The sequence below is a fragment of the Cololabis saira genome, chromosome 1 (genome assembly GCF_033807715.1).
Source record: "Cololabis saira isolate AMF1-May2022 chromosome 1, fColSai1.1, whole genome shotgun sequence".
Taxonomy (NCBI): Eukaryota; Metazoa; Chordata; class Actinopteri; order Beloniformes; family Belonidae; genus Cololabis; species Cololabis saira.
Genome location: NC_084587.1, coordinates 40,506,959 through 40,641,622, shown reverse-complemented (window position 1 = coordinate 40,641,622; position 134,664 = coordinate 40,506,959). Strand labels below are relative to the sequence as shown.

Genomic DNA, 134,664 nt, shown 5'->3' with positions numbered 1-134,664 from the left:
TATCTATTTGTTGATAGGGCAAACAAATATGACAGGGACAAAAAGTAGATCTGTACCAACTCAAATAAGAAGTTATGAATTACAGGCAGTACTCGAGTTGAGGGGGGATGAGGGGGAATGGCATCGCCCCTGAAATAAAAACGGTCAAAATCATCCCTCCTTTCCATCCCTTATGTCATTTCTTCAATGAATGTGGTTTTACTGCTATTTCAACATTTAGAGTCATCACCAGAAAAATAACACCAGAAAAATAACTTATTTGACAATTTCACCTGTTTCAAGTAAATTTCCACTTGAAATAAGTAGAAAAAACTGCCAGTGAAGATTTATCTTCTCATTACAAGCAAAAAAATCTTGTTCCACTGGCAGATTTTTCTACTTATTTCAAGTGAAAATCTACTTGAAACAGGAGAAAATTTTTTTTTTTTTTTTTTCCAGTGATGAGTCTTGTTTTAAGTGTAATGAGATTTCTTTTACTAAAATGAGACATTTTAACTAGAAATAAGACAAATATTCTTGTTAAGATTGTGAGTTTTTGCAGTGATCCATTTTACTTATCCTGTGAAGGACAGAGTCATATTGATAAGTTCAGAAAACTGTTTTTTATTGTTGTGTTTTGATGTATTTGATGTAAGCCCAGTGGATATTTAAAGCTTACAGAAGGCTGCATTTAACTGCTGCTATGTCATTCCTGCAGTATTTCTGCAGGTGTTTTGGTCACTGCTATTATTTGTAATATATTATTTGTAATCAGCATAAATTATCTGTCCCCATATGATAAAATCCATCGTCCCCCCTGATTTCTTTTTTACAACTCGAGTACTGATTACAGGGTTACATTTTCGGTTTCCATTTGATCCACAAATGTCAGAAAAGGCTGCCAGGTTAACAATTTAGGGGTATTTGAGTTGTCAACATCTGACATCCAGAACAACAGCGCTCTAACTCTGGCTGCCCAATAATAAAACCAAAAATTGGGAAGTGCTATGCCACCCTGGAGACACGGTCTTCGCAATATGCATATGCTTGTTTTTTATTGGGGGGGGGGGGGGGGGGGGTCTGTAATAGGTAAAGGAACTTAGGCAATACATTCATTTTGATGGTATTGATCCTTCCACCCTGTTTCAGATTGTCTAACTGGGGCAAGAAATCTGCCTTTGAAGCTATATGTAATCCAGATTCCCAGATATTCTAACTTTTTCGCATTTCTAACATGTGCTGGAATGACTTCCAACCTTTCCAACCAGAAGAGCCTATTAGGTCTACTACTACCACTACTACTGTAATTTAGCAGACGCTTTTATCCAAAGCGACTTACATCTGAGAGAACAACACAAGCACAAAATCACATAGGAGAATCTATCTATCTATCTATCTATCTATCTATCTATCTATCTATCTATCTATCTATCTATCTATCTATCTATCTATCTATCTATCTATCTATCTATCTATCTATCTATCTATCTATCTATCTATCTATCTATCTATCTAGGAAGACTTTTTCTCTTCATAATGAAATCAACATTTAAAAACTGCATTTTGTACTTCTCACTCAGATTATATTATGTGCGTGTGTCTGCTGACAGAGACATACATACATACATACATACATACATACATACATACATACATACATACATACATACATACATACATACATACATACATACATACATACATACATACATACATACATACATACATACATTCATTGTGTATGAATGTACTTATGACTTAGTTCTTTTATTTGGGCTGAAACTTCCCTGTCTGACATTTTCAAACTTTGTCATTAAAGCTGATTCTGACTTGAAACAAACAAGTCCTTTTTGACCTCTTTAGATCATGATTGGGTGCAGCTCGTAGTTTATCATTGCTCACATGAAAAGTACGCAGTGGACCGCTGAACATGCAGTCCAGCGGGATACTTCAAAGGACTCATCTCTAACATAAGAAAGAATCATAAAACCCCAAATCAGTATGATATGGGGAGAAAATGTCAATTAACAAAGAAGAAAAAAATCATACTCTTTTGTCAGTTTAGATTTCATCAGTTAAAGCACACACTATTGCCGGGATGAGCCATACCTTCAGTCTCAGCAAAGAAAACAATTTACAAGGACGTTCACCAACAACCCAGAAACCATCAACACAGTTACTGGCCTTTTCATTCTGCTGAATATTCAGGTTTTAACCATCTGACCTCAACTATATCAAAAAGTGGCGATGACAAGAGAATTAGAGAATTTGAGTCATCATTTCCTCTGGAGTCTCTGAGAGCATGCTTTTACTGGGTGTCATCTGACCCCGTTATTGAGTTTGGATTGTATGTAGTTTAGACTTTTGTCTTTTGTCTTTTGTCTTTTGTCTGTTTAATAGTCCAGTGGCAGCATTGATGGGGTAGAGAACTGCTGCTGTAGTGAATGTGTAGCTCTGCTGAGTGGCTCCCTCAGCATGATAAGATTTACTGTTCTCACATAATGACATCAACTGATCAGTTGTTTCACCCCCATCCCGTCTTCTTGGAAGACGTTCATTCAAATAAGTGGAAAATTCCTGATTGTTTTAACATAAAGAGACTTGTACATTTTAGGAAGGTGTAAGAACCTAAACATCTGTGTAGTTTAATTCACGTCATGTTGTCATGGTAAATATGTACACTTTTGGCTGACCAAACATGACCCCATTATTACATAAACAACAGCAGATAAAAACTCCCTTTTAGGAGGGAAGGAACCTGGATCAGGACCTGGATCACAAGGGGGGATCCTCCTGCTGAAGACCAGCCGGGGAAAAAGAGATTGGAAAGAGAGGATGAAGAACAGAGAAAGGAGAGGAATATTGGGGAGCTAGGCCGTTTTGGGCTGTATACGAGTTTTACGGGGAGCAATGTGGTGAGGCCAACACTGGAGAGACATGGTCTCTCCTGCTGATTCCTGTCAGCATTCATGCTGCTGTATTTTGAAACAGCTGGAGGATATTCAGTGACAAATTGTGATCGAAAATAACACCAAGGTTCTATCTATCTATCTATCTGAATATAGACCCTGGTGGTCAGAGGAGGAGCTGCAATGAAAACCTGGGTTTTTCCTCTGTGTCCTTCAGTAGAAGGAGCTCCTTCTACTTTAGTGGGGGGCCTCCTCCTCCTTCACATTTTCACCTACTACTAAACGAGTCATGGTTCTGCTGTCTGCTGAGTGTTCAAGCACACACGCACACACACGCACACACACACACACACACACACACACACACACACACACACACACACACACACACACACACACACACACACACACACACAGGAGCAATAGGAAGTGGGCGGGCAATAAAGTGTGATTACCCGCTGGGCAGAGCTTTGGAGCACACCTTGAAAACAAACTCTGGTGCTGATTCAGCCCTTTTACAAGTGTGTGTGTGTGTGTGTGTGTGTGTGTGTGTGTGTGTGTGTGTGTGTGTGTGTGTGTGTGTGTGTGTGTGTGTGTGTGTGTGTGTGTGTGTGCAGCAGCAGCAGTTTTCCTAACTAGAGCCTCTTTGTACCAGACAGATGTGTGTAAAGGTGAGCTTATTTAAACATCATGCCATGGAAAGAAGGTCAGCTGAGATGGAGGGGGGTTAGCGGGCCCCGGGGGGGCCTCTGGGTGCCTGGGCTGTCTGGGCTGTCTGGGGCTTCGGTGGGTCTGGGATAGAATAGAATAGTATAAACTGCCCTGTATTGTCATTCCCACCTGTACAATGAGCTATATACAATGAAACTGGAGCACCTCACTCTTCGGCGCAACACATAATTAAGTAAGTCATCCAAGTAGAAAAGAATAAAGAACAAATACTAGTGCAAAATAAGAGTGGTATAGGAATGCAGATGGCCCAAAATTGCAGGAGGTATTGCTATTGCACGTAAATTATTGCACGAGTGGTGAGGGTAAACACATTGCAGAGTACACAGTGCGTAATATTCAGTCCCTAGGTAAGTCAGGCCCAGGTGGAGGGGGGTTGAGGTGAGACTGTAGTCACTGCATGTTGGAATTCAGGGTAGTGGTGGCTTTCAGGAAGAAACTGTTCCTGAATCTATTTGTCCTGGTCCTGGTGCACCTGTAGCGCCTCCCTGAAGCCAACAGGTCAAACATTTCAAAGTCAGGGTGGGAGCTGTCCTTGGTGATATTGTTGGCCATGCTGGTGCAGCGGAGGTGTAGATGTCCATCAAGGAGGGAGGAGGGAAGGAGGGTGTCCTCCAGAGGGTGGAGGTACAGCTACTGTACCATACTGTGATACAGTACGTCAGCAGGCTCTCAATGGACGCACGGTAGACTGTCAACAGCAGACCCTCAGGAAGTGTAGTCTTTGCTGGACCTCTTTGGTGATAGCGGTGATCTTCTCTGTCCAGGAGTTATCATCAGAGATGAGAACATGTGCCTCACCTTGGGTCTGGTGTGTGGGCCGGCCTCTAGGGACCTTCCGTGGGGATGGGGGGGTGGGGGTCTAGTCGCTGACTAGGGGTGCCTATGATGTGTTGGCGGGTTCCATGTGCCTGGCCCTGTTGCTAACATAAACTTAGCCAGCTAGCATGACAACATATTCGGACTGTTGGAGGGAAAGATATTACATGAGGGAAGATATAATGATACAATCTGACTTTGATAAAGAAAACAAAGTACATTTTTGGTTGTTGGCGTTGACAACGGCTGTTTTAGCGAGGACGTTTTTATGCCGCACTGCAAAGATAACGACTGGTCTAGCCGGATGTTTTTATGCTGCGGTGCGAGGCTGGCATTTTGTATAAATATAAAATAAACAGAGAATGCAATAACTAAAAATAAATAAATAAATGAAATAAAAAATGCAAGAATAGAATAAATAAAATATTATAAAAATATAAATATAAATAATAAAACAAATAAAATATATAATATATAAATATAATATAATAAAAGAAAATTGTAAAATAAATTAAACCAGTGAAATGCAACAAGTAAAAACAATGGTACATGTATAAAGTGTTGGTGAGCAGTGAATATGTTGAAATGTGCAACAAGGTTGTGTGAGAGCCCAGCTGTAAACAATACAATGTAAACAGTAGTGCAGTTTAAGGCGCTGAGGTGGTGCATGAATGTGACTCCTGTCAGCTGTTCAGGAGATCTGATAGCAGAGGGGAAGGAGAGTTTCAGAATTGTTGTTCTGCACCTCCGGCCTGAAGGCAGAAGAGTGAACCGGCCGTGTTGTGGGTGGGTGGTCTTTGAGCATGGAGGCAGCTCTCCTGTGGACCCTGCAAAGGGTGTGATCCTCTCGGCCGTCTCTCGGCCAGCCGCGCTCCCCAGCAGTAGTGTTGTCATCCCACGCGGTGATGCAGCTGGTTATGGTGCTCTCAAGCACACAGCTGTAGACGTTGATGATACTGGCCAACACGTCAACTTCCTCAGCCTCCTCCGGAAATACAGCCGTTGTTGGGCCCTCTTAACCAGCTGTGGGGTGTTCAGTGTCCAGGTGAGGTCCTCACTAATGGTGACACCCAGGTTTTTAAAACTGCTCACCTCCTCCACTTCCAGTTCCCGGATAGACAGCGGTTGATGAGGTCTCCTCTCCTTCCTCCTGCCCTCTATCATCTCCTTCGTTTTGTTTGTGTTGAGGGAGAGGCTGTTGTCCTCACACCATGCCACTAGACCGGCTCACCTGTGATGATCCCACCAATCACTGCAGTGTCATCTGCCAACTTCAGGATGATGTTGTGCTTGTGGGAGACGACACAGTCATGGGGGAACAGGCTGTAAAGGACGGGGCGGAGAACGCATCCCTGAGGGGTGCCAGTGTTGGTGAAGTTGTCTTGCTGGTCCTGACAGACTGCCAGTCAGAAAGTCTAGGAGCCAGTCACAGGGGGGGGGATTACAGGCCAAGTGTGAGTAGTTTGTGGGGGAGTTTGTGGCGGATAACTGTGTTAAATGCTGCGCTGTAATCCACAAAGGGTATCCTGATGTGGGAGTCTTTGTTTCCCAGTTGAGAGAGTGAATAGTGGAGTGCAGCAGTGATGGCGTCTGAGGTGGACCTGTCTGGCCGATATGCAACTTGCAGGGGTTGATTGTGTCTGGCTGCTCTGAATGAGGGCCATCACCACTCTCTCGGGGGCGGTGAAATGCTTCATCTAACATCCTGCTTTCTTTCCTTATATGAGGACAAATTTAAGAATATTAACAAAATTCATGTTGAGGACTTTAGTAAGAAAATGTCCTGAATATAACTTCCAAACGTTATCTAAGGATAAAGCGAGTATAGAAAATGGATGTACGTTATCTATTCAAACATTCTTCTTGTTAGGATAAGTAAGGTTTACATTTCCTGTCATCCAGTCTCATTAAGGCAGCTGTGGTTCATTTTTTACTGCTTTCAGACAGAAGACCTTTAAAATTTTCAGGTTGCATCACAAGAGGAGCGAGAATATGATCGTTAAGACATTTAAACACCGATTTTAACAAAGGGGGATCTTAAATTTGAACTTCCCCGCACATAATCCTAATGAGATCATAATGGTTTTGGACTTGATGACACCAGTCTGGATGATCCGCTTCCGGTACTCCTCGTTTAGAAACAGTCCATGTTTCCATGGGGATGATTTATCGCAGATGCCTGCTAGTCCAGAGATGTGCCCTGCCCAGCGTTGACTTCCTGTCATGTTAGAGGAACCACAGGTCTGGATCAAGACCGTAGTGGTCGAAGAGGAGCTGCAGGTCCAGAACCAGACCCTAGAGGTCAGCAGAGAAACCACAGGTCTGGATCAAGACCCTTGTGGTCGGTAGAGGAACTGCAGGTTTTGGTACTTATTTAATGGAGTCACTTCAGGCAGCTGGCTGGAGATGTACTTTAAATCCCCTCTACTGCACCAACACAAACACTGACTTATCTGGACTTTTCTCTTCGTTTGGTTCTTACGGCTCGTTTCACAACATCCTGATGTGAGACCGGGAGACGTGGACCTTCACACTCTTCTGATAGGACATGCGTCACACGTCACATTTTCACACCCGTCATCCCTGTGGTTTAGTAGAGATGTGAGGGTTTCTGAGGGGAAGAATGGGTCTACCAGCCCGACTTCCGGCATCCGTAAAGATCAAAACTGACAGAAACATATACAAGAATCAGAGTTATAGGTTTACGCAGACGTACATGTACATGAGGCCATCAGTTTTGCTCCTGTTTCCGTGTCTGAACAGTTTTGGGAGGGAAAAACATGTCCAAAATGTCGGCAGAGGTGCTTTCAAGATATAAACAAACAAACGCGGTAATGCAGTGATGCTCGACTTCCTGGATTGATCAGATAAATGTTACTTTTATTTCACAAATTGAAGTGAAATTAAACTTTTTGCTGACAAAGCAAGCCCCGTGTGTCAAAATCATATTTCAAGATCAAAAATATGAAATAACAAAAAAAAAATCTAATGTTTTATTATAAGAATCACAGAATTTGACAGTACGGGGAGGAAAACAGATTTAAAAAGGATTAAATGTGATATTACTCATATTGTCTGTGACAGGGCGGTACAAGAATAACTCCTGGGTCTGAATAACACGGAGAACATTAGTATTTGATGCCTGAGGTGGGAAATGTTTATTGGAGTTCCTACATTAAAAAAAAAAAAAAAAAAAAAAAAAAAAAATCATCAAAATGTATAAATTGCAGAGTGGAGATGGTTTCACGGAAGAACTCAGTCCTTGACTCCAGGGACTTCTGTCATCCTACATTACTCTCCGCTGGCCATCAGAGGTAGTTATACCTCTCGGTGCCGTCTCGAGTGGCGCCCCCTGCTGGCAGCATCACACGCCGCCACAGATTACAGGATGGTCAAACGCCACCCTGGTGGGCAAGTTTCTTTGTATTTCACATTTCAGCAACGACGCAGTTCAAGGTGCTTTACGTAATAAAAACATAAAAAGTACAGATAATAAATAAGAGATTATTTATTACAGTGCAGTGGCAGAATAAATAAAAAGATAATGGAGATGTTCATCAGCTGATAGAAGGACGACTTTGTAATTGTTATAGTACGTTCACATGCAGCGATTCAACCTGGTTGCAGATCGGTTGCAGACATCGTTCCGACTTTTAAACTGCATGTGAACACCTCAACCTGGTCAAGTCAACCTGGTCAAGCCGGATTCATCAACCAGTTTGGAGCACCTAGATAAGCCAGTCGCAACCAGGTTGTTAACGCCATGTATACGGGGACTATAGATCCCCATAGAACCTCAAAATGTGTAACTCTTGCATCTGCTGTAGCAGAAAACGCGTCTCCTCGTCGGACCAAAAATGAGTTCTTCCTGTAGACATGTTTTGAAGAATTAAAGACTGGCTAAACACGCGCCGCCTCCTTTTCAACTACTGAGCACGCGCCGTCTCCTTTCACTTCCGGGTGAATCCCCTCCCCCGGGGGAAAACCCCACCCGGGGGAAATTCTCGAGCATGCGCAGACTGCGCATGTATGTATATGTATATGTATATGCATGTCCCCGTATACATGGCGTTAACAACCTGGTTGCGACTGGCTTATCTAGGTGCATGCTCTGGTTACAGTGGATTATTCAATCTGATTCAGTCTGATCTCAGAACAGCATGTATAATCAGACAAGTGATCCAATCTTCTGCATGTCATTATGTGATAAGATCTGCAACCAGGTTGAATCGCTGCATGTGAACGTACTGCGGTCTCTGAAGGTTCAGGTCTGAGTCCATCACTACATTTCAGGCCTCATCAGTGGTTTGTAGCTGTAATAGCTGAAGCTGTGTGCTGACTCTTAAACGCTCTTCTTTTGGTCCAAGAACAACTACTTCAGTTTAGTTTTTGTTAATCTGAAGAACATTATGTCACATCCACTCATTGATTTGTTCTGTTCATTTACTCAACGCTTGTATGGGCTCATTGTCTCCTGGTGACATTGTAATGTACAGTCGTGTGTCATCTGCTTACGTATGGTAACTTATCCTGTTGTTTATTATTATCTGAGCTAGTATACTGTGCCAGAAAGTCAGACCCAGTTCTCCAGTCACTCTAGTAACATACTATGATCTATGGAGGTCCAATAGTACCAGCACTGTGGTTCTTCCACAGTCTGTGTTTATGTGGATGTCATTGAACACGTTGACAAAGTCTCAGTGCTGTGGTGAGCACAGAAACCGGATTGGAAGACGTCAAAGCGGTTGGTCAGAGTTAAGAAGGTATTTAACTGTTGAAACAGCTTTTTCAATAACTTTACTGATGAACGGAGGATCTGAGATGGGTCTGTAGTTTAGCATTAGCAACTTGTCCAGATTTATCTTTTTCTGCAGTGGTTTGATGAATGCTGTCTTCAAGGTCCTCAAGGTCTGGGGGACACCTGGCCCCCAGGGAGGAGTTTACAACTGAATCAGATCAGATGCCATGACGGGTAAAACCTTTCTTGAAGAAGGTAAAATATCGAGGCAACAGGAGGAGGAGTTTAGCTAATCCGTAATATCCTCCAGGTTTTTGTAATTAAATGGATGATTTGGTTTTTGTCCAAACTGGTTTTAACTGTTGCTGGACTTGATATTGATGCACTGCTTTTCTAATCTTCTGGGTTTTCTCAGTAAAGAAGTTGGTAAATTGATTTCAGGCCCTTGTAGAGTTCAGATGCTGCTGACACAGGAGGGTTTGTCAGCTGGTCCTCAGTTGGAGATTATATCTGTCAAGTATCTCTCTGTAGTCTCTCCAGTGTTAGCTGCCCTCAATTGCCTCCCCAGAAAATTCTGAATCCAATTCAAAATTGTATTACTTGCATATAAAGCCCAAAACAGCATAGCTCTGCAATGTTTGCAAGACCTGATAGTATCGTATGTTCCCAACAGAGCTCTCCGTTCTCAGATGGCAGGTTTACTCGTAGTTCCTAGAGCAGGGGTTCTTAACCTTTCTGACCTTGGGGCCCAATTTTTTCAGTACAGAGTGGCCCGGGGCCCATTAAATATTAACACTGTATAGCAGGGGTATTCAACTAAAACATTAAGAGGTCCATTTAGAGAAAATTTACTCAAGCGAAGGTCCAGAACATCATTATATATATATATATATATATATATATATATATATATATATATATATATATATATATATATATATATATATATATATATATATATATATTATGTGTGTGTATATATTCAAGTAACCTCATAGTTGTATCAACATCTGCATCTGACTGTTAGATTAAAAAAAGTACATTTCAAAAATATTTGCCACTTAACATGTGTAACTTGAATTACACATATTTTTTTCTCTTAAAAATAAAATTGATTTTATTTTATTTTTCAAATGCTATCTTATTTTATTTCTCTATCAGCAGTTTGATTTTCCCCTTTTCTTTGTTAATTGTCTCAACACATTTTTATAATAAATGAATATAAACACATCTTAGAAATTGAACAGTTTTGCAGTTTGTCTTTCTTCCCCTTAATCGTATGCCCCCACTTTCTGTCGTTCAGTGAGAGAACTGAGCTCTAATTTCTCCTGCCAGGACTTTAAATCTGGGCTGGATGGTGTCAGGTTCTCATACACATGTGAAGGTGCTCATTGGTGAACCTGGAACGATATTTAGTTTTAATTATGTTCATTGTGGAGAAAGCTGCCTCACAGCTGTATCTGGACTCAAACATGGGTGTTTTAAGATTTATTTTATTTAAGATATTAAATTAATCAGTTGTCAGGACTCAGCGTGTCGGGCTTCATCCGAGCCTGATCAGCTGCGACGGGCTGCGACGCGCTGCAGCCCAGTCACTTTCCGATGCTTTTGCAACAACAGTCCAGTCCAGCAGACACTTCAGCCCACGCATCTACCATCCTTCAGCAGTAACGACGGAGCCCGCTGCCGCGGCCGCGGGGACGCGTCGGCTCCCGCTCAGCCGGGCGGCTCCTCCCGCTCTCCGGCCCGCCTCCGCGGGGCAGCTCCCCCGGGAGTCTCGTCTCCTTCTCGGCTGCGAGCCCCAGGTCTCGCCGTCCGCCCCAGGTGTCCCGCCCAGAGCCGCCGCCGGGCAATAAATCACGCCCCCCTTCCCCCTTCTCATGGTGGCTTCAATTACGTCCGCCTTAGACCTGAATTATGGTTCCGCGTAAATCGTCGCAGAGCCTACGCCGTAGAATCCCTGATCCTGGTGGATCTAAACCTACTCTGTGCAAAATAAATGATTTTTTTCTGTAAATACACACCATTTCTCTTACTATTACACGTACAGCTAGCTGAGTGTCTTCTCCTCATTTGGTCGGGAGTTGCTATGCAGTCCCGCGGCCCCCGCGGCCCACACGTACAAAACTGAATTCTTTTTGCGGCCCTCTAGAGGGCGCTCGCGGCCCAACGTTGGGCCGCGGCCCTATGGTTAAGAATCACTGTCCTAGAGGATCCAAATGTAGATTTGGAGGACGGGTCTTCTGCTATCAGGCACCGTTACTATGGAACTTCCAATCTGGGTTAAGGAGGCTGACACCACCTCCACCTTTAGAACCAAACTGAAAATGTTTCTGTTTAGTAAACCACTCTAGTTAGTGTAAACTCTAGTGTGTTAGGGCCAGTAGTCGTAGCTGCAGCTGCAGGACCAGACTAGAGCAGCTGGTCTTAAACAGAGCTTCATCCTGGATATGCTGCTATAGAGCTACGCTGCAGGGGGACACCAACATGATCCACTGAGTGGTGCCCATCACCCCTCCTTTTCTTTCCTTTCTCAGTTATTAATTATAAATATCTCATAACCATAATTGATGTCCATTGTTCTTGTAGGAAAGATTAAAGATTGGTACCAAATGCGCATTGGTTTTAATTTTTACAAGGTTATTTTGATTAACGCCTCTATCACGCCGCAGCTGGTAAACTTTTGGAGGGTGGGGAATTGACACCAATTCTATTTTGCTAGGCACCTTGTTAGAATCACCAATTACATAATGTATTACTATATTTTTATTGGCTGGGATTGGTCCTCGAGAAGCAGCAGAGAAGTGTGTAGCAGTTCTGCATCCTGGCCTGGACCCTGGATTGTCAGGGGGAGTCTCTAATAATATTGGCCAGATTTCTGGAAATAAGAGCTGCATCATCCCGGGTGGGATGAATGCCGTCTCTTCTAATCAGACCGGGCTTTCCCCAAAATGTCTTGGAATAAGTGTTAATGTTTGTGTTCCGTTTCTTTGTGTCCCTGCTGGTAGTCTTCTCACCTGGACCCGGTACTTATCAGTTTGTTTCCAGACCGTTGTGAACAACAACAGCCTCGTCATCCTTGAGATCATGGAGGTGCGGGAGCTCTGCGAATCTTGGTGGATGCTCGTCTAGTGCGAGCGGCTGGATGATGGAGGTTATCAGGAGAAAACATGAGATCTGGGCGCGGTGTGAGAGGGATTACAATCCTGAGTTATTTGTGTTGTCAATGAAATCTAGGAGTGGGGAGACAGGGCTGAGTGGAAAGAGTGAGGAGGTGGGTGGAGTGTGGGGGAAGGTGTGGGGGGACGTACTGGTCCAGAGTAGTAGTAACTGTCAGGGTCATTCCCTGTAAGGAAGCGGAAATGACTGAACAGGTATTTGAAGAAAAAACAGTTTTAATGATGGCGACTGTGACGATCTGAGGGCATCGTCTGGTGTTCTCCTGTGTTCAGACCTGAAGGGCTGATTGGGAACACCTGGGCCCTGTGTTGCTGTCTACTTAACTCCGCCCTCCCCCAGTGGAGTCCTGTGTTTTTCCACCCACCGTTCTTTGGTTTTAGGCTATGCCAAACAATATGCTCACTCATTCTTAATTATATTCACTACCAATCGTACTGATGGCCACACCTCACTGTGTTTTTGGTTAAAATAAATATTTAAGTGTTGCCTTTGTCTGTCACGACTGTCGGGCCAGGGGTGTGACACGACTCCCAAGTTGTAGAGCCTAAGGGTTAGGGCAGGGGTGTCCAAAGTCGGTCCTCGAGGGCCGGTGTCCTGCATGTTTTAGTTGTTTCCCTGCATCAACACACCTGATTCAAATTAACGGTCGTCACCACCTTGTCATCAAAGTCTATATAGGTGTGTTGATGACCAAGCTCCTTGTATCACGGTTTGATAAAAAAAGGGACACATCTAAAACACGCAGGACACTGGCCCTCAAGGACCGACTTTGGACACCCCTGGCCTAAGGGTTAGGGGGGAAGTGGACCAGAAACTCTGGTCTTCAGTTTGCAGGTGAACACAGTGGGTCCTCTCTACAAAAGCGAAACAAGACCATCTGTGTGAGCTTTGGACCTGGGGTGCAACTCTGGTGTTTATTTAAGTTTGAATCATTAACAGTTGGGACAGAAATAAGTTTAATTCAGTACAGGAAGGACCCGCGTGACTTTGTCAGGTCTCTGAGGGCGGAGGTGTGACGAGCTGCTCAGGAATGATGAACAACAGAAACACCCTTCCTCCTCCAGCATGCTCGCTCCCAAACAGGACGCGTATGTTCACCCTTCACAATACCGACTGCAGAGTAACTTCCATAAAACTGTATCCGCTGGAGTTTACACGCTCCTATAATCACAAAAAGATCTGATCAATTCTATGTCTTTGCTCCTTGAGGACGTCCTTTCTGCTCTATTCACCACCAACTCTTCATTTCTGGAGGCAGGGGCGAAAATCCCGTTTCATAGTTGGGGGGACAATAAACAGTAAAATTTTAGAGAATAAATCCAGGGGCGGACAAGGAATAAAAGTTTTAGCCTTCCTTTAATACAGCATTTTGACATTTTCATCTCTATCTCGCAAACAGGCAGAAGACCTTTCTTAGAGTAATACAAAACAATGGTATTAGGTGGAAGGTGGCAATAATACAGCACATCTGACATAATACACTGCAAAAACCCAAAATCTTAACAAGAATATTTGTCTTATTTCTAGTTAAAATGTCTCATTTTTAGTTAAAAAAATCTCATCACACTTAAAACAAGACTCATCACTGGAAAAAAACAACAATTTTCACCTGTTTCAAGTACATTTTCACTTAAAATAAGTAGAAAAATCTGCCAGTGGAACAAGATTGTTTTGCTTATAAGATAAATCTTGTCGCACTGGCAGATTTTTCTACTTATTTCAAGTGAAAATTTACTTGAAACAGGTGAAAATTGTCAAATAACAAGTTATTTTTCTGGTGATGACTCTTGTTTTAAGTGTAATGAGATTTTACTGTTTATTATTATTTTCGATTTTGGTTTCGGCCACAAATTTTCATTTTGGTGCATCACTACTAAATACTACTGCATTGTTCCAAAATTATTAATTCTGTCTCAAATTATTCTAGGGGGGGACAGCTTTACTAATGGGGGGGACTTGTCCCCCCTGTCCCCCCCGGGATTTTCGCCCCTGTCTGGAGGTATTTCTACAGTTTACCTGCCGTTGTCGACTTTTATTTTGAAGGGCACCCCTTTAAGGCTGATTTATGGTTCAGCGTTAAATCGACGCTGAGTTACGCCGTAAGCTCTGCGTCGATTTAACGCAGAACCATAATTCAGGCTTTAGTTTCACCTGTCGTGACAGTCCGCTCCTCCCCTCCTGGCATTGCACACCTGTAACCTGAGCAACCACTCCCAAACTCCACCAGACTCCACTTTCAAGGACTCCGGAACCGCCAGAATTATCCAGGACCAGCGCAACTCCAGACCAGTCCAGGACCTTGCAGACCTGCGGGATCATGTCGAGCATCGCGGCCACCTTGCAGCACCGGCGGGACCTGCAGCGGGGCGTGGGGACCAACAGCCGGGCTCTGCGGTACCTGGACCAGGACTACGAGGCTCTGCGGGACCGCTGCCTGGAGACGGGACAGCTGTTCCAGGATGACACCTTCCCCGCACTCACGTCCTCGCTGGGCTTCGACGAGCTGGGACCGCGGTCCCACAAGGTCCGGGGCGTCACCTGGACACGACCCACGGTGGGTGCAGCTCGGTCCGTCACTCAGTCTGAACCTAGGGTTGCCACCTTTCAGAAATAGAAATAAGGGACGCCCCGATTTCAGCAGCAGGCGCCAAAAAAAGGACATCCCCAAAACTTCTAAAATGCATAGAAATGTATTTATTTCCTATGAAAAAACAAAACGCTTTGATTTAAAGTGCTTTAATAGCATTGAACTTGCATGACTGTCCAGACAGCCAACCATACTAGCAACTGAAATATCCTCTTATGATACTGTATGTCCACATCAGCCCAGATGTAGAATACAGCCTACAGGTGAAGAATATGGTGTAAAAGTTAATTTATTTCAATAATTCAACTAGAATATGGTGTAAAAACTAACTTATTTCAATAATTCAACTAAAATATGGTGTAAAAGTAAATTTATTTCAATAATTCAACTAGAATATGATGTAAAAGTTAATTTATTTCAATAATTCAACTAGAATATGGTGTAAATGTTAACTTATTTCAATAATTCAACTAGAATATGGTGTAAAAGTTAACTAATATCAATAATTCAACTAGAATATGGTGTAAAGGTTAATTTATTTCAATAATTCAACTAGAATATGGTGTAAAAGTTAACTAATATCAATAATTCAACTAGAATATGGTGTAAAGGTTAATTTATTTCAATAATTCAACTAGAATATGGTGTAAAAGTTAATGAAAATACGGTACAAATCGTGTCCCGTATTAGTTCAATACGGGACGCAACATTTTTTTCTCAAATAAAGGACAATTCCGTATTTTACGGGACGGGTGGCAACCCTATCTGAACCTGAACCTGAACCTGAACCTGAACCAGGCAGGCCCAGCCCCAGGTGAAGGTGTGACTGAAGCCTACGCTGAAAAAAATCAATCTAAGTGCATGTAAATATAACATATTTAAGTCTGTGATATTAACAATTAAAAATGAAGTTTGTTGCTTTACATGAATACATCTAGTTTTAAACTTAATCTGCATTTGTTCAAAAAACAAGACATTGTGCGTTTTTTCCTTAACAAGGGCTGCGTCCGAAATTGCATACTTCCACCCTGAGTAGCAAAAACAGTATGTGAGATTTTTTTAGTGCGTCCGAAACATTAGTACGTACTCAATAGTATGCTCTATCCATACTCATTCCGGAGAAATGTATTAGTATGGATTGATGGACACTAGCCACAATGCAATGCAGCGGTGTTTGGTTGCTAAGTGATACGTTTATGTCATAAGTATAATATTAAGTATAATAATATTATTATATAATATTATAATAATCGTATATAATAATATAATGTCATCTTGTTTCGGCCAGGATAAACGGGAAAGAGCGGAGTGCTGCTACTGTTGCTGTGACAGGAGTTGTTACCATGGTAACAACTCCCCCTCCCAACGGCAGGAAGTGCCGTGTGGCTCTGAGTAGTACGTCCAAATTAATGCATACTACTGATATTTACTCAAAAGTGTGCCGAACTTTTTAGTATACTATATAAGTATACTTTTTAGTATATACTGTTTAGTATGGCATTTCGGATGCACCGAAGAAGTATTTATATAATCCCAGGCAATCTTTTCATTTACACACAAACAACAAGCAATGATCTTGTTGTATTCACTTTTCCTTTAACAATTTGAATCTATTGGGCAGATTGAGATGAAACATGCTTTATTTGTTTAAGTAGAACACCACAGTAAAAAATATCTTGCTTGATCTACTTTAAAAAAAAATTAAGGCGACTTTTTCGCATGAGATTTTGATGTCGATCAAGAAAGACTAGTCTTTATATAAACTACTTAATTTATAGTATGTACAAAATTAATTTGCTTAATTTTTGCAAGTAAAGTCAACTTAATTTTGATAAATAAAGTAAACTTTTTAATTAAGTTAATTAAGTTGACTGTACTTGCAAAATGTATTATTTACATACAAAAAATTAAGTAGTTTATACAAAGACTAGTCTTTCTTGATCTACATAATTATCTCATGCAAAAAGTTGACTTATTATTTTAAAGTAGATCAAGCACAATATTTGTATCAGTGTAGTTGAGATTGACTGGTAGTCGCTGATGAGGCGCAGCTCAGGTGATTCCAGGTGTTCCAGGGTCTTTTGTTGGGGACGTTGATGTTTTGATCGTTTGACTGTAAGAAGAAAACAAAAGTCCAGATTCAAGCTGAGCCGGAAAATCAACGTCCATCCAGCTGTGCAGGTCTCAGACCACATTGTAAGAGGGTGGGACAAACGGCCCGAGCTGACAGGGACACGCCCACCTCCTGTCAATCACGGCTGGTCGAGGCATGGAGCTGCTGCTGGGGTTCACTTGGTAGAACAGTTCTTCAACCCTGGTCCTGGAACCGCTGTCGGTGCACCGTTGACAGATGGGGACGACGAGCTGATGTTGATCCAGTCAGGTTGATTGATCAGGGAAACAGGTTTAAAACTAACAAACAAACTGTTGTTTCCAGTAGAAATCTCTACAGTCTGGTACCAAAACAGCTTTGGTCCCATCATGACTGTCCCAACCATGACCATGACTGTCCCGTCCATAACCATGACTGTCCGCACCATGACTTGACGATCATAACCATAACCATAACCATCCTGTCCATGACCCTCCCGTCCATTTACATCATCAGGTACAACTATATCAAACCTCCAATTTAGATATAATTAGGGGTGTGGTCTTTTGATTAGCAGCTGTCTTGGTCAGAAGCTGTTGATCACGAGTCGTCATGGTTCTGTGAAGATGTCTAGGTTGTTCTGACTCAGAGAAGTTGTCTCTAGGTGCTTTCCAGAGACCCAGAACGTGACCCCCGAGCAATTACTACATAAACATAACATAAACAATGGTGGGTAAAAACTCCCCTAGTGGGAGAAAAACCTTAAGCCAAACAGTGGCAAGGAAAAACCCCCCATTAGGAGGGAAGAAACCTGGACCAGGACCTGGATAATAAGGGGGGGACCCTCCTGCCGGAGGCCAGCTGGGTAGAGTAGGAAAAGAGAAAACAGACAGAGAGAATGAAGAACAGAGAAAGGAGAGACACAGACACAATGGCTAACTGGTGCACTACAGAAATGACTACCGTATATAAATAGATGTAGACAGAAGACACTGAAGGGGTCAGGTGGGGTGAGGCAGGACGTCTGTTTATTCATTTACAACGTGGTGCTGTGCAGTACGAGGATGACATCACCAGAGGCTTAGTCCCGTCATGATACAGTCTGTGGTTTTAACCCCGGTAGTACTGGTCACGTGACTGAGGTGGCCGCGTATTCTACCAGACGTGCACATTCACGTGAATGACTGGTACACTGGCATCTTTAAATACTGCGTTGAGTGCTATGATAGGAGTCTGATGGAAAAACCAACCGAAAAATGATACATGATCAGAATGAGGCGACGGATGAAGAAGACGCTTAAATTTGAAATGTCCCGTCTTTAACTCCGTCAGCCTCCAGGAGTCTTCCAAGACTGTCCAGCCCTAAACCGATGTCTGCTGCACCCGGAACGTGTTTAGACACACCCCTAAACCAATGTCCACTATCTACCACTTCCGGTTGGGTCCTGGTGCTGTTTGGTTGGGTCCTGGTACTGTTAGTGCTGTGTGGTTGTCGTGTTGGGGGCGTGGTAACGGTCGGTGCGGGTCCAGCTCCTGTAACCTCCCATTCCTCTGCTTTGTTTGTCTGCAGGAGCTCACCTCTGAACCAGAGTTCATCTTGTCCGGCGCCAGCAGGACAGACGTGTGTCAGGGAGCTCTGGGTAAGCTGCAGAGGCTCCGTGTACAGCTTTTATTTCTTTGACGGACTGGAAGAACCGGTTCCAGAACCTGATGACTTCTACAAACAGTGATTCACCTATCCAGTCTTTCAGAGCAGCAGTTGAGTGGGCGGTTTCAAAACAGGGTGGGTGTTTGTTTAGCACGTCACATGGTCCAGGCTGATCCCTGTTACATGAGACACGTCTGAAGAACATTTCATGATTTTTGGTTTTAGATCATTCAAACAATATTTTCATCAGTTTAGCCAATAAAATTCCTGCCCATCAGAGCTCTGAATGAAACCATCAACGTTCTAGAGATGCTTGTTGTTTCCTTCAATGAGTCGGAGACGTTTTCCCTCATCAGTCTCAGTTCCCAGATCAGCAGTAGGAGGCTGGTCTCTTATTTGACCTTGAACGAGCCAACTAGTAACAACAGATCTGGAGTAAATTTCGATTTAGTGAGTTTAACTTTCACTTTGACTAAATTAAAATATAGTATAGAATATATAAACTAGAATATTACGCTGGACCAGATGAAACCACCCCAGATGCTGGTATCGTCCAGATTCAAACTCGTGTGAATGGGGTATAAGAGGGTGAAATTTCATCAGCTTGTTTGTCTTCTGAGCAGATGTTATGAATGTTTTGACTGTTTGACCTGGGATTCTGATGTCATGATCCACCTTGTAGTCGCTACTTACAAATATTTGGATTGTGGGTCCCACCCTCTTACCTCCACACAACAGCTGTAAATGTTTGAGGACGTCCGTAAGAGTCCATGCGAAAGGCATGATGAGACCCCGTAGCTGAATTTTTAATTTAATTTTTAAATCTCTGCAGCATTTAGCAGCTTGGCGCTAATGCTGGAGGGAAGCCAGAGCAGGGTGATGCTGAACTCTGTTCACCTGCTGACGCCGGGCTGCAGGGGAACAACACACTGGGGGAGGGGTTTTACCTGTTGACATCACTACCTGACACACCTGAGACACCACAGAGCTTGCTCGCAGGTGTTTCCCAACAATAGAGACACCTGAGCTTGAAAGTCCCCCTGAGCAGCCAATTAGAGCTCAGCGGCTAATTTTCCGCCCCTGCGGTCGTCCAGAGCCACAGCCTCTGACTCAGACAAATGCAAATATCCAGATGAAAACACAGACCGACTCCCAGAGCTGCAGCTGCTGGTGTCAGGACATGTGCTGTCAACAAAAGACAATGAAAAACTTGCTGACCTTTAAGGCTGAATTAGGGTTCTGCGTCACACCAACGCAGAGCACACGCCGCAGCTGTGACGCCGTGCTGAACCCTTCGGACTTCTCCGTCACTCCATTTCGTCGCGGTGCAGTACCCCCCGCGGCCACTAGTTAGCGATCTTTTTCTGAATGGTTTATCCGACTTTTTTCGGTCACAGTAAATCAAAGAGATAAGGACAACTATTGTGCAAAAAACCAAAACAAAAAAATTCACACATAAACGAAGAAAAGAGCCCTGAAAGTTTACTACTGATTCAAACTGGAAACCGGAAATACGTTGCTTCCAAGCCAACCAATCACAGCCCTCTCGGTCTGCGTGTGGTTTGCGTCTCCTCGACGCGTAGTTACAATTTTCGGGAGGTGCACGTCAGTGACGGCGCAGGTGACGGCGTGTCCTCTGCGTCGACCCAAACCACACGCCGTAGGCACGGCGCCATTTTGACGCAGAAGCATAATTCAGCCTTTAGCCCCGCCTCCTGTGTGTCTGTCACTAGGTGACTGCTGGCTGCTGGCCGCCATCGCCTCCCTGACCCTCAATGAGGAGGTTCTGACCCGGGTCGTCCCTCACGGACAGAGCTTCAGGGATGGAGAGTACGCCGGCATCTTCCACTTCCAGGTATAGACCTCCTATTCCCTCTTCCAGGTGGATGTCTAGTCAGGGTTTGAGCAGGTCTGAAGCTGACGGACGTCTGAGGGAAAACCTGGTTCAGTTTGACCCTCTGACCGTCCCTCCGACGAGCCGTCTGTCTTACCCTCTCGATGTCTGTCTCTCTGTCCGCCTGTCTGCAGTTCTGGCAGTTTGGTGAGTGGGTGGATGTGGTTATCGACGACAGGCTACCAGTCAGAAATGATGAGCTGCTGTTCGTCCACTCTGCTGAGGGGAGGGAGTTCTGGAGCGCCCTGCTGGAGAAGGCCTACGCCAAGTAAGACCCGACCGAGAGCCCGTCTCAGTTGGCAAGTCTGGATCTGAGCTTTAACGTGGAGGGGCTCTGCAGGTCCAGACCCTAGTGGTCAGTAGAGGCTCTGCAGGTCCAGACTGTAGTGAGGTCCAGACCTAGTGAGGTCCAGACCCTAGTAGTCAGTAGAAAAACTGCAGGTCTAGACCTAGTGAGGTCCAGATCTATTGAGGTCCAGACCCATAGTGAGGTCCAGACCCATAGTGAGGTCCAGATCCTTTTGGTCGATAGGGGAACTGCAGGTCCGGATCCAAACCCTAGTGGTCGGTAGAAGAACTGTAGGTCCAGACTTAGTGAGGTCCATACCCTAGTGAGATCCAGACCCTAGTGAGGTCCAGAGCCTAGTGAGGTCCAGACCCTAGTGAGGTCCAGAGCCTAGTGAGGTCCAGACCCTAGTAAGGTCCAGGCCCTAGTGAGGTCCTTGCCCTAGTGAGGTCCAGGCCGTAGTGAGGTCCAGACTCTAGTGAGGTCCTGACCCTAATGAGGTCCTGACCCATAGTGAGGTCCAGACCCTAGTGAGGTCCATGCCCTAGACGTAGTGAGGTCCAGACAATGTCTGGTCCCGACCCTAGTGAGGTCCCGACCCATAGTGAGGTCCCGACCCTAGTGAGGTCCCGACCCATAGTGAGGTCCCGACCCTAGTGAGGTCCAGGCCGTAGTGAGGTCCAGACAATGTCGGGCCCAGACCTTAGTGAGGTCCAGACCCATAGTGAGGTCCAGACCCATAGTGAGGTCCAGACCCATAGTGAGGTCCAGACCCTAATGAGGTCCAGACCCCAGTGAGGTCCAGACCCATAGTGAGGTCCAGACCCATAGTGAGGTCCAGACTCTAGTGAGGTCCAGACTCTAGTGAGGTCCAGACCCATAGTGAGGTCCAGACCCATAGTGAGGTCCAGACCCATAGTGAGGTCCAGACGCATAGTGAGGTCCAGACCCTAGTGAGGTCCAGATTCTAGTGAGGTCCATACCAATAGTGAGGTCCAGACGCATAGTGAGGTCCAGACCCTAGTGAGGTCCAGATTCTAGTGAGGTCCAGACCAATAGTGAGGTCCAGACCCATAGTGAGGTCCAGACAATGTCTGGTCCCGACCCTAGTGAGGTCCAGACCCTAGTGAGGTCCAGACAATGTGAGGTCCAGACCCATAGTGAGGTCCAGACCCATAGTGAGGTCCAGACCCATAGTGAGGTCCAGACCCATAGTGAGGTCCAGACCCTAATGAGGTCCAGACCCATAGTGAGGTCCAGACCCATAGTGAGGTCCAAGCAATGTGAGGTCCAGGCCCTAGTGAGGTCCCGACCCTAGTGAGGTCCAGGCCCTAGTGAGGTCCCGACCCTAGTGAGGTCCCGACCCTAGTGAGGTCCCGACCCTAGTGAGGTCCAGATTCTAGTGAGGTCCAGACCAATAGTGAGGTCCAGACGTAGTGAGGTCCAGACAATGTCTGGTCCAGACCCATAGTGAGGTCCAGACCCATAGTGAGGTCCAAGCAATGTGAGGTCCAGGCCCTAGTGAGGTCCAGACCCCAGTGAGGTCCCGACCCCAGTGAGGTCCAGGCCCTAGTGAGGTCCTGACACTGTGAGGACTTCTGGTGGTGTCTGGGCGGTACTGAGACAGTCCGGAGGACGGACGAGTTTAAAGTGGCAAGCGGCAGATCTGTGGACCAGAACCCTGTAAACAGACCCTGCTTGGACCTTCTGGGGTTCTGTAAATAAACAACCAGAAAGCTTTCCTCTGAGCTTTTACAGGGGCATCATAACTTGGCCTGAATGTTGGATCCTGGAAGACCGGTGGGGGACATTTGTTTATTTGATTATTTATTAGGATCCCCATTAGCCATCACTCCGGGACTAAGGGCTATTATTCCCGGGGTCCTCATACAGGACACAATTATATACATAATAAAAAACATACAGAATAACAATAAATTATAGAATTATACATGCTAGTAACACGGAAGAAAACTACAAGACGTGACTTTCATGTGACATGTGATGTCACTGCAGGCTAAACGGTTGCTACGAGGCTCTGTCCGGGGGTTCGACCACCGAGGGCTTCGAGGATTTCACCGGAGGAATCGCAGAGGTCCACGAGCTGAGCCGACCCGACCCCCACCTGTTCCAGATCATCCAGAAGGCTCTGGGCCGAGGCTCACTGATGGGCTGCTCCATCGACGTATGCCGCTCACGCAGGTGCACGTGATGCCACACACACAAACACTCGTGATGATAATCTCGTACTTTTCAGATCACGAGCTCGGCGGACTCTGAAGCCGTCACCTCTCAGAAGCTGGTGAAAGGCCACGCCTACTCTGTGACAGGTGCAGCTGAGGTGAGGGAACAGCCCCCGCCATGATGACCTGGCCCTTAGAGTGAAGTCCATGATCTTGTTCTTTCTGAAGAGCAAACAAGAAACCAAATGTATCATGTTAAAGTTCCCATGAGCCTTAGCGGCAGCTTCAGTGTGGCTGTAGGTTCGAGTATGTGTCTGGTTCTGACCAAAATGGAACAGTGTTTACTCAATATCCTTTGATGTCTGCTCTGATGTTTCCTTATCGTCTTAGATGTTGCGTTGTTGTCCTAGATGTTTCTTTGTCTGCTCAGATGTTTCCTTGTCGTCCTAGACGTTTCCTTGTTTGCTCAGATGTTTCCTTGTCGTCCTAGACGTTTCCTTGTCTGCTCAGATGTTTCCCTTGTCATCCAAGATGTTCCCTTGCTGTCCTAGACGTTTTCTTGTCTGCTTAGATGTTTCCTTGTCATCCTAGACGTTTTCTTGTCTGCTAAGATGTTTCCTTGTTGTCTTAGATGTTTCCTTGTTTGCTCGGATGTTTCCGTGTCGTCCAAGATGTTTCCTTGTTTGCTCGGATGTTTCCTTGTCGTCCAAGATGTTTCCTTGTCGTCCAAGATGTTTCCTTGTCGTCCAAGATGTTTCCTTGTCGTCCAAGATGTGTCCTTGTCGTCCAAGATGTTTCCTTGTCGTCCAAGATGTTTCCTTGTCGTCCAAGATGTGTCCTTGTCGTCCTAGATGTTTCCTTGTCGTCCTAGACGTTTTCTTTTCTCCTCTGATGTTTCCTTGTCGTCTTAGATGTTTCCTTGTCTGCTCAGATGTTTCCTTTGTCTATTTAATATTTATTTGATGTTTAATTGTATGCCTCCTTGGACATTACTTTGTGTCCTTTGACGTGTTCTTGGACATTTCCTTGCTCCCTTTTGAGGTCTCCTTTGATTGTCCCCGTCCTCCTCTATCTCTGCTTCTGATTCTCTGCAGGTGGATTATCGTGGTGACACAGAGAAGCTGATCCGGATCAGGAACCCCTGGGGTCAGGTGGAGTGGACAGGGGCCTGGAGCGACAGGTAGCATGAAAACTTTATTTTTCTGGACAAGTAGACATAAAATAAAGGTGCAGGTTTGATGGAGGCGAAGCTTTGATCACACGAGTTAACCATAAATACACTGCATATAAGGATGTGCTGGCAGGAAGCCGAGCAGCAGGACCCACCGTGTATTAGTTTACAAGGAGCTGCTCTGCGTCGTGTAGAGGAATTATGGGATTGATGATGAAGTCAAGTTGTATCCAGGACCTGCAGCGAGGTTTGGGACCTGTATCACAGCAGGAGAACCAGAGGGGTCAGGGGGGCGTGGGCCTGCATTCTGGTTGCCATAGTGATGAGTGGGTTGACAAGGGTGGGTAGACAGGGGTCTCCATGGGCGAGCTGGTCTGGTATTGGTGCTATTTGTAGTATTTGTAGTCTATGTAACGGCTTCTCGTGGCCGTCCCCTGACAGCTCGGCGCAGTGGCGTTACATCAGCGACGATGACCAGCAGCGTCTGAGCCACCGCTCAGAAGACGGAGAGTTCTGGTAAGACCTCGCCTGCTCACCTGAACTTACTTCTGGGTTACATGAGGTGGGGAAGGAAAACCCTCTGCTTTGCCTTGCAGGATGTCCTTCCAGGACTTCCTGCGCCACTATTCCAGGTTGGAGATCTGTAACCTGACCCCGGATGCTCTGAGCGACGATGGCGTCTCCAAGTGGGCGCTGTCCAAGTTCGAGGGCAACTGGAGGAGAGGATCCACCGCCGGCGGCTGCAGGAACTACCCCAGTGAGCCACCGCCGTTTACCCCATATCCTGTCTCTTTGATCAGAAATCTGCCTCAAACCTGAGTTGTTTTAATTCAATTCAATTCAATTTTATTTATATAGCGTCTAATACAACAGATGTTGTCTCTAGACGCTTTCCAGAGACCCAGAACATCACCCCCGAGCAATTATTACATAAACAATGGCAGGTAAAAACTCCTCTAGTGGGAGAAAAGCCTTAAGCCAAACAGTGGCAAGGAAAAACTCCCCTTTAGGAGGGAAGAAACCTTGAGCAGGACCAGGCTCATAAGGGGAAAAACCTCCTGCCGCATAGGCCTATAGCAGCATATCTACCGCGAAGCTATATTTGAGACTAACTATCATAGTCTTGTTCTATATCTGCAACTATGACTACTGACTCTAACACACTAGAGTTTACACTAACTAGAGATTTACCAACACCAGCTAGAGGTTTACTAAACACTAACTATAGGCTTTACTAAACAGAAAGGTTTTAAGTTTAGTTTTAAAGTTGGAGGTGGTGTCAGCCTCCTTAACCCAGATTGGAAGTTGGTTCCATAGTAATGGTGCCTGATAGCAGAACGCCCGCCCTCCAAATCTACATTTGGATACTCTAGGAACTACGAGTAAACCTGCACTCCGAGAACGGAGAGCTCTGCCAGGAACATAAGGCACTACCAGGTCTTGTAAATAATGCGGAGCTAAGCTGTTTTGGGCATTATATGCAAGTTATACAATTTTAAATTGGATTCTGAATTTTACAGGTAGCCAGTGGAGCGACGCTAACACTGGAGAGACGTGGTCTCTCCTGCTGATTCCTGTCAGCACTTTACTACTTGGACATCCTGCTAATAACACATTACAGTAATCTAGTCTAGAAGATACAAACGCATTAACTAGTTTTTCTGCATCACTCTGCGAGAGGATTTTCCTGATTTTTGCAATATTATGGAGATGGAAAAACGCTATTTTATAAACCTGATTAACATATGGTTTAAATGACAAATCCTGATCGAAAACAACACCAAGGTTTCTCACAGTTGCACTGGAAGCCATCGCAACACAATCTAATCCTTTCCTAAGATGCTCTGGACAAAGAATGATAACCTCTGTTTTATCTGAATTTAGAAGCAAGAAATTTCCAGACATCCAGTCCTTGATGTCCCTAAGACATGCCTGAAGTTTAACCAACGGTTCTGTCTCATCTGGCTTCATAGACAAATACAGCTGTGTATCATCAGCATAGCAATGAAAGTGTATGCTGTGATTCTGGATTATACTTCCCAACGGCTGCACGTATAAACTGAACAAGATTGGCCCTAGCACTGAACCCTGTTGAACACCATAACAGACCCTTGACTGTTCTGAAGAAACCTCATGTACATGAACAAACTGGAACCTGTCAGATAGATATGATTTAAACCAACGTAGAGCTGTCCCTTTAATCCCAACAACATGCTCTAACCTGTGCAGTAAAATGCCATGATCTACAGTGTTAATAAACATTTGATCATAAAAAGATGCTTTATCCGAAGCAGCCTCAAATGAGGTACAAACTTGTATTTGAGCTGAATCTGTTTACAGACGGACGAACGTAGGTGGAGGTGACGCTGCTTCAGCCAGTTTTATATGTGCTCTATGAATAACTCGGTTCTGTGGTCCGCAGACACGTTCTGGATGAACCCTCAGTTTGTGATCCGGCTGGACGAGGAGGACGACGACCCGTACGACGACGAGGCCGGCTGCAGCTTCGTGGTCGGTCTGATCCAGAAGAACCGCAGACGCATGAGGAGGATGGGCAAGGACATGCACACCATCGGGTTCGCCATCTACGAGGTGAGGACCTGCAGCGGCGGGCTGCTAAAGCAGCACGGAGGAGATCTGCAGCTGGTATCGCTCAGGCTCCTCCCAGAGGCGTGGCCTCTTCTGGTCTCCGATGAAGAGCCTTGTTCATCGCTGTTTATGAATGATACAGTGAAGTGATTCAAGCTGTCCAGAGACGACTGGGACAGGCCCAAAGGTTGAGACTCGTGGAGATCATGAGCAGGAGACAACACTGCTCTTTTTCTGAAGCTCCTTTCTTGTGTTCCAGGTTCCTGATGAGGTAAGACCTTCGTTCTGCTCACTCTGACTTCATCCTGCCACCTGCTTGGACCTGGAGCTAACCTGCCGTGTCCATCAGTTCTCCGGGCGGAGGAACCTCCACCTGGACAGAAACTACTTCCTGCGTCATGCCTGCAGTGCTCGCTCTGAAACCTTCACCAACCTGCGGGAGGTGTGCAGCCGCTTCTGCCTGCCGCCGGGAGAGTACCTGATCGTCCCCTCCACCTTCGAGCCCAACAACGATGGGGACTTCTGCGTTCGGGTGTTCTCTGAGAAACAGGCCGACTTCCAGTACGTTCAGTTTAGCATCTGCAGCACCTGGGGGGCTGTCTGGTGCAGTTCCTGGAACCACCAACAGGGGGCAGCACAGAGGAGGTTGATGCCCTTATAAGCGGGACTCTTGTCCTCTTGTAGAGGACCTGCAACACGTCTTAGTTCCAGTCTCAGCCTGGAAGTTAGATGGTTGCCACTTGGAAAATACATATAAATGACTTCTGTGCTGCCACCTGCTGGTGAACATGATACACATAAAATACTTGATAAAACGTTTTTTACGGCATCTTTTTACAGAGAGCTGGAGGACCCCGTCGAGTCCCGAGTAGAGAAGGTGAGTCTACTGACATGCACATCTTCATCTGACCAGTCTTCTATCCAGGACAACTTGTCCACATGGTCCTTTGTTGTTGTTGGCGTGATCACCTGTCCGACCTCCTCTGTGTACCTGTTGTGTTGGTCACCTCATCCAGCATGCTGGACATCCTGCTGCACCAAGCATCAGTAAAAGGAATTTTTTGTGCTGCAGATTGAGATCGATGAGGACGACGTGGACGACCGCTTCAAGGGTCTGTTTGGGCAGCTGGCGGGACAGGTGAGCTGGTCGCCTGAGTCATTGATCTGAATATTGATGTGGAACGATCTAAACCCCAGACCGTCTCTGCAGGACTGTGAGATCAGCGTCTACGAGCTGCAGAAGATCCTCAACAAAGTGGTGACCAAACGTAAGTCCCACCGCTCTCACCTGCAGGCAGGACTCGGAGATTACCCAGTTACACCTGTGTGTGTTTGACAGGTTCCGACATTCAGACCAGCGGCTTTGGCATCACCACATGTCGCAACATGGTCAACTTGCTGGACGTATCCTTCAAAATAATAGACTGCCACACATCAATGTTGCTGTTGAAATGAACTTTTATTTTGAAAACCCCATCAGCTATAGTAGAAAAAGCTCTTATTGTGACAGCAGTGATGCATAAAACCAGGGGAGGAGGGGTTCAAGGGTTATGAAATTCAGAAGCTCCTGAACCAGGTCTTCAGAAAGATGGCAGCGGAAAACTGGGCCTGGTAGAGTTTAAAGTTCTCTGGACCAAAATCGAGATCTACCTGGTGAGTCCAAACCTGCAGGTGTGCGACATCTAGAACCCCTCAGCAGTTTCTAATGCTTCAAGTCACATTAAAACCGGCCGCAGATCAGAATTATGATGGGCCTTCAATCTTGCCGTCGTCGTCAATATTGTTGACTTATCACCCGTTTTTCTTTCTTTCTTCTTTCTTTAAATCAAAATCTGTTTATTGAAGGATTTATTGATTTATCAAATAGTGCAACGATAAATTAACATAACAGAAATGAGTAAACATGAGCAACAAATGGCACCAATGCGTTCAGATAGGCATGAAAGAGAACAGCACATAAAACCTTCAAATGTTAAGTAATCCCTTCCTAGTCACTGCCGATGCACCATAATACGAGCACATTGCCACATCTTGAGCCTGTGCAAGAAATTAACATTAGCCAAGAATATAACCTGTTGCTGAGCTGCAGCTTGCGGCCAAGTCTTCCCAGAGGAATGCATTCAGAGAAGGACCCATGTCTTCTGAAACTTCCCACTTGGTTATTTCAGGGAGAATCTTCTCCAGAACCTTGACAATGATTTCTTGGAGCCATTGTGCATGAGTAGGGGTCCACTCGACCTCTGGCTCCACGAATCCAAGAAGCGGGTTTGGTTCCAACCTCATGCCTAAAACCTGAGACGTTGGATGGAGAAGTTCACTCCACAACACCAGTGTGGGCTAACATCAGGGCACATAGAGGAAGCTTTTCTTTTGAGATGCTATCCCGTGCACCACTTTGAAATGAATTAAACTGTGACGTGCACGGAGGGAGGTCGAGTTAACCAGTTTAAGTGTGGAAGACCAAGAGGGAGACCCGTCTTCCTCCCCTGCTGTGCTAATCTGTGGAGAGGCATTCAGGATCCAACACCATGTTATGTAGAGCTGAGATTAACTTTGAGTGGACTGATGGAGACGACTCCGTCAACAGGGGTCACATCTGCTGATATCAAAGAACCAGATAAATGAGACAGAACAAAATACCTCGCTTGAATATATCTGAAAAAACTTGACTTAGGAACACTGAATTTTTCACTTAGCAGCTCAAAGACACCAGGCTGTTGCCCAAGAACAGGTCTTTAAAAAACTCGACACCTTCCTGGCAGGATGGTTTCAAGAGACTGTTCAATGCCACAGGGCTCAGAAGAGAACCCGGAAAATACAAAATACTTCCTAAATTGTACCCAGATTTTTAGTTAATCTGAGGGAAAGTCGGGGTGGGGGTCAGAGAAATGCAAGACCTGACATACCATCACCTGACTGTAGCTCCATCTCTGCCCCGTCAGGTTGACAGGCAGCGCAAGTTAGCAGTCGTTTACGTTGCCATAAATATGACGAGATAACCGAGTCAAGAAGTTGAAAGGGGGATCCAGGGATAGAGAGAGGCGGGGCGAGGGACAGAAATCTTGGTAAAATTTTAACCGCCGCCTTGTTTTCTGACAGAAAATCTACCGGGACAGAGACATGGATAATTCGGGCTCCATGAGCTCCACGGAGATGAGGACGGCTGTGGAGGAAGCTGGTAAGGCTTTCTTTCAAAGCTACCTGTTTCCGGTCACCTGAACCTGACCAGCTTTTCTCTGTCTGCAGGTTTCAGTCTGAACAGTCCTCTCCACCAGGTGATCGTCGCTCGGTACAGCGAACCGGATCTCAGCATCGACTTTGACAACTTTGTGTGCTGTTTGGTTCGTCTGGAGACCTTGTTCGGTGAGTCCTCGCCGTTGTTGGCGTTGAAGACAAACCTCCTCCCCGCTCTGTCCTCACCGTGTCATCTTCTGTCTGCAGACACGTTCAACGTGCTGGACAAAGACGGATCTGGGACGGTGGAGCTGAACCTGCTGGAAGTACGGAGCTCCGCATTTGAAACATCACATACATGAGACAAACCAGGGTGCTGGAGGATCATGGGAAATAGTGCTATTAGCACACGGCTAATGCCAAGATTGCTTATGCTAACACGCATCCGCTAATGGCAACATTCACAAACACCGCCTGTCGTCAAGGCGTTGGCATTATAGCACGTTAGCATTATAGTTATCATGTGCATCCTTGCATGTTTTTCCAGAGAACCTGAACAGGCTACGAATGTCCACCGTTAACGTCTCTACTACGAGCTAGCGTTAGCAGTTTTGGCATGAAGCCAGCTGTTTTAACTTCGGGGATGTGAATTTCACACATAGCGACGCAGCACAGGTGGAGCAGACGTGGTGATGCTGCCAACGTCTCGTTCTTGCGTCATGTTAGCATTATAGCATGTTAGCATTATAGTTATCATGTGTGGTGGCGACATCACTGCAGGATTCTGGGAGGATGTCTCTCTGGCTCCACCTCTATTTGAATGATGAACTACTTCCTGTTGAGGAGCTGCTCACTCAGTTCTTGGTTTAAGTTCCTTCAGACGATGAACTTCAGTAACTGAATGTTTGTGATTCTGCTGCAGTGGCTCAACGCGTCAATGCTCTGAAGGACCAGGACCAGATCCAGGACCAGGAGCTGATCCAGGGCTGGAGGAAATGGTGTTAAAATGCTGACAATAATCAAAATAAACCCATAAACATCTCCATTCTGAGTTTATTTCTTCTAAAACAAAGAAATGTTCACTTTTATAAAAGTCACAAACTGTCCAGGGGCAGCAGGATCTGGGGGTGGGGCTTAGACTCCGGCAGCAGTGTGACATCACTGTCACGTCATTTTCTGAGCGGCAAAGTCCTCGGCGAACCTCAGAGCCTCAGTGATGTCATCGCTGCTTCCTGTTCCCTTGGCAACCAGTACAGAGCCGCCAGCGCTCCCCCCGAGTTGGTGACAGACGGCCACCGCCCATTCAGAGGCCGGAAGGCTGGGCGAGTCCTGTGGGAGGAGAGACAGTCAGGTGACACACTCCATCCAATCAGCAAACAGCACTTGGGCCCCGCCCCTTTCAAAATTACTGTTACCTTAGGAACCTGACAGGCACACAGAACCTTCCCAGAATGCCTCTGGTGAGCCAGCAGCATCACATAACTGCCAGGAGTGACTGAGCTGAGCCGGTTTACAGTCTTCATCAGAACCTGAAACAGAACCAGAACTGATGATCAGTACTTGAAACCTCATTCTGCTCCCACGGTTCTGTTGCGCAGATTACTGTGTTATTAGCAGGATGTGCAGGTCATTCCCTGAATATCCGCCAGCTGAATATGAATGCTGACAGGAACCAACCAGAGAGACCCCGTCTCTGCAGTGTTGGCCTCCCTCCCTCCCTAGATCCAGACCTGCAACCCCCCCCTCTAGCTTACAGGCTCATTACGTATCTATAAACAGACTGAGGAGACGTAACACAGAGCTGAGCGATGAAAGACAATCACATTTGTCTGACATCATTGCCAAAAACAACCATAATACACCTTGTTTACTACTGTTGACAGGCTAAAAAACTAACAAATATTTAGGTTATTGGAATTAACATTTTAATTAAAAATGAAAACTAAAAATGTTTCCTTTTATGAAAATAAATCTTGTGTGTGGGGCACGGTGGCGCAGCAGGTAGTGCAGCCGTCTCACAGCAAGAAGGTCCTGGGTTCGATTCCCGCCGGGGACGCTGTGGGCGCTGAAGTGCGTGTTAGTTCCCCCATGACTTCAGTGCCCACACCCTGGGTGGGGTTGGCGAAAGGGCCTTTCTGTGTGGAGTTTGCATGTTCTCCCCGTGTTCCCTTGGGTAGCTAATGTGACAAAAACATGCACACAGTCCTGGGCTCTACATGCCCCCTCTGGCCAACCGGGGCGCCAGATGGGGTGGGGAGGATCCGGCCGAAATAACGTGATTCTTCCACGCGCTACGTCCGGCCGGAGAAGCCCCACCCTGTCTGGTGAAAAGATGCGGCCTGCTCACTCCTCAGGTTAAGGAGGAGACCTGAGCTCAGTGCAGGGCCCTCCCGGGGTTGGTAGAGAGTGGCAATGCCCAGGACTGACTAGGTAGGAGCACTGGGTGATAAAATGGGGAAAAAACCAGGGATAAAAATATATATAAAAAAAAAATTAATCTTGTGAAGTCTGGACCAATCACAAACTAACGCATTATTTAGTAACGCGTTACAGTAACGCCGTTAGTTTTGTGGTAACTAATATTCTAACGCATTACTTTTTAAATTCAGTAACGCAATTACCGTTACCAAACGGTGCCTTACTCCGTTATTTCTGGCTACAGTGAAGCTTTTTTTCCCCCCACACGCGGAGACCAGAAGAAACATTGTGTGTGTGCGTTCAAAAACATGACGGTCATGGCGAGCCAAGAGAAGGAGAGTGTCGCAACATTGAGATATTGTCATTACAGTAATCCCTGCTTTTTATCGGGGGTTACGTTCCAAAAAGAACCCATGATAAATTCAATTCTTTTTACAATTATAGAAGGCTTCAAATTGCGGAGATCAGCACCGCCTTGCACGTATTTCGCTGCTCTTCTGACTGCGCCGCTGCATCCCGACTCTGTAGCGTCTTTTTCTCCTAAAGCCGCGGTGCAGGTGTGTTTTTTCGAGAGAAGAAAATAATGGGTCGTTGTTGTCGCTCTTTTTTCTTCTGGGCAAAAAGATTCTTATAAATCAGGGGTAGGCAACCCTGGTCCTCGAGTGCCACTGTCCTGCATGTCTTAGATGTTTCCCTGGTTCAGCACACCGTGATACAAGGAGCTGTGTCATCAACAGAACTGCCCAGACCTTGATGACAAGCTAATGAGCACCGTTAATTAAAATTAGGTGTGTCGAAGCCGGGAAACATCTAAGACATGCAGGACAGTGGCACTCGAGGACCAGGGTTGCCTACCCCTGTTATAAACCAACATGCCACCATAGATTATATCTGAGACTGTAATGAACGATTCATCAAAGGCTCCTGTTCTTCAGCTGCTGCTGAAGCTCACTGGCCGTTCTCAGCTTGTTGCTAAGCAACCAACGTTATTGACACAGGAAGTGAAGAAGCGGGGAGAAGTAACTAAAAAGTTACTTTTCATAGTAACACATTACTTTTTGGTCTAAGTAACTGAGTTACTTTTTACTGAAGTAACTAGTAACGGTAACTAGTTACTATTTTTTCAATTAAATTCAACTTTATTTATATAGCGTCTAATACAACAGATGTTGTCTCTAGACGCTTTCCAGAGATCCAGAACATAAACATAAACATAAACATAAACCCCCGAGCAATTATTACATAAACAATGGCAGGTAAAAACTCCCCTAGTGGGAGAAAAACCTTAAGCCAAACAGTGGCAAGGAAAAACTCCCCTTTAGGAGGGAAGAAACCTTGAGCAGGACCAGGCTCATAAGGGGGGGCCCTCCTGCCGAAGGCCAGACTGGGGGAGTCGGGGACGTCAGCAGCACACAGCAGTCATGTGGAAGCAGCAGCGGGATGACCAGATTTTTCAGTAACTAGCACAAGACTGCACAAACCACAGCTCTGTGTCTCCCTGTGTCTGCCTTATATTTTCACCCGTGTAGGAATGTCTCCACATGACGAGTCATGTGACTAAAGTGCGCTGCACATGTGCAGGTGTGGTTCTACGCACCGACAGCGAGTCCGTCTCCACGGAGTCCACCAGCAGCTCCTTCCTGCCATTCTTCTCCAGCAGAACCTGAGCTTTGTCTGCAGCCTAAGCAAAGCATGACAGGAGATCAGAGTCACAGTTGAGCTTCTGCTCAGCTCACAGGTGGATGTCAGGTGTATGTGGGGTGTGGTTTGGGTGAGAGCTTACTTCTCTGGACTCCATCTTCCTGATGCTGGTGTTACTGGTCCTCAGCAGCGCCCTCAGGTGGTTCTGCAGCTCTCTGCGCTGCCACTGGGGGAGGGGTGTGTTGTCCACAGCCTGTCAGACACACCGCAGGGTCAATAATCCTCATCTCACCAGCTGTGGTGCATCATGGGTAGGCCACTTACATCAGAGAGGATGCTGGCCTCTTTGGAAAGATGCTGGGCGGAGTCAAGGTTCGAGGGGGCGGAGAGTCTGGCTGACAGAGAGTCCACCTCTTGAGACAGAGCCTGTCCCGCTTCTCGAGCCTGAAGGGCATAGAAAATTAAATCATTAATTCGTTCATAAATGCCGTCTCAGTATGTCATCATGTGATCATTCATTCACTTACCTGGGTAGCATCCTGTCCCGTCACAGCCACAATCCGGCTGATTCCCTTCACCATCTGCTTCTCTGAGATGATCACCAGATCCCGGATGGCACCAGTCTGCAAGAGGTGGCTAAGAGCACAACACCACCTGTCACACACCTGTAATAAACCTGTAATAGTCCTGTCACACACCTGTAATAAACCTGTAATAGTCCTGTCACACACCTGTAATACACCTGTAATAGTCCTGTCACACACCTGTAATACACTTTTAATAGTAATGTCACACACCTGCAATACACCCGTAATAGTCCTGTCACACACCTGTAATAAACTTGTAACAGTCTTGTCACACCCCTGCAATACACCTGTCACACACCTGTCGAAGTCTTGTCACACACCTGTAATACACTTTTAATAGTAATGTCACACACCTGCAATAGAGGGTTTGCATTGATGTCACTTCCCCACTGGATCACGCCCCCTTACTTGCACTGAGTGGCAAAAATTGCTGCAACTAGTGGAGAAGACGGGATAACAGCCGATTATCGGCTTGAATTAAAGGCATTTGGACTTGACAGTGACCCGTACAGTTACCCCGAGAACCAGTGGCCCATGGACATTAATATTTGGCCACGAATCGAGTTTCCTGATATTTATATGTACTTAATTTCTACACCGGGGAAATACACGAAGCAAAGCTTGAAGGCATACAAAAGTCTTGACGTCCGACTTCAAGGCAGGATTTGTTGGCGAAATTAAAGTGATGAGGACACCGAACTTTATGATTTGACCGTTTAACGTTAGCTACCCAAAAATCTAACATTACCTGATACAAAATGGGAACCGCAAATCCACATTTCGGTGCCTGGAATCCAGTTGTTTCTGCGAATTGCAGCGATCCATTTGTCTCTCTTAAACTTATTTTTCGGCAGTCTGTAAAAGGATAATTCAGATTTCTTGCTAAATCTATGAGTACAGTCGATAGCAGGACAGCTCTTTCCCATTTTAGATGTTTTCAAGTGCTCAAACTGAAAGTCTACGCTGACACTCAGTCTTTCTGCCACACAGTGGGCGTAACTCACTGTGACGTCATGCGCATTCGCTCTATACACCTGTAATACACGTTGTAATACACTTTTAATAGTAATGTAACACACCTGTCGAAGTCTTGTCACACACCTGTGATACACTTGTAATTACACCAGTCACACCCGTCTACGCCAGTCAGAAGTCACTAAAGTTAATATTGTGTAGGTGTATAACTACGCCAAAACCATGCAGGACTGCATAGGTTTCTCTAGTCCCCTCCTCAATCTGACCAGGTATATGTTTAGCCGCATTTCATTGCTCCGCTGCTGGTTGTCTCGGTGGTGTTCAGAAAACGTCATGGCCTTTATTGACAATTGGAAGACGTTTTGGGGAAAGCCCGGTCTGATTAGAAGAGACGGCCTTCATCCCACCCGGGTTGGTGCAGCTCTTATTTGTAGAAGTCTGGCCAATATTATTAGAGACTACACCTGACAATCCAGGGACCAACCTGACCCAAAGTGACTCGGGACCAACCTGACCCTTAATGACTCGATACCAACATGACCTGAAGTAACTCAAAACCAACCTGACACGGCTCGGTACAAACCCATCTAGGACCAAAGCCCCTAACGATCCAGCAGGTGAGACGGCAACCAGAAACCATGGATTTGATCAGGCTGTATTTGAGCTGATGACACTCAGCACCACTGGGTTAGCATGCCCTGGCTACAAACGGCTAGTTTGTGGTATCTGGGTCGAGGTGGTGGTGGTCCGAGCAGCTCTCAGGCTGGTTTATGTCAGTCATGTTGAGATTCACTAGCGGTTGGTACAACTGGGCTTCAGACACCAGTGGGTCATGTCCCTGTATGATGTATATTCAATTCCTGTTGCCTGGACCTGGAATCACAACAACTCCCCACCCTTGCTTAAAGACACCTGAAGAGCTGAGAACAGAACCAGCAATGATGGAGTCAGTGGACAAGCCAATGACTCCACAGGTGAGTCCCAGGTGAACAAGAGTGCTGGACTCACGTTCCACAGCAGAGCTCCACAGACGTGTCTCTGTCTGTCCCGCCATCCAGCAGCTCGGACACCGGAACCTGAAGCGATACCACCCGAACTGGGTCCGGATAATCCTGCAGATACAGGACAGGACTGTCAGCACACCTGTGGACATCAGTTGAGACAGTGAGGTGGAAAGTGGGTTCACCTCATCCACCATCCTTAGTCCGCTGATGCTCCTGGCTCTCTGTAGAGGAACCTCCAGGCTGTGGACCACCTGATTGGCTGAGATGGTTCCATTAACACACCTTTCCACCTCCTGCAGCTGAGAGACGCTGAGAGAACCCTGAGGAGGACAGACGAGGACCGTCAGAACCAGAAGAACCACTGTAACCAACACCCTGTCGGTTGGTTAGTTAGCACATCTGCACCTTGATGCTGAAGTCAAAACGAAGACGGTCGGCTGACACGTGAGAGCCTCTCTGGTGGACCGACGGACCCAGAACCTTCCTCAGAGCAAAGTTCAGGATGTGGGTCGCTGTGTGTTTCACCATACAGGACAACCGGTTGGCCTGAGAGAGACATACAGACAAGTTGTGAGTCAGTGAGTGGCTGAGGCTGCTGGTTTTGTTGCCATATGGGTGGATATATGGTGGTGTGTTGGGTCCGTTATGGTCTACTGGGGTACGTTTGGCCTAGTTTGTCTGGGAGTCTTGGTCTGACAGTTCCACCAAAGTATTTTGAGGTTTGTAAGCTTTTGGTTTGTGGTTTATGAGGTCTACTGGTCTCCTTGTTGTGTTTGGCTTCTGATTAATCTAGCTTCTGTTGAGGTCGGTTGATTCTGCCAAGGTCTAATGGATCTGTAGGGTTTGGGTCAGGTCTACTGGATCTGTAGGGTTTGGGTCAGGTCTACTGGATCTGTTGGGGTCTACCAAGGTCAAATTGTTGAACTAAACCTGCTTCCTGGACTGTCATCCTGCTCCGACAGCTCTTACCTGGTCCAGGTGCAGTTGGACCTGGTCTCCGGTCTTCAGGGTGTCTGCTGCGGTCACCTGATGGACCACGTACCCCCCCGCCCGTACCACCCCCTCCACAGGGTACAGCACATCCTGAGACAGGAGACATCATGAGTCACACAGCAGATACTTTTCCCATGATGCATTTCCCGTGCGAGCACTGTGCAGACCTGCAGGCCGTGGCGGGTGAAGTATCCCTGGTCATGTGACTGCCCTCCCTGTTCGGAGTAGAAGCAGGTCTTGTCCAGGACAACTCCACAACGCTGACCCTCAGACACCTCGTCCACCACAGTCTTGCCATCATACAGGGCTAGGACTGTCGCACGGCATGCTGGGAACTCTGGAATGAGGGATATTGAGGTCACTGGTGTGAATCCCCCACAGAGGGTTGACTGCCCTACCTGTACAGGTGGGAGCGTACCGTATCGGCCCTTCTCCAGCCTGTATTGGTATTTGAGACCATCGTTGGTGTGAGGAACCCCTCGATGCTGCAGATCTGCCAGACTGAGGATGTCCAGCATCATCTGGGACCGCCCACCCAGCTGCAGCTCAGATCCCACCTGCAGCAGGTGTAAGACATCATCAGTGACATCATCAGGTACCCACTTATTCATCTCTCTAATGAGAGCCTTCTAATGTTGTCATGTTATCTGTCCCCATCTTTCAACTCCTCTGCTGGTGTCTCTGGTGGAAAGGACTAGGATGCAAGGAAAGGAGTCGCAGAAGGAGACGAGGTGATGAGTTAAGGACATAAGCTGAGGAGTTCAAAGTGGGAAATGAGACAGTGTCCTTCACAACAAAAGTTCTGTTTCCTGCACAATAAAAGTCCTGTTTCCTGCACAGTTAAAGTTCTGTTTCCTTCACAGTTAAAGTTCTGTTTCCTTCACAATAAAAGTCCTGTTTCCTTCACAGTTAAAGTTCTGTTTCCTTCACAGTTAAAGTTCTGTTTCCTTCACAATAAAAGTCCTGTTTCCTGCACAGTTAAAGTTCTGTTTCCTGCACAATAAAAGTCCTGTTTCCTGCACAGTTAAAGTTCTGTTTCCTTCACAGTTAAAGTTCTGTTTCCTTCAAAGTTAAAGTCCTGTTTCCTTCAAAGTTAAAGTTCTGTTTCCTTCACAATAAAAGTCCTGTTTCCTGCACAGTTAAAGTTCTGTTTCCTGCACAACAAAAGTTCTGTTTCCTGCACAACAAAAGTTCTGTTTCCTGCACAACAAAAGTTCTGTTTCCTGCACAACAAAAGTTCTGTTTCCTGCACAACAAAAGTTCTGTTTCCTGCACAACAAAAGTTCTGTTTCCTGCACAACAAACGTTCTGTTTCCTGCACAACAAAAGTTCTGTTTCCTGCACAGTTAAAGTTCTGTTTCCCGGGCCGCTCGGTGGCGCAGTGGGTTAAGCAGCGGGCCATATACTGAGGCTACAGTCCTCCTCCTGCAGCGGTCGCGGGTTCGAATCCAGCCCGCGCACCTTTGCTGTGTGTCTTCCCCGTTCTCTCTCTCTACCCCTTTCCAGTCTGCATCTCCAATAAAGGGCCACTAGAGCCAAAAAAAAAAAAAAAAAAGAAGTTCTGTTTCCTTCACAGTTAAAGTTCTGTTTCCTGCACAATAAAAGTCCTGTTTCCTTCACAATTAAAGTCCGGTTTCCTTCACAATAAAAGTTCTGTTCCCTTCACGGGCCCTTCAATGATGGTATCAAGCTTGGGGCCTTACTGTTCAAGCTCACCTACCAGGACCACCAGAAGACCACCCGACCCCCTCTTAGAGGGGAACAGGCAACTTATTGCTCAAACATCATTAACAGCAGCCATGGAAACACCAAGCAGTTATTCTCCACCACCAGTCACCTTCTCCAACCACAACCTCCCGCACCTACAGGTCACAAACACAAACCCGTGGGGTCCCCCAGGTCCATCAAACTCGAAGTTGGAATTATGACAGTCTTTTCCTCGGTAAACTACAACTTGAGTCCTGTAATATTGTGATATGTGGACTCTTTTTTCACACAAAACCACAACTGTATTCCATAAACGTTTCTACTTCCTGTAATATCATGATGTATTTTTGTTTTCACACATTCTTTGGTGTAATTCTGTTTTAATCTGGTTCATAGACCCGTCTAAAACAGTGTCATCCATCGGTTCTACCCGGCCATCGCCGCTCCTGAGTGAAGCTCCACCTGCTGGCTCTGTGCGACCAGGCGGTCCAGCTCCTGCCGATCCACACGGACCCCCTTCTCTTCCAGCATCAGGTCCACCAGGTCCAGAGGAAAACCCAGGTCTCGGTGTAGAGACCAGGCCACCGAGGCTGAAATCAAAGCCACAGCAGACATCAGACCCGATCAAACCGGACCCATCTGACCAGCCAGGCCCGGCGATCGTCTCCCAGCACTGACCAGGGAAGACGCCATCTTTGTGGTCCTTCTTGCTGAGTGTGCGCCGGATCAGCCGGCCGCCCTGCTGCAGCGACGACAGGAACTGAGCCTCGTTCTCCTCGATCACAGCCATGATCTGAAACAGAGGTTCCACTCATTACCACTTCCTGTGACATCACTCCCGACCGAGACCCGACAGATCCAGAACCAGAAGACTCACCCGATCCGCCTCCCTGTGCAGCTCCGGGTACACGTCGCCCTGCCGGAGGAGAGGGTTAATCAATCAGTTAAAGCAATCAGTCAATCAATTAAACAACAGTCATCATCCACCCATCCGCCTACCCATCTATCCATCCATCCCACTGTTCATCAGCAATTCATTAATCCATCTGTTCATCCATCCATCCATCTATCCATGTGTCAGTCAACAATTAATTGATCCATCCAATCTGTCTATCCATCCATCCATCCATCCATCCATCCATCCATCAACAATTCATTAATCCATCAATCCATCTGCCTAACCATTTATCCATCCATCCATCCATCAACAATTCATTAATCCATCCATCCATCTGCCTAACCATTTATCCATCCATCCCACTGTTAACAATTCATTTGTCTATCTGTTCATCCATCCTTCCATCTGCCTACCCATTTATCCATCCATCCATTTGTCAGTCAACAATTAATTCATCCATTCATCCATCCAGCTAAAGCTAAAAAAATGGACCCAAATGTCTCTGAACTGTGCTGGCATGGCTGTGGTGAGCTTGGTACATTTATACATCTGCTATGGTTCTGCCCAGTAGTCCAACAATTTTGGTCTGAAGTAATTGACATTTTGGAAGCTATTTTGAATATTCGCGTTCCTCAATGTCCTGTTGTGTGTTTATTGGGGAGTGCAGTGGAGAATGTGCATGGGAAGATTATGCAATGTATCATTGCTCTCGCCTTCCTGTCTGTAAAGAGGTCAATACTCATGAACTGGAAGATTTGCAAACCAAACTGCTTTGACAAACACAACTGGCTGAATGACTTTATGGATTTATTATCAATGGAAAAGGCAACCGCAATCCTCAAAGATAACGAAAATGACCAATTTGCCCCATGGGCTGTCATTAGACAACAGTTGAGAATAATGTGATAATGATATGACCTGATGTGTTAGTCACATGCTTCTTATTTTATTTGACTTACTCTTCTTTTAGAGCTGGACCTGAACTGACGCTAGAGGCACCATCATTCTTAAAGTTTATCTGTACCAACCCTTCCCCCCACCCTCTTTTTTTAATTTTTTTTGTTATTGTAATGTCTCTTTTTTTATTTATTTATTGTCTTTGTCTTCATTTTGAAAAATAAAAAGTTATAAATAAATTAAAAAAAAAAAAAAAAAAAAAAAAAAATTCATCCATCCATTCATCTATTCATCCATCCATCCATCTGGTTTCTGGCTCTCCGGTTGGTCTATGTGGGCCAGGTTCTATTAAACCAGTCCTGGACCAGTAAACAAGTGCTTTCATGAACATGGCCCGCGTCCTTATGGCTATGAGGCATGACGGGAAATGTATTTTACCAGTATATGAGTGACGGTGGGAACCAGGCTGGCCAGCGCTCCCTGAGGAGCCTTCAGGACCTCGATGAAGAACCGAACAGCCCGCCGCAGGATTCTCCTCAACACCAACCTGAACCACACAAAGACGGCGTCAAAGACCTCCCAGCTGATGGATGACATCACTGGGCTCCCAGCTGTGTGGATAGAGGCTCACTCGGCTCCGGACATCCCTGGGTGGACCCCATCAGCGATGCAGACCGATAAAGTCCGAATGTGGTCCGCTACGACTCTATAAGCCAGATCCACCTGCCCCACATCCGCTGGCCCCGTCCGGCCGCCGTATGGCCCCACCCCCGACCTCTGGGGGAGGACACAGGTCACTGTGACAACAGACTCATCAACAATGCACCTGTACCTGGGTCCCAGGGACTCACCTGGTGCATGGCATCCAGCAGGGGCGTGAACAGGTCTGTGTCGTAATTGGACCGCTTCCCCTGCAGGACTGTCACCAGTCGCTCCAGTCCCATCCCAGTGTCCACGCTGAACTGGGGCAGCAGCCGCAGGCTCTGGTCCAGCTCCCTGAAACATCCAGACCTGAGTCCACCAGACCCCCAAACCTGGCCACAAAAACTGGTCTGTTGAATGTAGTTTGATCTGGTCTAAACTGGTCCAAGCTGGTCTGGTCTTAAGTCGTCCAAAAAGGTCTAAATTGGTCCGGACTGGTCTACAGTGATATGCGCTGGTGTACAGAGGTCCGGGCTGGTCTACAGTGACTCTTTAGAGCCAATCTTCTACAGCAGGGGTCTCCAACTCTGGTCCTGGAGAGCACCTATCCAGCATGTTTTAGATCTTTCCCTGCTTCAGCACACCATGATACAAGGAGCTGTGTCAACAACAGAAGTGTCCAGACCTTGAGACAAGTTAATGACGACCATTGATTAGAATCAGGTGTGTTCATGCAGGGAGACACCTAAAACATGCTGGATAGGTCTCTCCAGGACCGGAGTTGCAGACCCCTGTTCTACAGGGTTTTTGACCCAGTGTGAGATCTTGGTTTTACTGTTTTATTGGTGTCTTGTATTTGTTTTTATTTTATTCTAACATATTTCATTCCTGTGTCCAGAACTTTGGTCAGTGGATGCAGTTTTTTTTAAAGCATTTTATAAACAAAGCTGACTTGGTTTAATGTGGTCTGGACTGGTCTAATTCGATCTGAACTGGTTTAATGTGGTCTGGACTGGTGTAATTCGATCTGAACTGGTTTAATGTGGTCTGGAATGGTCTAATTCGATCTGAACTGGTCTAATGTGGTCTGGACTGGTCTAATTCGATCTGAACTGGTCTAATGTGGTCTGGACTGGTCTAATTCGATCTGAACTGGTCTAATGTGGTCTGGACTGGTCTAATTCGATCTGAACTGGTCCACTGTGGTCTGAACCGGTTCAGTGCGTCTGGTTTGGATCTGGTCCTGGTGTGTACACAGACCTGTTGTACTGGATGAAGACCAGGTTCCAGATCTCCACCACATCTGGACTGTCAGCGTTGACCAGTCTGGCGGCATCCCGGCCCCCCAGGTGGTCATAGTGTATCTCGGTGCAGGGGCCGCAGGGCCCCGTGTCCCCCATCTCCCAGAAGTTGTCCTTTAGTCCAAATGGCAGGATACGAGCGGGAGGGACCCTGAGAAGACAAGACCCGTTCAGCAGACCCAGAACCGACCTGTAGTTGGCACAGACGGCACGGATTACCTATCACCTACCCGAGGTCCAACCAGATCTGCTGCGTCTCCTCATCAGCTGGTAACCGCGACGCAGCGTCTCCTCCGAAGTAAGACACGTAGAGTCTGTCTGCAGGAATCCCATAATGCTCAGTGAGGAGGCTCCATGCCATCCGACACGCCTCCTCCTGGATATCCAGACACGACAGACTGAGGCCCCGCCCCCGTCAACAGGAAGTTGCCCCATCTGAAAGTAAACAGTAAACCCCCCTCACCTTGAAATAGTCTCCAAAGGACCAGTTTCCAAGCATCTCAAAGAAGGTGTGGTGGTACACGTCTCGGCCCACGTCGTCCAGGTCGTTGTGTTTGCCGCCGGCTCGGACGCATTTCTGGCTGTTGACCACCCGCCGGTACGAGGCCATCTGGCTGCGGGGGTCTGCCGTTCCCAGGAAGATCGGCTTAAACTGTGAGGACACCAGAGACCGTCAACAGGTTCCACGTTTCTTTGCCCTTGAACTAAAACCTTAACCTCTCACCCCCCCCCCCCCAGATCTGAGGGTTGCTTCCTCAGATATGAGCAGGGTGGTAACGTACATAAACATACGTGAACGTTTGTAGTGTTTGTACTCCAAACAATAACAGCCACGGGCTGGCCCAGACTCCCCGGCAGGGAGACCCCCCCCTGAATAAGAGCCTCTCTCTGCAGATCCTCCGTACGTCTCTAAAACCCTGGATCTGGTCGGCTGCTCTCTCAGCACAGGTGACCACATTTTCTGGAGGATACTGTATATATTTATGTATATACTAGTGATGCACCGAATGTTCGGTAACCGAAAATAGCAAAAAAACACTTTCGGTGTTCGGTGGAATAAAACGAACAATTAATAACGGCGTGTGATGACGCAATCAAACAACGAACAGCTGGAGTGAGGGGCGTGTTAAATGCAGCAAACATGTCAGATCATTACTTGGATGTGGGGAAAAAGCAGAGGACACGAGAAATGATCCAGGCTGAGTTGGATTTGGGAAACCGCTTGGTGATGGAGACGGTCGGGGGACGGACACACAGCATATGGGGAGAGAGCGCAGAGAAAAGGGCCCGTACTACCGATGCAGTGCGCCTCACTGTCTGATATGTTTGACGAGATCCTCCAAGATAAAAACCCAGATTTTTACAATTATTATACAAGGCTTCAAATTGCGGAGATCAGCCCCACCGTGACCCGATTAACTGGATTTGAACGGGAGAAAATGAAAAAGGATTATGAGAAAAAATACAATAAGTACAGTAAGACAAATTGTAACTGGCGGGTATTTCACTGCATATTTATTTGATTTATGCAATTGTGAAAAAATTGGCAAAATAAATGAAAAACTGCAAAGAACCATTGCTCGGTATTAGGCCAAGTGTTTATTATTATTTTCGGTTTTGGCCACAAATTTTCATTTCGGTGCATCACTAGTATATACTGTTTATATTTTGTAATTATATATTTTTATCCTTCTTTTGCTGCATTGTGTGTGTTGTGTGTACTGACGTTGCACAAAGTGAATTTCCCCACTGAGGGATGAATAAAGGACAATCTAATCTAGGTGGTAGAGCGGGTCGTCCAATGATCGGAAGGTCAGCGGTTCGAATCCCGCTCTGTCCCAGTTTGCTGTCGTAGTGTCCTTGGGCAAGACACCTTACCCACCTTGCCTCGTGTGAATGTGTGTGAATGTGTATGAATGTTGGTGGTGGTCGCAGGGGCTGTTTGGCGCGATATGGCAGCCACGCTTCTGTCAGTCTGCCCCAGGGCAGCTGTGGCTACAAACGTAGCTACCACCACCAGTGAGAATGTGTATGAATGAATAATGATCTCCAGTGTTGGGACCTAACGAGTATTTTTCCGTTACTTTAGTAACGAAATTAGTTTTCTCTCTAAATTCTAACGTAACGCATTACTTTTCCCATTTGGTAGTGGCGTTATCGTTATTATGAATTAAATTGGTCCGTTAGTTGCGTTAGTTCCGTTATTTTCGGTAGTTTCTTTATAATCCGATTCCTCCTCCTAGTCCTGCCAAAACAAGCAGCAGCAAAAGAGCGTGGAAGTGAGCTCTCAGACTAACATGAATCTTACAGAGAAAGTGATGATGATTGGTTAACACACTGGGTAACTCCGTGGGTAAGCCAATCAGAAACAGAGTTGGGCGGGCCTTTGCCTTTCAGGAAGCGGCTGCACACACAGCATGCACCCAAGCGCACACACCGCCCGCCACACATAAACAACACTAAACGAAGTCAAACCTGAGTCAAACTAATAACGGTGCATGATGACGGCGAGCGGCGAACAGACACCAAGCCTAGGTAAAATGGAAGACAGCAGTGACAATGACATCGGGTGCTTTGCAGGATGGAAGTATAAACATTACTTTGAATTCGTTGAGATAAAGGGCGGTAAAAACATTGTGGTGAAATGTAAGCTGTGCGCAGGAGGACATAAACATTTGTCCACAGCGAAGTCCAGCAATGGCAATCTGTTAAAGCATCTTTCAACAAAACATGGCTGTACAAAACTGGTAGCAAAAGACCCCACAGAGGATGGCCCCACACCATCTAAACAGCAGAAGCTGGAATTTAAATCTCTGCAGCATGTCCCAATGAGCCAGAGCCAACTGAACAAATTTGTTGCTGGCTATGTGGTTGAAGATATGCTTCCAATATCCACTGTTGAGTCTGTTGGCTTCAAAAAAATAGTCTCCAAAATACCTGTTAAAACAGGAGTAGCTCTACAGAGCAGAAAGACATTTTGCAAATACCTGGACAATGAATACATTAAAATGGAGCAGCAGCTCAAACACAATTTTAATGACCTAGAACATCTTTCCACAACAGCTGACTTATGGACTGCCCATAATAAAAGTTTCCTGGGGGTAACAGCTCACTGGATAGATCCAGTCACCATGACACATCAGAAAGCAGGGTTAGCCTGCAAACGTTTCAAAGGCCGTCATACATATGACGCGATTGCTTTGGAGCTGGATAATATCCACTCTGCTCATGGCATAGCCCAAAAAATCACAGCCACAGTCACGGATAATGGCTCAAATTTTGTTAAAGCCTTTAAAATGTACCAACCACCACGTGATGAGGAGGAAGACGATGATGATAATGACTCACAGGCTGATGAGGTGATTTTCACAGACATTGGAGATGTACTGAATGGTGCTGATGCTGATGGTGACATGGAGGAGATTGTTTTACCCCCACATCTGAGATGTGCATCACACACAATGAACCTCATAATGTGCACTGATGTAGAGAAGTGGTTGCTGTCAACACCTGAAACCAAAGCAGTGTACAGGAATGCTACCACAAAGTGTACAGGGTTGTGGAATAAAGCCAGCCGATCAACAGTAGCCTCAGAGCTTGTGGAGGACAATCTTGGAAAGAAGCTGCTAGTACCTTGCACAACTAGGTGGAATTCCTTTTATGATGCCCTGGCTCGGGTTTCTGAGATACCAATTGTAGAGTTGAACACCCTGCTCTCCAAACTACAGATGAAAGCTATCAGTGAAAGGGAATATCTGGTTATCAGAGAGTACTGCACTGTCATGAAGCCATTTACTATGGCACTGGACGTCCTTCAGGGAGAAAAGAATTGTTTTTATGGAACACTCCTACCCACACTGCAATCATTGATGCACAAGACTCTGGAACTGAAGAAAGATCTGCAAATCCTTGTTGGCCTACCAGATGCAATTGTGCAGGTAAGAACTGTGATTTGTGTTTAAATTAAATCAAATAGCCAATTGTATTGCATAATAAATGTCAACAGTGTTGACAGCATTTTAGCTGTAAAGTGTACATGTTGTACAGCATATAGTGCTTCTCAAATGTTCCAACTTTAAGGCTTCCCCTTAACTGTCAGAGTTACAGACTTATAAGGGCCCATTGATACCCCCCTAAAGGAATAAACCCCATTAGGCCTACATATGTTGTGGCCCTGAAATAAAATGTTTAATGCAATTATTTTTCTCTTTTTTTAATTTGCTCACTCAGTACACGAGTATGTTAGTAAAACTTAAGAATGTATTTTAATTTATTTTGCACTCTTCTCGTTATATCATTTCAGTCAATCAGAACAAGATTTGCTGGGGCTTTGGCTAGTGAAGATGCCGTCCTGGCTGCTGTGACACTACCAAAGTTCAAGCTACGTAGTTTACATGGTCAGCAGGAGAGGAAAGACGCGGCGAAGGCAAGTCTGATTGCAGAATGCCGCAAACTGGCCCTTGCACGGGAGCAGCAATCAGGTACCACCAACCCAACACCACAGCAAAGCACAGAGGAAGACTTCTTTAGCTTTCCAGAGGATGAGGATACTTACGGTCCTGCTGAATCTGAAGTAGCTGATTACTTCAAATCAGTTGCAACAGAGATGGACAGTCTTAATCAATATCCTTTGATAAAGAAACTGTCTCTTAAATATAATGCAGCCACTCCATCCAGTGCCCCAGTAGAAAGGCTATTTAGCCTGGGGGGCCTGATTTTGTCTCCAAAGAGGAACCGGCTCTCAGATCAAAAGTTTGAGAGACTTCTCCTCTTAAGGTACAACCATTGGTTTGAGAGCTAGGAATTAAGAAATGAATGTATAGATAGATATTTTCTGGGCATAAATACTGATGTATTTTATTTAGACACTACCTCTGCTGGACTAAAGACAGTGATGGTCTTCGTTTATAGTGTTAGCTCATTTATGTTTTGTTTGAATACCCATTGTTACTGTATGCATTGCACAGACATTGCAGCCTTACTGAAAATAATCTCAGGGTCTGTTATGAAGCTGAAAGTACAGTTTCTTAATTTTATCCACTATCATTTTGTTTATAATGATGGACAGATGTTCGTATATTTTTGAGATGGCTGAAAATAGTTTCTCTCCTCTCCCAATATTGTGATGGTGATGTAAAGAATGGACTGAGACAGAGATAAAGAATTATTCTGTATAGACAGCCTTAATGACTTTAATTTATGTTTTGGTTATTGTTGTGCATTGCACAAACAGTGCAGCCTTTCTAAGTACCCGTATTTACTTATGAAGCTGAAAGCACCTTTTTCTTTTATCCACCATTATTTTGTTTATGCTAATGGCCGGATGTGAGGTAATCAAATGTTTGTGTATTTGACTGGTTTGTTGAATGTGAGAAGAGATCAGTTATTTAGCCCTCTGCTGAGTGGGTAGAGTCATCATTCATGACTGAGTCACTATGATCTAACTACACTGTTACACTGTTACACTTTGTTTTGAAGGCCAAGTTGAGGCTACAATAAATATTCCTGTCAAGATTTCTAAACATATCTCTTGTGTTTTATTGTTCCACTACATAAAAAAAAATATTTGTATATAAAGTAAAGTAAAGTAAAGTAACTTAGTTACTTTTATAATTGAGCAACTAGTAAAGTAACTAATTACATTTTCTCAGCACTAACTATAACTATAACTAGTTACTTTTTAAAAGTAACTTCCCCAACACTGATGATCTCTGTAAAGCGCTCTGGGTGCCTTGAAGGGCGCTGTATAAATCCAAGTCATTATTATTATTATTATTATTATTAATCTAATCTAATACCTCTGCAATACGTAGTTTATCATTTGCTTTAAATCAAATATTGTGAAAAATCATGAACATTTGTGACAAGTCATTGTTTTGGTAAGAATAAATAAATAGATATAAACAGAGGTGGACAGAGTACTCAACCCCAGTACTTGAGTAAGAGTACAAATACTACTGGTCAAAATTTACTCCGTTACAAGTAAAAGTAGCTCAGTCAAAATATTACTCGAGTAAGAATAGAAAAGTACTTGCTTTTAAAAAGGTACTTAAGTATCCAAAAGTAAATGCTTTTAAATGTACTTTAAGTAAAAGTAAGAGTAAGAGTAAATTTCTTATTTTCCACATCAGTAAATTACTATATTTTTTCTAAATTAATTTAAGGATCTTTTAACTCTTGTTTCTGAGAATTAACTCTTTGAAACCAGCTGCACTGATGTGCTGCTTTTAGAACCACAATGTTATATAAAACCTGCAGAAACACCAAAAACTAATCAAATGAATGGGATCATAAGAGGACAGCAGATGATGCAGAGTTTATTAACAATCATGAACTGAAACCAAATGAGCCTGCACCATCCTATTGTCTTTTTGATTGATATGATTTCATTCAGTTAATATATAATATAATTAATAATAGAGACTGAAACACGGACTGGTTCCAGTAGCAGCACCGGGACCGGACCCTCGGGTTCACACCCACCTGGTTCATGCCGGCGTTGACGAACAGCAGGCTGGGGTCTCCTCTGGGCCGGACCGGGGAGGACGGAACCAGCAGGTGTCCATGTTTCTGGCGGAAGAAGTCCAGGAAGGTACCGCGGACCTGAGCCGCGGGCAGCGGCGGGCCGAAGCCGCTGCAGGAGCGGGTCCAGGCGGGGGAGAGCAGGAGCTCCGAGCCGCTGAGCGGCCCGACCCTCCGGAGCAGCAGCCGGAACATGAGGATCAGCAAAGAACCGAGCACAACCGGACTGACACCATGGATGTATTATGACTGACACCTTCTTCTTCTTTCGGTTTTATTGGCGGGTCGCAAACAACTTTAAGGTGCATACCGCCACCTACTGTACAAGAGTGTGTAAAATCATTTCATTTAGACTCTCTTAAATTCTATTTATCAGCCTAGTGTCTTTAAAGAAATGAATTAGTGCCTTTCTGGTGATTTCAACCCCCTCTCCCTCCGTTCCCAGGATCCCCCTCAAATTCCACTCACATCCTGCCTCTCTCACTTGTTCTTGTAGCCTTTCTCTTTCTATTTCTTCATACCGGTTACAATACATTAGAATAGGTTCACTGTTTTCTTTTACTCCACAGTTCTCACACTCAGTACTGGGGATGAGGGGGGATGGCATCCCCCCTGAAATAAAAACGGTCAAAATCATCCCCCCTTTCCATCCCTTATGTCATTTCATCAATGAATGTGGTTTTACTGCTATTTCAACATTTAGAGTCATCACCAGAAAAATAACACCAGAAAAATAACTTATTTGACAATTTTCACCTGTTTCAAGTAAATTTTCACTTGAAATACTTAAGGAATGGGACAAGATTTATCTTCTCATTATAAGCAATAAAATCTTGTTCCACTGGCAGATTTTTCTACTTATTTTAAGTGAAAATCTTTTTTTTGTGATCCATTTTACTTATCCTGTGAAGGACAGAGTTATATTGATAAGTTCAGAAAAGTGTTTTTTATTGTTGTGTTTTGATGTATTTGATGTAAGCCCAGTGGATATTTAAAGCTTACAGAAGGCTGCATTTAACTGCTGCTATGTCATTCCTGCAGTATTTCTGCAGGTGTTTTGGTCACTGCTATTATTTGTAATATATTATTTGTAATCAGCACAAATGATCTGTCCCCATATGATAAATCCACCATCCCCCCTGATTTTTTTTTACAACTCGAGTACTGCTCACACTTATCACTGTCCCTTTTTCCCATAACATACAAAGTGCCATTTAATCCTGTGTGGTCTTGTTATGACTATTTCCTCCCTTCTGTTCCTTTCTGTATAATTCTTTGTTATGATAGACTTTTGTATTTTGTGATATCCCTGTCCTTTCTGATCTTCCTCCCACCTTTTCTGCCATATTTCCATTCCTTTCTTCTTTATTACTGCTTTACCTTCTCCTTTTCCTAGTGGAACTGGTATTGTTATTTCCTTTTGTAGAGCCATTTTTGCTAATTTATCAGCACCCTCATTCCCTGTTACTCCCTCATGTGCTGGTACCCAACAGAACTGTACGTCTATGCCACATCTGTGTATTCTTAATAAACTATGATAAATATCTATGAGTAAGTCTTCTCTGCAAGTTGTTGTTGATTGTATACTTTCCAATACAGCTATTGAATCTGTGCAAACCACCACCTTATCAGGACTAACCTCTTCCACCCACTGTAACCCAATAAAGACTGGCAAGACTGCAGTATGGGGGTGCCAGACACGCATGCGTACTTCAGCCCAGTTGTCTCCTGAGGAGGCTGCCGCCCCCTGCTGGTAGGACCGGAGAACTGAACATATCTACAGCTCCCCCTGCTGGTAGGACTGGAGACAGCAGCTGTACTGAGGCTGACAGGAAGAGGCTGCAGGCAGTGGTGATCACAGCAAGGAAAATAGCTCCGTTACCCCAGAGCCGAATGCCAATGCCTGCCGAATGCCAACATGCACTAACTGTTCCTGCCTGCCTGTTATTTATCACTTAATTGATATAACAGTACCTGGGTGTCCACTAGGTGTGGGAAAAAATATCGATGTGGCAATATATCGCGATATCCTGCCGGCCGATTGTTAGGATTTGACATTTTCCGATTTATTTTGAAAGCCCATGTCTTTTTGTTGGAGTTCTGTCTTGGCTTTCCTGTTCCCCATCTGCCCTGATCGTCTGCACCTGTGTCTCGTTTACCTTTGTGTATACTTGTCTTTCCCCTGCTCCTCGCTGGTCCGTACTGTTTGCTCCCTCCATGTTTTCCTCGTCAGGTTCTCCAAGTTTTCTGATTTATGTTCATGTTCTGTTTTTTGATCCTGCTCAGCAGCGTTTTTGTTTTTGTTTTTGAGCAATAAATCTCAGTTTTCTGGAACTCCTGCCTCCTGGTCTCCTGCATCTGGGTCCTCACTAAAACCCTTCCTGACACATATGTTATATTAATATTCAAAATATAAAAAAAAAAGACAGGTTGTAATTCAAGTAGGCCTACGACTTTATTGTATATATGGGCTTAAATAATGTTTGTGTTAATTTCATATTATGAAAAGAATATGCAAATATTGTGTAACTTTAGCTTATATAGTTACAATATTGTGTCCATCATGGAATGGAACATATGTGAACTATTTCCATGATATGGAATAAATAAGAATAAAATGAAATGAAATGAAATGTTGGATGTTCACCTGTTTGGACGTAGGTGTTGGATACCCAACTGGTTGGACGTACAGGTGTTGATTGGATGTCCAGCCAGTTGGATGTACAGGTGTTGGATGTCCAGCCAGTTGGATGTACAGGTGTTGGATGTCCACCTGGTTGGATGTACAGGGTTGGATGTCGGGAGGAGTGCGGGATTTCCGATGCTCTGCGTGTCCCTGAAGGCCCTCCCAGCGCGCCGCGGCCTCGCGCGCTCATTAAACCTCATTAAGCTCACCTGGTGGTGCGCGTGCGATGACCCGCGCTGCTGGGAGCGGAGCTGTGGTACTCTGGCGTGTACGTGGAGCTCGGTTTGGTGTGGTTCGGTTCGGTTCGGGATGCAGAAAGGCCTGAAGAAATACTTTGTGAACATGGACGAGTACCTGTCCAGTCTGGGACTGTACCGGAAGATGGTGGCGCGAGACGCCTCCAGTCTGTTCCGGGCCGTGTCGGAGCAGGTGAGCGGGGGTTCAGCTGGTTCTGCTGGAGGCCTTGGTTCCAGGTCCCAGTGTGGTTCTGGAGTCCAGGTGGGATCTTAGAGTCCTGGTTCTGGTTCCTCTGGTGCTGATTTCACTGCAAAAACTCAAAATCTTACCAGGAATATTTGTCTTATTTCTAGTTGAAATGTCTAATTTTTGGTCAAAAAATCTCATTACACTTAATACAAGAGTCATTACCAGAAAAATAACTTATTTGACAATTTTCACCTGTTTCAAGTAAATTTTCACTTGAAATAAGTAGAAAAATCTGCCAGGGGGACAAGATTTATCTTCTCATTACAAGAAAAAAATATTGTTCCACTGGCAGATTTTTCTACTTTATTTTAGGTGAAAATCTACTTGAAACAGGTGAAAATTGTTGTTTTTTTCCAGTGATGAGTCTTGTTTTAAGTGTAATGAGATTTTTGACTAAAAAGGAGACATTTTAACTAGAAATAAGACAAATATTTTTTTTTTGCAGTGTTGTCAGCTTTGACTGGTTACCAAGAGCCTGCTTGGAGCGGGTTCTTCTCTGAAGAGTCCTAAAATAGACTGGTTAGGTCGATGGAGCTGGTGTGAATCTACAGCTGTGCTCCACGTTTGTGTGATAATGTTCTGATGGTTCTGTGTGTCCAGCTGTACTTCTCTCAGAACTACCACCAGAAGATCCGGCAGGACTGTGCCAACTTCATGAGAGCCAAAAGATGCAACTTTGAACCGGTCAGTTCTCTTCCGTTTCAATCCAGTTTTCAACAAAAGTCATGTCGGTAAACTGTAGAGTGGAGGTCCGGTCCAGTTTGCTGGGATCTGCTCATGATCCAGTTCGTAAGAGTCCAGCTAAGGACAAGAGACTAGTTAAGTTTTCAGGAAATGGATTAAAAAGTCTCTGCTACATCCTCTTCAGTCTACTGTATATGAGTCCATGTCACACAAAAGTTCCAGTATGAAAGTCCAAGTTCTGATCCAGTTCTTTGAAAACAGAAGTTCAGTTTGATCTATAAAGCGTCTATTACAACACAAGTGGTCTCCAGAACATGGCCCCCGATTAATTGCAACTTTAACTACTTTATCTAGGTTTGACAGTTTAACACGTTCCCCCAAATAAAATTAAAAGACCAGCCGGGTAGAGCAGGAAAAGAGAACAGAGAGGGGTGTGTGTGTGTGTGTGTGTGTGTGTGTGTGTCCGTGTCCGTGTGTGTCCGTGTGTGTGTCCGCGTCCAAAACAGCAGATGTATTAGTGATCTGTTAGGCATCATCCCAGATGAATGTTTTGCAACTGGCCATGGGCTATCTGGAAAACCGTTTGCGGGTCGGCGAAGGACGCTGCAAGGCATGGGATGTATATCTGCTCCACAATGTACTGGAGATGACCTGGCCGAACTCAATGCCGCTGCACTCGCCTGCGCCACCCATTGGAAGGACATGATATAGAGGATGGCCAGACACGAAGAAGTGATCTGTTAACTGGAAAATTAGAGTTCCACTATATAAAGAGGTGTAGAAATGACAGTAGTAGTAGAAAGCAGACACTGAGGTGGTCAGAGGGGTGTCTGCAGGTCCTAAAGCTCTTGTCTGAAAGGACCTGAACAGAAAAGGAGGTAGCAGACCAGTACATTAAGCCACAAGAAGAATGATGGGGATGAGATACTTAGAATTATTAACTGACGGTTGATCTGAAGGAAGGGTACCTCGTCTGTTCTGAAGAAACCTCATGTACATGAATAAAGTGGAATATGTCAGATAGATATGATTTAAACATAGAGCTGTCCCTTTAATCCCAACAACATGCTCTCACCTGTGCAGCAAGATGCCATGATCTAAAGCATCAAAAGCAGCACTGAGGTCCAGTAGAACCAATATGGACACTAATCCTTTATCTGAGGCCATAAGGAGGTCATTCATGACTCAAACCAGTGCTGTCTCTGTGCTATCATGCATTCTGAACCCTGATTGAAAAACTTCAAACAGATAATTTCTATACAAATGGTCACATAACTGTCTGCAACGTCCTTTTCCAGGATTTTAGATACAAATGGAAGATTGGAAATTGGTCTATAATTAGCTAAAATGTCTGGGAGGGACTGGTGTCCGGTTGGTGCTCGTCCTGGTTTATGTGAGACTCTGGTTTCTGCTGCAGTTTGTCGAAGGATCGTTTGAGAAGTACCTGGAGCGTCTGGAGGATCCAAAGGTAAGTACCCGTGGACGTCCGTCCTCGTCTGTCCTCGGCGCATCAGGTGTGCTGACTGTTTGTTTTCAGGAGACGGTGGGTCAGGTGGAGATCAAGGCTCTGTGTCAGCTTTACAGGTGAGATCCACACCTGTCCCAGCTGCTGTTACACTGAACTCAGTCACATGATCACAGTGGCGTGTTAGTTTGTAGGTTGCTATAGTTACCAGCCTGTTTTTTTTTTTGTTTTTTTTTTCCCATGCAGGCGATGTTTCCTGATCTATCGTTACCCTGGGAAACCGGCCACTGTCATCACAGAGGTAGACTTTGAGGACAAGGTGAGGAAGACCCAGGGAGGAAGCTGTGTGTGTGTTTAACGTTGTCTTATGTTGGTGGACATGCGTCTTAGGGAGTCTGTCCTCTGGGATTTACTGAAGTGTGGGACAGTGTTCATTTAAGAGTTTCAGTGAAAAACTGAGACTGTGTTGGTGGTTCAGACTTCTGCAGGTCACCTGACAGATGATAGGACGGGCTGATTGACTGAGTTTTCTGCGTTGCCTAGGTGACGCTGTGCTGCTCCATCAACGGTCACTACGACATCGTTTACCCGAGGAGTTACCCCGGCTCTGCTGCTCTCTGCCAGTGTGAGTCTTGATGAAAGTTCCCAAAAAGGGAAAGGGAACGAGCATCTCCAAGCTCTGTCCTCACGTAGACGCTGCAGGCAGGACGGGGTGGACAAGATGGACAGGACAGAGATGCGACACAGACACAGTTTGCGAGAGCCAGACAGACAGGAAAGACTGAGACATGGGACTGACTGACAGGCAGGCAGAACGGAGGAGGATAAAATGGACAGGAGAGACAGGGAGGACTGGGACGGACGGACGAGACGGACGTATACAGCCTCTCCGTCCGCGGGGGCTCCACCTACAAGTTCGCCTGAAGGAGCAGAATTAAGAAATAAAAGCAGTCTTGTAGAAACGTAAACATTTGACATCACCCGTCCAGCTGGGCGTCAGCCGTGGTCTTATTTGTTTGGGTGCAGCTCTGCTGTACGAGCTGCTCTACACTCAGGTGTTCGGCTTGGAGGAGGCGGAGCTCTGTCAAGCCATGGAGGCGTTCAGAGTGGGAGGTCGTCGCTATAGAAACAGTCCATCGGTGTGCAGCGACGTTGACGTTGGATACGACACACCCGAGGACCGAAACCACGGGTAACGGATGAAAACGCGTTAAAGGCGTGTCGCAGGTCACCTGTCCGTGCCGCTCGTCCACTGAGACGTTTGTTTTATCAGCAGGGAGGAGCTGGAGGCGGGTGGAGCTGCTGAGGAAAAAGCTCGAGCTGCAGTGGAGGAGGTGAAGGTGAGGCTGTTCTCGTCATGTGACTGATTATGTGTAGGTTGCTGTTCAAATTATACTTGGCCGGGTTTCCCAGATCCAACCTCTCTTAAGGATTTAAGAGAGGTTCAAAGAAGGTTTGAACTAAGAGAGAACCCTAAGATATGGGTGTTTCCCAGATGACTTCTTAACACCGTTCTTTAGTTTCGGTCTTTCAGAAGCTCTTTGGAGCAGCTGTCCGGTTCTGAAACCAAATCAATCGATGCCAGGCAAATCGATCACCGATCACTATCAGCGCATTTTCACACGCAGCACTGCTACCTAACGCACTAATTCCCTGCTGCCTGTGCGTTATAATGAAAAATTAAGATGATAAATATAATTCAATGACCCTTTTTCATCCAAACGGTGCGTTACTCCGTTATTTCTGGCTACAGTGAGGCTTTTTTTCCCCACACGCAGAAACCGGGAGGAAACGGGGTGGGCGTGTGTGTGCGTTCAAAAACATGAGCCAAGAGAAGGCGAGTTTCGCAAATCGCAACGTGGAATTACAGCAATCCCTGGTTTTTCGCAGGGGTTATGTTCCAAAAAGAACCCGTGATAAGTGAAATTCTTTTTACAATTATAGAGGGCTTCAGATTGCAGAGATCATCCCCGCCACGCACGTATTCCTGCTCTTCTGATGCTGCTGCATCCCGCAGGTGGGTTTTTTCAAGAGAAGAAAATAGTTATGGGTCGTTGTCTTCGCTCTTTTTTCTTCTGGGCAAAAAGATTCTTTAATATAAACCGACACCATTGATTATATTTGAGACTGTAATGAACGATTCATCAAAGGATCCCGTTGATCAGCTGCTGCTTCCCTGTCATCACATAGATGCGCTCGGGCACAGCAGGAGGATCGGTGTCACGGCTGCCTGGACAGCCCGGTCCGACACACGTCCAGGGGACTGAAGTGCTGACGCACGAATGCGTTCATAAAAACAGTTCTGCTTCGCGCACGGTGACGCGGTTGATTTGCAGCGAGAACATGCTGTATAGCAGCCAAATCATCAAATAAATGATATTCAGGATGATCGTTTTATTTGTGCGTAATGCATAAAGCATATACAGGAACACACTTGTTATTCCTTATTTTTCTTTTTTTTCCCCCTTTGCTGTCACCAATAAATGCTAAACAATATAAATCTAAAGTATAAAATAGATCAAAACTTGTGCGGGGTGCATTGTTTTAATCTCATTGCTTGGTGTAATATTGATTTGCCTGACGCGGCTGGATCTGTGAGTCTTTGTTCACTAAGATGGTTGTAAAGACTGGGTCAGCAGCATCTTTCATTTCCTTCTTAATGAAAGAGATACTTAAGCTAAGAGCGACTCTGGGAAACGCGATTTTCTTTCACAGGCTCCTTAAGAAGGTTTGAAAGAAGTCTTTCGCTGTTAAGAACTACTTAACTGATCTGGGAAACCCGGCCCTTGACAGTTCATCTATCACAACTGATCACATCTGATCTGAGTCTGGCGTTCCCTCATGGTTGCTATGGTAACCTATGGAGACATGCTGGAGTTAGAAACTTCCAGAGATGGATGTGGACTGCTGATCTTAAGTAGTCCTTCCCCAGCGTCTGTCCAGACGTGATGACCCATGTCAGAGTCAACAGTTATTTCCCTACTTGAACCCGTTTCCTCCATCACAAACACGTGGTGGTTTATGGTTGTAAATCACCCTGAAGAAATCCTGGTGGAGCAACCCGACGTCTTACAGTGAGACACATCCGTGAAGTCTGACTGGAATCGCGTTTGAAACCACTTCCATATGGGAACGGATTCCGGTTGTAATTATTGGCCATCGACACGATAAAATGCATCTATATACAAACTGACCCGTTTAAACTGTTAGCCGGGCCCCGTGTTAGCAGCTATCCGGTTATCCCCATGCTAAATGGTGTTGCCATTTTTGATTTTTTGTTTAGGCTCCAGCTGATGCCCCGCCCCCTTTCAGGCTGACCCTTTCCTATAAGGTGATGAAGTCTCTGGATGGAGACGTTTACAGGAACCTGGAGTTCGACGTGTGGCAGGACACCTGCAAAGGTATCACATGAAGTCTGGGTAACCAGCTGTTCTGAGAGGTAGCTCCCAGCAGACACTGGGGCAGCAGGGTTGGTGGGTCATCTGCACATGCTCGGTGTGTCCTGACATTAAAGTGAGATATAAAGCTGTGAGGAGTTCAAGAGCATGACGTCGCTGTTGAAGATGACTTTCGTCTGAACGTGGCGGTTGTTTCAGGTGTCTACTGGTGGCTGACAGATGGGCGTCGTTATGGTGGACTCTTCAGGAGGTAGCCAAACACAAAAGATTTTTAATCACAAAATTACTTTAATTTAAGCGTTTTTGGCCTAGCCATATTTTTAGGAAGGTGTAAAAACATGCCCTAAGTAAACGCAAAATTGCTCCACAAAAAGGTTAATTTGGATGTTGTAGGTCTATGAGGACATCTGGTGACCTCAGGGTAAATCAGTGATGAAAGGTCCATCAGGGCCTGTTTGAGGACAACAAAAATGATGAGTCCATCCCCACAGAGGCTGTTGAGCCCTTCAGCTGCCCCGGGGCTACCAGTAGACTGGATTTGATAGAACATGAGCAGAGGGTAGTTTCCAGGAACGGTTTTGGTAAGGATACCACCTCTTCATCCAAATGAGTTATTTTCCAATGGAAAGTATGTGGAAAATGCAATTTCCTGTCGTTATAGGAGGTATTTACCATCACAGCAAGGGTTTGGAGTTGACGTTTACCCTGTACGACTTAACTTCTGAGGAGACTCGAGTAGTTTTTAATGCACGATTGACCCTTTGTCAAGCCCCGCCCCTGTTGCTAGGTCGGACAAAACTGTCATCTCCATCTCTTCCATTGTAAAAACTGGGTTTTACATCACTTTATTTCTAATCATTGTACCAAAGAAAATCAACAACTACTAGATATAAATAACAAAGGAAAACTTTAGCTTTATCCAAAGCAGACATTTTTCGTAATTTACTGTTGGGTTTGGGAAGAAATGTATTCCTTTGATTCTGAGTGGCGGGTATCACTTTTACAAGTGCCCCAAACACACTGCTTAACCATTGTAAGATAAATAAAACGCTTTGCGGTTGTAGCTATGGGTTGTAGCCTGCAGATTTCTGCCAGTTTGGGGATAAAAATACGCTGCACCCTCAGTAAACTGTATGCAGTATGTTCCCAAGTGTTCCTTTTACTAGTACGAAGTTTAAAAAAAATAATCCAGTGATTGAAATTTCGACACAAGGCAAGTAAAAACTACGCTTTCCATTGATGTGAATGAGACATGGCTGTTTTGTCCAACCGGATATTCTGCCCAGAAGTAGCAACGGAGAATGTTTTTTTTTTTTTTTTTTTGATTGGTCAGTCAGGGACCAATCGGAAGGCAAAGACAAAGGGCCAATTACACAGGGGAAAAAAATCCTGTATGTAGCATAAGCAGTTTATTCTTAAACTATTAACCTGTAACGTGAAGAAGAATGGGATAAAGAACCGCACCGGTGAGGAAGTTCATGGTAAGGGGTGGACGAGTGTCTGCTAACGGCTCCAGACTACACCATGTGGTGGCGCCGCGACCTGATTGAGTTGTTTACAGCCGTTCTTAATCCCGTCCCACATTTGAACAGCCGAGCACGGATGTGAATATCAGGATTGGAAGGTAAATTCAAACAAAGGATTTGTTTTATAAGATTTGATTTGGTGCGATAAGTGATACATTTATAAATTAAATTAATTCAGAAATAGTTTAATTCCAAATGTATCCGTTTTGACGAAAGAAGAAACGCAGTAAAATGAGTTGGTTTTTGATTATAGCTGTATAATCTGAATACTGTAATCTGATTACTCATGTACCCAGAGATGCAGAAGACGGACTACATGGTGTTTGCGGGTCGGCAGTACTTCCTGGGAGACAAGTGTCAGGTAACAGAAAAGCAACCACATTCTATTTAGTTTAATAAACCCTGGAAGGAAATTAGTCTCAAAAGATTCATGATGGTTCAAGTGGCAGTCTGGAGGACCTGCCCTAGAGGTTTGGGGGGTCTGCTGTCGAGCTCTCCTGAGGTGGTAGGAGACAACGGTGGAGCAGCATCAAGATCCATGACTGAGGTGGGAGATGAGACGGCTGAGGGTCAAGGGAGGATGGGAGGTCTGTTTGTCTGGTCACAGGAGAGAAGGATGCTGGCATTGTTTGTGAACTGAACCTGTTGAAGAACCTGTTCAGAGGAGCCGGGACCAGCAGAGTTGACACCGGGGCCAGTTGAGCTCTGCTGGGACCAGTCTCAGACTTGTGGGTTAAGTCTGGGTTAATTTGGGCCGCTCGGTGGCATAGTGGGTTAAGCAAGCGGCTCATATACTGAGGCTACGGTCCTCCTGCAGCGGTTGCAGGTTCAAATCCCAGCCTGTGCACCTTTGCTGCATGTCATCCCCATTCTCTCTCTACCCCCTTCCTGTCTTCAACTTGAATAAAGGGCCACTAGAGCCCCCCACCCAAAAAAAAGGTCTGGTTGAACTTGTGGGCAGACTTCTGCTTGGAAGAATCCTGACTCAGCTGAATGAGCTGTGGACCTGCACCCTAACATTGATTATGTTCTGTTGGATCTTTCTTTTACAGCTCAGTTAATGCAATAAGCAGGTAAGATTATGATGCTTAACTGTCCTGAAACCGCACCTCTAGTTGTTCTGCTGTAAAGTTTGAGGTTGGTAGAGGAACTACAGGTCTGGATCCGGACTGCGGTGCTCGGTTCACTGTCATTTTTACCTCACTGGAATGTCCGACTCGCTTCTCGTCACCTGTAGGAGGTGTGGGTCGTCATGGCAGCTTGCATCTTCACATGGGTTTGCTCACATTTATCTGACTTCTGGGCGCAGTGATGTCTGGATGTGGTCATAGCGGTCCTGGTGTCGTGTGGAAGATGCTAGAAAGAAGTACATGTGGCCGTAAAAGTGACCAGGGTTCATCTTCAGTCGGATGTTTTAACCAGGTTCATGCTCAAAGGTCCATCCTTTTCAAATAACAGCAGAAAAAGCAAGGACATTAGTGTTTGGTAGATTATTTCTTTGTTGTAACCCAGCTTCTTGGTAATCTTGTACCGTTGGATAGCCTTTCTTTTAAATGGATCCACGTTTGTGAGGAACATGCATTTGTGGGAGGAGCAGCAGAGCTGAGGGTGCGGTCTGGACTCATGAGACATTTGCCAAATCTTCTCTGCCCATGCCAAACAACTTACTTGGCTGTTGCTATTAACTGGCGTTTTGGTCGAGGTTTGTGGGACGATACGGCTGATGCTCTCGGTCCAGATGCATCTGTGGTAGTAACTCTGGTCTCGGAGGGCTGCCAGGAGGCCCGTCTTGACCATCAGGCCTGTTTGCACTTACCTCAGCAACACATGAACCTGAACATGTGGAGGTTCAGCAGTGAGTCCAGATTCTGACTCCGGCAGGTGGATCGCTGATTGCTGCACCGATAAAGGAAGATCTTTTGGTGGAGACTAGGTTCAGCAAGCAGTGGCGATCCAGACCTCCACAGTCTGGGACAGAACCTCCAGGATCTGGGAGTGGAGAGGATGGAACAGTCCTGACCTCAACCCCCCTGAACACCTGTGGGATCAGCTTGGATGTCCTGTTGGTGCCAGAGGGACCAGCAACCACGCCGGCTGACTGGAGACATGCTGGTGAAAGAATGGGATCCACACCAGTGTGTGACCAGCGTGGGGGGAGGAGCCAGGCTGTTCAATGGATACATTTCCAGATAATCAGGCTTTCCAATGGTATAAGAAGCTTTGTTACAACAAAGAATAATCTAGCTGTCTTTACTTTTTGAGCCAAGTGTAAGTTCCCGGATGGGTCCACCTGTTTATTTCCACCTTCAGAATCTGAAAGGTCCAGAAGAAGATGGTTGTTGTTTGACTACTGGACCTTTTCATCAACAGGAGTAGATGACATTAGGGGCTCAGAGCTAACGCTGCATGCTTAGAGGTCGTCTGAGTCTGTATCACCGCCTAACATCCAGCGCTGGTCTGTGGTCTTTCAGGTGCGTCTGGAGCCGAAGGGGAAGTTCTACAATGCCTTCATCCAGGAAGTGGGAACGCACCCGGCAGCCGTCACCGTCTTCATCGAGGAGCTGGGAGAGAAGTAACACACCCACACATGTAGAGGTCTGAATCAAGACCAGACCTCTGAGGGCTGGACTGATGCTGGCGTTTCTGTCCATCAGGCACCTGGTCCCTCTGACGGACCTGAAACCAGTCAACCCAGTTCCTGCCTGGAATGTGGCCCCGCCCTCAAGGAAAGGAGATATGGGTGAGTTCTGTGATTACGTTCAACTCCTCCTCCGGCCCGTCACTCCAGGGTCAAACATCTGGGCTAAGTGAACCCCCCCCAAGTCTAATCTAGTCCTCTGGTCCGGGTCTCTGAACCCTAATGTACAGACTATTGATAACTTATAAAATCATTAGTTTGAATTATTATACAGTTTTATATTTTTGCTGCATTTTTACTCCACAGATCATAAATGTATCTTGTTCCGACAGTTTAGAAAAAAAAATCTCCTTCAAGAAAGTGTTGTTATTTTGACTGTTAAATCGTTCAAAGAATAATTCTGATCATAGATGAGACGTGCTGCTGCGGTTCTAGAACGACCATGTCTCCTCAGATCATGCCGAGCACAGAATCTTCTGACGCTCATTTCTGAGAGACCCATCTGCTGCAACGTGCAGGAAATGTGTTTGTGCGTCAAACGGCTGTGGAACAAGTCCTTAATCAATCTTTAAAAAATAATCCTTAATGTCTTGTTCCATGGTAGCCATGGTTACCCGAACTGCCGCGTACCATGGATGTAGAACATTTCCGGGTCACGTAAACCCGACCAATTAAATATTAAAATCAAATTCAGTCCCGTGGCCCGTTTTTCTATTTCGTATTTTTGATCTGTGCCTAAAATTGAAATATGAAACACCAGACGTTTTTCCGTTTTTTGTGTTATAATGAAAAACAAATAACAAAATAACCAGTCACTTTTTCATGTTTTGGTTTTTGATTGCCAATTGAAAATGGAAAGAACGAATTATACACGGTGATTACCTTCACTACACACTGGGGGCTGGATCCGGACGTGCACGTCCCGTACCAACCACTGGGGGCTGGATCCAGCAGTACATAGAGCTACAAAGGTGTGCTCTGGTAGGAGTGAGGTGCGTTGACCCGAGGACGCTTTCCCGCCCTGGGCTCCATGAACGTAACGCTACTTTGGATGAGGTCTGGATTAGTTAAGATGACTAACTTGTGGTAGCGGAGCTGGGCGTGTCCTAACCAGTGGGAGGTTTGCGGCCCGTACCATCGGTGCAGGATTGTGGGGTCGGCCCGCCCCCATAGGTGTGTGGAGGAGGTGGTCCAGTCTTATTCCGTTCTTCCTCCTCAGACTCGGACGCTCGCGGTCAGCGTCGTCATCGCTACTTCAGGAAGTCTCGGGGCAGCAGTGGGGTGAAAGGGGCGGAGCTACTGATGCCACCACCTTCCACTTACGGAGGCCCAGCTCCCTCTGCTCTGCCGCCACGTTTCCAGCCGGCAGGTCACCCCCGTCCGCCGCCACCTCCATCACCTGGAGCCATCACCTATGAGACCTATGTCCCCCCACACCACCACCACCACCACCACCCCACAGCCAGACCGCCTCGCTACGGAGCCTCCAGGTGAGACTGAACACCTGAGTGTTGAGGCCCAGGCTGGTAGAACTGCTGTTAATGAGGTGTCTTTGTGTGTTTGTCTGTGTGTGGGGTTTACCCGTTTCCTGTGTTCTGGTCAGAAGCTCTGCCCGTTTCCTGAACCGACATCTGATTGGTCCGCAGCTGACCTACTACCACACTGGTAGAAGATATTACCATGACTACGAAAACTACGCCTTCAGGTCACGGTAAGCACATCCCCGAGCTGGGGTTCTGGTGATTGATCTGTGTGAGAGAGAATCCACCCCCTGATCAGCTGTGAGGGGAATCACATGACCCGTGTACTTCACCCAAGGCTTAGAAATGAAACGGGCGTGACATCCGGCAGTTGTGATGGAGGACCAGCGGGGGAGAGGGGTACGGGCTGGGGGGGGTTACTGGGTCTTAAGATCCGCAACCGGGGCTCAGTTTATCCAAATAACGCCCGTTAAGAAATTTGACCCGATGTTTTCGGAGATGAGAAGAGCCGCTGCCCCCGGGGAGCAGCCTCAGCTCACAGCCCGAGAACAGACGTGTCCGCCGGGTCAAGCTGCTGCGTCGTCCCGGGAGAGAAACTCTCTCCTGGGACGCAGCTCTGTTGAGAATTACGCTGGCTGAAATAAATCATTTAGGAAGATGTTGGTTTAATAGATGAAATCTAACAGTTGTAGCTACGCCTGTTAAGAAATTTGCTCCGAAATTTAGAGATTTCTGTCTGCCGGCTCCAGAGTTTAGGTCCGCGTTAAATAGACGCAGCCTATGGCGTAGCTTACGTAACCTACGGCGTCGCTTACGTAGGTTACGTAACCATATTCCGGCGCGATCTTAGCGAACAACGGACAAAAAAGGGATTATGTACATTCACTGAGTGAATATTATGAGAGTAAAATATTGGTTTGCGCCGAGAAATGTAATCAAAATGCATTTTTATGCAGAAACTAACTCAAAATATTGATTTTATTCCCCAAAAAATAAGAAATGTCCGCCATGTTTTTTTTTTTGATTCAGTCCGCAAATGACGACGAAAAGCATTCTGGGAAATTTTCATACCCCCTCGCTCGCCAAGTCAGCATCTGCAAACCCTCGATTTGAAGGGGCTATTTTCAGCCGCTAGCCCTCGTTATGCCCCCTCCCCCTAGGTGAAAAGAGGAATTGGGACACCACTACCTTCACGGGAACGCGCAAAAGTTAGGGTTAGTGAAGAAAACGAGGGCGAGGGGGAGTATTGGGACGCAGCCTATGTAGTTACCAGACTCAGAAGGGAGGAGCTCAGGAGGTGGAGCTGAAGCATAGGGGGAGGGTCCATGATAACATGCTATGCTTAAGAGAATAATCATCTTATTGATAAATGCATAAAAAAAAAATTCTCCCAGCTAGTCGGTCACATGACTGGACATAAACGTGATAACTGGATGTCCACTGGGGGAACTCACCGAGAACCTCCCCATGTTTTCAGTCGCAGTCGGCGCCACCTGACGGCAGCTCTCAACAAGGAGTGTCAGTTCGGGTTCCCGGGGGAGGTGGTGGAGGAACAGGCGGACCTGGACGGAGCCATCACGTACTACCAGCTGGATGATGCCAACGAAGCCATCTTCCCTCCGCTGCCGGTAGATCAGTGTGAACCAACTCTGGTTCCAGTATCAGGAACTTCTTTAGAGGCAGTTACAAAAAGGACGGGTAAGTGTACCTGCTACCAACACTGAAGGGGCGTCTCATCCTCAGGGCACAGCTGGGGCTCCGCCCCCAACCATAGGAACCCCATCAGGGCCCTCGGGCTCTTCCTATAGAGTCCAGAGGGCTTCGGGGCCCCTCCCCCCTACACGTCCTCCAGGAAACTCCCCGGTCTGCTCCTCGGAGGAGGACCAGGAGGACGTGAGCACCGTGGAGGACCAGGGTGAGTCTGTAGGAGTCGTGGGAGCTGATGTTTATCTGAGCTTGAAGAGTTGAAGTCTGAAGGCAGACGAGTCGCTGGTGGGTTATTACAGCCATTCATCAATTAGGAAAAGATCATTAAGTTCATCCTTTCCTGTGATTTGCCTGTTGTCCATTAGAGGTTGCTATGACAACCAAACATCCACCATTGATCCCCAGACCAAAGCTGCGTTTCATGGAAACGTGATGCTGAAGACGGGTCTGGTGTGGGGCGGAGTCTCCACAACAGACGTTTGTTCTCGTTCTCCAGGCTGCGACAACTACGTCATTTGGTTCTCAGTGCCTGGTGGAACTTCTCATGGCTTTTCTCAATGCAGCTGATCAGTGGTGTCCAACAACCGTTGTGACTGGTCAGAAATGTATAGGGGGCGTGGTTGGTGTGGCGAAGCAGCAGTCATCCCCGCTTTGTATGTAGGGCAAATCTGAAATGGTAACAAACCGTCCTCCGTCATGTTCTCCATCAACTCGTCTGTCATCTGAACCATGCAGCCGCTGCTTGGTTTGTGCTTTATTAGCGACTGGGCTTGTTTCCAGCGATGTGGTCGTTTGTGGTGACGTGGTCCTGACCGAAGTGCCCTGTTCCTTTTTTATTTGACACCGTCCTGGTTCTGAATTCAGGTTGAGCTGGAGCTCCTGGTTTAGGTCCCAGCTGCATTAGCCGCATGCTAACCCTATCAAAGTCCCCATCAGGCACTTTGTTCTGGTGGTGTTTCAGTGTGCTGCGACGTCACAGACGTCAGTGCTTGTCTCAGGTTCCTGCAGTAGTGGGCGGTTCACAGTCGCCGTCATTACAGAGAGGACTCTGGGTAACTGAGTCGTACTATGTTCAGTTTATGTTCAATTTAAAATGTAGATGTTTATGGATAGCCTGCTAGCAGAGCTGTGACGTCATCGCTGCTGCTCCGACAGCAGGCTACGTTCACACTGCAGTTCCCAAGTGACCCAAATCCGATTTTTTGCTCATATGTGACTCGGATCCGATTTGTTTATGACAGTGTGAACAGCACAAGTCACATGGAATCTGATCTTTTCAAATCAGATTCAGGTCGCTTCCATATGTGGTTCTAAATCGGATACAGGTCTGATGTTTTGCAATGCGACCTCAGTGTGAACAGGCAGGTCGGAATGAATGCGACTTTGACGTCACACGCAGAGACCTGAGCCGCGGGGGAGACACGGGAGACGGCGGGGGTCCCTCCGGGCCGCCTCCTCCTCTCCTCCTCCCCTCCCCTCCCCACCGCTCACCTCTTTATACGACCTCAGATCAGACGAGACAACCCGCTGAATTTAAGCATATTACTAAATAAAGAAGCTAAGGATTCAAATCAGCGAAGCATAACCTGCCCGTTTTACAGCGAGCTGGACCGTGTGTTAGGTGATAAACCCAGCTGAATGCCGGAGAGCAGAGCTGACACTCCGGGGAGCGGAGCTAGAGCCCTGCTATAGCGGGACTGTTTTCTTCATCCCGCTCCCGCTGCATTTCTGACCATTACCACCCGCACCCGCAACGTGTGTTACACTCCCGCCCGCGCCCTCAGTGTTTTCATCCGCTCCCGCCCGCTCCCGCAAAACTCTGAGAATTCATGCCCGCATAATGATAGAGATGCAAGAGAAACGTCCTTGACAAATCTTCTGATTTAATGTTAACATGATAATTGTGGAGCTTGATGGATAATTGGCAGTTCATAGGCACCTGTTGGATGCAAACCCATCATTGTCATCATCACACGCCTCTGCGCATGCGGGTCAGTTCAGGGCCGCGATGCGTTCACACTCGAGTCGGATATAGGACACATTTTAAAAGATAATGTGAACAGCCACACAAAAAAATCGGAATTGAGCATTAAGGCCTGCAGTGTGAACGTAGTCTTAGAGTTGAGAAACAGCTTCAGTCTCTGAGACTAAACTTGCTGTAGAAGTTTCACATTAAAAGCATAAAAAAAGCTTGTATTAACATGTCATGTGACCTGTTTGTCAGCTGACTACGCAGAGGAGTTCATGTACAGCACTCAGGGTGAGTAACAGCCACGTCGTCATAGAAACCAGCTTTACTGCCTCAAACAGGAAGTGACTCAGTATTTCTCTCAGATCAGAGCTACCAGGCGCCAGGTGTTTATCCCACTGCAGACCCCACCCCCCCTCAGGTAACAATCTCCCTCACAACTCTGCCCTTGTCATGACGTCATTCTAATTGATCAGTGTACAAAAATGATGTCATCACTGTGACCTTGATGAAAGTGTTTTATTGTGAAAGGATGAGCAGGAAGGAGGCGTGACAGAGTCTTTGGGCAGTCAAGACATGAACTTCAGCTACACGCAGCAGGTACACACCTAAACACACTTGCAGCAATGGCTTCATCCTTCTTGCCCCCCCCCCCCCCCCCTCCATGTCTTTTAACAACCCACTCTGGAAAATGTGATCATTCATGAAGCCCCGCCTCTCGTGTATAAGGGGAAATGCTGTTGCACCTCGGTACCTGAACCGGGGTCCCTGCAGGACCTCCAACACTAAATCCAGTCTTTGGTTCAGAGCTGGCATGAACGTCACGCAGGGATCATCACGAGAACATGTTTCCACCTCAGGAGCAGACGTGACCTTTCTGCTCCTGAAGGAAATGAACACCCACATCTCATCAGTGTCCTGGGTCTGCCTCGGAGACCCCTCCCAGTCTGACGGGTCTGAAACGACTCCAGGGGAGAACCACCTCAGCTGGTTCCTCTGGATGTGGACGAGCAATGAATGAGTGTCCTCCCGTCCCCTAGGGGGAGTCCAGACCTGCAGAAGAACCTGATCTCAGCCGCTTGTTTCCTCCTATAGGTGAGCAGGCTCATCTGTCCCACAACAGACTAGTCCAGATCCACCTGTAGATGTCCTGCTCCATTCCTCCCTCATTCATGAACAAGACCAGGAGACTTATAAACTCCTCCACTTGAGGCAGAACCTCCACCCAGACCTGCAGGAGACGGTCCAGTCGTTCCTGACTGAGAGCCAGGCGACCTCCCACCGGCCTCAGACCTGGCTGGTTCTCTTCCTGATGCTGGTTTCTGGGTCTGAGGTGTCTGAATGTGTCCTGGACTGATTCTCTGGTTAGTCCATCTATTAACGCTGGTCTGGGAACACCTTGATGTCCTCCTGGAAGACCAGCAGGAGGAGGTCTGCACATGGGTGGGTCTAAATCTTTGAAGGTCTTGGATGGTCCCGATCATTTGACATTTGTTGACCGTTTCCTGTTAAACATTAAGCCGGTACCTGCTTCTGCTGGGAGAGTTCCTGATGTCTACCGGGAACTACAATCAATCGAATAATCAATACAGCTGATCAGTTGGATGACGATCAACCACAAACTGATCTGGACCAGTTGTTTCTCTCTCCTGACGTGTATCTGCTCAGATGTTTGTGATGCAAAAGTGTTTGAGGCTCCACTGAAACGCTGTGTGTGTGTGTGTGTGTGTGTTTCAGGTGGTGAAGCCGCTGGCAGCCATCTGCTCTTCACCCTCCTCTTCATCCTCACCACCCTCCTCCCCCTCCTCACGAGTTCCTGCGACTGCTCACCTGCAACCAAACACGCAGACGCGCTCAGGTGTACACACACACACACGCTCGGGTACACGTACACACACACACGCTCAGGTACACACACACGTGTGTGGCCGGATGCAAGGGTTGGGGGGCGGCTGGATTGACCAGCGGTACGAGCGCCGCTGAGCTGCCGTCATGTGACTGTTCTATGCTGATTGGATGTTTTCTTCTTAGTTACCATGGCAATCCCAGCCACTGCTCCCTGGTTGGTTAATGAGCTGGGGGAACCTCTGTGCGCCGTCGTGGCTCCGCCCCCTTACTCCTACGATCCAAACGGCAGTGATTTACCACGGGACTGCAGAGTACTGCAGTACTACTTCAACCTGGGCGTTCAGGTACGAGTCTTCAGGTTTGCTGAGTCGTCCTGTCAGGAACGATTTTTGAAAATCTAATTGCGATTTCTTTTTTTTTTTTCCCTCAATATTGCGATTGCGATTTAATATGCGACTATTTTTTTCAAGGTCCTGTTCTCATGTATTTTTCAACTACACAAGCAATAAATCAGTCTGTTTTATAATAAACAATGCCAGATTTATTTAAAGCACACATTACAACAATAAAGAAAACAAATTTGTGCCTTTACCTCTTTAACACGTCTACACATGGGTCGTTCTCTCTGAGCCCAAACCGGGTTAAACTTTAGCCAAAACGAGGCGTAGTTTAATAGAAAAACACAGAAAAACTCTCACAGGGAACAAAAAACCTTCCACACAGGCAGTACTCGAGTTGTAAAAAAAGAAATCGGGGGGATGGTGGATTTTATCATATGGGGACAGATAATTTGTGCTGATTACAAATAATAAAATATATAACAAATAATAGCACTGACCTGCAGAAATACTGCAGGAATGACATAGCAGCAGTTAAATGCAGCCTTCTGTAAGCTTTAAATATCCACTGGGCTTACATCAAATACATCAAAACACAACAATAAAAAACACTTTTCTGAACTTATCAATATGATTCTGTCCTTCACAGGATAAGTAACATGGATCACTGCAAAAACTCAAAATCTTAACAAGAATATTTGTCTTATTTCTAGTTAAAATGTCTTTTAGTAAAAAAAAATCTCATTTTGACCGTTTTTATTTCAGGGGGGGATGATTTTGACCGTTTTTTAATTCATCCCCCCTCAACTCGAGTACTGCTCAGAGGGAACTCATAACTTCTTCATAAATAACTCAAAAATCACAGAGAAAAAAAAAAAACACCAGCAAACAAACAAACCAATAAAGCTCACAGAGTTAACAAAACGAACCAGCAATGAACAACTCGCAGCCGCTCTAACTTCTCCTGATGAGCTGACGGGCTGCAGGTGGTTTAAGGCTGATTTATGGTTCAGCGTTACACCAACGCAGAGCCTACGCCGTAAAGTACGCGGTACGCGCATCGTACGGCGCGCGTCGCCGCGTAACCTACGGCGTAAGCTCTGCGTCGATTTAACGCGGAACCATAAATCAGGCTTCACAGCGCGACTGTCCGCCCGGCTCGAGCTCGGCGCTGCGCGCAGCTCCTCGCCACGCCAACTCCGCGTTCATATATTTAATACATTTATAAAGCCCATATCTTTATAAAGCCCTGCCTGGCCGAGCCCTAACACTGAGGCCGTGGTAGATACAGTAGGTTACAGGCGGACACGCGGGACTGTTGACTTTTTTTCCCTGCTGGCAACGTGACCAGATCACGTGACCAGATCATGTGACTGGTCAAATCGCAGCCTTTGCGGTTAGAAAATCTTGTTTTATCACATCGCGATATTATCGCAAATGCAATTAATCGTTCAGCCCTACTGTCAGGTTAACGTGACCAACCCCCCCCTGCCCCCACAGTGGTACCAGCAGAGCTGCTGGCAGCAGCAGCAGGTGTACCCGCCCACCTCAGCGGAGGCCTCTTACCCCTACCAGCACTACCCCTCCTACCTGAGCCAGGAGCCCCCCCTGCACGGTGAGTTGACCTGCTGAGTCGCCGGTTAAGAGTGAAAACCTGACAACCATCTGACCCCAACGCATGGTCACGTGTTCAGCTGCCCCCACGGCGTTCCCTGAGACCGGCCGAGGCGCCCACCAGCCCTCCTCCTACCCAGAATCCTCCAGGGCAGCAGACGGACAGATGGAGGGACACGGCAGCGGTCAGTAAAGATGATTTATCTGGTTGGTATGGTAACGGTGGACACTCCTGGATGATGTCACTAGGTGGTAGAGAAGAGGGGGGGGGCAGACGGAGGGCATCAGCGAATGCAGAAAAGGGCTGCTAACTTCCAGCCGGCCTTCCACGGCGATACGGGATGGTGTCGCTGTGGAAGGCCGGCTGTTTCGGTGGTCTGGCGTATTTGGATCCGTTTTTATTGTTGTACTGCTTTTTGCTTGTTGCCAACATGCATCTGCTCTGTTGGACTTGATGTTGGTCATCCATCCTCAGGAGTCCCTGATGTCTGTCCTAGCGTGTCTTTGTTGTCCACCTCCTGTCGCCTTGGCGAGGACGGCTTATCTGAGATCTGCCTGACGCCCGTTGATCCTACGACCACGAGGTCTTAAGTGTATCTGACTTGTCATCCCTGCTCGCCCAGGTGTGGGCCTGCTTCCCCTCAGTGGGCAGGTGACAAGGTTCATCTGGCAGAACCATCTTCTCCATGGATGACCAGGAGAAGATGGTTCCAGGCTTGGCTCTAATTAACGTTAGTTACAGTAACACTGAATACTGGTAGGCACTGCTCGGAGCAGGTCTGAAGGACACGTGTCCACCCAGGTAGGACTGGTACCAGAGTACTGCACTGCTGACTGGAGGAGAGGCGGAGCAGAACGTGGTTCAGGAGTGAGGGTGCTGGGTGGGGACCAGGCGGGTCACCCATGGTGTCTAATGGCGCTTTTAAACTAGTACCTACTCAGCGCGACTCGTCTCGCCTCCACTCGCCTTGCCCTTGTTTCTTTTTAGACACCTAGATCAGAAGTAGGAGGTTGGAGCGAAGCTGCTGTGACGTATTAGATTGTGTGATCTAAACGAAGAAGAAACTAAAGATGTAGAACCTGGAGGAGATGATAAATTTGCTGTTGGGTCTGTGACTTGTGTTCGATATCAAGTTAAAAGAGTGTGAAAGAAGCTTCAAGTGGTGACGCTTTTTTTTTTTTGTTTGTCTCTCCGCTGCTGAAAAGTCAGCTGGGAGCCGCGAGCAGCTATGAAGTGACAGAGCTCCTGGTGGATCTTGTTGTTCCTTATCGCCCGTCTAGATCCCTTTTTTTTTAATTCTCTCCTCAGCCACCAGGTTTATGAACATCTGCACCTCAGAGTTGCATCACCAAACAGACTTTTGCGCTGCCATTGCTGGTCGAATAAAATGAAGAAGCCGCGAGCCGCTCTTGTGCTGATTCCCGCTTCCTGACTGAAATGTCAGGAAGCATATCAACTCGGCTTGCCTCCACCCGCCTCCACCCCTAGTGTAAAAGTGCAAAACCGGGGCGTGTTGAGTCGCGCTGAGTAGGTACTAGTATAAAAGCGCCATAACAGATCCCGACTGCAGCTCAAGGCTGAGACGGGTGGAGGTGAAGGTTCAGCGGCGGGTTGAAGACTGTTTCTGTGGAGCCACTGATCTCGTCATTGTCCAGTCAGTTCTGCTTTGATAGCGGTGGAGACACTGAATGTCTATCAGCAGGATTAAAGATTTACCGCTCAACTTTCTGCCGCTCTGAGTTGGTCAGCTACGGCGAGGCTGGGTGGGGCTGCAGGTCTGGGGGGAGGGGGGACAATCCAGGCGAGGGCTCAGTGTACAGCTGAAGGTTTCTGCAGCAGCGAGCAGACGGAGGATGCAGGGCGGCGGTAACGACCAGGGAGACGTGCGTGGTGGACAGGTTAGAAAAGGTTGTGGTGGACTGCTGGTGCTGCCACCAGGGGGCAGGAGGAGGTGGTCAGACGTGATGGTGACCAGGATGGAATCAGCTCTGGTTTCTGGTAGGAATCAGGGGGAAAGGAAGCCTCAGCGTACAACCATCTACATCAGTGCTTCTCAATCCTGGTCCTCGTGGGCCCCTGTCCTGCATGTTTTAGATGTTTCCCTGCACCAACACACCTGATTCTAATTAAAGGTCCTCATTAGCTTGTCACCAAGGTCTGCACAGCTCTGTTGATGACACAGGTACTTTTATCACGGTGTGCTGAAGCAGGGGAGCATCTAAAACATGCAGGACAGGGGCCCACGAGGACCAGGATTGAAAAACACTGATCTACATGGATGTTCACGTCACCTGACCGACATGTGGTTAAATGCTTATTTCTTGTCTCCTCCCACTTCCCAGGAGCACCACCCTCATTGGAAGGCCCCACCTCCTCCGTCAGCCCCGCCCCTCCAGGCCCCGCCCCTTCATCGGCTGTCCTCTACACGGATCAGACTGGTCTCCCCCCCCCGCTGCTGCACCTCCCGTATGAAGCCCCGCCCCCTGCAGCCTACATGACCACGGCCCCTCTCTCTCACCCCGCCCACCTGCCCCACCACTCCTCCTTCCACACCTGCCTGCCCCCCTCCACCCACTGGGGGACGCTCTCTGCAGGCCACACCCAACGGGTCTACTGTCCTGCCCCCAACCCCACCCACGTGGTCGGCTACATCACTGCCCCGCCCTCTCAGCACACGGCCACCCACTACATCCCCCCCTCCCTGCCCCCCTCCATGTGACGCGGAGGAACCAGGGAGGAACCGGGGAGCAGGTTCCTAGAACTTCTCCACTTTTCTTTAAGTTGAACTCTGTTTCTGGTGCCGGGGGCCGTCCCTCCGTCTGCCAGAGCTGCAGTTCTGTTCACTGTTAGGTTGTTACTGAAGGAGTCTTCTGTTGCCACGGCAACAGGATGCCCCCAAGTGGGCGTGCTCAGTCCCCGTTTGTTAGGGGGGATGTATTTATGTTTGTTTTTTTCTGGTTTGGGTAAATAAAGGTTGTTCCACACGCAGGTGCTGCTCTCCTTGGCTGTTTCCTCGGGTCACATGACCTGCCAGCTCCAGTCAAACATCCAACGTGGTCCCCGGGGGCCTCGTGTCCTGAGAGCAGGGATTCCATCGTGAATCCTGGCGCAGAAATCACACCAAATACAATTCGGATGATCAAAACTGTGTACGAATCCAGGCACGTGTCATGTGAACGTCACAACCAACGTGAAATGGAACACGACACTCCTCCCTCAAGTAGATCAACTTGACTGATAAATATCCATGAAAACTAGTTCATCCTAACAAGGAATCTGCAAAAACAAATGAAAAACAAAAACTGTGGCGCGAGAGCTGGAGACTTCAGTTTAAGCTGTAAAACTTGCTGTGGTTTTTGACAACATTGCATTATGGGTGTCGTAGTTGTTTGTACGGGTTTATGTTCAGCGTTAGTCAGGCGTGGGGGGCAGAAGATGGGGATAGACGCCCGCTATATTTATAGTAATGTGCTTCATGTACATTAAATTAAATCACATTTTTTAGCACGCAAATAGGCTAATAACTATCGTACCTTAGGACATCAAACGTGCTGCTAACATTTACAACAGTACAGAGGTTGACAAAGTATTGAAAATGAGCAGACTTCCATAAAAGTGTCTAGTTGGACAGACGCGTCCACAGTTGATTGTTTCTGTCATCTGATAGTTCAACCTTGTAACTTATAACTGGTGTCATGTGATTTATTCTTCATCTGATCATCAGCTGTGTTCTTCCTCTCAGTGATGGACGTCCGTGTCCCCTCGACCATCACTAATTCACTTCAAGGTGTTTCTAGGGGGAAATTAAGTCAGACATGGTTTTCTTTCTTGTTCGGGTGAAAATTAGACAAATTCAAATGTGAAGGTTTATTTAAACAACTATTTAGATCCAGAGGGACACGTGTTGGTGGATAAAAGCCAGTTACTTTATAGTTTGTTCTGTCACCTGATGTGTTTTATGGCGGTACGCTCAAGTGTTTCAGATGCGTCCGGGTCAGCGAGTTTCTAGCGCAGCTGGAATTGCAGCTTTAGATCTACAAACATCCTGTTCTGCTAGAAGACCAGCATCGTGATGAAGGGTCTGACGAGCTTGTACCCTCCACGGGCTCCAAGGCTCTACGACCGAGACGGCAGGACACGAGTGTCATGAAAATAAACACCATGAATTTTAAGTCTTATAAAACCATATTTTATTCACAAGACTGAAACCGGGTCCCGTTCACACCGAGACCTGTTGGTAGTTTCATGAAGAATGTTGGCTGATTCTGGGTCCCTGAAAGACCCCAATGTCCCGGAGACGGTCACGTGACCTGCCAGAGTCCTGTCTCCTGTGGAGGCCTCTCCGTGGTCCTGATGTCCCAGATAAACGTAGGTCAGATCCATCAACTCCTATCCCCGGTTTGTCCTGTGCAGGGTCACGGGGCTCTGCTGGACTCCCAGAAGGTAAATGATTTAGTTTTTCTAACCCACCCACATTAGAGTGGAGAGACCATGTGTTGTCACGGTAACAGCTCAGCAGGGATGTCCACGGTCCACAGGTCCCGACTCCCCCGGCAGCTCAGCGGCGCGCTCAACCAGCGTGGGTTGGACAGCTGAGTCAGGTGTTTGTCCTTCAGACCCGTTAGAACAGCCGACCTCTGCAGCTCGTGGAGCTCCTGCCCCTCCAGGGAGGCAGGGCAGTGCCAGGTCCCGCCCACGTCCACCACACCTGCAAGAAAGGACAGACAGGTGACGTCTTCCCCACGCCTCAAACTCCAAACCCAGTCCAGTCTCTCACCTGCCACCACGCCGCGTCCAAACCGCTCCCCCGAGTCCACCAACTCCTGGATCTGAGCTCCGTCCAGCCCCAGGACGCCGCTCAGCACCGTCCTCCACTCGTCCCCCTCCCAGTCCCGCCAAGCGATGTGGACCGCCAGGGTGTGGTTCTCCAGAGGGGCCAGCAGGGGCCGCCAGCGGCTCTCCACCGTCTTCACACCGTCCAGAACCAGACCAGCGTAGGGCTGCCGGAATGACAGGCACCACAGCTGCACCGTCATGACTGGACACACCATCATCATTGACATCATTATCATCATCATCATCATCATACACATCACCATCATCATCATCACCATTGACATCATCATCATCACCATTATCATCATCATCATCATTGACATCATCATCATCACCATCACCATCATCATCATCATCATTGACATCATCATCACCATCATTGACATCATCATTATCAGCATCACCATCATCATTGACATTGAGATCATTATCATCATCATCAACATCATCATCAACATCATCATCAACATCATTATCATCACTATCACCATGAGGAAAAATGAGGAATATTTAGCATCTTGTAAAGTTATATTTTGGTATCGGTTTCACAAATAAGGAAATACTTAATCTTTTGGCACATCAGCATCGAATTATTATCAGTATAAAGACTTTAAAACGATTGTGCAAACGACTGCGTCTATTTCGAAGAAGGAACCACAGACTTGGAAGAAATTGCGTCTTTTGTGGAAGAGGAAAATCTTTATAATCATCCTCATTGTTTCCTGAGAAACAACAAAACCTGAATGGCAGCAGATGTAAACACCACTAGCCTTGCAGTCGACCACTACTATACTATAGTATACTACTATACTATAGTATACTATACTATACTATAGTATACTATACTATACCAGACCGCTCCTCTTCCACAAAAGACGTATGTGCTCTTCCTGTTAGAGTTCTCATAAATTACCACTTTATTCTCGCAACATTATGACTTTATTCTCGTAATTTTACGACTTTATTCTCAATATTATGACTTTATTCTCATAAATTACGACTTTATTCTCGTAATATTACGACTTTATTCTTGCAACATTATGACTTTATTCTTGTAATTTTACGACTTTATTCTCAATATTATGACTTTATTCTCGTAATTTCCTAATTTTTTTTGTATGATTCATCAACACATGAATAAGGTTATTATTGAATGTTGCAGCTTTCAGAGTGTGGTATGGAGTGTTCTGCAGGAGCTGCAGGACTATATAAGAGTTTCTCCAGAAATGTCCTAGACCCGTCTCTCCTGCTGCGGCTGCAACTCTCAGTAACTCCAGATCCATCCACTGTGATGTTCAAAGAAACGAGCGGGGATTTGAGCGTTGAACGTTACCTGCAAAGAGGAAACGTTTGGGCCGATGTTTCCAGCACACTCGGCCTGACGGAGACAGCAGCTCCGTAAGTCCGGGGTTGGACCAGAATACTGACCACAGAAGCACAGAACCAGAACCAGCACAGAACCAGCAAAGAACCAGTACAGAACCAGCACAGAATCGGATCTATGGACCGGTTCTGGGAGTAACGTTAAGCCTGATTTATGGTTCCGCGTTACATCAACGCAGAGCCTACGCCGTAGGTTACGCGTACCCTACGGCGTAGATTCTGCGTTGGTGTAACGCGGAACCATAAATCAGCCTTTACCCAGGTCTCTTCTTCTTCGTGTGTAGCCTGCGCGCCTGTACCGCCACCACCAGGTGAGGGGGTTACCATGGAAACCCAGAACTGGCTGGGAATTTGATTGGTTGATTGTACGTTTGATCAGACAGAATCATGAAAAAAGTGAACATCGACGGTCCCTATTCTCACACCTGTACCATCATGCACAGGAAGCTCATTTCCATGCAGGTGGAGGTGGAGCGTAGACCACTGGGACATGGAGAGCTTCACCAGGTCACCGGACTGATCTGTGTTCCTCTCCTGCTCCATCCTTCCCTCACTCATGTGCAGGAGATCCGTGAACTCTGCACCTGAGGAAGGATCTGATCCTGACCCGGTGAGGAAACTGCACCCTTTTCATACATTTTACTATGTACATTTTTAATTTTATTCATTTGTATTTAATTAAATCAAAATGTTTAATATTTGTTCATAATAGTGGCATTATCAAAGTAAATATTTGTATCTAACATATGTACTCCAACAATTAAATGCTGAACTTTTATTACTATTGTTTGTAAAGTTTTAAAGTTTCTCAGTCATTATGGCTATTTATTCAGATTCAGTAATTATATTATAGGTGATCAATCGTCTGTACAGTAATAGTATTATCGGTGATCAATAAGTGTGTACAATAATCATAAATATGTTGGTCAGTTATGTTTTATCTTTGACGTGATCAACAACATCAACAAAATGATCTCCCAACACAATACACTACGCTAGAGGCTGCTGAAGAGAGTCTACTTCACTGACCTTCATCTGACCTTCATCTGACCTCCATCTGACCTTCATATGACCTCCATCTGACCTCCATCTGACCTCCATCTGACCTCCATCTGACCTTCATCTGACCTCCATCTGACCTTCATCTGACCTCCATCTGACCTCCATCTGACCTCCATCTGACCTTCATATGACCTCCATCTGACCTTCATCTGACCTCCATCTGACCTTCATATGACCTCCATCTGACCTCCATCTGACCTCCATCTGACCTTCATCTGACCTCCATCTGACCTCCATCTGACCTCCATCTGACCTCCATCTGACCTCCATCTGACCTTCATCTGACCTCCATCTGACCTCCATCTGACCTTCATCTGACCTTCATATGACCTCCATCTAACCTCCATCTGACCTCCATCTGACCTTCATATGACCTCCATCTGACCTCCATCTGACCTCCATCTGACCTTCATATTACCTCCATCTGACCTCCATCTGACCTCCATCTGACCTCCATCTGACCTTCATCTGACCTCCATCTGACCTCCATCTGACCTCCATCTGACCTTCATATGACCTCCATCTAACCTCCATCTGACCTCCATCTGACCTTCATCTGACCTCCATATGACCTTCATATGACCTCCATCTGACCTCCATCTGACCTTCATATGACCTCCATCTAACCTCCATCTGACCTCCATCTGACCTCCATCTGACCTCCATCTGACCTTCATCTGACCTCCATCTGACCTTCATATGACCTCCATCTAACCGCCATCTGACCTCCATCTGACCTTCATCTGACCTCCATCTGACCTCCATATGACCTTCATATGACCTCCATCTGACCTCCATCTGACCTCCATCTGACCTTCATATGACCTCCATCTGACTTCCATCTGACCTCCAGGTTCAAACGTCCAACTTTGGAACAGAAATAAACATGTTACAATCTGGTTCAAGAACTGTTTCGGTCTCAATAATTAGATTTTACATCCATGAAGAACGGGGGTTGTACCACGCCAGGAGAATTAATATCAAGTAATAAATGTAGTTCTAATATGATTGATTGACTATAGTCGGAGATCCAGTCACTGAAAATTTGAGAGGACCTGTGATGTCATGCTATACTTTTTTTGTGTGTTTTTTCTATTAATTTGGCCATTAAGGTCCACAGAATGAGAGGCCTGCTCTGCCGGAAACATTGCGAAAAAAAGTTATGGCCATTTTTGTATACTGAAGCCTGTATTTTTTGACTGTGTGACGCGAACTAGGTTTATTTTCTTTAAGTGCTCAATAGGTTGGTTAGGCTGTCAAAAAATGATTCCCAGATACACAGAACACATATATGAACAACACCAAGTCAAGAAATACACTCACAAAGCCTTTTCAAATGATTTTTAGTAATTTTTTGTACAAAAAATACAACCGTTTTTTGCATTTTTCCCAATACTTTCCTCTTTACTTCAATAGTAATCAACTTTGCCATGGGTTATGACATCAGCCAATGTCTCATTATTGTCAACAATCTTAATAGTCATTCCACAAAAAATATTATTAAAATCAAGCCTATATTAAAGAAACTGTGGTGACTTTATTACCCTTATGCTCAAAATTCCCAGAGACTTTTTTTGTTGTTGAAAAAAACTGTACCCCCCCAAAAAAACTAATTCAAAACATATATATATTTTTATAGGAAAATAAACAGTTGTGCACAGTAGATTTGTTATGTATTAGTAAAAAAGGAAAAACATTGGCTGAATAAAATAAAGATACGTCTAATATCACAAAAATTAAAATGATCAGGAAAATAAAAACAACGGATTAACTCACTCACTCTTACTGTCTTCGAGCGTGAGTTCAACTTGTGAACATTTGTTCGGGTCCCCAGTGCAGAGACACGCAATAACACACTTGACACCGGCTCTTGCACAGGAGCATCCTCGGGCAGACTTGCTTTTCTTACAGTGGCAGTATTTGCTGCGCTTGCAATGTGCAGGTTTTGCATCCTTCAGCATCATTTTTGCCACTAGCTTACCACTGACAAGCTCTCTGCCAAAGTTTGTTGCCACAGGGTAATTTGGCTGAGACATGTGTGCCCTCTTACATATAACCAACTGATGCAGAGCTCTGAGAAGGTGTAATTGGAAGGCATCTTCAGTAGGTGGAAGGCAACGCATGTCTCCTTTGACGTTGCCAAAATGATGGACCCGCAGTGCATCCAAGTTACCACTGAAGTCACTCCTGTCATACAGTGAAGCCATGTATCGTCTGGCTGCTGTCACAACATCTTCGGTAACATTCAGACTTTCCCCAGAGTCACCGTATTGGCCCAGAGGCAGAAGATCCTTCAGTTGATCAACAGTGGCTTTGTAGGCACGCCTTTTCCCTCTTCTGTAAAAGTAACTCACTGTGTCACATCCGGTTAGTATATAGGTGCTGAGGAGTATGGATGAAAGATCTGAAGCTTCAACACTGTACTTCACTGCCAGGGCATCCACAATTGCATGAGCAGGTAGGTAGGTATCCATCTTCTTTACCCAAAGCTCCTGTAGGCCATCCATGTGTTTGATGTACTGTAATATATGCACATCATGATTACATCTGTGTCAGTAGCCACAACCACAGCCCGTTTGTGGTGCAGATGTTGTGCTGAGTATGCAATATGGGCAAACATCCTGGTATCTGCCTCCTCGTGCTTCTCACAGGACAGTTCTGGAAGCTCAACCTGACAATCTGCTGCTAACATAACAGTGCGACCAGGATCACAGAAAAAGTCCACCGAGAATAAGTGTACATCCAGGAGGAAGTAATTTGTGCTGAGCAGCCCATGTTTCTCCCATATAGTTCAGCAGGTTCGCTTTATTCAGTGGATTTTGAACAAATCCTTTCCATTCCGGTAAGGCAAGTGTATCATGTGGCTTGTACTCCTTCATCTTGCTGGGGCAAGTCTTCATTCTCTTCTCTCGTTCCTCTCCTTTCAGACTTTCAGCTGGAGAGACATCATATCGATCACTAACAAAGTGGATGCAGTCACAGTTGTCGGTGATACCACTAAGGAGATGCTTCAGATACTTTGCTTGCAGTTCATGGAAGGTGCTGCTACCAAGATGTTGGTGACGCTGGATGAATGCCATGGCATCAACTACCATTACAACAGGCTTGTCGAATGTGGGCAATCTGTCCACTTCACACCATGAGCTGCCAAGGGATGTCTTGATCGCAGCCAAGTAGTCTGCCTTATTCCCTTTACGCATGGTATAACCTTGGTCAAGGGATGGATCTGGCTCAAACAGGGAGGCTGGGCAACTTGTCCACTCATGACCAAAGACTTCTACCTTCTTGTCTTCATCCAAGTCCTGCACAAAGTACAGGTTTCGGACAACAGCACTCTCTTCCTGGTAGACCTTCTTGGCTTTGAGAGCCATGGACATTGTCTTTTTTGTCTTTGCTGCAGTTTCATTGGGGCTATTTTCTCACTGTCTGTTTTTCTTGCTGCAGCCAGTGCCTCCAATCCTTTTTCACGGGCGTACACCAAGTCTGCAGATGCAGATTTGTGGCCTGTTGAAATGTTAAGCAGCTCCTGTTCTTCACACATGAAGGGATTGATCATCTGGTTTTTGACTACATCTGTTATTTTCAGAACACTTTCTTTGTCCTTTTGTCCTTGGCTTTTGGAGTCTTCATGGTGTTTGGTGTCCAGGTGTACCATAGCTTTTGTCTGCTCTGATACCGCTGTCAGACATGGAAGAGCTCGCAAGTATTTCTCCATGGCTGCTGGCTGCTGACTGATGCCCGTGAAGAGTTTTGTTTTGGCATCACGGTTGTATGTTTTCTCAAGTGCCATGTCTGTCCAGACACCATTGAAACGACCTTCAGTTTGATGCACAGTAAAGTTCCCATTCTTGAATTCTCTATGGACCTCCGGAGCCAGTGTAGGTAGGCTTCTCATGGCTTCCAAATAGTGAGGCAAGCAAGATACATACTTGTAGTGGCCAGCAGCTACAAGGTATGGTAGCATCCTTTCTACTTCAGCCAGGTGTTCCTCCCACAGGCCTGCACGCTCAGCATGGATGAATCGCTTCAGAATCATCACCATGTCCATGTACAGAATAGAACCATGGACAGCGTCTCTCTACATGTTGAGCTGAAAACCTCAGGCGTGGGGTGCCGGTGAAATTCAATTCAAACTTTATTTCAGACAATCGGGGGGTCCATAGAGTACATACAAATCATAGAAATCACACATAAAATAAATTAAACTTGAAACATTTTAAATGTATCAGTTATAAAACACTGTAGCTAGTAAACATGTCAACAAAGATAGCTAACATACACATACCAAACAAGCTAGGTAATGCAACATAGTTGCCAAGCCCTTTCATAGAATTCAAGCTACTGCTATGAAAGTTAAGAAACAATTACACAATAAGAATAAAAGGTTTACCTGGGATGTGCTATATCCATCCAAAATATCCACTGTTTCCATGTGTTCAAATGCAGTGGAGAAAATGAGTCCAGCAAACCTCTCTTGATATAGTGACAAAACTCCCTGATTAACTTAGATGCTGTACAGGTGTGATTATTATTATTATTAACACATGTGCAATCATTGTCTGTGCAGAGAAAGGAGACTGCTAGATTCCAGTAACAGCTTAAAATGTCTATTGCCTTTAGTTTTTTGTTTTATTTTAATTTTTTCTTTTGCTCTTAGAATTTTGAGCATAAGGGTAATAAAGTCAACACAGTTCCTTTGATTTAGGCTTGATTTTAATAATATTTTTTGTGGAATGACTATTAAGATTGATGAAAATAATGAGACATTAGCTGATGTCATAACCCATGGCAAAGTTGATTACTATTGAAGTGAAGATGAAAGTATTGGGAAAAATGCAAAAAACGGTTGTATTTTTTGTACAAAAAATGACTAAAAATCATTAGAAAAGGCTTTGTGAGTGTATTTCTTGACTTGGTGTTGTTCACATATGTGTTCTGTGTATCTGGGAATCATTTATTGACAGCCTAACCAACTTATTGAGCACTTAAAGAAAATAAACCCGCGTCACCCAGTCAAAAAATACAGGCTTCAGTATACAAAAATGGCCATAACTTTTTTTCGCAATGTTTCCGGAAGAGCAGGCCTCTCATTCTGTGGACCTTAATGACCAAATTAATAGAAAAAACACACAAAAGGGGGCACGGTGGCGCAGCAGGTAGTGCGGCCATCTCACAGCAAGAAGGTCCTGGGTTCGATTCCCGCCGGGGACGCTGTGGGCGCTGAAGTGCGTGTTAGTTCCCCCATGACTTCAGTGCCCACACCCTGGGTGGGGTTGGCGAAAGGGACTTTCTGTGTGGAGTTTGCATGTTCTCCCCGTGTTCCCTTGGGTAGCTAGTGTGAGCTACCCTCACAAAAACATGCAACAGTCCTGGGCTATACATGCCCCCTCTGGCCAACCGGGGCGCCAGATGGGGTGGGGAGGATCCGGCCGGAATAACGTGATCCTTCCACGCGCTACGTCCGGCCGGAGAATCCTCATCCTGTCTGGTGAAAAGAAGCGGTCCATCACTCCTCAGGATAAGAAGGAGACCTGAGCTCAGTGTAGGGCCCTCCTTGGGTTGGCAGAGGGGAACAATGCCAAGGACTGTCTAGGTATGAGCACTGGGTGATGAAATGGGTAAAAAATCGGGGATAAAAAAAATATTAAAAAAAAATAATAAAAAAAAAATAAAAAAGAAAAAACACACAAAAAAAGTATAGCATGACATCACAGGTTCAACCCATTTTCAAGAGCTTTTGGGCATGTGGATCCCCGACTACTACTTAAACATGACGGTCATTTTTGATTTCACAGAGTCAACATGTTAATCGGTATATCTGCTGGAAACGTCTGATAGCAGTTCTGCAGATATTTGGGTATTGTTCAGCTGAAGGAGCTGGGAGCAAAGATCTACACAACACAGCTGCAAAATACACAACCCTGGACTCTGCTCCAATCATACTCAACTGAACTCTGGTTGAAGCAGGAAGCCCTTGGAAACGTAAACCTGTTCCAGAACATACGGTTCACAAAAGTGCAGCAGCCACGCTTCCCACAGAAAAGCCCAACAAAACAAAACCGTGTTGAGTTCATAATGTGGTCGACTAATTCTTATGGTAGTTTGATATGTACTTTTAGTGTGAGTTTATTGAGGTTAATGTTTACAGCAATCATAATGAACCTGGATCACCAGAGACCTGAAAGACGTCCTCAACGAGGACAAAAGAGCCTTCAGGGAGGGAGACAGAATTATTGAGGTACAAAAACTACTGAAAGTCCAGATCAGAGACAACCAGAGGTGTTCAGGAGGAGCTGGAGGACGAGGTCCAGCAGAACAACCAAGACCTCTGGTCAGGGATAAAGATCACATGCATCTTGCTGCTGTTCCATGGTTGTCCCTCCTCCCCTCCACCTGTCTGTCTCCAGCAGTCCGGTGCAGAGACAGCTGGAGAGACAGAACCAGAACAAGGCTGCAGGTCCAGGTGGTGTCAGTCCCAGAGTCCTGAAGGCCTGTTCAGACCAGCTTTGTGGGATTCTGCAGCAGCTCCTCCACGCCAGGATGACATGCTGCCTTGTTCCAGCACTAGAAGATCTCACCCATCTTCTCCTGCATCCCTAACATCTGCTATCATGAAGGTCCTGGAGAGACCTTGATTGATCCTGAATAAGGAAAAAAGCACCTTCCAGGATCCACTGCAGTTTCTCATCATCGTGGAGTTGAAGATGCCATCATACACCTGCTTCAATAAACCCACAGCCATCTGGACAAAGCAGCAGCAGCTGCTGATTTTATACCTTAATGTTGGCAGGTTTGATGACACTGTTGGTGTTAGGGTTAGGGTGGTTTTGTGGTGCTTATGCTCACATATATATTGTTGTTATTACGTATTTGTAAGTCTTGCACTGCTGCTTGTCTGGCAAAGACTCTTGAAAAAGAGCTTTTCTCTTAATCAAAGAGAAGTTTCTTTCCCTGTTTGAATAAAGGTTAATAGAAATAATGATGATTTTAAAAATAAAAAAGGTGTGGGCCGCTGGGCGGTACAGTCCTCCTGCAGCGGTCGCAGGTTCGAGTCCTGGCCTGTGGCCCTTTGCTGCATGTCATTCCCATTCTCTCTCTCTCTCTATCCCTTTCCTGTCTACAGTTCAAATAAAGGCCACTAGAGCCACAAAATCTTAAAAGAAAAGGTCTGGACCCAAACCTGCAGTTCCTCCCCTGACCACTAGGGTCTGGATCCAACAGTGAGTTCACCTCCACGGACCTCCATTGTCGTGGAAAAACCTGTAAAACGTCTTTAACACGTTCTTTCCAACCAGGTGAATAACTGGACTGAAACTGAGTGTCTAAATGACCAAGAATAAGACTTGAGAGATGATGCATATTTCAGTAGATTTAATTAAACAGTTCCATGCAAAAGGGTCAGAACATCAGGCGTCTCGATGCAGAATGAAAATAAAACACAGAAGCATAATGATATTAAAGCGTAGAGGATGATTCATTCTAGTAGAGAAACATTGGTGAACACTGTTAGTCTTTGTTTGGGCAGAGTATCAGTCTCCACCTGTAGTCGGGGCTGTATTCTGCTGCTCTCAGCAGTTTGGGTTTTACCAAGTATGGGAAGCACTTTTTTCCCGTCACAGCCACTCCGTACAACATCTAACGAACCGGCATAAGAAGAGCGTCTCAGTAACCAGGAAAACAACACATTAACTGCCACTCAAAACATTCCACGTTACTGTGGAAACAATAGTTATGCTATATATGACCAGAGGTGTCAAAAGTATTCACATTCATTACTCAGGTAGAAGTATAGATACTAGAGTTTAAAAATACTCCTGTAGAAGTTGAAGTATCAACTCAAGTTTTTTACTCAAGTAAAAGTATAAAAGTACTGGTTTCAAAACTACTTAAAGTATAAAAGTAAAAGTAATGTAAGGGGGGAAAAAAGCCATTAAGGACAAAAGCCATTGAAAATGAATGTATCTTAGTATAATGCAAATATATTAAAGAACCATATATGTGTACTATTGAGCATTAACATGTGTTTCAGAGAGCAGACGCGTACAAACCAATAGGGTGTCGGAATTATACTTCTCATCCAACCACAACCAAATTCACGCTATCCGGATGGAGCAATTTAACTGGATAGAGTAACAAGGCTGTTTTTTAAAATGTAAGAAGTAAAAAGTGCAGATAATTGCGTGAAAATGTAAGGAGTAAAAGTAAAAAGTCGTCTGAAAAATAATTACTCCAGTGAAGTATAGATAACCAAAATTTCTACTTAAGTAAGGTAACGAAGTATTTGTACTTCGTTACTTGACACCTCTGTATATGACAATTAAAAACATCCATGAAGAGTTGAGATTCCAGCACAAACAGAGAGCTGAACATTGAGCTAATGATGAGATGTTGAACAGCTGAAAGTGAAGAGTTTAGTATTTTTCTACAAAAAGATGAACAGATGTGAGTTAGTACAGAGTTTTCAGGAGGATGAAGACGACAATGACAGATAACATCAGGTAAAACAGGCATCATGAAAGTCATGTGACAGTAATCAGGAGAAGCAGCAAAAATGGAAATACAGGAAAACTTCAACTTCATATGGTTGAGTGAATCAGAAGGTTTGTCAGAGCGACAGAAGAGCTGCAGCAGAGACTAAACCTGTCTGATTCTGGGTTTCTGAGTAAATTCAGACTTCAGAGTTTGTTCTCAACAACTCAGCAGAGTCTGGAGACACTGGTGAGTACAGAAGAAAACATTTACTGTGTTTCTGTCAGCGGGACGACAAAACTTCAACAGTTTACTAAATGTTATTCTGGAAAACTCAAACTGACTCTGGTCAAAGAACAGGAACGTTTAGAGGAAAATGATTCACATGAAATAGTTCATTATTCTGGAGTCGTGACATTAATAATCTAAACTTTTGTTAAGGAAACATTCCTCCTTTCACTGTCAGACCGGTGTTGTGTCTGAGGATTCATGACATTCTTTTTTACATCTGTTTCCTTCTCTCTTGTTGTTTTTCTCTTCATTTCATTATTGCAGCGTTGATGTTTCACACTTTCACTTTTGATGTTGAATGATGTACATGAGAGAAAAAATAATAGATTTTACTAGTTGGATTAAGAAGGCGCCATGTATCAGAGACAGAGAACAAGTAGCAAATTATTACAAGTGACTCAAGTCCAGGTATCCCAAACATAAAGCAGAGCGGCTTACCAACCGAAAACGGGACAACTTTACCACCAGTTTACCAAACAAACTGTCAGCCGTTTTCAAGCTGTAGCTCCAGGACAGAAACCAGACTTCAAGTTCACCTTGACAAAGTCCATTGCAGTGGTCGGGTCTTCAAAGGTGCAGGTAGCTCCACCAGGAAAAGTGAACCTCAAAATCACAGGAAACCTCAGACCAAACTTCACTCCAGAACACAAATGCAACAGATGTTTGACGTCCATGAATGCAGGACGTTTCTTCACAACTGAAGAAGTAGAGTCAGGAAAAGGGAACAGTGTTTTGCCGTGGAAGAGAAGAGGAGAGTCCCTGGAAGCCTCACCAGCACGGCGTAGAATATCATTCCTCATGTGAAAAAGTGCACATGAGTCAGAAAGGGTCGGGATGGTTTACCATCACTAGTCTTGGGTCGGAGAGTGAGATGAGCACGGACAAGCAGGGTCAAATCAGCCAGGCTGAGGGAGTCCATCAGCAGCTTGTAATAAATTCAGTTGGGCCACACCTTCAGCCCCTCCGGCACACCTACCAGCCGTACGTTGTTGCTCCTGGCTCTGACCTCCAGGTCCTCACATTTAGCGATCAGCAACATTTCAAAATCAACACGGATCACAGACAGCAGTTCACTGAGGTCATCAAAAAAGTCTACAAAGTATTTAGGGGCCTGTAAACATTCAGAAACAGGACTCTGGATGAGGCCTGCAGCTGTACAGCCCTGTATTAAAAAGACTGAAACCTTCAAGGTGTTAACTCTTGACATTGAAATGATTAATTGAATAAGTCTGCAACCCCTCAGGTCACTCGGCCCTGCCTGTGATACGTCCTCCCTGTTTCAGGAGACAGGATTTACTCTTTGGTTTTGCACCGAGACAGTTCCAAGGAGGATTATCACTCCATGATTTGTTATAATGCACAGACTTGACTGTGTTATCTGTGCTCCTTACGGACAATAAAACTATATTCCTCCTCATTCCTGCTTCCTTACAGTGCAGACGCTTCTTCTGGTTGCTCTCTTGATTTGCTTGATTTGTGTGTTAGCTTGTTCTTAGTGTCCAGAAGCTATCGCAGGTAAGCTCACATGGAAAGAAGGAAAAAATCTGGGAAAAATCAGCATAAAATCAATAACATAAGCAAAGCAAGCAGAGAGCAAGCAGAGGAAGCATTTGCACTGTAAAGCAGCAGGAATGAGGAGGAATATAGTTTTATTGTCCGTACCGCCCAATCATGATCTGAACTTTGAACAAGTTCCAGTTAATTCAAGATAAACGACAGTGCAAAGTTGAATGATTGAACAACGAGCTGCAGCCGAAGCTTCACTCCGTCTTATTCATCACATCAACTCTGCTGTTTGACAATAATCCTGTAAATCAGAGGAAGGAACCAGAGCAGAGGGAGGAAGGAGGAAAGTTCAAGTGTGACGGAGCAGAAATCCAGTCCAGAAGATTCCTGTTCGTCTCTGAAAGAAGATCCAAGCGAGTCCATCAGGTTTTCCTCCACAACACAGCAGAGTCTCTGAAACACTGGTGAGTCCAGAAGAAAACATTTACTGTGTTTCTGTCAGCGGGACGACAAAACTTCTACTCAGTTTGTAAACGTTATTCTGGAAAACTCAAACTGACTCTGGTCAAAGAACAGGAACGTTTAGAGAAAAATGATTCACATGAAATAGTTCATTATTCTGGAGTCGTGACTTTAATAATCTAAACTTGTGTTGATGAAACGTTCCTCCTTTTACTGTCAGACGGGTGTTTTCTCTGAGGATTCATGACATTCTTTGTTCCGTCTGTTTCCTTCTCTCTTGTTGTTTTTCTCTTCTTCATTTCATTATTGCAGCTTTGATGTTTCACACTTTCACTTTTGTTGTTGAATGATAAACATGAGAGGAAAAATAATAGATTTTACTAGTTGGATTAAGAAGGCGCCATGGATCAGAGACAGAGAACAAGTAGCAAATTATTACAAGTGACTGAAGTCCAGGTATCACAAACATAAAGCAGAGCGGCTTACCAACTGAAAACGGGACAACTTTACCACCAGCTTACCAAACAAACTGTCAGCCGATTTCCAGCTGTAGCTCCAGGAGAGAAACCAGACTTCAAGTTCACCTTGATGAAGTCCATTGCAGTGGCCGGGTCTTCAAAGGTGCAGGTAGCTCCACCAGGAAAAGAGAACCTCAAAATCACAGGAAACCTCAGACCAAACTTCACTCCAGGACACGAAGGCAACAGATGTTTGACATCCATGAATGCAGCACGTTTCTTCACTACTCAAGAAGTAGAGTCAGGAAAAGGGAAGAGTGTTTTGCCTTGGAAAAGAAGAGGAGAGTCCCTGGAAGCCTCACCAGCACGGCGTAGAATATCATTCCTCATGTGAAAGAAGTGCACATGAGTCAGAAAGGGTCGGGGTGGTTTACCATCACTAGGCTTGGGTCGGAGAGTGAGATGAGCACGGACAAGCAGGGACAAATCAGCCAGGCTGAGGGAGTCCATCAGCAGCTTCTAATAAATTCAGTTGGGCCACACCTTCAGCCCCTCAGGCACACCTACCAGCCGTACGTTGTTGCTCCTGGCTCTGACCTCCAGGTCCTCACATTTAGCGGTCAGCAACATTTCAAAATCAACACGGATCACAGACAGCAGTTCACTGAGGTCATCAAAAAAGTCTGCAAAGTATTTAGGGGCCTGTAAACATTCAGAAACAGGACTCTGGATGAGGCCTGCAGCTGTACAGCCATGTATTAAAAAGACTGAAACCTTCAAGGTGTTAACTCTTGACATTGAAATGATTAATTGAATAAGTCTCCAACCCCTCAGGTCACTCGGCCCTGCCTGTGATACGTCCTCCCTGTTTCAGGAGACAGGATTTACTCTTTGGTTTTGCACAGAGACAGTTCCAGGGAGGACAACCCAGTCTCACACAAAAACGTACCCTGCCTACGTTGGTCCAAAGTGCAAAAACGTAGAGGGGCTACAATATTAGCCCTTGAAATGTATAACTGTTACGTTTTTTTAGCCCTTAAAACGTATAACTGTTACATTTTTCTGCCGATTCGTTTTGCGCCCAAGTCACGTGACTTTTAAGATTCTGGCCGTGATACCAACAAACACGGTGGACATTTTTCATTTTTGAGTGAAGAAAATCAATATTTTGAGTTAGTTTCTGCATAGAAATGCGTTTTGATTACATTTCTAGCAATACATATTTCACTTTCATAATATTCACTCAGTAAATGTATATAATCTCTTGCTTGCTCGTGGTTGCAAGGTTTTTTCAGATCTCGTCAGAATAATGTAAATCTGGAACGTTTTAAAAACGTGAAATGGTTACATTTTTGGTTGCTGTACACGCTGTGAAGAAAATCAATATTTTGAGTTAGTTTCTGCATAGAAATGCGTTTTGATTACATTTCTAGCAATACATATTTCACTTTCATAATATTCACTCAGTAAATGTATATAATCTCTTGCTTGCTCGTGGTTGCAAGGTTTTTTCAGATGTCGTCAGAATAATGTAAATCTGGAACGTTTTAAAAACGTGAAATGGTTACATTTTTGGTTGCTGTACACGCTGTGAAGAAAATCAATATTTTGAGTTAGTTTCTGCATAGAAATGCGTTTTGATTACATTTCTAGCAATACATATTTCACTTTCATAATATTCACTCAGTAAATGTATATAATCTCTTGCTTGCTCGTGGTTGCAAGGTTTTTTCAGATCTCGTCAGAATAATGTAAATCTGGAACGTTTTAAAAACGTGAAATGGTTACATTTTTGGTTGCTGTACACGCTGTGAAGAAAATCAATATTTTGAGTTAGTTTCTGCATAGCGTTTTGATTACATTTCTAGCAATACATATTTCACTTTCATAATATTCACTCAGTAAATGTATATAATCTCTTGCTTGCTCGTGGTTGCAAGGTTTTTTCAGAAATCGTCAGAATAATGTAAAACTGGAACGTTTTAATAACGTGTAATGGTTACATTTTTGGTTGCTGGACACGCTGGGAATAAAATCAATATTGTGAGTTAGTTTCTGCATAGAAATGCGTTTTGATTATATTTCTAGCAATACATATTTCACTTTCATAATATTCACTCAATAAATGTACACAATCTCTTGCTTGCTCTGGTTGCAAGGTTTTTTCAGATCTCGTCAGAATAATGTAAAACTGGAACTTTTTAATAACGTGAAATCGTTACATTTTTGGTTGCTGGACAGTGCTGTGAAAAAAAAATCAATATCTTGAGTTAGTTTCTGCATAGAAATGTGTTTTGATTACATTTCTAGAAATACATATTTCACTTTCATAATATTCACTCAATAAATGTACATAATCTCTTGCTTGCTCTGGTTGCAAGGTTTTTTTCAGATCTCATCAGAATAATGTAAATCTGGAACGTTTGAATAACGTGAAATCGTTACGTTTTTGGTTGCTGGACACGCTGGGAAAAAAATCAATATCTTGAGTTAGTTTCTGCATAGAAATGCATTTTGATTACATTTCTAGCAATACATATTTTAATTTCATAATATTCACTCAATAAATGTACATAATCTCTTGCTTGCTCTGGTTGCAAGGTTTTTCAGATCTCGTCAGAATACCCTGGCTACGTTGGTCCAAATGCAAAAACGTAGAGGGGTTACAATATTAGCCCTTGAAATGTATAACTGTTAAATTTTTCTAGCCCTTGAAATGTATAACTGTTACATTTTTCTGCCTATTCGTTTTGCGTCCAAGTCACGTGACTTTTAAGATTCTGGCCGTGATACCAACAAACATGGTGGACATTTTTCATTTTTGAGCGAAAAAAATCTATATTTTGAGTTAACAAACACGGTGGACATTTTTCAGTTTTGAGTGAAAAAAATCTATATTTTGAGTTAACAAACACGGTGGACATTTTTCAGTTTTGAGTGAAAAAAATCTATATTTTGAGTTAGTTTCTGCATAGAAATGCGATTTGATTACATTTATAGCAATATATAAATGTAGATAATCTCTTGCTTGCTCTGGTTGCAAGGTTTTTTCAGATCTCGTCAGAATAATGTAAAACTGGAACTTTTTAATAACGTGAAATCGTTACGTTTTTGGTTGCTGGACAGTGCTGTGAAAAAAAATCAATATCTTGAGTTAGTTTCTGCATAGAAATGCGTTTTGATTACATTTATAGCAATACATATTTCAATTTCATAATATTCACTCAATAAATGTACATAATCTCTTGCTTGCTCTGGTTGCAAGGTTTTTTCAGATTTCGTCAGAATACCCTGGCTACGGTGGTCCAAAGTGCAAAAACGTAGAGGGGTTACAATATTCAACCCAGTCTCACAGGAAAACGTGGTACAGGCTACGTTGGTCCACATTGCAAAACGTGGCCAATGTTACGATTTGCCCTCCTAAAACGTGAGATGTGAAACCGTTCCGTGGCTCATTCATTTTAATAGGTTTCGTTAGGTTTCGTTTCTGTCACGTGACTTTCAAGTTTTCGGCTGTGGAGGAAAAATAAAATTGCTGCCATTTCTTTGATTCTCGGTCTAAATTGCAATATTTTAAGATAGTTTCGCCATGAAAAGCAGATTTTATCATATTAGTTTAGTTTTATTCACTTACACACATGTGAATTGGTCTCCTGGAGAAGCTATCAAAAGCTTATGGTAGGAGCCAATGAACATACATACAGTAGGCAGGAATATATACATACACTTGCACTTAATACACACATAACACAACAAAACAATATGCACATTTACTAGACTACCACTTACATGCAACATATCACATTACAAACACTTAACATGAAACATTTTGTGATCCCGGAGTGTACGTTTATATATATGAGCTTAATAATTGATTCTTTAACTGCCGTTTGAATATGGAGATGGACTGTGACTTTTTAAGGTTGTCATTCAGCTCATTCCAAATCTGTGGTCCCCGACACACAACACTCAAACTTGTTCCCACAAGTTTACGTTTTTTCCCTGTAATAAGGTGTTTGTGTCTAGTTTTGTGGGTGTGCTGGGGAACGGAGATTGGGATGAGTTGAGTTAGTCTGGGATTCAAACCTGAGACCACCTGATATATTGTACATGCATTATGGAAGTAGTTATATTCTTTGAGTCGAAGAATACCATAGTGGGCAAACAGATGTCGAGTAGGTGAATTAAATTCAGTCCAAGAGATGGCACGGATAATTTTTTTCTGTAAAACTTCTAATTTTTTTAGATGACTGGGATAAGTATTACACCAAATAATATTGCAGTAATTTAAATGAGGTTCAAACAAAGTTTTGTAAAGAGTGAGAAGGGCAGAGCGTGGAAGCAGGTGTCTCAGTTTGAAAAACAGGCCGACATATTTAGATAATTTTTCCACAAGGTGATCTATATGACATTTAAAATTTAGACAGTCATCAATGAGGACCCCAAGGAACTTTGTAGAGTTTACTCTCTTTATTTCTTCATCATTTATTACGATCTGAAAGGCCAAATTTTCCATATTTATTCGTTTTTTATTGAAACAAAATAATATATAATTTGTTTTCTTAATATTAAGAGAGAGTTTATTTACTTTAAACCAAGTGTCCACTTTAGAGAGCTCACCATTAAGGAGATCTTGGAGTTCATGAATGTCATTATGCGATACAAAAAGGTTTGTATCATCAGCAAAAATGATTTTTTGGAAGACGTTTGAGCAATTGACCAGATCATTTGTATAAATAATAAAGAGTAAGGGCCCTAAAATAGAACCCTGAGGAACCCCATATTTGATATGTCTATATTGAGATTTGTTGTCATGGATATGTACATATTGCTCTTGTGAAAGGTAACTAGTGAACCATTTAAGAGCTGTGCCTCTGATCCCATAGTGGGTCAATTTGTTTAACAGTATGTTATGATCAATGGTATCAAAGGCCTTTGAGAGGTCCAGAAACACACCAACGCCATATTCACCTTTATCTAGTGCATCGTTTACCCTTTCAAGGAGATCAAGTACAGCCATAGTCATAGCAAGAAATATATTTTGGTTATTTTACCCTCATTTAATGGATCTTATTGACGGAAATGTATGAACCATGTGCTTGTTTTACTTCCTTTGAGTAATAAAACCACCAATTCTCTTGCATGGCCCCGTTATTAAAATATATGCCAGGCCCAGTGCTTAATTTCTAAAGTGGGAGGTCCTGGAGCGCAGACGATGAGTGGCTCCGGTGCGAGAGAAAAAAAACACACACACACACACACACACACTGTTGAACTGTCCGTTTTGACGTTAACAGCGATTTTCACAATGATATCTGCAACATTTCTTAAGGCAGAAACACCACTGTATCATTGTTAATTACACAACATTAGTGGGTTAATTTCCTGCACACCAATTTTCATGTTTTTCCCTTCGATTGTGAGAAAAAAAAGAGTTGTTTCACGCTGAGAGCATCATGCCAGCCAATCAGAATCCTGGAAAAAACATCAACAAATGACACGTGTAACTTCCAGGCTGATTTATGGTTCCGCGTTACACCAACGCAGAGCCTACGGCGGAAGTGATACTAGTAGCTGATTGGCCGATATGTGATCATCATCATCATCATCATCATCATCATCATCATCATCATCATCATCATCATCATCATCATCATCACCATCATCACCACCATCATCATCATCATCATCATCATCATCATCATAATCACCTTCATCATCATCATCCTCATCATCATCACCATCATCATCATCATCGCTACCACCATCATCATCATCACCATCATCATCATCATCAGTCAAGTCAAATTGCACGTGCGAGGTCCCGTTCATCGCTGCTTGCAGCTTTAATTTATATATAACTATTTTAACATTTCTTAACACAAAAACACGAAAGTGTCCTTGATAATTCAATAATACAATAGGTTCATGTTAAGGACATCCGTTTTAATTAGTTCTCCTTCGATTATGAGATGTTATTAATGCTTATGTGCTTATGTATAAAAATTTCAGATTTCTATGACTTCTGCAACAGTGTTTCCTCTAAAACGTTCTGGCTGGTTAGGAGGGTGTAGAAACCTCTAGCTCTGAGAGCCTCCTGACTAATGGAACAGGGCCTATTTTGTGTCTTTTTTTGCATAGTTCACTAACGCCTTTAGCTAGGAGTCTGAATTATATATGTTGTTTGGGGGCATCCCCTGATCAGACAGACGTTGGTTTGGTGCAGATCAGACCTGTACTTTTCGATGGGCGGGGCTTTGAAACGTCACCTTTTCCAACATTCGAACGGACACCGTTGCCACAATATTTGACCAAACCAAGTAAAACTTGACCTGTGGCCTCCATATGGGGCTTAAATTGGGCTTGCCAAGTCTCAACTCTGTAAACCCTCTGCAATGCCAACTAGCTCTGTGGAAGTCGTACAGCCACAAGACCAAAAGATCCTAGCAAAGGGCCTTCTGCATTGCAACATAGTCAAAAATCAGCCTCCCAGCTCAAAGCGTTAGTGAATTATTCAAAAAACACACAAAAAAGGCACGAAAAAGGCACCACACACGGTGACCTTTGGCACTTCCGAAGGTCGCACGGGTCTGGAACTCGGCACAGTGGATGAGAGTCACCTCCTGATACAGAGTCTAGAATTTCAGCTTCCTAGCTCAAAGCGTTAGTGAACTATGCAAAAAAAGACACAAAATAGTCTTAGCAGGCCGAAAAGCAACAGACGCGCTGACCTTTGACACTTCCGAAGGTCACACAGATCTGAAAATCCGCACAGTGGATGAAAGTCACCTCTTGATACAGAGTCTAGAATTTCAGCTTCCTAGCTCAAAGCGTTAGTGAACTGTTCAAAAATAGACACGAAATAGGCCTCATAACAATACATAACAAACCTCCTGTGTCTACTGAGCATTAATAACATCTCATAATCGAAGGAGAACTAATTAAAACGGATGTCCTTAACATGAACCTATTGTATTATTGAATTATCAAGGACACTTTCGTGTTTTTGTGTTTAGAAATGTTAAAATAGTTATATATAAATTAAAGCTGCAAGCAGCGATGAACGGGACCTCGCTCGTGAAATTTGACTTGACTGATGATGATGATGATGATGGTGATGATGATGATGGTGGTAGCGATGATGATGATGATGGTGATGATGATGAGGATGATGATGATGAAGGTGATGATGATGATGATGATGATGATGATGATGATGATGATGATCACATATCGGCCAATCAGCTACTAGTATCACTTCCGCCGTAGGCTCTGCGTTGGTGTAACGCGGAACCATAAATCAGCCTGGAAGTTACACGTGTCATTTGTTGATGTTTTTTCCAGGATTCTGATTGGCTGGCATGATGCTCTCAGCGTGAAACAACTCTTTTTTTTCTCACAATCGAAGGGAAAAACATGAAAATTGGTGTGCAGGAAATTAACCCACTAATGTTGTGTAATTAACAATGATACAGTGGTGTTTCTGCCTTAAGAAATGTTGCAGATATCATTGTGAAAATCGCCGTTAACGTCAAAACGGACAGTTCAACAGTGTGTGTGTGTGTGTGTGTGTGTGTATTTTTTCTCTCGCACCGGAGCCACTCATCGTCTGCGCTCCGGGACCTCCCACTTTAGAAATTAAGCACTGGGCCTGGCATATATTTTAATAACGGGGCCATGCAAGAGAATTGGTGGTTTTATTACTCAAAGGAAGTAAAACAAGCACATGGTTCATACATTTCCGTCAATAAGATCCATTAAATGAGGGTAAAATAACCAAAATATATTTCTTGCTATGAATATGATAAAATCTGCTTTTCATGGCGAAACTATCTTAAAATATTGCAATTAAGACCGAGAATCAAAGAAATGGCAGCAATTTTATTTTTCCTCCACAGCCGAAAACTTGAAAGTCACGTGACAGAAACGAAACCTAACGAAACCTATTAAAATGAATGAGCCACGGAACGGTTTCACATCTCACGTTTTAGGAGGGCAAATCGTAACATTGGCCACGTTTTGCAATGTGGACCAACGTAGCCTGTACCACGTTTTCCTGTGAGACTGGGTTGAATATTGTAACCCCTCTACGTTTTTGCACTTTGGACCACCGTAGCCAGGGTATTCTGACGAAATCTGAAAAAACCTTGCAACCAGAGCAAGCAAGAGATTATGTACATTTATTGAGTGAATATTATGAAATTGAAATATGTATTGCTAGAAATGTAATCAAAACGCATTTCTATGCAGAAACTAACTCAAGATATTGATTTTTTTTCACAGCACTGTCCAGCAACCAAAAACGTAACGATTTCACGTTATTAAAAAGTTCCAGTTTTACATTATTCTGACGAGATCTGAAAAAACCTTGCAAACAGAGCAAGCAAGAGATTATCTACATTTATATATTGCTATAAATGTAATCAAATCGCATTTCTATGCAGAAACAAACTCAAAATATAGATTTTTTTCACTCAAAACTGAAAAATGTCCACCGTGTTTGTTAACTCAAAATATAGATTTTTTTCACTCAAAACTGAAAAATGTCCACCGTGTTTGTTAACTCAAAATATAGATTTTTTTCACTCAAAAATGAAAAATGTCCACCATGTTTGTTGGTATCACGGCCAGAATCTTAAAAGTCACGTGACTTGGACGCAAAACGAATAGGCAGAAAAATGTAACAGTTATACATTTCAAGGGCTAGAAAAATGTAACAGTTATACATTTCAAGGGCTAATATTGTAACCCCTCTACGTTTTTGCATTTGGACCAACGTAGCCAGGGTATTCTGCTGAGATCTGAAAAACCTTGCAACCAGAGCAAGCAAGAGATTATGTACATTTATTGAGTGAATATTATGAAATTGAAATATGTATTGCTAGAAATGTAATCAAAATGCATTTCTATGCAGAAACTAACTCAAGATATTGATTTTTTTCCCAGCGTGTCCAGCAACCAAAAACGTAACGATTTCACGTTATTCAAACGTTCCAGATTTACATTATTCTGTTGAGATCTGAAAAAAACCTTGCAACCAGAGCAAGCAAGAGATTATGTACATTTATTGAGTGAATATTATGAAAGTGAAATATGTATTTCTAGAAATGTAATCAAAACACATTTCTATGCAGAAACTAACTCAAGATATTGATTTTTTTTTCACAGCACTGTCCAGCAACCAAAAATGTAACGATTTCACGTTATTAAAAAGTTCCAGTTTTACATTATTCTGACGAGATCTGAAAAAACCTTGCAACCAGAGCAAGCAAGAGATTGTGTACATTTATTGAGTGAATATTATGAAAGTGAAATATGTATTGCTAGAAATATAATCAAAACGCATTTCTATGCAGAAACTAACTCACAATATTGATTTTATTCCCAGCGTGTCCAGCAACCAAAAATGTAACCATTACACGTTATTAAAACGTTCCAGTTTTACATTATTCTGACGATTTCTGAAAAAACCTTGCAACCACGAGCAATCAAGAGATTATATACATTTACTGAGTGAATATTATGAAAGTGAAATATGTATTGCTAGAAATGTAATCAAAACGCTATGCAGAAACTAACTCAAAATATTGATTTTCTTCACAGCGTGTACAGCAACCAAAAATGTAACCATTTCACGTTTTTAAAACGTTCCAGATTTACATTATTCTGCCGAGATCTGAAAAAACCTTGCAACCACGAGCAAGCAAGAGATTATATACATTTACTGAGTGAATATTATGAAAGTGAAATATGTATTGCTAGAAATGTAATCAAAACGCATTTCTATGCAGAAACTAACTCAAAATATTGATTTTCTTCACAGCGTGTACAGCAACCAAAAATGTAACCATTTCACGTTTTTAAAACGTTCCAGATTTACATTATTCTGACGAGATCTGAAAAAACCTTGCAACCACGAGCAAGCAAGAGATTATATACATTTACTGAGTGAATATTATGAAAGTGAAATATGTATTGCTAGAAATGTAATCAAAACGCATTTCTATGCAGAAACTAACTCAAAATATTGATTTTCTTCACAGCGTGTACAGCAACCAAAAATGTAACCATTTCACGTTTTTAAAACGTTCCAGATTTACATTATTCTGACGAGATCTGAAAAAACCTTGCAACCACGAGCAAGCAAGAGATTATATACATTTACTGAGTGAATATTATGAAAGTGAAATATGTATTGCTAGAAATGTAATCAAAACGCATTTCTATGCAGAAACTAACTCAAAATATTGATTTTCTTCACTCAAAAATGAAAAATGTCCACCGTGTTTGTTGGTATCACGGCCAGAATCTTAAAAGTCACGTGACTTGGGCGCAAAACGAATCGGCAGAAAAATGTAACAGTTATACGTTTTAAGGGCTAAAAAAACGTAACAGTTATACATTTCAAGGGCTAATATTGTAGCCCCTCTACGTTTTTGCACTTTGGACCAACGTAGGCAGGGTACGTTTTTGTGTGAGACTGGGTTGGGGAGGATTATCACTCCATGATTGGTTATAATGCACAGACTTGGCTGTGTTATCTGTGCTCCTTACGGACAATAAAACTATATTCCTCCTCATTCCTGCTTCCTTACAGTGCAGACGCTTCTTCTGGTTGCTCTCTGCTTGATTTGCTTGATTTGTGTGTTAGCTTGTTCTTAGTGTCCAGAAGCTATCGCAGGTAAGCTCACATGGAAAGAAGGAAAAAATCTGGGAAAAATCAGCATGAAATCAATAACATAAGCAAATCAAGCAGAGAGCAAGCAGGGGAAGCGTCTGAACTGTAAAGCAGCAGGAATGAGGAGGAATATAGTTTTATTGTCCGTACCGCCCAGTCCTGATCTGAACTTTGAACAAGTTCCTGTTAATTTAAGATAAACGACAGTGCAAAGTTGAATGTTTGAACAACGAGCTGCAGTCGAAACTTCACTCCGTCTTATTCATCACATCAACTCTGCTGTTTGACAATAATCCTGTAAATCAGAGGAAGGAACCAGAGCAGAGGGAGGAAGGAGGAAAGTTCAAGTGTGACGGAGCAGAAATCCAGTCCAGAAGATTCTTGTTCGTCTCTGAAAGAAGATCCAAGCGAGTCCATCGGGTTTTCCTCCACAACACAGCAGAGTCTCTGAAACACTGGTGAGTACAGAAGAAAACATTTACTGAACAGGAACGTTTGGAGGAAAATGATTCACATGAAATAGTTCATTATTCTGGAGTCGTGACATTAATAATCTAAACTTGTGTTGATGAAACGTTCCTCCTTTTACTGTCAGACAGGTGTTGTCTCTGAAGATTCATGAAATAGGTGGTTCTGTTTCCTTAACTCTCGTTGTTTTTCTCTTCTTCATTTCATTATTGCAGCTTTGATGTTTCACACTTTCACTTTTGTTTCCAGAGATCCACCATGTCTGCTTGCAGCAACCTGAGATCTGCAGATCAGTTCCTGTGCTCCATCTGTCTGGATGTGTTCACTGATCCAGTCACCACACCATGTGGACACAACTTCTGTAAAACCTGCATCACTCATTTCTGGGATGATGATGCTCTCTTCAAGTGTCCCATCTGTCAAAAGATGTTCAGTACAAGACCTGACCTGGAAGTCAACACGTTCATCAGAGAGATGGTTTCTGAGTTCAGAGGTGAAGCTCAACAGAAATCCAGCAGCAGCAGCTCAGAGCAACAAGCTGCAGAACCAGGAGAAGTTCCCTGTGACGTCTGCACTGGAACCAGACTGAAGGCCCTGAAGTCCTGCCTGGTGTGTCTGCTGTCCTACTGTGAGACTCACCTGGAGCCTCATCTGACAGCTTCACGTCTGAAAAGACATCAGCTGGTGGAGCCTGTGGAGAACCTGGAGGACAGGATTTGTACGAAGCACGATAAACCTCTGGAGCTGTTCTGTAAGACTGACCAGACATGTGTCTGCACGCTCTGCTCTGTTTTAGACCACAAGAATCATGAGTTTGTTCCTCTGAGAGAAGAATATGAAGGAAAGAAGGCAGATCTGGAGAAGACAGAGGCTGAGATTCAGCAGATGATCCAGAAGAGACGACTGAAGATTCAGGAGATCAAAGAGTCTCTGAAGATCAGTAACGATGCTGCAGACAGAGAGAAAGCAGAAGGTGTTCAGGTCTTCACTGATCTGAAGGAGTCTGTTGAGAGACGTCTGAAGGAGTTCATGAAGGAGATGGAAGACAAACAGAAAACTGCAGAGAAACAGGCTGAAGACTTCATCAAAGATCTGGAACAGGAAATCTGTGAGCTGAAGAAGAGGAGCTCTGAGGTGGAGCAGCTCTCACGCTCTGAAGATCACCTCCACCTCCTCCAAAGATTCTCATCCCTGAAAGATGCTCCACCCACCAAGAACTGGACAGAGGTCAGAGTCCATCCACCTTCATATGAGGGGACTGTGGTGAGAGCTGTGGACCAGCTGGAGAAGAACCTCAGAGAAAAGATGAAGAAGCTGCTTGAAGCTGAGCTGAGGAGGATCCAGCAGTTTGAAGCTGATGTGACTCTTGATCCTGATACAGCAAATCCTGGACTCATCCTGTCTGATGATGGAAAACAAGTCTATCATGGTAATGTGTGGAAGAATCTTCCAGATAATCCAGAGAGATTCTCTATGTATCCTAATGTTTTAGGAAAACAGAGTTTCTCTTCAGGCAGATTTTACTTTGAGGTTCAGGTTAAAGGAAAGACTGACTGGGATGTAGGAGTGGCCAGAGAGTCGATCAACAGGAAGGGAATAATCACACCGAGTCCTCAGAATGGTTACTGGACTGTTTGGCTGAGAAATGGAAACGAGTACGCAGCTCCTCCAGTCCGTCTCCATCTCAGTTCTCCTCCTGAGAAGTTGGGGGTGTTTGTGGATTATGAGGAGGGTCTGGTCTCCTTTCATGATGTAGATGCTGCAGCACTTATCTACTCCTTTACTGGCTGCTCCTTCAGGGAGAAACTCCACCCGTACTTCAGTCCTGAACCCAATTATGGAGGTAAAAACTTTGCTCCTCTGATCATCTGTCCTGTCAATCAAACTATCTGATCTTTGATGTAATGAATCTTCATCAACTCTAAATGTTCATGTGAAATGATTAAAGATTCACTCTGATTGATGGAAAAATGTTCAAGTTCTCCCTAAAGTTATTTCATATCATTAAGTGATCATTTTGTTTGATTGATCGTATTATTACATTTGTATGTTGTACTTCTATCTTTTGATGATGATGACGATGATGATGACTTGGATTTATATAGCGCCCTTCAAGGCACTCAGAGCGCTTTACAGAGATAATTATTCATTCATACACATTCTCTCCGGTGGTGGTAAGCTACGTTTGTAGCCACAGCTGCCCTGGGGCAGACTGACAGAAGCGTGGCTGCCATATTGCGCCAAACGGCCCCTCCGACCACCACATTGTAACATTCATTGTAACATTCATACACATTCAAACACATTCATACACATTCAAACACATTCAAACACATTCACACAGGGCAAGGTGGGTAAGGTGTCTTGCCCAAGGACACTACGACAGCAAACTGGGAAAGAGCGGGATTCGAACCGCCGACCTTCCGATCATTGGACGACCCGCTCTTTTACTTGTTTTTTTTGTTCCTCCTCTTTTTAAAGGAACATTTGAGATTTTCCAGTCAAATGTAACATCATGTGATCTAAGTGTAACCTCTGTCTGCTAGTGTGAATGATCCTACAATATCTGATGATGGAACAAGTGAAAACTGCTGGATTGTTGAAGTTTTTCCTGAATAAAGCAGAACTCTGTGATCTGTGTTTGTCTCTGATGTTACAGTCTTGATTTTGAAAAGCTCCATTTTAAGTTGCTTCTAAAGTCAGCGAGTGTTGGTTTGATTTACCAAATGTAATCAGATTACAATGCTAATTCATTCTGTTAGATAGTTTGCAGGATTTAAAACCTGTATAAATATCAACTCTTGACCAGAATTTGAAAATAAAGAAAATTATTTTGTTAATCATAATAACATCTGTGAGGCAGTTTATGAGAGGAGGAGGGATGAGGAGGGTTTAAACATCTGCAGTTTTATTTAAACAATGGAGTTGTGATAAAAATTTGGAGTCGTGTTTAAACTCCAACTACCTGAAACACCAGAGTTCTGAAGTCATGTCTGGTGTTGACGTGTTGGAGGACGTCTGACACTCGGTGGAAACACCTGGATGGTCAAACTGATGGACCTGAACCTCATCTCTTTTTATCTGTGCTGTGGAAGACTGAAAGGAAAATGTATCAATGACCTTTTATTTCACCATGTATGACAATAATTTCTGCGTCATTCTCTATCATGCTGAATAAAAACGTTCTAAAATGACTCTCTAAATCTTCACATATCATTGGTTCCATGGCTCCACTAAGGTGAAGGTCGTCTCAGGTAAGAAGAAATCTCTTTGGAGAAACACCCCACTGGTGAGACGTGTGTCAGATTAATCATAGTTGAATTAAGTTTCGTTCTTATGAGTATCAGAATCAAGTCAAGTCAGAGAGCTGACTGTGTTTATCGTGACATTCTTTGACACGCAGGAGGTTAAAACTGCTGACTTCCTGGTTGGTCAACTGAACCATTGTCTTTAGACGCATCTGTTCCAAGACCCCCATCACATGCTCTAAACAGATAAACTTCCTTGGAGAGACTCAGGGGGGTCGTCTGACAGCCGTCTCATTGTCTTTAAGGGTTTAAGACCATCTCATGACAACAAAACCCCCTTGACCAATTCTAAAAGGATGTCTGTTGCTCTGCACACCACAGATAAGTTACTTACTAACTGAAAAGTCATAAGGTGTGACTTTTCAACTATCATCTGATAACATGAGACCCCCATGAAGGTCGGCCTGGTGACTTCTGGTTTGTAAATAACCCAGTGTCTTTAAAAACCATCTGTTCAAACCTCCAACAAGAGGTACTGTTTTAGTTGACCCCTTGACTCTTTGTGTTTTAAGGATGTCTGTTTGTTTCTTCATACCAAGCCTCTTCAACTGAAAAGTCATGTGTGTGTGACCATCTTTTTTTGTCAATTGACCATCTATACATTCACTGTTCCAAATATGGTTTTTCCTGTCCTCCGTGCTGAATAAAAGCGCCAGCTCTGCAGAGAGCCAGTTGGGAGAGGTTTTGACGAGCTCTAAGAGAAGGGTCGTGTTGCCCTAAAAGCTCCTCAAGATTTCTCTCCAACTTTCTGCAGAAGGCCATTGAAAATCATTTCTGACAGTTTCCGGTGTCTTTTTCTAAGTTATTAATATTGTGATGACTTTTTAACCTAACATTTTGGTGCCGAAACCCGGGATCTCAAGCTCTGACGATTGGCACGGCGTACGATCAAAAGGGGCCATCAAAATCTGTCGACAGCGTTCTGATTTCAGGAACGGGGCCCAGATTGATCTGCGCTGTTCCAGAGTCCAGACGACGAGATTTCCGAGCCAGGGGAAGGCACTAGGAAACTAGGTGAGAGACCTCTTTTGAGTGAAATTTCTGTGTATACTAACAAGAGGTTAGCGAAAATGGTGTTTGGCGGCGGGTCGGGGACCCGATTTTTATAGAAGGCATAGGGGCCTCTAAAAATACTGCCTAAGAGCAGTGCGTAAGACCAACATCTAACTCGGTCGGGGACCGGCTTTTGAAGTCAGGGGACTTTAAAAGTACAGAATAACGAGGAGGAGGTTTCTTAGGAATGATTTTTAATGGTTGTGTTTTATGTTTGTCTAATGTTTGTCTGATGTTTATGTCTGTTCAATGTTTGGGGTTTCCAAAATTGAGAGGGCAAAATTTAAATTGTTCACTAAAAAGATCAGGCTAAAACCGAACTGTTGAAAAAGGAAACTTGTGTCCTGAGAGAAACTTAAGAAAGAAAATAACTGGCGAAAAATAGCAGAGGCGTGGTTAAGCTGAAAATTTATGCTTAAAGAATCTCAAAAGATGCTTAATTGATGGGGAGACGTCCTCAAACTTAAGAAAATGGAGACAAATCTTGCAAAATAATAATATAGGGAACTTAAAAAGAAGTAAATGGACTAATTTAGGACTAAAAGAAAAAGGTAAAGAAAGCTCATGAGGTTGGGGAGAAGTGGGGGCTGCAGCAGGGTGTGACTCTGTGTCTGTGTGACAAGCTGCAGCTCTCTGTGTGTGTCTCTGTGTGTGTGTGTATGTGAGAGACACTGTCTGTGTGTGTGTATTAATGACACGTTGTAAACAGCTGAAAGTTTCTGTCATTTAAGAGAAAAAGAAATATGATTCTATTGACCTCATAGTTGTGCGTTAAAATGAGAAATTGAATAAAGACAGAAAGGTGAGATACGTAAAAATCCTCATTCAGATCGTGATCTGCTTGAGCAGATTTTATGGTGCTTGGAGATGCAGCCTGTTCTTCCAATAGAGAGAGGAGGGGCTGTTTGGGTCTGCCTGTAGCACAAAATATTAGTTAGGGGTTGAATAGAAGAAACATGTTAGAATATGTTTGGATATTATAAGATAATATGTTAAGAGGTAAAAAGTTCAAATTCGTATGAGCTTCTCTGTCGAAGGTTTTGTTAAAATGATACAAACGACGGCAGCTGTGTGTCTGTGTGTGTGTGAAAGCATGCTCCGGTTTACGAGCGGCTGTAAGGCTCTGTGTCTGAGGGAGAACTTTTTTGTGTTTCTGGAAAAAGGGGGGTTTTCAGTGGTGAAGTGAAGTGAGCTCTCCTTTTGGAGGAGACGTAGAGATGTGGAATAATATAGTTTGTTCTATCATTCTAAGCCCTGAATGAAGGCATAGAATCATAGAAGTTCAAATTGGGTTAATTCATCATTTAATTTGCAGATTACTTTTGTTTTTTTTTTTTTTTTTTTTTTTTTTTTTTTTTTTAAATACTTTATTTATTCATTTTCAAAACATTTTCAAACAATCCAGGTACATAATAACCTGAACAATTACCCCTTTCATCCCACCCCCCTCCCCCAAAACAGGCTAGGGAAGAAAGAAAGAAAAAAAAAAAAAAAAAAAAAAAGACAAACAGAGAAAGCTGTACTCTACAGTGTAACAACAGTTTCTGTGGCAATCTGCAACTATTTAAAATTTCACTTTGAGAAATTACAGACAGATGAATATTCAGACAAGGTCATGAAATCGAGGGGTCATGAGGGTCCTCTCCGCTGTATAATATGATCGAGGAATGGTTGCCATATCTGATGGAACCTCTCTGATTTTCCTGACAACTCAAATCTGATTTTTTCTATGTATAAAGTATTTGAGAGCTCCGTGAGCCAGGCTTCAAAGCTCGGTGATGTTTCTTTGTTCCAAACTTTGAGAATCATTTTCTTTGCAATAACCATCCCATACTGTATTGACAGAGCCTCCCAGTGGTTAAGAGTATCAAGCTGGTGGGACCAGCCAAGGATGCCGGTCTCTGAGTCTGGCAGAAGATCATGTTCATAAACCTCGGAGTAAAAGTAAAAAACTTCATGCCAAAATCTACCAAGTTTGTTGCAAAACCAAAGCATATGTGCCAGCGTACCATCAGACTGTTTACATTTTACACATAACGGTGAAGTAGATGGAAAGAAAGAATGCAGTTTAACACGTGAATAATGGAGTCTATGTATAACCTTATATTGTATTAGCTGGTGCCTTGAATTGATTGAGCATGTGTGTATGCTATGAAGACATTTACGCCATGCATCCTCCGAGATGGTTGTGCCTATTTCCCTCTCCCAGCATTCCCTCAGATGTTGAGTACTTGGAGCAGTTTGAGCTGCAAACAAATTTACAAACATGGACACCAGCTTTTTGGTCTCAGGTACCTTTGCTAAATGGGAGTAGACTTCGTCTGGTGGATTATAAGTTTCAAAATTTACAATGTTTGCTCTAGCATAGTTCCTGACCTGCAGGTACCTGAAAAAATGAGACGGTTGTAAATCAAATTTCCTTTTGAGTTGGTCAAATGAGGCAAAAACATTGTCAATGTACAAGTCTCTCAAAATGGTCAGGCCTTTTTCTTTCCAGATAGAAAAAACAGAATCTGACTGGGAGGGGAGAAATGCATGATTATGACAAATGGGGGCAAAAATAGAAGTGTTTGTCAGGCAAAATGTTTTTTTAATCTGGTACCACACCTTTAAAGAATGTTCTACTATACGTCCAGTCCCTTTAAATGGCCCAGGATTTCTCTTAGCTGTATTGAGTAGTGCTGAGAGGGAGGAACCAGTGGTCTCCTGTTCCATAGCCAGCCATGGTGGGGTAGTATCATTAGGTTCTACTGGGTAAGCTTGCTGCCAATACACCAGTGCTCGTGCATTAGCTGCCCAATAATAATGTTGGAATAAAGGGAGCGTTAGCCCACCCAAGTCCTTCGACTTGCAAAGGTGCTTCTTATTTATACGATGCGATTTGTATCCCCAAACGAAAGGCATAATGATTGAGTCCAATGTTCTGAAAAACTTTTTAGACAGAAAAATGGGAACATTCTGAAATATGTATAAAAACCTAGGTAAGGTCACCATCTTTATAGCATTAATTCTGCCAATCATTGATACGGGGAGTGTTCGCCAAAATTCAATATCGATTTTGAGTTTATCAATCAAAGCCTTATAGTTTAATGTATAAAGCTGATCAAATTGTTTGGGAATTGTAGTTCCAAGATACTTCACTTGGGTGGTAACTTTTACTGGCAGATTTTTGAGAAAGTTGGGGTCTAAGTCTCCACGCAGAGGCATAAATTCACATTTCTGCCAATTTATACTATAGCCTGATAGCTTACCAAAAATTGTAATTTGATCCAGTAATGCCGGGAAGGATTTTTCGGGCTGGGATAAGAAGAGGACTACGTCATCAGCATACAACGCCATATAATGATCCAGTTTACCCAAATGTATCGGAATAATTTTCGGGTTGCATCTAATGCTTACTGCAAGGGGCTCGATGCACAGAGCAAACAGCAAAGGGCTCAGGGGGCAGCCCTGTCTAACACCACGATGCAGATTGAAAGGGTGAGATCTATCCGAGTTGGTGAGGACTGACGCAGTTGGATGCGCATAAAGCATCTCTACCCATGAGCAAAAACTTTCACCCAGACCAAATTCTCTAATTGTTGACAGCATAAATTTCCAATCCACCTGATCAAATGCCTTGTGCGCATCCAGTGTGAGTATTGCAGATTTTGACTTATTTTGTTTGCTATATACAATATTTAATAATCTACGAACATTAAAAAAGGAGAATCTCTTGGGAATAAACCCTACCTGGTCCGGGTGTATAATGGTTGCAATATGTTTATTTAATCTATTTGCTAAAATTTTGGTGAACACTTTAAGGTCATTCCCAAGAAGAGCAATAGGCCGGTAAGATGATGGATCAGTTTGATCTTTATCTTTTTTCAATATTAAAGAGATGTTTGACCCATATAGTGAGTCTGGTAATTTCTTATTCCTTATTGATTCATTAAACATTCTCAGTAATAGAGGGGCCACATCGTCCACAAATGCTTTATAAAAGTCAATTCCAAAGCCATCCGGGCCAGGAGACTTTCCGCTCGGGAACTCCTTTACAGCTGTGACAACCTCCTGTAATGTAATTTCAGCATTGAGTTCATTTTGCGCATCACAGCCTATTTTAGGAAGCGGGAGAGAGCGCAGGAATTGGAGAATATCCTCTTCTGCTGCGGGGCTTTGAGATTTATATAGATTTTCGTAAAAGTCCCTGAAGCATTTATTTATTTCAACAGGGTCGGTAAGCATAGAGCCTGCCTGGCTTTTAATTTCGTGAATAGCCCTGCTAGCCTGCGCCCCTCGTAGCTGGCGTGAGAGAAGAGGGCCCGGTTTATCCCCCAGCTCAAATTGTTTGTGCCTCACTTTCAACAGTAAGGTGTTAATTTGTTGCGAGAGGATACTGTTATATTCATGTTTTAACTTAACAATCTCCTTCAGTAAAGGTGGAGATGGAGCATCCCTGTATTGCTTTTCAAGGAGGGTAAGCTGTGGATTTATAACTGATAACCTCTGTCTCCTCAGTTTTTTTTGTGCAGCTTCATAAGACAATACAAAACCTCTTATCACCACCTTAAAGGCCTCCCACAATGTCGAATCTGAAACCTCACCCGTATCATTAAAAGCTAAATAGTCCTTTATGGAAAGGGAGCATTTTTCCAAAAATGTCTTATCATTAAGAAGACTTGGATTGAATCTCCAATTATAGTGTGGTTTTTTCCACCCAAAGTCCATGCCTACAGAGACTGGGCTATGGTCCGAGATTAAGATGTTGTGATATTTAGATGACTTAATGATTGCTGTCAGTTTAGAGTCAATTAAAAAGTAATCAATCCTCGTGTATGTTTTGTGAACTTGTGAGAAAAAAGAATATTCTTTCTCCGTAGGATTGTGAATCCTCCAGATATCGACCAGATTAAACGACTTTATCAGATTATTTAACACAATTGTAGAGTCTGAAGGACAAATTGGGCGGGTTGAGGACCTGTCCAAAAAGGTATCCAAAACACAGTTGAAATCACCACCTGCAATCAAATTGGTTGTTGCTAGGTCAGGTATCAGCTGGAAAACACCTCGAAAAAAACCTGGGTTGTCAAAGTTTGGTGCATATAAATTAAGAAGGGTAACGTGAGCAGTCAAAATTGTGCCAGTCACAATTATGAAACGACCATTTGGATCTGTTTTAGTCGAAATGTGTTGGAAAGGAATATTCTTTTTGATTAGAATTGCCACACCACGTGCCTTGGCTGAGAAAGTTGACTGAAAAATTTGCCCAGCCCAGCTACACCTAAGTTTGGAGGCTTCTGTGTGTTTAATATGCGTCTCTTGCAAAAATGAAATATCTGCATGCAGATCACGTAAATGAGAAAATATCTTGGCTCTTTTTGATGGGTTATTTAAACCTCTGACATTCCAAGTAGTTAGGTTAATAATGTTGTTCATGTTATGATTTGTTGAGCCACTCATGACACCCCTTCAACATAAAAATGCAGGATACCGTTATATAAATAAGATATAGTGCGTACAGCATGAACAAAAAAGACAAAAAATCCCTCTGAACCCCCTGTTTTGCCCTCCCTAAAGAAAAGGGGTAATATAAAACCCCCATGGCAGCGGAGCTGCTGAAAAAAAAACCTACACATGCAGTAAAGAAGTAGCTAACAAAGCAAACTAACACTTTATCCTACACCCCAGCCCCTTACCACCCTCCTGAAATAGAAACATTAACACTCCTTATGAAGCAGGCAATTAGCACTAACCTATTTAAAAAAAAATAAATAAATAAATAAAAACAAGGAACATGAGGAGTATTTGACATGAGTTTTTTTTTTTTTTTTCCTCCAAATAATGTCTTAACTTGTGAGCCTGCCATAATGACTGACATCCATAATAATAACAACCTTGTATAAACGTTATAGCTTTAAGACAGCATAACTGAACAAACACTCTGAGTCTGAGTTCTGTGATTATTGCCAAAACATGTTGGCTTTTGCCTCACCAATCCTTTGGTCTATCCAGCGGGAACGCCCACGTTCGTGGTCCAATCAGAGCGACTCTGTCAGATCCCGTCCCCATGACAGCACCTGGTCACCCGGTGCCTTCAGCTGCTGAAGGCTGTACGTGTCTGTCCGTATAGGACGCCGCCTCTTTTGCTGATTCAAATATCTTGGTTTGACCAGCGTGTGTGAAAATCAGGCGTGCAGGAAACAGAAACCCATGTCGGACACCGGCCTCCTTCAGTTTCAGCCGAACTGCGTCAAATTCCTTGCGGTCCTTCATCACCTCCGCTGTGAGGTCCGGGAAGATGCTGATGCGCTGCCCCTCGTAGTTTAGCGGACCGCCGCTGCGAGCCGCTCTTATTATTTTCTCCTTCACGGCATCATGATGTATCCTGGCGATCATAATTCGTGGCCGGTTGCTTGGTGCGCCGATGCGGTGAGCGCGGTCCACTTTGATCCCCCGGGGGAAGTGCTCGGTTCCGAGAAGCTTAGGCAGCAGGTCAGACACAAACGTAGTCGGAGAACCTTTTTCAATTTTCTCCGGCAGACCCATGATTTTTATATTCTGCCTCCTAGAGCGGCCTTCCAGGTCGATCACTTTGGCTTTCAGAAGTTTGTTTTGTGAATGCAGGTCATCATGGCTTTTTTCCAGCTCGGCCAGGCGCTCGTCAAATTCACCCTGCTGGTCTTCCAGGTTTGTGATGCGGGAGGTGTTGGAGGCGATGGAGTTTTTAACCTCCACAAGAGTTGTCTCCAAGTTGTCAAACCTCGAGTTCATTGAGTTTTCCATCCGTCTAATAGCCCCCAGGATAGGCGAGGAGGAGAGCTCCTCCTCTGGCACGTCTCCCTGGTGCTCGGGACTGGCCGAGCCAGGTGAGCTAGCGTTAGCATTAGCTGATTCGGTCGGCGGATCGTCTTCAGTCTCTGAAGGAGACTCTAGTGTTTTCTGGGTCAGTCTCTTAGTCCTGACCATTCTTTGAGGTGTTATGAGCGTATTCCACCGTCAAAAAGTGCAAAAAGGGAGTGTTGAATACTTATATTAAGTTGGAGTGGAGGAGCTGGTGAAAAACACAACCTACCGCATTGCTGGCTCTCTAGCGCCCCCCGCAGATTACTTTTGTAACACTGTATTTGACTTGGATTGTATGGAAATGGGATTCCTGCAATTTGCGAGCATGAGATAAAATGATTGGGTTGTTTGTGACATGAATGTAAAACAAATCAATCATTTGTCCTTACTCTGTCTGTTGTGAAATCATTACTGATGATTGACAGCTTCAGAGGATGGGTTTCGTCCCGTAAACTGAGCACCGCTATATTTTTAGAATACAGTGGAAGAGTGTGTTCATGAGCCTACTGTCATTTGTATGTCAGTGACATTTTACACAGAAAGGGGTGTGTGCAGGAGTAACAAACCCGTTGTACAATCTTTTTAGAAAAGAAAAACTCTGAGTGCATACTAGCCTATTCACACTGAAAATGTGTACATTTGTGATCAGTGTTGCTATCATTTAGGTTGCGAGTTTATTTGAAGTGCACCAATTGAGTTTGGTTAGTGTAGTTTGAGGAGAAGTAATTTACACATTTGCACTGAAACACGAACCCACATATAGATGATCTGAAGTGTGTGTTTAATGTTAGTAGGTTTTTGTCTATGTGTAGTTTACGCATGGGAATTTATCCCACAATTTTCTTAAGACTTCTATGAGTTTTCATAGAAGAGCGTGCATTTGCGTTGCAGCATGCAAACAGAAGATTAGGAATCTCCTGAAGACTTTTATAAGTACTATATGATTTATCTGGAGACAATTTTTCTGACAATTTTCTGACAATTTTCTGGCATTTCTTTTTGATTTGGGGAAAATAGAGCTCAACAACAGTTGAGAAGACATTATTTGATAGAATGCTCCTTTAAGTCCGATGTTTTGTGACTATGACTTATTGTTTATATATATATATATATATATAAGTTCACTGAAGACTACTGTTTAGGTTGCAGGAGAGTTGCTGCACTGACAGTTTTTATGTGGTATTACTTTAATAAGATCATAACCCACAACGTTTTTCAATGAGAAATTCTGTAGTCTAATCTACGGTGGGAGACAGAGTTTAAAAGGTTTTTGCCCCTTCTAATCTGGTGATGGGAGGGGGGATCTCTGAGGGACATAGATATCCGACCCTAGAGAATGTTTAAGTCAGACTTGCCGACCTGCCAGGATGCAGAGGTCAAGAAGTGGGAGGGCCACTTATCTGGGGAGCCTGACTCTGGCAGCCTGACTCTTCCAGGGAGAAGTCAACAAGGAGGGGGTCTGATGACACGAAACCCCCACCCCTGTTGGCATGCAAAATAATGCTGTGAAGCAGACCAGTGCTTCCAAGGAATCTGTTCCCCCTGGTGGCTAAGTTGAGCCATAGGGAGTTTCTATGGCTCAACAGGAGGGAGTGGGAGTATGTAGGGGTACATATGATACATCATGAGGATTAAATACTAAATACCCTTTAAAAAAAAATTTTTAGTAGGAGTTTTCCGACATGTTGCAGATACAACATGAGAGGACCTATCCATTTGAAGTTGTTCATATGGATTTCATTCTTGGAGTGAACTAATGGCCTGTTAAGTTAAGGCTCAGGAAAACCATGGCCTGAATGACGGCCATTAGTCGAACTGTACATGAGAATCGTCTTCTTGTACGCTGCTGTTTTCTTCCTCTTCCTTCTCCTAAGCAGGAACTGCTGAAACTTGGTGACCAGATCCTGAGTCGAGTGGTGAAACGTCATCACTCCGTCAGGACGGGCCCTTTTTGCTGTCCAGATCAGGACACCGGCAGCAGTAAAGGCTGCTGAATGATCTACTCCGTTCACCAGTTGCAGTGAAAGCTAGCAGAGAAATTCCAGGCTTGAGTAGGCGGGAAGTCGGGCGGTACTCGAACCTTTGCCCGCTGAAGAAATCAACTGATGCCTACTCGCCAGCCACAGCCTGAAGATGACTAGCCAAACTGTCTTGCGACAACAAACTAGGAGAGGAGTCCGAGGAATGGAAGAAACTTTTTCATTACTGAGTCATGCTGACATAATGACTGAGATTCCGATTCCGATTCCGACTATTACTGTTTTTGTACTGTTCTGTGTTTTCATTACCTGTATGTTTACGATGACACTGGACTGTTTTATTTTGTTTACTGTGAAGTTTCATAAGAACAAACAGGAGGGAAATGTCAGATTAATCAAAGTTGAATTAAGTTTCGTTCTTATGAGTATCAGAATCAAGTCAAGTCAGAGAGCTGACTGTGTTTATCGTGACATTCTTTGACACGCAGGAGGTTAAAACTGCTGACTTCCTGGTTGGTCAACTGAACCATTGTCTTTAGACGCATCTGTTCCAAGACCCCCATCACATGCTCTAAACAGATAAACTTCCTTGGAGAGACTCAGGGGGGTCGTCTGACAGCCGTCTCATTGTCTTTAAGGGTTTAAGACCATCTCATGACAACAAAACCCCCTTGACCAATTCTAAAAGGATGTCTGTTGCTCTGCACACCACAGATAAGTTACTTACTAACTGAAAAGTCATAAGGTGTGACTTTTCAACTATCATCTGATAACATGAGACCCCCATGAAGGTCGGCCTGGTGACTTCTGGTTTGTAAATAACCCAGTGTCTTTAAAAACCATCTGTTCAAACCTCCAACAAGAGGTACTGTTTTAGTTGACCCCTTGACTCTTTGGGTTTTAAGGATGTCTGTTTGTTTCTTCATACCAAGCCTCTTCAACTGAAAAGTCATGTGTGTGTGACCATCTGTTTTTGTCAATTGACCATCTATACATTCACTGTTCCAAATATGGTTTTTCCTGTCCTCCGTGCTGAATAAAAGCGCCAGCTCTGCAGAGAGCCAGTTGGGAGAGGTTTTGACGAGCTCTAAGAGAAGGGTCGTGTTGCCCTAAAAGCTCCTCAAGATTTCTCTCCAACTTTCTGCAGAAGGCCATTGAAAATCATTTCTGACAGTTTCCGGTGTCTTTTTCTAAGTTATTAATATTGTGATGACTTTTTAACCTAACACGTGAAAAAAGGGAGTGTCGAAAAGCCGAACGAAGGTGGTGAAAGACTGGACTCCAGGTTCACTAGGACGTCTACAAAGAGAGACTTCACAGATATAATCTCCAACTGAGGACCAGCTGACAAACATTTCTGTGTCAGCAGCAATTTACCAACTTCTTTACTAAGAAAACCCAGAAGATTAGAAAAGCAGTGCATCAATATCCAGTCCAGCAACAGTTCTGTTAAAACCAGTTTGGACAAAAAGACACAATTTCATCCATTTAATTACAAAAATCTGGAGGATATTATGGATCAGCTAAAGTCCTCCTATTGTCTCGATTTTTACCCACAACTTTCTTCAAGGTTTTACCCGTCATGGCATCTGATCTGATTCAGTTGTAAACTCCTCCTTTTGGCCAGGTGTCCCCAGACCTTGAAGACCTTGAAAACAAACATCTAACCAATGCTGAAAAAGATCAATATGGAAAAATGAATCATAGAAAATGGCCGTTATCCAATTTTTCCATTATTCATTTGAGCATAAAATCGATTAATCGATTGAAACACGAATGAAAGAATAATAGACGGATTCAGCAGGACCTTGAAGAACTCATCCGTGCGTTTATCTTCAGTGGACTTGATTACTGCAACAGTGTCTTCACAGGTCTTCATGATCAGCTGCTGCTGAAATCCACAGACTGTTTATGCTCCAATATCACGCACCTGGTTTTCTGAAGCCTCAAAGGCGACACACAAGCAGCTGCCTTGGCAATCATAATTTTAATCCATACATTACTCTTCCTGTCATACATGTTGTCATTTATTTTATTCGTTTATTTACAAACAGCACGTTGGGCCGATGGTTGCTGGACATCACCCAGCCAGGTGTGTACGCAGGTATAGACCAGGTAAAGCACATTACCGTCGTAAAATCGACTTCTTCCCATCTGTTTTGCCGAAGCCCCGGATGTGCGGGAAAGAAAAATGAATAGAAAATCTGAATTTGAATAAAGAGAAGTGAAACTGAAAAGTGAGAATGAATAAGGGAATTAATTACAGTTTTGATTTTATCTTGATGCACTTCAAACCAATAGATTCAATTTCAAATTAGTCCATTCAGATTCAGATTTGAAAAAGAATTTATCAAATCAATCAATTCAGGTTCAAATTGAATGATTCACATTCAGATATAAAGAATTCAAATTCACTTCCAACTGGCACAAGATTTCTCCCATAGCACCCTCCTTCCTTACATCCCATGGTTTCCTTCTCGTCTTCAGCAAAGTTCTGGCCCCTCCATCATGCTCTTGGGTGGAGACCCAGGCTGACAGGTCTTGGTCTTCTCCGAGAGCCTCGACTCCAGAATCTGGTCCAGGTAGATGACTACAGTTTGTTGTGGAGCTCAGGAACTGCTAGAAAGACGTCCGTCATCCTGTCACTCCTTCACCATGAACTCCTGATGAGGAGACTGCCGCCCACTTTGGGTGAATTTGCATACTTTCTTAAAGATTTGGTTTCACCCAAAGCCTTTTAGATGTAACATTTAGGTGTAACATTTAATATTTAGATGAAACTATTAGATATATTTCCAAGTATTTCTCAACAAAGGCCACAAAAACCTTCTACTGTAGCTTTAATATAAATGCACAGAAATGAAACAAGGAAAAGACACAAATGTGTACGATACTCGGAACGGATCATCAGTTTTTACTTCACAGCTTCTATTTTATCACAACTGACATGCAACTGACAGAAACACGGCATAAACCAATAATCAATGGAAATGTACAGCCAGTGTTTGATGTGTTGGATCATCATCATCAAATCAATATATTGATACAGATCGATGGATTACCCCAGCAGCGATCCAGGGAAAACTGGGTCCTACAGGACTTGGTATGATGGTCACCGGGCCTCCGACCCTGAACCAGGTCTGGGGGACGAGCTTGTCGAACTGCACCAACTGATCTGAAGCACCAGTCCTGGGAGCAGAACTTCATCACATGGATGGTTCTAGAGCCTTGTCATCATTCAGGACGCCACCTGCTGGACGGCCTGGAACCACAACTCTCTAGAAACTGGGCTTTACGATGGTCTCTATGGTAACATGAGGGACTCACACTGAGCTCATAGAAATGTGCATGTGTGTGGTGTTCTGAAAACTGGATCAGCATCTGGATCACGTCCTCAACGTGGATCAAATATAACTAACACAGGAGCTGGAAACTAGAATTAACTAAGAGGAACCGATAAATACCAGCATCATCGTCACAGTTCTAAACCTTCATCCAGGTTAGCAGATCACATCGTCGTCAATTCCCTTCCCCTCGCAGCTATGGCGGTCACGGCTGATCTGGACCCCGCCCCCTCAGTCAGACCACTCCTGATCCTCGGGTTCAGAATCCTCCTCCGATTCGCTGTACTCCACAGCGATGCGTCTTGACAAGATGGTGGCGACATCATTACCCGCAGGCTCTCGCTTTTTGGCCTCCTCCTGTTCCCGCTGCTCCTGAACCTTTCTCAGCTGGATCCCTGCAGACCCGGACAGACCAGCAAGAAACAAGATCAGTCAAAGACCAGAGAATGAGCAACTAATCACATCTCTATCTCACAAGCTCACCGGAGACACCTGGACTCAACTAGAGTCACCTGACACCTGGACTCAACTAGAGTCACCTGACACCTGGACTCAACTAGAGTCACCTGACACCTGGACTCAACTAGAGTCACCTGACACCTGGACTCAACTAGAGTCACCTGACACCTGGACTCACCTCTGCGTATGGCGGCCAGGAGGTCGCTGCGGGCATGGTTCACTGCACCAGTCTGGCCACTGGGAGGCTTCCTGCCATCTGTCACCGGGGGCAACGGGGGTGCTGCAAATGCTGAGGGTGGGACTTGGCCTGCAGGACGAGACGGGGAGGGGATGTAGTTGGTCGGGGGAGGAGGGGGAGGGGAGGGGCTGTAAGGGCGAGGCAGGACGGCGGCGCCACCTGCAGACCAACGACAGGACTGATTGGTAGGTTTTATCTTCATCATTTGATGTTCCAGTGACTCAGGTGACAACAATTTGAGATTACCTTGGTTAAAAGGAGCACCTGTGGGATACTGAGGTGTTGCCATGGCAACACTGTGGGAGCCAGCAGGGAACACCATGTGTCCTGATGATGGCATGAATGGAGGGGGTGGCGGGGGGCCTGGAGGGGCCTGATGGTCACTGAGGAGAGAGAGATCATGTGATCAGGTGTGTGTGTGTGTGTGTGTGTGTGTGTGTGTGTGTGTGTGTGTGTGTGTGTGTGTGTGTGTGTAGGTGGGTGTGTACTTGGCCTCCTTGGCGATAGCAGTCCGGGCTCCGCTCTGATTGGCCGTACCACCAACCAGGGGGGTGTGGTGGTTGTGGTGTGGCTGGTTGCGGCCTAGAGAGTGTTGCCGAGCTGTTGCCGTGGTGACTGCAGAGGAACCAGAAGTGGGCCGGAGCACGCGGTCCAGCGACTGGGTTTGATTGGTGCTGTTGGTCACCATGGCAACGTGATCCCTCCCATCAGGCCTGTGGGAGTGGAGGGGGCTGGAGAGGTCGTCTGACATCCCTGACCTGGGGGACGGGGGTCAGACTGAGGCCTGTTCTGATCAGGGATCCACCTGAGCTAGGGCTATAGCCTACCTGTCAGGTGACATGGAGCCGTCAGAGGTGTGGTATGGGGACGGCGTCAGCCGGGCGTCTGGGCGGAGCTCTTTGTCGAAGGCCATCAGGTTCCACTCCTGGCGGCGGTTACGAGCTTTACGAACCTTTGTAGAGAAAACGAGAATGACGACATTTTAAACATCGGAGTCGTGCAACACATTTCCACCATAGTTCTGATTCAAAACTTCAGCGTTTTGTAAAACCAATGAAACTGAAGAGTGAAACGCTCGTGCTCGTGGAGCAGCTAAGCGGCGCGTAGGGATACAGAGTGGTTTGGCAGCATCATGATTCCATCTCTGCTTTTTACAGATGATGTGGGTCTGCTGGTGTCATCATTAAGATCTTCAGCTTCCTCTGCAGTGGTTCATAGCCAAGTGGGAACCAGCAGTGGTGAGAATCAGCACCTCCAAGTCTGAGACCTTGGTTCTTAGTCAGAAAAGTGTGGAATGTCCTCCAGGTCAGGAGTGAGGTCTCAGGTGGAAGAGCTAGTATGTCAGGGTCTTGTTCATTAGTGAGTGGAGCAGCAGATCTACAGGTGGATCATCTGCACTGATGTGGACTTTGTACTGGTGTTGTGGTTGAGATGAAACTGTGTACATGCAGGCTGCACTTCCTGTGGTACAATCTGTGTAACCAGGAAACACCAACGTCTAAGACACCGATGCTTTTATTCTATATGTTGATGCTATAATGTCGATCAGTCGACATGATCAACTTGATCAGTTACGTTGACTAGTGGTTGCAGCCCTACTGGTTCTCCTACCAGCAGAGAGGCTCCAGCATTGAACCAGGATGATCCAGAAAACAACTCGCTTCTTACTCAACACTCAGCCATCATGACCAGCTCACCTTTTTCACCTCCCGTCCTGAAGACTCGTCTACCTGTTTCTGCTCCTGAAAACAAACCAAGAACTTGTTTAGAGGAGGTGTTAAAGAGGGATGAGTGGTGGATGGATGGACTCATGGATGCACAGAGCTGGATGCATGAACAGACCCTCTGTCGTCTCTTCTCCTTCCGCTTGTTCTCGGTGGCCTGCAGCATCTTCTCCTTCCACAGGTTGAAGAAGTAAGACGAGTCGGTGTAGAACTTCAGACCGTCCTTCTTGTCGTCCCTGCAGACACAAACTCGCATGGTAGAAACTGTTTTCTATAAGTTATGTGTGAACTGACATGATACTGGTGTTGGTGGAGTTCTGGCTTTTTCTTTCTCGTCACTCACACAGGAGTTTCAACTACACACATTTGAAGACGGTCAGCAAGACGAGGATCAAGACTCAAGGAATCTGACCTTTAGGACTTTTATCTGACCTGTAATATGTCAGGACATTGAGAGGCAGGATTTTAACTAACCTGTAGGGAGTCAGGATGTTGAGGGGCGGTGGTTTGTCACAGCGGTGGTACATCTCCAGCACAGGGTTGAGGATGGAGCTCCGTGACACCACCTGCTGGTCCTGGATGGTGCTGCTCCTGAAAGCCTTCCTCATGTTGATGTCCTGCAGGGAAACTTGAGACGGAGACGTTTGTATTGAACTTAAAGCTTTTTTGATAATCAGAAACAAAGAAGCAGGCACAGTTTGAGGTTATTTAATGACCCTAACTCATTACAATCAGATAATCAACAAGAAAATATGTTTGTGACTCATGGTATGATGATCAGGGAGAACATCTGGGTGGCAGTGATGGAGTTGATGTGCAACCTACCTTCCTCCACAGTGGAGTCCAGCTGGGTGACTTTCACAGCTAGCAGCTCCACCCTCTCCTGCAGGCTTGTCATCCTCAGGTAGAAGCTGTTGGCCTCTGAGAACAGTTCGCTGAAGATGTCCTCCGCATAACGACCTGCACGCCATAGAAAAGAAACAACAGGTTATCGACTGTAGAGGGCCAAATACGGACCAGAACCAGGCAGACACTGACCTGGGTTATAGGTCCAACGAGGAATTTTCAGACTCCTCAGTCAGCTTATGTAATTTAAAATTCTACATCTCTGCTGCATGAACCTGACCCCCAGAAGGTTTCTGTCCGAACGTAAGAGTGTACTGATGTAATGAGTCCCAAAGCCACAAGAAAACCAGTCAACTCAGGTGTGCCCCAAGATTCTGTCCTTGGGCCCCTGCTCTTCATTATACACACACTACCTCTTTGTTTTATTTTCCCCAAACATAACATTCACTTACAAGGTTGTGCTATGCGAATGATACCCAGCTCTTCATTTCTTCAAAAGCCAACTCAACTCTTCCTCCTTCATCCCTTACTGGTTGCCTTCTTGAAATAAAATCTTGGTTCACCTGCAACTTTCTGAAGTTTATTAAAGACAAGTCTGAAATGTTACTTATAGGTGCCAAATCAACTCCAGCCAAATCCAACAGTTTTACATATTCTATTGACAACACCTCCCTTTTTCCTTCACTCCAGTCTGGGTGTTATCCTCGAAAGCACACTCTTTCATGTCACATATCAACAACATAACCCAGTCAGCTGACTTTGATCTTCACCACATTTATCACCTACTGAAACAAAAAGTGTGTGAAATGGAAAGGAAGTGGTACCCTATGGTGAATGGAAAGATAGTCTAATAATATATAAAAAAAGCCATTCGAAAAGCTAGATTATTCATAGTTAATAGAGGATAATAAAAGTAACCCACGTTTTCTGTTCAGCACTGTAGCCAGGCTAACAAAGAGTCACAACTCTGTTGAGCCGTGCATTCCTGAAGCTCTCAGTTGTGAAGACTTTATGAGCTTCTTTAACAGTAAAATCATGAGAATTAGAGAAGAAATCAACCAGGCCCACCCGGTAGCGCCCGTGGCCATTTCTTCAGCTTTAGCAACTTCCTTAGTTGCCGATTTGATCCTAGACTGTTTTGATCCTGTAGACCTCCCTGAGCTGACCTCAGTCGTCATTAGAGCTAAATCAACCACGTGTCTGTTAGACCCCATCCTGACTCGACTATTCAAAAATATTCTCTTATTGGCACGACAATCCTGGACCAGATCAACTTATCCCTAAACTTAGGATGTGTACCACATATTTTCAAAGTTGCAGTAATTAAACCTTTACTTAAAAACCTTCTCTTGACCCAGACATCTTAGCTAATTATAGACCAATTTCCAACCTTCCATTTGTATCTAAAATTCTGAAAAAGCTAGTTGCAGCCAGTTATGTGACCATTTGTATAGAAATTATCTGTTTGAAGTTTTTCAGTCAGGGTTCAGAATGCATCATAGCACAGAGACAGCACTGGTTCGAGTCACGAATGACCTCCTTATGGCCTCATATAAGGGATTAGTGTCCATACTGGTTCTACTGGACCTCAGTGCTGCTTTTGACACTGTAGATCAGCATTTTACTGCACAGGTTAGAGCATGTTGTTGGGATTAAAGGGACATCTCAATGTTTGTTTAGATCCTATTGACAGATTCCAGTTTGTTCATGTGCACAAGGTTTCTGTAACAGGTATGGAGTGAACCCAATCGCAGCAAAAATGAACCAGATCTTTGTATTTAAACAGTCTTTATTTGGCAGGTTATAGCAGGTCAAAGGATGGCAGCAGAGAACTGGATCCAGAGCTTGATAAGTTCCCAGAGGATGTCAGTTGGAGAGGAGAAGCTGATCAGGTGGGTGTCTTGGTGGAGCAGGAACCGGCCAAGTCCCAACCAGCCACAGGCAGACAAGGAACGGAAAACAGGCAGGCAAACTCATGGTCATGGTGTATTTGAGGACGTGTCTCTGGTTCTGGATGTGTCTATTTGAGGATGTTACTCTAGTTATGCATATTTGAGGACGTGTATCTGTGACAAGGTTGTGTGGCGGACCCAAGTGCAGCACAACGGAGTGTTTAGTTAAGTCTTTATTAAAATCAAACTCACAGCAGGAAATTGAGCACAGTTCAGTCCCCTGGGCGGCCTGGAGATTCCAGGGAGCAGGCTAACAGAAACCAGAGACGCTCAGGCAGAACTTGTGGTTTGGGGACAGAAGGCTGAGGGGATTACCAGGACAGAGACAGGTGAACAGGTCAGGGACAGGCAGGGTCGAAACCGGGTGTCGAAACCGAATCAGTTCTAGGGTGAGTGCTGGAAAGACTTGCATAACGCAAAGAACAGTCTGGCAGTGACTGGCTGGGAGTGGAGTGCTGAAGTAGCAGCCCAGGGCTGATTGCAGATACGGAGCAGGTGTGGAAGGCGGGAGAAACCATAGTGACAGATGAGGAGGTGGAGCTGGCAGGTATGGGGGGAATGGATGTGACACTCTGGTTCTGGATGTTTTTTTTATTTGAGGACGTGTCTGTGGTTCTGGATGTGTGTATTTGAGAACTTGTCTATAGGTCTGGATGTGTGTATTTAAGGACGTGTCTCTGGTTCTGGATTTGTTTATTTGAAGATGTGTCTCTGGTTCTGGATGTGTGTATTTGAAGATGTGTCTCTGGTTCTGGATGTGTGTATTTGAGGATGTGTTTGGTACTGGGTGTGTGACATGTCTCTGTATGGAGGAAACACTCACTCAGGCCTCCCAGCTGCTTGATGACGGCGGCCAGCGTACTGTTGGTGACACACTCCAGCTCACTGATAACACCGTCAGGCAGAGCGCCGCGACACAGATACCGCGGCTCAATGATGCGCTTCACTAGCGGCATGACCTGGACACACACACACACACACACACACACACACAGTCAGATGGCAACCGCTGGATCGTCCTGCTAGTACAGAACTCTGTGAAGTCTCAAAAATATTGTTACTGAGGTCTGTCATTACGTTCCTATTGTAAAACGACACAAGTGATGTAAACACCTTTATCTTTGACACCAGCCATTTTATCTGAATTAAAGTTAAGGAAGCACAGGAGGAGTGTAAAACTAATTCTAAATATGATCAGATCAGAGTAAATGAAGCAGAAACACTAGCAACTCTTTCAGTTTTAGAGCTGAAATGTCTAGATTCATTCAAGAAATCCAGAACATCTCATGTGAGAACATATCAGTCAGTACGTTTATAGACTGGGCTGTAACTTCAGAATCATGTAACCCTGTAGGCATTTTTGAGGAAAAGATGGCATACAGCATTTTTTGAAAGATCAATGTGTCCCAAACCAGAATCCACCGTATGCCAAAAAAATTAGACCCCTGGTTTTCTATATTCCCACATTCAAGATGGCCACCCCATATGGTAAATTGGACTGTAAACGCTGTTGCCTATCCTGGTTTAGACTCATAGATCAAGCAATTCCTAAGTTACAATAATACTGTGTTTGGTATCATTTTAAAGGATACATTTATAGCTCTCTTTCAAACCTAAAGTTGAACTTTTCTGACATACTTGGAGGTCAATAGAGCTCCAGAAACCCCAGAGAATGTTAATTTTTCACCATTTTCGCCTATGTTATTTTTATTTGTATTAACTCTGTGACACGTAGGAATACCAGAGACATAGAAAAACAAGTACAGCAATACTCACTTTCATATACAGTTTCAGAAAATGTATAATATCACCATATTATTTTATCTTGTGGGTGATTGTGTGCTGGAATTTGTGGGCAGTTAGGATGCTGAAATACCGCAGTCAAGCAGCAGGTGGCGAGTTGCCACAACAACGAGTTAGCGAGACAACTAGCTAACATGGATGTTGCCAGTGCAAATATATGTGGTGGTGTTCATCTCCTCTATTAAGGGTGAGTAACAGTAACACTCACTCACTCACTCACTCACTCACTCACTCACTCACTCACTCACTCACTCACTCACTCACTCACTCACTCACTCATCGTCCGCCGCTTATCCGTTCCCGGGTCGCGGGGGCAGCAGCCTCAACAGGGATGTCCAGACTTCCTTCACCCCAGACACTTCCTCCAGCTCCTCCGAGGGGAGTCCGAGGCGTTCCCAGGCCAGCCGAGAGACATAGTCTCTCCAGCGTGTCCTGGGTCTTCCCCGGGGTCTCCTCCCGGTGGGACATGCCTGGAACACCTCCCTAGGGAGGCGTCCAGGAGGATCCGGTACAGATGCCCAAGCCACCTCAGCTGACTCCTCTCAATGTGAAGGAGCAACGGCTCGACTCCGAGCTCCTCCCGGGTGACCGAACTCCTCACCCTATCTCACCCTGCGGAGGAAACTCATCTCGGCCGCTTGTATCCGCGATCTTGTCCTTTCGGTCACTCCCCAAAGTTCATGACCATAGGTGAGGGTAGGGGCGTAGATTGACCGGTAAATCGAGAGCTTCGCCTTTCGACTCAGCTCCTTCTTCACCACGACGGTCCAGTACATCGACCGCATAACTGCGGACGCTGCACCGATCCATCTGTCAATCTCCCGCTCCATCGTTCCCTCACTCATGTACAAGACCCTGAGATACTTGAACTCCTCCACCTGAGGCAGGACTTCTCCACCCACCTGGAGAAGGCATGCCACCCTTTCCCGGTGTAGAACCATGGCCTCGGTTTTTGAGGTGCTTATTCTCATCCCCGCCGCATTGCACTCGGCCTCAAACCGCTCCAGCACATGCTGAAGGTCCCGGTCCGATGAAGCCAACAGGACAACATCATCTGCAAAAAGCAGAGATGAAATCCTGAGGTTCCCAAACCGGATCCCCTCCGGCCCCTGGCTGCGCCTAGAAATCCTGTCCATAAAAATTATGAACAGGACCGGTGACAAAGGGCAGCCCTGCCGGAGTCCAACATGCACCGGGAACAAGTCTGACTTACTGCCGGCAATGCGAACCAGACTCCTGCTCCGATCATACAGAGACCGGACAGCCCTTAGTAGAGGGCCCCGGACTCCATACTCACTCAGCACCCCCCACAGAATGGCACGAGGGACACGGTCAAATGCCTTCTCCAGATCCTCAAAACACGTGTAGACTGGTTGGGCAAATTCCCACGAACCCTCGAGCACCCTGCGGAGGGTATAGAGCTGGTCCAGTGTTCCACGACCTGGACGAAAACCGCATTGTTCCTCCTGAATCATAGGTTCAACTATCGTCTGTATTCTCCTCTCCAGTACCCTGGCGTAGACTTTCCCCTGGAGGCTGAGAAGTGTGATTCCCCTATAGTTGGAACACACTCCCCCGGTCCCCCTTTTTAAAGAGAGGGACCACCACCCCGGTTTGCCACTCCAACGGTACTGTCCCCTTCCTCCATGCGATGTCGCAGAGGCGTGTCAACCAAGACAGCCCTACGACATCCAGAGACTTGAGGTACTCAGGGCGAATCTCATCCACCCCCCGTGCCCTGCCACTGAGGAGCTTATGAACCACCTCAGTGACCTCGGCTTGGGTGATGGACGAGCACGCCCCAGAGTCCCCACTCTCTGCTTCCTCAGTGGAAGGCATGTCAGTTGGGTTGAGGAGATCCTCGAAGTATTCCTTCCACCCTCCGACAATGTCCCCAGTTGAAGTCAACAGCTCCCCACCCACACCGTAAACGGTGCCGGCAGAGTACCGCTTCCCCCTTCTGAGGCGCCGAACGGTCCGCCAGAATTTCCTCGAGGCCGACCGAAAGTCTTCCTCCATGGTCTCCCCGAACTCCTCCCAGACCGGAGTTTTTGCCTCCCGGACCGCCCGAGCCGCGGCTCGCTTGGCCTGCCGGTACGTATCTACTGCGTCAGGAGTCCCACAGGCCAACATAGCCCGGTAGGACTCCTTCTTCAGTCTGACGGCATCCTGTACTTCCGGTGTCCACCACCGGGTTCTAGGATTGCCGCCACGACAGGCACCGGAGACCTTGCGTCCACAACTTCGACAATGGAGGCATCGACAATGGAGGCAGAGAACGATGTCCCCCGCCTCCCCCGGGATCCTAGAGAAGTTCTCTCGGAGGTGAGAGTTGAAGATGTCCCTGACAGAGGGCTCGGCCAGACGTTCCCAACAGACCCTCACAATCCGTTTGGGTCTGCCCGGTCTGTCCAACCTCCTCCTCCGCCAGCGCATCCAACTCACCACCAGGTGGTGATCAGTTGACAGCTCAGCCCCTCTCTTCACCCGAGAGTCCAAGACATGCGGCCGAGGGTCAGATGACCCTCTCGTTCACCGGGGTGAACTCCAACACATGGCATAGCTGAGGGGCTATAACCAAGCCCACACCAGCCCGCCTCCTCTCACCTTGGGCAACTCCAGAGTAGTGGAGGGTCCAGAACCTTTCAAGGAGCTGGTTCCAGAGTCCTGGAGGGTCCAGAATCTTTCAAGGAGCTGGTTCCAGAGTCCTGGAGGGTCCAGAACCTTTCAAGGAGCTGGTTCCAGTCCTGGAGGGTCCAGCCCCTTTCAAGGAGCTGGGTTCCAGAGCCCAAGCTAAATGTGGAGGTGAGCCCGACTATCTCTAGCCGGTATCTCTCAACGACTGCTACCCAGTCCAAATGGCACCAGCTCATCACGGTCCTTCCTGCGGGTGGTGGGCCTACAGGAAAGCGGGCCCACGTCGCCGTTTTGGGCTGAGCCCGGCCGGGTCCCACGGGCAAAGACCCGGCCACCAGGCGCTCGCCTACAAGCCCCAACCCCAGGCCTGGCTCCAGGGAGGGGCCCCGGTGACGCCGATCCGGGCGACGTTACGGTCCTTTGTTCTTTCTCCTCCATGATTGGCGTGAACCGCTCTTAGTCTGGCCCGTCACCTAGTTTGCCATGGGAGACCCTACCAGGGGCATAATGCCCCCGACAACATAGCTCCTAGGATCACTCAGGCACACAAACCCCTCCACCACAGTAAGGTGGCGGTTCAAGGAGGTGAAAAATGTGATTGTTCAATGAAATTTTTGATGAATTAAATTGATGAAAATCACTCAGGCCTTTGAATATTGCTTACTAATAATAGTCTTTACAAAATGCTGGTCCAAAGAATGAATGGTGGTGAATGGGACTGAGCTTGTTACAGCTATTTCAAGCCTTATAATAACTTCTCACAAAGAAAAAGTATGGTTTTATCATACATTTCCTGACTCGTCAAAGTCCATTGGGTATTGTGGTTGTTGTCTTTTGGGTCGTTGATATCTCTTGATCCCAGAAGATAAAATTAACTAGATATTTTAGGTGAAACATTGTATGGAAATGTGTGTAATTTATGGTTTAAGGAGGCCGTGTGACCTCTATGTTTGTCAGAAAAACACAACCATGGGCTCAGATAAAAGCTGAGAAGGTCCCCTTTACATTGATATCAAGCAATCATATATCTACTATTGACAAATAGGAAACTGATCACCATTTCTAACTTTAGACGACAAATCAATAGTTGTGCTAATTAATCAATAATTATGGCTAAACGATAACTTTGACAGCTTAGCATACGGCAGAAATGGATTCAGCACAAAAAAATCATACAGAAACAATAGAGAAAGTGCTTTTCCTCAAAAATGCCTACCATGTTGTTTTCTAAGGGGCTTTTTCAATTTTCGGCCCTGACTATTACATGCAGTAGCAGAAAGTCGAATTGTTCCCTTAATCCGACTGATATCAAATTTTTAAAAGCCATGTATACACCTTAGACGGGCTATTGTTGAACCGAACTGAAGCTCTTGAGAGTGAGCTATTAGTGCCAGATAATGCGGTCCTAATTCGAGTTATTCCGACATGTATAGGCTACGCAAACCACGCTTAGCCGAGCAAGTGACGGACCAGGGACTCCCCCATCCGGAAGTGACGACACCATGAAAGGCAGAATATCAACACAGTAGGAGAAGAAGAAGACGAACAAAGAACTAACTGGAAAAACGCCAACGCAAAAGTGCGTATGGCGCCACCTAGCATCATGGAGTTGAACGCCCCTCACTCAATAATCGATTGTCTTCTCATGCATGTATACTTTGGATTTCTCTGAACCTCCAGTTTAATCCTTAGCTAGATTGTTGCCAATAGCTTGATTAAGATGTGCAAATAGAAGGACTGACTATGTTGGAACATCTCATTATGTGTGAACATCTCATTTACTACTACTGTCATTTAGCAGACACTCCAAAGCGACTTACATCTGAGAGAACAACACAAGCAAGAAATCACATAGGAGGATCCAGCTGGATCAGTGCTGGTCAGACTGTTGTGAGTCCCGATGGACACAGGTGCTGCCATGCCAGTGCTAGACATTTTTTTTCTAAGTGTTCCCTTCCCACCCAACACAACAGTCCCTTTATACAAGAAGGCTACGTCTTAAAAGACACCATCATATTATCATAAGTGCATGCAGCTTTCTCAGTGCTGAGTCATCCAAAGAGCCGGATCTTCTAACTAATTTTGATGAGCAGAGACGTTTACTAGATGCAGAAATGCTCCTTAAAGAGCTGAGTCTTTAGCTTGCTCTTAAAAGTAGGTACAGATCCTGGACAGCGGACAGAGTTTGGTACGACATTCCAACATTGGGGAACAATGGAAGAGAAGAGTCTAGCTACTGATTTCATGCCACGTTGTGGTGGAAGAACCAGGCGTCTTTCACTGCCTGAGTGGAGCTGTGGAACGGGAGTGTAGCTGTGGATGAAGGAGTGAAGGTAGAGGTAGTGTAGCTCTGGATGAAGGTAGAGGTAGTGTCGCTCTGGATGAAGGTAGAGGTAGTGTAGCTGTGGATGAAGGAGTGAAGGAGTAGGCAGGAGCTCTTTGGGTAATTGTTTGGTAGCCAGAAGCAGAGCTTTGAACTTGATGCGAGCTGCAACTGGAAGCCAGTGCAGAGAGATTAGCAGCGGAGTGACATGAGCTCTCTTGGGCTAGTTCAGCGTTTCTCAATCCTGGTCCACCTGATTCTAATTAAAGGTCCTCATTAGCTTGTCATCAAGGTCTGCACAACTCTGTTGATGACACAGGTACTTGTATCACGGTGTGTTGAAGCAGGGTAGCATCTAAAACATGCAGGACAGGGGCCCACGAGGACCAGGATTGAGAAACACTGGGCTAGTTGAAGACCAGACATGCTGCTGCATCCTGGATCATCTGCTGGAAGCCAGAACACAGGAACTGAAACGCCGGTCAGTCAGAGGAATCTCCAGGCTGCCCAGGGGGCTGGCAAACAGAAACCACAAACACTCGTGGTCGGGGACAGAAGTCTGAGATGATTACCAGGACGGAGACAGGCTTAAAGGTTGGACACAGGCAGGGTCAGGAACAGATGATCAGTCCAGGGAAAAACACTGGAAAGTCAGGCACTACACGAGATCAATCTGGCAGCGACTGGCTAGGAGTGGAGTGCTTAAGTAGAACCCAGGGCTGATTTGCAGATGCGGAGCAGGTGTGGAAGGCTGGAGAAACCCTAGTGACATGAGGAGGTGGAGCTGGCAGGTGAGTGAGGCAGGTATGGAGCTGGAGGGGATGTGACAGTGTTGTATGTTCTGTCAGGTAGGGTCTGATTTTCCTGATTGTGGTGGTTGTGTGGCGGCTAATCTCTCATGTTCCTGGAGGCTACCTACCCAGCTGCGTTGAGGAGTGATTGGACTCACCTACTCCCACTCCGCTAGTCAACATGCCTACTTTAAGCCTGCTGAGGCACTCCTCAACGCCAGATTATACAGAGACCCACCGTGGTACCAGTTGGCTCCCGTTCAACCGAGTGGTAACATTTTGATCTCTGATTTCTAGTGAATTTCCTGTAAAGTAATTGTTGTTTTTTTTCTCCATTCTTTTTCAGTGCCTCCCATGTCCCCACAGCCCTGCACTCTCCGGATGTTTTTGTGGACCTTGTGTACTTGTTGTGCTTCCTTTACTTTTGGACTGTTTCCTTATTGGAAATAAATCTTGATTTGAACCTCTTCTGCTCCTGGGTCTCCCCTCGCTCTACACACCACACTGATGTTGTAAAGATTGAATTTGGTAAACCGAGGCAACATGTTCCTTAAAGGTCAGCTGGCTGTCTAACATGACACCAAGATTCCTAGCAGAAGACGTGGGCACAAGTGGCTCTTCTAGAAGTTTAGACATGAATTGGAGCAGTGAGACCAGTAATTTTCAACCTGGGCATGGTTGAGAGGAGGAGGAGAGTCACATGTGTGATTGTGGTCCATGTATCTAGAGGAGGAGAGTCACAGGTGTGATTGTGGTCCATGTATCTAGAGGAGAGTCACAGGTGTTATTGTGGTCCATGTATCTAGAGGAGGACAGTCACAGGTGTTATTGTGGGATGTCTTTGAACATCAGGACCTGGAGGTATTTAAAGACAGTGTGCTGTGCTAGATAAAGAACTGTATAGACACTGAAACTGTAGAAACACCTACGTAGACACAGGTAGACTTGTACAGGTTTGATGGAGAAATGTTTCCCCTGATGTCTCTAATCTTGTCTACAAAGGATTTAAGACAGATGTTTCAGCTTTAGAAAACGTTTGGGGGCCAGTCGGTCAACAAAAGCGCTGACGGTGTAATCAGGATTTATGGACTTTTCCTGTTGGTGGATATGAGCTGTGAAAAATATTAACTTTCTGCATTCCTTATGACACCGTAAAAGGAAGTTCTCGTTTCCTTTTAGATGAAGACGATGCACCTCTAGTTTCTTAGATTTCCGGACGCTCCACCTTTCGACTCTCTTCTTAAAGTCGTGATTCGTTCATTCCTCCAAGGGACAAGACTTTTAGTGACAGGTTCTGTGATCTCAGGTGGATCTAGGTGAGGTTGGTTTGGGTCTGATGGTCATCCTGGACCTCCATCAGAGACCAACCGATCGCCTGCTGCTGCTGCTGCAGACCTTCAGATCATCACCACCGCCCAGAAGATCATCGGCTGCCCTCTCTCCACACTGGAAGACCTCCACCACTCCCGTTGCCAGAAAAAAGCCCCAAATATAATAAAAGACACTTCACACCCTGGACACTCACTGTTTGAACTACTGCCATCTGGGAAACGATATAGACTCATGAAAACAAGGACAAACAGAATCAAACATCCAACAGCAATAACCACTCTTAACAAAAACAGGAGCTAATGTGCTATAACGAAAAATGATTGTATGTTGATGAAAGTTCTGTAATGTCTGTATGTTGAGGTATGTGTGGAGGGGTGAATGTGTCTAAATATATTTTATTTGTTTTTATTTGTTTTTATTTATTTTTATATGATTGCACTGACTGGAGAGCACTTTTAATTTCGTTGTACATAGTGATAATGACAATAAAGATCCATCTATCTTCAGGAGGTCCATCTGGACCGAACAGGCTGGACGGTCTTGTATCAGGTACATTTCTGTGAGAAGGTGATGACGTAACTGATGCGACCCTCTACCTCCCCCGCGCGTTGCTGGGCAACGGCAGCATCCGTGCGCGCGCGTGTGCACGTTCACCTGCTGACACCCGTCCGCCGGTCAGCTGATTGATCGACCTTATCGCCGATGACGTCACGTCTCTGATCAGATTCAGATGTAACAGTCGCGCACGCGGACGGAACGCACGGCTCGTGGATAACTCATCAGTTTGGACACTGATCACGGCCAATAACGGATCAATCAGACTCACTGCGGGATGGTTTGGGGGTGTACTGAGGTCCGGTTCGTTGCGGTGGTCCTCCTGGTCCTGGTGTCCTCCTGGCGGACTGAGGAGGGCTCGGGCTCCCTCCCCCGCCTCGGCTGGGCTCGGCTCGGCTCGGCTCCTGTCGGAGGACTCCGGCTTTTTGCGGTCCAAGGTTCATTTTGGGGGTTCTGTTGAGTAAAAGTGCAGAATTATGGTCTGGTTTGGAGCTTGGAGGAGAAGACTGGACAGATGAGGATCAGGGATGACTCGTTCAAGGACAAGAAAAACAAATTCTGACTGATTCTTTTTAAGTCTGGTATGGAGGAATTAAAAAGCCCTAGATCTGATTTATATATTTTCTATTTCAGAGGTATTTTATTCCTATATACTTGTTTATTTTTTCATTTTATATTCACCTGGGTGTATATTTGTGTATATGTATACTTTTTAACAACTTGTGCTTTTTATTATTTTACCTCTTTTCTTATCATTTTATTTCATTTATTTGGTATTTAAGCATACTTTTAAATTAAATACTCTCCGAAAACCGCGATTGAGATGTGTACCTGCGGTACTCTGCCCTTAGTTTTCAGCAACTTGTGCTTTTTATTATTTTACCTTCTTTTCTCATAATTTTATCTCATTTTATTTGTTATTTACTGTTTAATTGTGTCTTGCCGCTTTTAATGTCAATGTAAAGCACTTTGAATTACCTTGTGTTGAATTGTGCTATATAAATAAACTTGCCTTGCCTTTATTCTTACTGCTATAACAAGTAAATTTCCCCACTGTGTGATTTTCCTTACATCCATCCATCTTTCTCCTCTTATCCGAGTCGGTTCAGAGGGGCAGTAGCCTAAGCAGGGAAGCTCAGACTTCCCTCTCCTTGGCCACTTCTTCCCGGATATTTGTCTATCTATTTATACAAATATACCTCAGTACATGTAGTCATGTACAGTATACGTGTGCTAAAAACATACCTGGTAAACAACCACTTCAGGCCTTGAGACTGTGGTATGGTGAAGCTGGGCACACTGATGCCTCTAGAAATAGGAGACAAACTTGTACCAACTACAGTTCCTTTTCACACCAGCCTCCTCTGTTTCCTGAATCCTGAGAACGAGTATTTTCCAAGGCTAGAGAGATTGTCTCAAAAAAATAAACCGTTTTAGCCCTTTTCTTGAGTAAAAACACCCGAGTAACACAAACACCCTCTTTATTACACCAAGCACAATGTACAAAAACACTCGGTACACCATGCACACTCCACTCCAAACGTTTTAAAATTTTTATTGTTTCATGGGTAAATTAGAATCTTTAATGATACATATGTACAACATACAAACATGTTTTTATAGTGTTATTATATACACAAGAGACGCATAACATTCTTAGTGCAAAAACCGCTCCTGCCAGTAGATGTCATCCAAGAAATTGATGATTCAGAATGATTAAATGCTCGTCTCAATTTGCCATCACTAGGATACGGGTACCGTGCAGAAATGACCACAGGTAGGCAGCAGCTGGATCCCAATACTTTTGTTAGATTTCCACTTTCCAGTACAGGCCCAGGTGTGGTCCTCTGTCCCCATTTGGTGCTGCTCCCAAAGCCACTGATTCACCTCTCCTCTGCAGCTGAGGTGAAACCCACAGCTCAGTCTTCTTTTGTCCCAATATACAGTACCTACCACATATTCTCATTTAAACAAATGGGGAAGTGTGTCCAAACTTTTGGTCTGTACTGTATTTGATTACAATATGATTTGCTAAACTGAATGGGAGGAACCGTACTTTAGACTTAGCCCTCCCTTAGTTGGAGACTTGATTGGTCCCAATCACTCGGCTCTCTTCGTTTTCTTGCGCCCCAAACATTATAGAATTGGCCTTGTACTCAAGTAACTCTCCTTCGCTGTTTGCTTGAGATAAGGGAATTACTTCAAGTGATTCAGAGCTAAACTATGTAAGCCTGTGTGATACCTCCATATCATACAGATATTGCCTGCGTAAAAATGTGAGCCAGGTCATACGTCACAAATGATGTTTGGGCCTTTGGAATCTATATTCCAATTCTCTAACTCCTGCAAAGGCTAAAATATATTCATTCTTAACTAGTGACGTTTTTATTGAATACTTTAGGAGACGCAAACGGTAAGTCATGTATCATTCTTCATGGCGAGCAGGGTCCTGCTGTGGCGTCCTCCCCGTCCCAAGGT

General features: G+C 44.9%; 6 protein-coding genes across 9 annotated transcripts; 3 read left to right on the top strand and 3 right to left on the bottom strand.

Annotated features, from left to right (window-relative positions):
• The first annotated feature begins 14,520 nt into the window (after nucleotides 1–14,520).
• Nucleotides 14,521–31,023, top strand: LOC133445752 (calpain-2 catalytic subunit-like). The gene is made up of 21 exons (XM_061723168.1): nucleotides 14,521–14,908; nucleotides 18,604–18,673; nucleotides 20,415–20,536; nucleotides 20,710–20,843; nucleotides 22,878–23,046; nucleotides 23,119–23,202; nucleotides 24,139–24,224; nucleotides 24,657–24,731; nucleotides 24,812–24,972; nucleotides 26,638–26,807; nucleotides 27,064–27,075; nucleotides 27,154–27,365; nucleotides 27,645–27,681; nucleotides 27,877–27,942; nucleotides 28,015–28,072; nucleotides 28,144–28,208; nucleotides 28,389–28,457; nucleotides 29,904–29,982; nucleotides 30,051–30,167; nucleotides 30,246–30,304; nucleotides 30,901–31,023. Exons 1-21 carry the CDS (start codon nucleotides 14,672–14,674, stop codon nucleotides 30,922–30,924), a joined length of 2,106 nt encoding a protein of 701 aa, XP_061579152.1. The 5' UTR covers nucleotides 14,521–14,671; the 3' UTR covers nucleotides 30,925–31,023.
• On the bottom strand, nucleotides 30,980–49,824 carry aars2 (alanyl-tRNA synthetase 2, mitochondrial (putative)). Its single transcript, XM_061723157.1, has 22 exons — nucleotides 49,525–49,824; nucleotides 43,505–43,693; nucleotides 43,272–43,417; nucleotides 43,001–43,192; nucleotides 41,950–42,094; nucleotides 41,730–41,875; nucleotides 41,537–41,645; nucleotides 40,181–40,219; nucleotides 39,982–40,096; nucleotides 39,766–39,893; nucleotides 38,015–38,153; nucleotides 37,764–37,933; nucleotides 37,573–37,686; nucleotides 37,009–37,149; nucleotides 36,786–36,923; nucleotides 36,608–36,711; nucleotides 34,565–34,673; nucleotides 34,362–34,481; nucleotides 34,180–34,290; nucleotides 33,994–34,077; nucleotides 31,394–31,507; nucleotides 30,980–31,307 (listed from the first exon to the last, which is right to left on the bottom strand). Exons 1-22 carry the CDS (start codon nucleotides 49,756–49,758, stop codon nucleotides 31,143–31,145), a joined length of 2,952 nt encoding a protein of 983 aa, XP_061579141.1. The 5' UTR covers nucleotides 49,759–49,824; the 3' UTR covers nucleotides 30,980–31,142.
• A 2,734-nt stretch (nucleotides 49,825–52,558) lies between these two features.
• alg13 (ALG13 UDP-N-acetylglucosaminyltransferase subunit) lies at nucleotides 52,559–74,123 on the top strand. The gene is made up of 24 exons (XM_061717179.1): nucleotides 52,559–52,678; nucleotides 53,336–53,419; nucleotides 54,837–54,887; nucleotides 54,957–55,003; nucleotides 55,131–55,203; nucleotides 55,428–55,509; nucleotides 55,911–56,076; nucleotides 56,161–56,224; nucleotides 58,168–58,285; nucleotides 60,105–60,169; nucleotides 62,280–62,380; nucleotides 62,463–62,548; nucleotides 63,666–63,936; nucleotides 64,050–64,157; nucleotides 65,405–65,555; nucleotides 65,671–65,842; nucleotides 67,859–67,894; nucleotides 67,969–68,024; nucleotides 68,135–68,203; nucleotides 69,341–69,485; nucleotides 69,635–69,795; nucleotides 71,290–71,404; nucleotides 71,484–71,588; nucleotides 73,747–74,123. Exons 1-24 carry the CDS (start codon nucleotides 52,559–52,561, stop codon nucleotides 74,121–74,123), a joined length of 2,823 nt encoding a protein of 940 aa, XP_061573163.1.
• Nucleotides 74,124–75,576: 1,453 nt separating this feature from the next.
• LOC133453020 (protein EOLA1-like) lies at nucleotides 75,577–77,744 on the bottom strand. Of its 2 annotated transcripts, none has more exons than XM_061732852.1 (2): nucleotides 77,574–77,744; nucleotides 75,577–76,442 (listed from the first exon to the last, which is right to left on the bottom strand). In XM_061732852.1, exon 2 carries the CDS (start codon nucleotides 76,438–76,440, stop codon nucleotides 75,904–75,906), a length of 537 nt encoding a protein of 178 aa, XP_061588836.1. In that variant the 5' UTR covers nucleotides 76,441–76,442; nucleotides 77,574–77,744; the 3' UTR covers nucleotides 75,577–75,903. The 2 variants fall into 2 exon arrangements, with proteins under 2 accessions (XP_061588836.1, XP_061588846.1); XM_061732862.1 differs by lacking the exon at nucleotides 77,574–77,744 and having other exon boundaries at nucleotides 75,577–76,112; nucleotides 76,182–76,461.
• Nucleotides 77,745–87,299: 9,555 nt separating this feature from the next.
• Nucleotides 87,300–104,182, top strand: LOC133445702 (E3 ubiquitin-protein ligase TRIM21-like). Of its 3 annotated transcripts, XM_061723066.1 has the most exons (3): nucleotides 89,179–89,415; nucleotides 100,856–101,007; nucleotides 101,267–104,182. In XM_061723066.1, the coding sequence occupies exon 3, from the start codon at nucleotides 101,276–101,278 to the stop codon at nucleotides 102,908–102,910; it is 1,635 nt and encodes a 544-aa protein (XP_061579050.1). In that variant the 5' UTR covers nucleotides 89,179–89,415; nucleotides 100,856–101,007; nucleotides 101,267–101,275; the 3' UTR covers nucleotides 102,911–104,182. The 3 variants fall into 3 exon arrangements, with proteins under 3 accessions (XP_061579064.1, XP_061579050.1, XP_061579058.1); XM_061723080.1 differs by lacking the exons at nucleotides 89,179–89,415; nucleotides 100,856–101,007 and adding an exon at nucleotides 87,300–87,403; XM_061723074.1 differs by lacking the exon at nucleotides 89,179–89,415 and having other exon boundaries at nucleotides 100,464–101,007.
• Nucleotides 104,183–117,040: 12,858 nt separating this feature from the next.
• Nucleotides 117,041–132,520, bottom strand: LOC133445721 (actin-binding protein WASF3-like). The gene is made up of 11 exons (XM_061723093.1): nucleotides 132,458–132,520; nucleotides 123,569–123,704; nucleotides 120,773–120,907; nucleotides 120,422–120,575; nucleotides 120,066–120,183; nucleotides 119,921–119,965; nucleotides 119,051–119,175; nucleotides 118,712–118,981; nucleotides 118,470–118,606; nucleotides 118,164–118,382; nucleotides 117,041–117,921 (listed from the first exon to the last, which is right to left on the bottom strand). Exons 2-11 carry the CDS (start codon nucleotides 123,699–123,701, stop codon nucleotides 117,758–117,760), a joined length of 1,500 nt encoding a protein of 499 aa, XP_061579077.1. The 5' UTR covers nucleotides 123,702–123,704; nucleotides 132,458–132,520; the 3' UTR covers nucleotides 117,041–117,757.
• Nucleotides 132,521–134,664: the final 2,144 nt, after the last annotated feature.

What these genes read in the sequence shown, in the direction of transcription:
- LOC133445752 (XM_061723168.1), top strand. Translation starts at nt 14,672, where the DNA reads ATGTCGAGCATCGCGGCCACCTTGCAGCACCGGCGGGACCTGCAGCGG. An exon ending in CGTGTGTCAGGGAGCTCTGG is followed by an intron (nt 18,674 to 20,414) that starts GTAAGCTGCAGA and finishes GTCTGTCACTAG; the next exon opens with GTGACTGCTGGCTGCTGGCC. An exon ending in CCGGCATCTTCCACTTCCAG is followed by an intron (nt 20,537 to 20,709) that starts GTATAGACCTCC and finishes GCCTGTCTGCAG; the next exon opens with TTCTGGCAGTTTGGTGAGTG.
- aars2 (XM_061723157.1), bottom strand. Translation starts at nt 49,758, where the DNA reads ATGTTCCGGCTGCTGCTCCGGAGGGTCGGGCCGCTCAGCGGCTCGGAG. An exon ending in CCTTTGGAGACTATTTCAAG is followed by an intron (nt 43,418 to 43,504) that starts GTGAGGGGGGTT and finishes CTGGATATCCAG; the next exon opens with GAGGAGGCGTGTCGGATGGC. An exon ending in TGCACAGGGAGGCGGATCGG is followed by an intron (nt 40,097 to 40,180) that starts GTGAGTCTTCTG and finishes CCTCTGTTTCAG; the next exon opens with ATCATGGCTGTGATCGAGGA.
- alg13 (XM_061717179.1), top strand. Translation starts at nt 52,559, where the DNA reads ATGCAGAAAGGCCTGAAGAAATACTTTGTGAACATGGACGAGTACCTG. An exon ending in TCCTGGGAGACAAGTGTCAG is followed by an intron (nt 60,170 to 62,279) that starts GTAACAGAAAAG and finishes GTGGTCTTTCAG; the next exon opens with GTGCGTCTGGAGCCGAAGGG. An exon ending in CAGACCCCACCCCCCCTCAG is followed by an intron (nt 68,025 to 68,134) that starts GTAACAATCTCC and finishes TTATTGTGAAAG; the next exon opens with GATGAGCAGGAAGGAGGCGT.
- LOC133453020 (XM_061732852.1), bottom strand. Translation starts at nt 76,440, where the DNA reads ATGACGGTGCAGCTGTGGTGCCTGTCATTCCGGCAGCCCTACGCTGGT.
- LOC133445702 (XM_061723080.1), top strand. Translation starts at nt 101,276, where the DNA reads ATGTCTGCTTGCAGCAACCTGAGATCTGCAGATCAGTTCCTGTGCTCC.
- LOC133445721 (XM_061723093.1), bottom strand. Translation starts at nt 123,701, where the DNA reads ATGCCGCTAGTGAAGCGCATCATTGAGCCGCGGTATCTGTGTCGCGGC. An exon ending in CAAGCAGCTGGGAGGCCTGA is followed by an intron (nt 120,908 to 123,568) that starts GTGAGTGTTTCC and finishes TATGGCGTGCAG; the next exon opens with GTCGTTATGCGGAGGACATC. An exon ending in AGGAGAAGAGACGACAGAGG is followed by an intron (nt 119,966 to 120,065) that starts GTCTGTTCATGC and finishes GTTTGTTTTCAG; the next exon opens with GAGCAGAAACAGGTAGACGA.